Source organism: Neolamprologus multifasciatus, chromosome 20, assembly GCF_963576455.1.
Source record: "Neolamprologus multifasciatus chromosome 20, fNeoMul1.2, whole genome shotgun sequence".
NCBI classification, from domain to species: domain Eukaryota; kingdom Metazoa; phylum Chordata; class Actinopteri; order Cichliformes; family Cichlidae; genus Neolamprologus; species Neolamprologus multifasciatus.
The window spans coordinates 25,827,591-25,951,394 of record NC_140458.1 but is presented as its reverse complement, the minus strand read 5'-3'; the positions used below and the strand labels follow the sequence as shown (position 1 = coordinate 25,951,394).

General features: G+C 41.2%; 4 protein-coding genes across 6 annotated transcripts in view; 3 read left to right on the top strand and 1 right to left on the bottom strand.

Moving 5' to 3' along the window:
- Positions 1-22,382: 22,382 nt before the first annotated feature.
- Positions 22,383-45,317, top strand: epha2b (eph receptor A2 b). Of its 2 annotated transcripts, none has more exons than XM_085145325.1 (17): positions 22,383-22,616; positions 23,280-23,359; positions 24,829-25,477; positions 35,903-36,058; positions 36,422-36,766; positions 36,952-37,079; positions 37,357-37,528; positions 37,605-37,701; positions 38,423-38,478; positions 38,597-38,722; positions 39,451-39,636; positions 39,753-39,814; positions 39,979-40,188; positions 40,297-40,446; positions 40,580-40,773; positions 41,669-41,824; positions 43,194-45,317. In XM_085145325.1, the coding sequence occupies exons 1-17, from the start codon at positions 22,451-22,453 to the stop codon at positions 43,300-43,302; spliced, it is 3,042 nt and encodes a 1,013-aa protein (XP_085001451.1). In that variant the 5' UTR covers positions 22,383-22,450; the 3' UTR covers positions 43,303-45,317. The 2 variants fall into 2 exon arrangements, with proteins under 2 accessions (XP_085001451.1, XP_085001450.1); XM_085145324.1 differs by having other exon boundaries at positions 39,451-39,648.
- Positions 45,318-59,489: 14,172 nt separating this feature from the next.
- fam131c (family with sequence similarity 131 member C) lies at positions 59,490-76,310 on the top strand. Of its 2 annotated transcripts, none has more exons than XM_085146382.1 (6): positions 59,490-59,630; positions 61,120-61,178; positions 62,813-62,897; positions 70,067-70,312; positions 70,595-70,684; positions 74,735-76,310. In XM_085146382.1, the coding sequence occupies exons 1-6, from the start codon at positions 59,600-59,602 to the stop codon at positions 75,004-75,006; spliced, it is 783 nt and encodes a 260-aa protein (XP_085002508.1). In that variant the 5' UTR covers positions 59,490-59,599; the 3' UTR covers positions 75,007-76,310. The 2 variants fall into 2 exon arrangements, with proteins under 2 accessions (XP_085002508.1, XP_085002507.1); XM_085146381.1 differs by having other exon boundaries at positions 74,732-76,310.
- Positions 76,311-76,885: 575 nt separating this feature from the next.
- Positions 76,886-98,909, bottom strand: clcnk (chloride voltage-gated channel K). The gene is given in 20 exon segments (XM_085146380.1): positions 76,886-77,000; positions 77,239-77,325; positions 78,866-78,946; positions 79,553-79,623; positions 80,002-80,132; positions 84,223-84,439; positions 84,727-84,837; positions 84,988-85,057; positions 85,526-85,678; positions 87,430-87,514; positions 87,729-87,830; positions 88,128-88,212; positions 90,193-90,318; positions 90,845-90,920; positions 93,753-93,830; positions 93,952-94,091; positions 95,634-95,762; positions 95,848-95,979; positions 98,245-98,355; positions 98,358-98,909. Coding segments are annotated over 20 exon segments (2,049 nt in total). The 5' UTR covers positions 98,383-98,909; the 3' UTR covers positions 76,886-76,961.
- Positions 98,910-121,632: 22,723 nt separating this feature from the next.
- The window catches only part of hspb7 (heat shock protein family B (small) member 7), a 3,442-nt gene continuing 1,270 nt past the window's right edge, over positions 121,633-123,804 (top strand). The window contains exon 1 of the mRNA XM_085145702.1: positions 121,633-122,008. Within this exon, the coding sequence (XP_085001828.1) occupies positions 121,843-122,008 (166 nt within the window). The 5' untranslated portion in view covers positions 121,633-121,842. The remainder of the gene's footprint in view (positions 122,009-123,804) is intronic.

Below are 123,804 nucleotides of genomic sequence, written 5' to 3'. Positions count from 1 at the left end.
TGTATTTCTACATACTTGGCAGATTTTTAGTTATTTTTTTCATCAAAAAAATAATGTTAACAATAATAACCAATGAAAGTTTTTTAAAAAGCAGCCCTGTGATGGGTCAGGAATCAGTCCAAGGTGTACCCCTTACCTTTTGCCCTATAACAGCTGGAAAAGGCTTCAGCCTTCCCCAGAGCTTGAACTGGTGAGCAGTTATCCTTTTTCTTATTTCCTGACACATACATAGACTATGTTGTGATAATGCTGGATGCTCACATTAAATCAGCAGTTAAACAGCTCTGTGTTATGCCCCTCTGCAGTCCCTATTCTCCTGTCAGTGGCAGTACAAGAGCCTTAGGGTTGCCTTAGCCTGCTGACAGTCTAGACCTGTTGCGGAGTGGATAAAGGCACTCCTGTCGTCAGCTTGGTGCTTCTCACCAGATCTCATCATGTCAGATCTACAGAGTCCGGTGTCATTATTCAGGTCACGATGAGCCAGGTAATAACAGAGGTTACACAGGGATTACTTGTGAGCCAGCAGGTAATCCCTGTGTAACCTCTGTTGCCTCAGAGTGTTCTAAATGTCCCATACAGAAAACAATACTGAAACAGCCACTCACACAAAGTGAACATGACTGATTTCCCTGTTAGGCTGATAAGGTACAGTAATACAGGTGTTTGTTTATTATCCATGCATGGAAAAAAAAATATCAAGGGGAATATGCGAGATATAAACGCTGACTGGAGCCTGAGTGTAAATGCTTTAATCCAAGCAATATATTATACGCTGTAAAAAACAAACGAACTGGAATGTGTTAGATAAGATATTATTTTAGTGTTTTAGTGAACCTATCAAAGCATTAAAGACAGGAAGAACAAGAGCCAAAGGTCATGTAGATAAATACACAAAGGCTCTATTAACTACATTAAAGTTTACAAGTTAGCTTTTTATATTTCCATTAGGTTCCATTAGGGATTTCCATTAGATTATGCATTCTTAAACACTCCTTGGTGCACTTTTTTATAAAGTCAATTTATCTTTCTGACCTGTAAATATGACCAGTTTTCAGAGAGTGAGTGTGACACATGGCCGATTTATAATAACTGTCCATGTGTAGGAATGTTTCTCCAGACTGAAGAGGAGAGGTCGGTGCCAGACAGGCACATATATTGTGATCTCCCCGCTTTACAATGCACAAGAGTCAGAAATGGATTAAGTGACTTACAGGGTCACAGTACACATTAGGTGTGGACAGGCTGCAGTGGAGTTATAAAGGCCTCACCCTGGTGACTCAATCCTCATAAACGCAGCACCTTCCCCTGACATTGTGGCTCGGTGGCCTACTTGCAGTTCAATGTCTGTATCAGATGTGATGCACACATTTTCATATTATGCTTCTCACTTTGAATGCCTGCTGATGTAATGAAAAGTATGCAATGCTGATAAACACATAACATTGATATGAAAATCAGAGTTCCAAGTGTTCATGTCTTTTACATTTCAAGCATTCAAATGATATATTTGGCACCTGAACTGAAATGCGGTCTTTGTCTTGATGGTCTGGAAATAATTCAGATTTCTGTAACGCTTTTTATACGACTCGACAAATGTTTTATTACTAGCGTTACTAATCTGTAAGAGTGAAAACATGGTTACTAGTACATTATCAGTCTAGGAATTTATTCTGTGAACTTCCAGAAAGTCACGCTGTGGAGTTCTTTAAAGGGTTGCGTGATGAGAATTGAAAGAATATTCAGGAGAGTGCGTCATTCATGGGACAAATCAGCTCAACAGTAAAAACAAAGTGCTTATCTTATATCTTGTTTAAAAATAAGTCATACTAGAGGAGGCAACGCTCTACATCATGCTGAGTGAAAGAACTCAAATGTTCACACTCTGTTTCTGATATCAGAGTTTTATCATGCAAGCACGTGTTTCCCGTTTTATTTTTAAAGTACTTAGTTTTCGTGAAATTCCACTTCCTGGTCTCGTCTCCAGCTTTGCTGCCCATTCTCCCTCCTCCTGCCAGCCCTGTGCCTCCTCCTGCCCCTGGCGTCTGCCACTGTCAGCCCCGTGCACTCCTCAGTTCTATTCGGGCCTTTGCCATGTTGTCTTTGGCTTCCTTGTGTGTTCAAAGCTTTCTTGTGCGGGGGAATAAAAACCTTAAATTCTGAAGAATCATTATATATCCAGTATCTGCATATAAATACTTTTGAGAAACATTGCAACATGTTTCAATGGTACTTCAAAACTAACCAGTGCTAGGATTCCAAAGGTTCTGCAAAACTTACTGCGTTTACAGTACTTTTAGTTTTCTGAAGGTTCCTAGATGTTGGTGCAAGAAACTAAAAAGGCTGGTCCCATAAAAGTCCCTGTGACATCATTAATGGTTCTCTAAATGTGGTAAAAACATACTGTAGAGACTAATGTAGTGTAGAGGGAACATCCTGTACTGATGGCCACCAAAGTCGTAAAAGTCCTCTGAATGTCCACCAAATAACGACCTACCACTACCTGGATGCATGAGAACCTACACAGACACATCTGAAATATCACCAACATTCAGCAGCCACTTTGTTAGGTACACATGTTTAACTGACAACGCAGTTACTTGGCAACAACTCAATGAAGTTTAAACCGAGCATCAGAATGACAAAGAAAGGTGATTAAAGTGACTTTGAATGTGGCATGGTTGTTGGGTTCTGAGTATTTCAGAAACTGCTCAACTTCTTGGCTCTTTGTGCACAATTATATCTACAGTTTACAGAGAATCGTCAAAGAAAGAGAAAATATCGTGTTGGTTCTCTGGGTAAAAACTTCCTCGTTGATGCCGGAGATCAAAGGTGAATTCTCTTCTGCTTATTCTTATTGAGGTCATGGGGGGGTGGAGCATATCCCAGCTACAGTAGGGGGAGAGATGGGGTCTGATGCAGGGCTAACACAAAGACACAGATGACCATTCGCACTCACATTCACACCTATAGGCACATTTAGAATCACCAAACAAGCACGGGGAGAACATGCGAACTCTACACAGAAAGGACCTGGCCAGATGGTGGCTTTGCTTGCAGCCTTGCTGTGAGGCAACAGTGCTAACCACCATGCCACTGTGCTGCCCTTTAGCATTCAGTTTTATTTACATAGCACCAGTTCACAGCAACAGTCATCTAAATGTACTTTATATTGTAAGGTAGAGACCCTACAGTCTTACAAAGAAACCCTAACTATCAGTCATACCTATGAGAAAGCTGATAGGAAGGCCACTTTAACTCAAATAATCACTCGTTATAACCAAAGTATACAGGAAAATGGTTGAAACCTTGAAGCATATGGGCTACAGCAGCAGAAAAATACACCACCCTGTCAGCTAAAAACAGAAACTGAGGTCACAGTTTACACAGGAACTCACCAAAATTACGCAATAAAAGATCAGAAAAACTTTGCCTGGTCTGATGAGTCTTAGTTTCTCTGCTGTGACATCTTCTGATGGCTGCTTCCAGCAGGATAACACGCCACGTAACAAAACCCAAATCATCTTGAACAAGACCGTGATGTCACTGCCAACAGATCTCAATCCGACCTGGTACTAACAAGGTGAATCTAATAAAGTTGGTACTGAGGGTAGATCTCATTAAACACTGACAGTGCTGCACACATGACCAGGTTATGAAACAATCGCCTATGAGTCAGCCAAATGAGTGTCTTCAAAACTATCGGGAGCTCTTTAACCAAAAGCCAAGTGACATTAAAAATGTTAAAAAGTAACATTGTTACTGCCAGAAGGGCTGCTGGCAAACTAAAGAGTTTAAAAAGAAAAGTTGGACTTTCATCCAAATGCACCAGTGTGTTCATATGCTTCACCAGTAAATTTCAAAATAAAGCAAACACTACACATGTAGCGTAAGCATAAAACATGTCAAATCACTACGAGTTACCACTGCATCAGAATTAGCAGGCAGTAAATATAGTACTATGGTCCATATAGTTACAGTGTGTGTGTGTTGTTTCAGTCCTTCTCCAAAGCGGTAGAGTCTGAGTCGTGATCTGGCCCCAGGGAGATGTGAAGCTGATTTGTGGTTGTTTCACTTTTCAGGGAAAATAAAAGACGGGCTTGTGTGTTGCTGTCTTTTTTTCCAGCCTCATCTATTCTGAACTTAACCACTCTCCGCCTCCAGAACCCAGTCTGTCAGCCACTGTGATTAAGTGTGAGAGACTCGAGATTATGCCTCAGGCATTCGAGTGGCAAAAGTGGATGCAGGTCACATGAGGCGAGCGTATAGTTTGTATACTGTGTATGCAGGTCTGACTCACTCTCAAATACAGTCGGTTTCCAGGGAGGGACAACAATAAGCTTTTATGCCATCCTGGATGTGCTGATTGTTTGCCTGCTTAACGTTGAGCACACTCTCAGTGAAAATGACAAGGTTTAGAATTTTTTTTAAGACTGGAAAATACAAAAGTATAATTAAGGAAGAGATAAAGCACAAAGGAAGCCATTTAACTGTCAGGATTCCTCAGCAGCTTTTCCCCCCCTCACTCTCTCGCTCCCATTGTGTGTCTGTGTGTTTGTTGGTGAGCTAATTGTTGCTGCATAACTGGCTTGTGAATCTCCGCTGCTAAGCATCCAGGGTACTAACAAGTTATAAGCTGTTTATAGGAATATTACTGCCGCCCTCAAACCTCAGCCATGTTATGATTTATAGAAAGCTGCGGTCTCACCAGAGATTTAGGCAATTACCAAAGTCTAGTTTCATACAGATTTATGTCTTGGAGAAAGTCTCTGGAGCCTTTTAAGTTGTATAAACTGGAACGCTGCGACTCTGATAATAATACTTAGAAGGAGCAGGAGAAAGTAAGTCAGTTTCTCATTTGTTCGGCGAGCCTCTTCCAATTTCACCCAAAACTTTTCAAGCAAAGAACGACCCTTTCATGGCTCGAAGTGAAAAACAGTGCTACCTAAACTCTGAGACGTTTAAGGGTGCTACTAATTATCTCCAGACGATGTATTCATAACATCCTTGATGAGCATACTCCCCAATGTCCTATTAAAGGGCAAAACATATGGCATATACTCATTGACGAGTGCCACTGTTCTGCTTGTTCTTATCAAGTCGCTCTACATGTTCAGGATTCGTCCTTGGATGCAGTTATTTTGTATCATAGTCAACAAGATGCCTCTCTTTCTATTTCCTTAAAGGGACGCTGAAAAACTAGTTCATGCATTTATTACTTCCAGGCTGGACTACTGCAATTCATTATTATCAGGATGTCCAAAAAACTCACTGAAAAGCCTTCAGTTAATCCAAAATGCTGCAGCAAGAGTACTGACAGGGACTAGAAAGAGAGAGCATATTTCTCCTGTTTTGGCTTCCCTTCATTGGCTTCCTGTTAAATCCAGAATTGAATTCAAAATCCTGCTCCTCACATACAAGGTCTTAAATAATCAGGCCCCATCTTATCTTAATGACCTTGTAGTACCATATTACCCTATTAGAGCACTTCGCTCCCACTCTGCAGGCCTACTTGTTGTTCCTAGAGTATTTAAAAGTAGAATGGGAGGGAGAGCCTTCAGTTTTCAGGCCCCTCTTCTGTGGAACCAGCTTCCAGTTTGGATTCGGGAGACAGACACTATCTCTACTTTTAAGATTAGGCTTAAAACTTTCCTTTTTGCTAAAGCATATAGTTAGGGCTGGACCAGGTGACCCTGAATCCTCCCTTAGTTATGCTGCAATAGATGTAGGCTGCCGGGGGATTCCCATGATGCATTGAGTTTTTCCTTTCCAGTCACCTTTCTCACTCACTATGTGCTAATAGACCTCTCTGTATTGAATCATATCTGTTATTAATCTCTGTCTCTCTTCCACAGCATGTCTTTTATCCTGTCTTCCTTCTCTCACCCCAACCGGTCGCAGCAGATGGCTGCCCCTCCCTGAGCCTGGTTCTGCCGGAGGTTTCTTCCTGTTAAAAGGGAGTTTTTCCTTCCCACTGTCGCCAAAGTGCTTGCTCATAGGGGGTCATATGATTGTTGGGCTTTTCTCTGTATCTATGAAGCGCCTTGAGGCGACATTTGTTGTGATTTAGCGCTATATAAATAAAATTGAATTGAATTGAATTGAATTGAATTCTTCTATTACCTGCTTCTTTAAGGATCATCTACCTGCATCTGACCCTATCCCCAGAATCCTCCTCTGTTGCACCAGCCCTCTGCTTGTCCTCCTTCACTACATCCATGAATCCTCTCTGTGGTCTTCCTTCTTTTCCTCCTGCCTGGCAGCTACATCTTCAACATGCATGGTCCAATATATTTGCACTATGCCTCTCAATATAATCACTAATCAGTCTAATGCACTCATTTCTAATCCTGTCACTCCTGGTCACTCCCTTTGAACATCCTAGCATCGTCAGCTCTGCGACCTCTACGTCATGCCTTTTTATTAGTGCCACTGTCTAGAGGTGGGCGGATCGATAGCATCAATACAAACTCTGGCATTGGTATCGGATCAGTGACTGGATCAATACTTTGTTTCTATCATTCAGATCAGTATGTATCCCACATACATACTAGGGGTGGGGGAAAAAATAGATACTGTGTAGTATCGTGATATTTTGTTTGCTAATAATGTATCGATACAGGGACAGCAGAAATCGATATTTTGTTACAAAAAAGGTTTTTGTGCTCTGACTTCAGAGCATGTTGATCCTTTTTCTGAGCAAGAATCCTGACATTCCTTCACTGTCCAAATGTGACAGTTTACTTATTTTAATTCAAGACATGTTTTATTTTAATTAAGTTTAAAACTTTTTTATTTAATGTAAAATTATATTTTGTTTTAATTTACTTTCAAATTCTTCAGTTGCTGAAGGGGCTGCATAGTTTTCACAAATTGCATAGTTCAGAATAGCTATAATTGTACCAGATGGTTGCATTCAGTTAAGTTGGACTAGACTGTAATACAAACCGTTCAGTTTGTCAACAATAAAACTGACTGAAATGAGAGAAAGACTGAGTGTGATATTAGATAAAAATGAATATTGATAAAGTTTACCTTTATGTACAGAATCTGAATATCGCAAAATATTTTAAAAAAAATTGCAATAATATCGTATTGTGCGTTAAGTATTGTGATAATATCGTATTGTGGGATGTATGGTGATTCCCACCTCTAATACATACCTCAAACATGCACAGTAAAAAATGTTTGAGCCTTTTCACGTCTATTTTATTTACACCTTATAGTACTTAAAAAACAGAAGTTGCCCCTCAGTGCTTTAGAGACAGCCACACTTAGATTCCAGATTTCCACAAAACCCAGTTTCAAAATACACAAAAAGCTGAGAAGCGTGTTTTGTCATGTTAACTAATTATTGTGGAAAATAAAAAGTGATTCATTGGTCATTAAAACGTGTTCAGAATTTGCAAATTGAATGTGATTCATCTCATAAGTCATGCACACTCCTGTCTTCTGCAAAAACTACCTTAATGAGTTAAAAATATTGGCATTGGTATCGGCAATTCAGGCGCTGTATTTACTGGGTATTGGGTCGATACCAAAATTTGCATTATGACACAGCACCACCACTGCCTCCAAACCCCACATCATCATCATCATCATCGGCGGGTTTCACTGCTGTTATAAACCTTCCAAGTTGGTAGTGAGACCTGCCACAGCCTATGGGGGACAAGAGGCCAGTGTACTCCGACTGCCGATCCCAAGCCTGAAAGAGATGGGGGAGGGTTGCCTTTGGCATAAAGTCTTTGCCAAATTAAATATGTGAATCATCAAGAGTGGCATTTTCTTCAAGACAGATCATGTAAGAACGTTTTTCACATAAAGCTCGACTTAAATAGCCTCAATAATTGCTTGACTCAACTGCGACTTGGTTGTTAGGTGTTCGTGGTTACTTCTTATTTAAGCTGCAGGCAATTTGTACAACACAAAGGAGTTTCAAAGAAAATTCTCAGAATACGAGCGGTTGGATTATCCCGCTTATCCCAACACGTTTTAAAAAAAACATTATCTGTTATTCTTCAATTATTTGATCATCGTGGAAGTCTTACCTTAAATCCCAAAGAACTGATTAGCAAATGCTAAAGTCATATGTTTTGTACCACAGTGCAACTCACACATTTCCAGCTGATTAAGTGAATGAATGTGAACTAATTAATTATGATGTTTTAACCAACAAGCACTATTTTCTACTCCAAACTTGCTGAACAACCAAAGACTAAGGCTGATGTGCACAATGGAAGCACAGTGGTAGTTGAAGTTACTTATTCCACATAAAAGATCATATTATTAAACCAAAAATAAAGTTCAGTTATGTAATTTTTTAAAATGATTTTCAGCATTTGGGAGTCAATGTCAGGTATATCGCAAAACTTTAGTAGATAAAATCGCAACTATCTGCATGGCTGTGCACCTTAGAGGTATTTATGAAACATAACTCAACATCTCGCTATTAAATCAATAGCTTATTATTAAATACGCTCAAAAGAAAACTGGTTACTCAGAGTGAGCAGGTTATGCGGGTAATCGGAAATTGTCTCAGTTACGGATGAACTTGCTTTGAGACGGGTGAGAAAATAGTTTGTAGGACTGAGAAAATCTTCCCAGGAACATGTTTGGGCTGGTAATACAAAAGACAAAACTATGCAGCTCAAAAATGCAGCCATTACAAAGCTTATTTTCTCTTTTATTCCCCGTCTCACGCCCACACTATCTATGTGGCCTCCTCGGCCTCACAGGTGCACGGAAAGATTTGCTGTGGTATTTGGTGTTTGTTGAAAGAGATCAACAAGCAAGGACAAGCTCTCTGCGAAGCAGTCCTGACAGCCCGACATCATTCCACGAACAGCTGTCACGCTCGTTGTCTCCAGCACCACCTTCACCCTATTCGGCCAGCGCCAACGGCACCCCATCAGCGCTGATGCACACTCGCTGTCAAATATGGCAAAGAAGTAAAAAGGCACAGATTGCACCTGCATGTGTACAAGCACACACTGTGCATTCCCACACTTGAATCTGTAGATGTGACAGCTGCAGGGAGGGCTGTCCAAACACAGCCACTTCTGACAGCACTTCAAGTGAAAGTGAGCATGTGGAGGTTTGTAGTAATTTGCCATCTGGAGGGTCACTTTTGGCGTCTTTAAGGTGGCAAAAGGTTAAAAGACTGGAAGTTTCAGTCATCTGCGACGAAGGTAACAGTCGGCTAAGAGACGCGCGCTCCTCTCTATACAAGAAAGCAAAGTGATACCATCTCCAGTGATTTGGCATTTTTGATCTGCCCACACACATACATGCCCCGCCTTGCATTATTATGTCATTGCAGCCCACCTCCTTCTGTAATTCCTATTGGCACACCTGGGTGTGGCAGCTTATGAGGATTCATGTTTGGGTACTTTCGAAAATTACTTCCAGACATTTTGTCCCGGCACTGTTAGGTTTCGTAAGACTTTCATCTCCGAAATGGAAATTAAACAAAATCACTAATGTTAAGTATTTACCTCGGGAATTTGCAAAGTGGAAAATTAAAGAGTAGAAAGAAAGACCTTTTCATTTAAACCGAAGATACTGTTACAGCCGCTATCGTGATTACTGTTGCTGCAGCGATTAACTCCACAAGTGCTGGAGTGGCAGCGAAACACACACGTGAAAGCTGATCATGGAGTTTAATGTCAAGATGGAAGAAGAAGAAATGTGAGTGTTAAGGGTTTAAAACCAGGAACACTGCTTGGTGTGTACTGTGGGCCTATAAGGTTCCATAATTTATCAAAAATAAGTCTGTAATGATCTGTCAATGCAAGGAAATTTGGTTGGGCGACGACTTAACTGAAAGGTTAGTTAACTACGTTTGTTAATATGTAATTTGCACTGTCTGACAGTTTGCTCACATAACTTCACACAGAGCTGACAGTCAGTGATTTACACTGCTGCCAGGACACTGACAGCCTTTCACACATACAAATGCATGTACAAACGGGTTCATAAAGAAATTCTTCTAAATCAAATAATGACTCATCCTTTAAATGCAGCTGATGTAGCCTCCTCCTCTGTCAAAAGGGAATTACTTCCGCCAAGGTGGTTGTGTTTGCACGCATGTGTGTCATTCTGTCTTTAAACATGATAGCTCAAAAAGTTTTGAATGAATTGTGATAAAACTTTGTAGAGGTGTAGAGTGGGCTCATTTTAACAATCTAGCTCACAGGTGTTGAACTCCATGCCTCGAGGGTCAGTGTCCTGCAGGTTTTAGATGTGTCCTTGATCCAACACAGCTGATTCATATGGCTAAATTACCTCCTCAGCATGTCTTGAAGTTCTCCAGAGGCCTGGTAATAAACTAATCATGTGATTCAGGTGTGTTGATCCAGGGTGATATCTAAAACCTGCAGGACCCCGGCCCTCGAGGCCTGGAGTTCGACACCCCTGACTAGCTTAATTGGTTGAAAATTGACCAAAAGTCTCACAACTTAGAAACTATGATTCTTACAAGTGTGGTTTATAGAGTCAACATAAAGAAAGTAACGTATAAAGATTTCAAAAGGCTCATATGTGACCTCTGACCTCTCCTTTAAGGTCAGTCTGAAGGTCAAAGTGATAATAATGCTACATAGAGCTGTTTAAACTACCATTATTTGTATTGACAACATAAAGGCATGTAGGGGAATGATATAAATATAATGGGATTTTATCCTGACTTTGTTACATAGATATTTGATATCAAATACAAACATTATAGTAACAGGTTATAATCATTTAAGTATGAATACATGTACAGTGTTTCTGAAGAAGTATAATCTTTGGGCGATCGTGCCTCAAGAGTTGGGAGTTCGCCTTGTAATCGGAAGGTTGCCAGTTCGAGCCCCGGCTTGGACAGTGTCGGTCGTTGTGTCCTTGGGAAAGACACTTCACCCGTTGCCAACTGATGGTGGTCAGAGGGCCCGGTGGCGCCAGTGTTCGGCAGCCTCCCCTCTGTCAGTGCGCCCCAGGGTGGCTGTGGCTACAATGTAGCTTGCCTGTGTGTGAATGGGTGGATGACTGGATGTGTAAAGCGCTTTGGGGTCCTTAGGGACTAGTAAAGCGCTATACAAATACAGGCCTTTTACCATTTGAATACAAATTAAATGCAATCTAATTATTGTGGAAGTTTTGATAAAATATAATACATTGGATATTTTAAAAAGGAACACCTTAAGTAAATGTGTACATACTGGTATCAGATGCTAAGCTTTTGTAGAAGCATTATGAACAATTAAGAGGCGCAAGTCATGTTTTAGCTAACCGTACTTTTTCTTTATTTTTTATTTTTTCTAATTTTACAACAGAATAATTTGCTGAGGTTCTCTTGTTTCATGTCCAATTTCAGGACAAGTGTGCCAAACTCCTGTTTCATTGCTGTGTTTTGAGAATGTCTTAAACCTCCCAAGTACACGTCCAGTCTGTGCTTCATATTCTGGGTATGAGGAAGCTCACACCCAGCTGTCCCAACACTTTCACTGCCATAACAGCCCTTTATTACTTGGAGTCAGAGTTAGACATGCCTGACGTGCCTACCTCAGCAAACCAAAAACCACATGGGGAGGTGGGATCCAACCGCAAGGACAGGTGCTACTGAGGTGACATCACTGCCAATTGTGGGTCCTGCTGAAAAAGCTCTCACACATCCAGGACCAAGAAGTGATGACGGATACTAATGTGAAATAATAGAGCTACAATAATCTAGCATGGCCAACATAAGGTCCTAGCAATGCTGTAGTCATTTGTTTTTAGAGATCAGATTTAATGTTTTCAGCAGCAGTGGAGATAAACAGAGATTTATGAGTAAGGCTGGCTCATTGGATCAGAAAAAAAGAGAAGAAGACGTCAACCGAAACCTTCTTTGGTTTTATCTCCGAAATTATTCATGACTGCCGAGCTGTACAAATAATCAAGCCTGAGACTTATACCTAGAATTAAAGTTTTTGTGGGTAGATTTCACAAGTTGATGTTTTATGAGTTCGGCACAAGTAATTTCCATGTTGTGTGAACATAAATAAATTATTTGATATGTCAGAATCTTGGCAGAATTAAGAGTCCTCTGTTTGCTTTGAAAGTAAATTGTGAAGCTTGGGCATGTGACCAACTGAGATCAACAGTGAAGCATGAAAGTAGCGTTCTGTGCGGTTGTCAATCACCTGTTGCTAATTGCTACTGGCATGGCGAGTGGTGGGAGGAAGGGAACGGAAACTGCAAAACTGTTTATCTTAGTGTTGATCTTTAAACTTACCTACCACAGCTCCGACATCTGGGGCACCTTTTTAGGCAAGTTTATGCTTAACAGGACTGAGTGAGCAATTTTAGTTTGACATACATCCAACTGAGAGTGCTCGCGCATAAACTGTTAACATAACTGGGTTTGCTGGGCTTTTAGTGTCTGTAACTGTTTGACTGGCAGAGTCTCTGTTGTACTATGCTGCTGTGCTGAATAAGGAGTCAAGACAAAAGAAAAAGCTTTCAGAGAACCAGTCGAATCACCGGCTAATTCCTGGGTGAAAGAATGAGATTATGTTACAAATTAGTCTCCTTCATAGCGGTGGCATGCACCGACATATCACTGTAGCTCAAACTACTCAGAAATATATAATCAAATAAAATAATCATACATAAAACAGGGGCTGCGAGAGAGTTTGGGGAATGGCTGTAGCAATGTATTTCACATAGGGGATGTTGTGAAGATAGCAATATGAGATGAGTTGCACTGTTTGTTCATGTTTCCTAATATGAGGACTACACAAACACTTATCAAGTGGCTCTGCGCTGGCTCTTAAGAAAACCACATTCACAAAATATCTTTAAGATCAGAACATATTCACAAGCAAAGCAAAGGCTTTACGTCATCAACTAAAAACACTAGCACATGTGTCTGTTAGTGTTTTTTTATTGCTCTGTGTGATGGCAGAGCATTAAAAAACTTTTTTTCAGTGCTGAAAAAAAACTATGTTTGTTATTTTCAGGATTTACTCTGAGATGTTTCATTAATAAAAGTTGCTAGTTTAAAACACATTAGCCTTTTGCTGCCTTATCAGCAAAGAAATGGTAACATACTCAGGCCATCATTATTATTAGTCTAATGTATGAACAACTTATTGATTTGCCATGTTTGGCCATTTTCAAGGATTCGTAAAAATAAAAAAAATCCGTTCAGATTTACGTTGCCATTTTTATTCAAATTTTCATGTTGCTCACCTGTTTGCAACTTTGTGACCCCTCTTTAGAAATGGACACTTCAGTTAGCTAAGATCTACTACAGCCACTATTAAAATCAATTTCAGTCATAACAAGAAACCTTTGCATGACTGTATTTTTTCTCCCATTCGTATGGTGGCCCTGAGAGATCAAATGCACTGCAACTCAAAAGCACACAAAACACAACAGAAGTTGGAAAAAACACCACAAAAGTTCACAAGAAATTAAAATAAATGAAAATTCTCAAAAACACAATGGCAGAGACAATAAAGTAAGCTAACAGTAAACGGCTAACAGCAAACATGTATCTGCACCATTACATGAAGCTAACAGACTTTACCTTACATCCTTTCCTTCCCTGCAACACCAACGAATCCTCTGTTTCTCTTAAGTGTGTTTCAGTGCAAATCCTTTGCATGCTTTTGTTTCTGACACTTCTGTCACATTATCATCTCCCCAAAAACACTTCTGTTGTGTTTTATGAGATTTTTTTTAATAGCTCCATAATGTTTTCTGTGCTTTTGCAGCATTTTTCTATTTGCTGATGTTTTCTTAAGTTGCTGTGCATTTGACCTCTGAGAGCCACCATACATTTGCACCCATTTGGCCTTTTATTTCGACCAATGGTAAAGGGTACATGATCCGGACCAAACATGCATGGATAAACACATTTCCACACACTTCCAATCACTTCCTGCCTCTTTCCATTCCATCTGATATCACTTATACCTACTTACCCAGTAGATTCATCTGGAACCAGATCAACAGATGCATTTCAATGGAGGCTCTCAGCAGCCCAGAGGCCTCTTGTCAGGGCCCACGGGACATCCCTCCTTCCCTGACCCTCCAGGAATCCCCCTCAACTATTCTAAGCACTGTCTCCTTTTGCTCTTTCCTCTGCGCCTCCTTAAACGTCCACAAAGGCCTTCAGGTTAGCAGTCACTCGATATGGCAGCAGAAGAGGAAGGAGGCGCCTGAAGGAGCAGGTCATTCTACTTGGGTGAGCAAATGGGAACATCTGCCACTTCATTTTGGTCCGTGTCTCTAATAAAAAAACACAGGAGGCGTCGTCTGAGAAAATGAGCACGTTCCAGCTCAGGGCATCGGAATGCTGAGTTAATGTTGTGATAAGGAGTTCAATGAATTATATGGTATAACTATTCTGCCGTTCCACCCGCAGGCTAGGCCAGTATTTTCCAAGGACAGTTAGCTGGAGTGGGTAGAACGGGAGGGAGAGGAAGTTGGTCAGGATAGCTGTTTGAATGATTCATGACTTGATTCACAGGTTAGGTAAGCTGCTAAACCAGGGAGATGATGCTGTAAATTAAATACGTTTTGAATTTGAATGAAAAGGACATGGAAAAGTTTTATGTAAATAATGCTCTAATAAAGTCTTTAGTTAATGCTTAATCTGACAAATTCCTTCAAAGATAATGACTAACAGAAACATTTGTATTTAATACATTAGAATTTCAGTGTGAACAAAAACCACTTCCAGACTTTAATGAGCTTTTGTAAGGCCTGGGTTCTCTTTACTTAAAGTTACTTGAAGGAAGATTTGGTAAAATCGTTGAATAATTGTGATTTTGTTATCATGTCGGTTTATTTTCTCACACGTTAGAGTTCAAGTTTTACATTTAAACTCAGGTACTGTGGTCAAGAAAAACATTTAATAAATACATGGATCAACTTCAGTCATAAATCACATTTAAAAATCCCACTGTGGACAAAAACTGTAGGGGACGTTGTTGGAGATGGAGTATATTTTGTCTTGGGATACAAGAATTTCAAGTCTTTCAAGTCATAAAAGCCTGCTGCAATTGCATATTTTGTCATTTCCCTTGGATGACTCAGTGGTCTGATGCTGGGTTCATGCCATGTATTTGGAGAACTTTGTGGTTTGATTCCATGTTGGCTTGGGAACATTCCTGCATTATTTCAAGACGGATACCCCGGTTCCTGGCCGTGTATCACACCATATAAAGATAAATTACGCTCAAATAATTGTGTTTCACATTTGAGGTATAGTCATCTAAAAAAAAAAAAATAAAGTTTTTACACGGCTCTATGAAGTCTGTTAAAAACTAAGTATGTCCTTGGTGCTTTCACAGGAATTTAGAGCACCAGGTGTTGCTAATCAAATGCACTCGACTAACTGACTATAGAAGAGTGTGACCACCTCTAAAAAAGCAGAGAATTCAGGTGTGTGTTTACACAATGCAACAATCTTCACAGGAGTGGACGTCCCAACAAATTCACCCCTAGGTCAGACTCAACGCTCAGAGAAACTGCAAAAAAATAAAAATAAAAATAAAAATAAAAAATCCAAAATATTTAAGATCATCACAGTGGGAAAAAAACGACTGAAAAAGCATGGCTTTGTGTGGAAGGGCAGCATAGTTTCCAAACATGCATCCTTTGAAAGAACTTTTTCCTTTGGACAGACAAGTAGAGATATTTGGTTATAACGCACAGCGACTTGTTTGACAAAGAAACTCTAACACCCTGTATCAACTTTCAGGCACGGTGGTGGAGGAGTAATGATTTAGATGTTGTTTGGACACCTTGCAGGCATTTAATCAACCATGAACTCCCGAGGCCTGACCAACAACTAAAGCTTGTACCAAACTGGGTCATGCAACAGGACAACTATCAAAGCATAGGAACAAATCCACAACCGAATGAATGAAAAAAAAAAACTTTTACAAATCAAGGAGTTACAGTGACCCAGTCAAAATGCAGGTTTAAACACAACCAAAAGGTGTGTCCAAAAGCTATCAAATCATCCAGTATACTTGGTTTTTTTAGAGGACTGTAGATGCCAGCCTAGATGTAAGCCAGCTATAAAACTGTGCTGCTCCTTTAATATCAGAGTTGACATCAATGCAGTGACTTTGCAGCTATTTTTGTACCGAACTTCATTTTTTGCAAAGCAAGCAATTAGAGTCTTGTCATTGTGGTCTCTATGATGTGAATTCAGTACAAGAGGAAGATGCTACTGGATGCACTGTGGCACTGTAATAATGTGTGTGTGTGTGTGTGTGTGTGTGTGTGTGTTTGTGTGTGTGTGTGTGTGTGTGTGTGTGTGTGTGTGTGTGTGTGTGTGTGTGTGTGTGTGTGTGTGTTTAAAATTAACCCAAACTAAAGAGCAGTATCAGGATGCCTGGCTTTGACTTCTTTATTTTGAAGTAATCTCTTGTAAGTTCCTCCACCTTTAAGAAACTCCGCAGAGGGCCCCTTTAATCGGCAACATTCAATCTGAGTAGTTTTAGCGCATGACTAGCAAACATACACAAACCCAAAAAAGAAAACAAAATGGGAAAAGTAGACGATAAAAGCAATCACAGACTAAACTCTGAAAGAACCGGAGATTAATCTGAGCATCAGCTGTCCCTGAACGTTTCCCCGCAGCAGTGGCCTCTTTAGCTGTTTGAAATACAAATGACCGCAGTGAAACCAGCCACACATGGGTGGTTTACATTACACATCAACACATATCGGTCACACATGCCCCCGGGCCTCCCAGCTTCTCACCTCAATACACGCATCAAGTGGACATTACCACCAACATTTACCCATTACTGCATACTCACATTTGTATATGTAATATATACAGCTCTTACAGATGTCTGCCTTGTATGTTGATGTGTAAAAATCCAGCTGCCATGTGTTTGGCATTTACAGTGACTGATGACAGCTATTAGTGCTGAGTGCTTTCAGGCTGTTGCGCATTGTTTGGGGTTGTATAGCTAAAAATTCGTAGTGATCCGTGTCTTTCCTTAACATGGGGCGATTGTGGCTCACGAGTTGGGAGTTCGCCTTGTAATCGGAAGGTTGCTGGTTCGAGCCCCGGCTTGGACAGTGTTGGTCGTTGTGTCCTTGGGCAAGACACTTCACCCGTTGCCTACTGGTGGTGGTCAGAGGGCCCGGTGGCGCCAGTGTTTGGCAGCCTCGCCTCTGTCAGTGCGCCCCAGGGTGGCTGTGGCTACAATGTAGCTTGCCACCTGGGTGGATGACTAGATATGTAAAGTGCTTTGGGGTCCTTAGGGACTAGTAAAAGCGCTATATAAATACAGGCCATTTACCATAACATCCAAACTATCCACGCAAAGCCCAAGTACAAACGGCTTGACATTTCTTCTTTGCTCATTTTTTCTCTGTCTCTACGACCCTGGTGCTGTTAAAAATGAGTTTTTCTTTCCCACTGTCGCCAAGTGCTTGCTCATAACGAGTCGTCTAATAGTTGGGGTTTACTGTGTTATTGTACGCTCTTTGCCTTACACAATAAAGCACCTTGAGGTGATTCGGTTCCATTTGATGCTTTATAAATACAATTGAATTAAATCGAAAGTAGCCATAAATGTGACAAGTTACATGGAACTATTTCTCAAGCCAGCTCCTGAATATAGAGAAAACTATAGGGATCAGGTGCTGAGGCTGAGGTGTGTGGGGGAGGGCACTATTTGGAGGAGATGGAAGTTCTGGGCTGTGCAGCTTATAAGACAAACAGACGAGCCAATGTCCTGTTTTCACATATGCTGGCCTGAGCCACACTTGTTTCCCTGTATGTGTGTATGTGGAAACAATGCCCCTGCTGTTTGCCCCCCACCGCCTCTGTCACTGCTGCTGTAGTTGCTCTACACCTGTGCTTGGCAGAGCTCCCAGCATTTCCACCCCCTCCAGGAACAGACGTTACCTCAATCTAATCTACCCGCCACCCCCGCCTCCACAGACCTCAACCGCACACCCCAAATCCACTTTAGTTCTCAGTTTACACCCTGCACTAACTTTAAGCGCTGCAGTACAAAGAACAATACATATTCAAGAGCTGCACCATGGTCAGATAGTGCACATGTGGCCCCTTTTTGGATGTCTTATCATTTCAAGATGGAAAAGAGGACAAAATCAAAGGTGTCTTTTAGCTACTTGCATCCCATCATGAGCCTCAAACCATAACCTCCCCCGTGCTCGCAGCTTGACGATGAGGCGTGAGTAAGGGGTGCGTGAAGGCAGCTGTGGAGGAGAGCAGGCGGGCAAGTGGCACGTTTTTTAGGGGGTTCATAAGCTCACGAGAGCCATGATGTTCTTGTGGTTTTAGAGTGGGGGAGCTTTGTGAAACCGGAATCCCCTGAAGGCATAAAGAGGAGGGTGAGGGGAGGGTGACTGGGACACAGCCTTGACCAGCCGAAGCCCACCTCTTTTCCCGCAGTGTCAGCGTCACAGGTGTGTGGACAACAATGCATGTGTGTGTTTGTAGGAGGCCCATGTCTAATCAATGACACACTGTATTGTAATCGTCTATTGTGGGGACACAACTGGTGCGCAAATGTAAACACAATTAGGAATAAACTCTTGGGAATCAGGTACAGCCCTCTGGCTGGACCGGGATATGCAAGATGGAGTGGGAAGCAAGATGTAAAGCGCGGCAGCGATTTATCGTTTCTATAGCCGGTTCTCAACATTTTGTCATAGAAACAGTGCGCAACAAACAATGAAAGCAGGTCAGATAAAGCTCAACAGTGAATTCCACTCTGCAGCAGTTGCTAGGTAAAGGACTTTTCCTAATTCCCCATATTCATACTGGACTCCCTCACTCCCACTCCCACATACCCTCCTGAGACTGAAAACAAAGATTAAACCTTTTTTTTTCCTTCATAACTTGACCACTGTCTATCTCCAGGGTTGGCAGGGTGCTGCATTTTTGGGATATTTCCCATAAATTATGATGGGTATCAGTAGGCCAGCTGTACTTTTGAATTCTGGTATTCTGAGTTGCTATTATGCTGATATGAATACATCTCTCTCCGCCTGTCACAATGATTCTGCTGCTGTATGTGGCAATGCACAGAACAAAGGTCGCCAAGTAAAGCGGCTCCCACTCCTCCTTGCGCCCATTCAGTGTGGCAAATAATTCTAAATCAATATTTCCATGCAAATGGTGCCATGCAGGTTGCTTGATAGCCAGGTAGGTAAAACTATAACCAACCCTATGATGCCTTCAAGTGGATCCGGTAAAATGAGCTTCTTTTCCATTAAAACTGGATGGCTGATGGTTCATAATTTACTACAAGGCAAACAGAGCATGAAGAATTCTTTGGTCTACAAATGAGGAGATTTAAAGTTTAAAGTGTTTTGTGTGTGTTTTGTGTGTGTGTGTGTGTGTGTGTGTGTGTGTGTGTGTGTGTGTGTGTGTGTGTGTGTGTGTGTGTGTGTGTGTGTGTGTGTGTGTTTTTAACAGAGCAAAAAGGTTTCAACACAGCATTTCTAAACACTACCTAAAGAATTGTTGATGCTCACAAAGCAGGAGATGAATATACAAAGTAGCCAAAGCTTTCCAGAGTGTCAAGAACTGGAGAACAAAGTATCATTTAGAAATGTAAAGAGAGCCACACAGCAAAGAACAAGCCTGGCTGAGGTAGGAAGGGAAACATTTTCAAAGACTCTGGAAAGAAAACTAGTGAGATGTTTCTCAAGACCAGCAACTAAAGAACAGCTGCAGAGACAAGAGTGAATGACTTTGCCAAGTCAGGCAAAGTAATACTTTCAAAGAAGATGATCACTAGAACCCTGCACAGGAATGGACTTTGAGGTTGTAGACCAAGAAGAACTGAAGTATGACTGAAGTATGCTGAGGTCTATTAGGATTATGTATACTGGAAGTGCCTCGTTTGTTAAGATGAGATGAAACTAGAGCTCTTGGGTCACAGAGATGCTGTTCATGCTTGGAGAAAGAAGGAAGTGAAACACCGTGGCGGGAGTATTATGTTGTGGGGACGCATCAGTGCATCTGGTACTGGGAATCTTGGTCATGACTGGTAAGGACTGGTCAGGAATCTTGGTGAAGACTCATTGAGATTTTGAATTTAAAAGAAAACCTCCAGCAGGCAGCAACAATCCTGGGTCTGGGTCATCACTTTGTTTTCACTCACAAAACATCAGTGTTGGGTAAGTTACTTTAAATTAGTAACTTAGTTACATTACTAGTTACTTCTATCAAAAGTAACTCAGTTACTTCAAGTTACTCGTTACTTTCAGAGTAACTAGTTACTAGGGAAAGTAACTTTGGTTTTACTCAGAATTCTCTTGTTAATGTGTTGCTTCCGTAACTGGATACCCAGCAAGATTGCCAGTCTTCTAGCTTGCTTACTTGCCACAAGTGCACTGTGCCACCTACCAATAGAAAGGAAAAAATAATGTGCACATTTCCACGAGAGAAATCCCACGCCTGATTCTATCCTAGCCTGCTTTATACATCCAACACAAAAACTGCAGTCATGGTGTTTTCGATTGTACTCAGAACTCGGAAATTCTGCCTTCTGAATATGAAGATGTAGGCAACACCAGACTGCAGATGAGCTGCATACAGGGCTGGACTTTGACAAAAAAAATCGTCCCGGGCATTTTGGCTAGAGACCGGCCCACCATTATAGGAAAAATCATAAAGCCTTTGAATGAAAATAAACACTGTTGTGACAGTGATGTACACTGTTCTGATGGTATATATGTATCAATCTATCAATCGTTTGTTGTAAGACTCAGATAATTTTTTTTTTTAAAGTGAGACATTTTAAATGAGAATAAGAAAAGTATTTCCTTGTGCCCCCCTTTCCCTTTTAATGCCCTACATGGAACCCTGGCAACACTTTGCTAGACCCGCCCCTGCACAGTTACCAGCTGTCATCTCCTGGTTTCATCTTCATGTTTCCCTCTCACCACATATTCAAAGCGATATCATGACCAGCAGGTTTACAGCTGTGGCTCCAGCAAACATCAGCTGATACTTAATTAATATTAAATAAATTCTAACAACAGCTGATCAAGCTTAAAAGTGCTGCTGTTGTTTACCGTGACATCCGCTGGTTTCCTCTTTCTGGCGCAAAGTGGGCGATAAATAAACAAGAGAGAAAAGCCGATCAGCTGATCATTGATCAGTTTCATGATTGAAGTAGAAACAGGAGAGGGAGGGTGAGAGGATGAGAGAAGAAGAGGCAGCTGTGCAGCGTAAACACAGAATAACTCCAACTTTGTGTCTCTTTCATTGTAGCTGAAGTCCGGGACAAATTGTGTTCCTTTTCAGCTCACCCACCCAGCTGTATAGAAACTCCGTCATGCTAGCTAGCAGGCAGTACGAAAAAGTCAGCATAACGAAAATAAACTCCACCTAAACTTGGTTCATATCTGACCCAGATGGACTGCAGGTTATAACTTCTTACCTGAAGTTCAGTTCACCTGACACTCTCGGACCAGCGGCCGCTTCGGGTCTCTCCTCTTGCCTCCCTTTTCCTTCATCCACCTGCTGGCTTCCACCACTTGCTAATGTTATTGAATCTGTGGAAGCTCCGCGATAGCCACCACACGAAGTAACGAATAACGAGCCTATCTAAATCCCAGTAACGAGTAACGCGTTCCTGGTTTTGGCATAATAACTAGTTACCGTGCGCGTTACCACAATAATAACGTAGTTACTGTAACGCGTTACTTAATAACGCGTTAGTCCCAACACTGCAAAACATACATCGCTCCTTGTGAAAAACTACCTCCAGAAGACCAAAGTAAACGTTGCTGACTGGCCTGCACAAAGCCCTGACTCGAATCCCTTTGAAAATCTGTGAGATGAACTGAAGATCAAGATCCGTGCCTGAAGACCGTCAAATCTGGAGAAGCTTGAGAGATTCGTCAAAGAACAAGGAGCTGGAATTGCTCAGCAGACATGTGTTTTTAAAAAAGCTGACTATTAGCATCTATTTTGACCCTGGTAGGATTGGGGAGTTTTGTGATTTATTTTTGTGTGTGTGCAAAGTAAAATAATGTAACTTTCAATAATGCAAACTTGGATGCTCTGTTTGTTTGTTTTTAACAGCATTAGGAAATATTAAAAAAAATATTACTAATGTAATTTTCATTGGAGGGTAATAGTTCTGTCGTCTAACCCTCTTCTCTCCCAGAGGCTAACAGTGCTTTGCCCTTTTAGTGCAATTTGAGGTTGATTGCACACAGAAATATTTCAGGTTTTCTCTGGAAACTTGCACCAGGCTGTACTAACTATGATAAGCTCTTTGAGATGTTCGTGATGGTTCGTTTGTAATTGTGAAATGTCCAACAGTCCCTAAGTGCCTCACCACCCCACTGCCTTTCACTCCCACCTCTGGAAACGCTAAACACACCATGCACACACACTCGCTCACACAAACACACACACATTCCAGCGGGCGGAGTCCGTGACGTGTCGTGCTGTTTGTGAATGAGCTGCAGCGAGCTGTGCTCACCTCTCAGAGTCCCAGCCAAGCCCAGCAGCGGAGAGAGGAAGGAAAAGTTTTTCCAAATGGATTTCTTGGGTGGAATCAAACGTTATTTGTTTTCATACGTACTTCTCAATGGCATATTTATTACAATACAAACTAAAGAAGGTGAGTGACTTTTTTTTTTTTTTTTTTTTTAAAGCAAATCATTTAAAAACCTGGTTGCATTAAATCTTTCTGTGAGATTTAGCTTAAGGGTGCCATGCGTGCCATGCGGGACACCAACTTGAAAGTTGTTTTTTTAACAACCAGGAAATATTCTTCATGCTTTATGACAGTCCTGCACTGCTCTGTCTCTTTCTTTATTTCAATGTTTTATTTGGATAAAAAAAAGAACTTCCCGGAGTTTGGTTTGATTATTAACCATCAGCAATGCTGAGACTTCGTGTGCGCTTCAGTAAACCACGTCGCAACAGCAGGTGAAATCTGCCACAATTTGAGTGATCGCGCTGTGATGTTTTTTCCTCCCACTCCTTCTCTATATTAAAAGAAGAATAATAGATTTCAACACGCTGACTCGAGTATATCAAAGTTTGCTGGCATGTGGCAAATGAAACGTCTAATACTCATGCAGCAAGCTGCCGCTCTTATTTAACTAAAATCTGATCGCTTCTTTAGTCTAAGAGCAAAACTCCAACTTATTCATGGCTTCTTATTTACAGATATCTCTTCTGAAGAATCAAAAGTCAAATATTTTTACTTATTTCAAACCAAACAAAATGTTTTCTGGATAAATATTGTGAAATTGAAATTGTTCTCGTGTCTCCACAGAAGTGCTTTTGGACATGAGGGCGTCAGGAGATGAACTGGGCTGGCTGACTTGGCCCTTAGATCAGGGAGAGAAGACCGGGGTGAGTAAAGCTCTGCTTCTGGTTTCTCCTCCAGCTCCCACGTTTCCTGTTGGAATTTGCCTTAAGGACAAATCAGCACTGAGAAAATGCACGGAAAGGCTCCAGCTGAATGTAGACCCTCCACTTTGATGATATTTGACTATTTGACTCCTGTGGTTAGATGTGGAGCGGCTGCTGTGTGTGTATGTTTAGTTTTTTTTTTTGTTTGTTTGTTTGTTTGTTTTTTTTAATGAAAATCAGTTAACCTTATATGCCTTAGAGTAGCAGGATCCTATCAGGAACTGCATCCAAGCATGTCTGGACTATACCAAAAGCTTAGGCAGACAGAATAGCTGCTAGCGCTCAACTGGGAATACTTGTGGCTTCTTGTGGTTTGAAGGCTTCAGCTCCAGAATTGTATGTCAGAGAGCAATTAACTTTTAAAGTTTGCAGCATGTGGTGCCTCTCTATTTTTTTTATTTTTTTTTTTTTGGGAGAGGATGGGTTTAGGATGGAGGGGGAAACGTAAACGTCTACATTTAGTGCAGTGCCCGGCACATTATTACACCAGTGTACTAGAAACATATAATGGCTTCCGATTGGGCTGCAGTTTCACAGTAATTGACCAGTCAGGCTCATGCAAATTCACAGCAAATGGCTTCATTTTATGTACTGATGAGTCAAAGGCATGTGCAAGCGTGTTCGTGATGGCTCACCCAAATTTCTTGAAGAGAGAAAAAAAAATAAAAGAAATAAAACCTTTACATAAGTTTCACTTTTTCATTAATCAGCCTCAGGTGTTTTAAGGGCCCCTCGTAAAAATTGTGAAAAATGTTCACCAGCTGTTTTATAGATGTGTGGGTTCTGCTGCTGCACATTTAGTTTATATGCACAGCCACACAATCGGCCAGCTAAGCACTTTTTTTTTTTTTTAAATTTAATTAATAGGACAGGGGCTACATGCAGAGACTAAACCACAGCCTCTGTCTCCGTGGGGCCAGTTGTTTCTCAGGAGCCAAGGTTTTGTTAAAACTCGCTGTCACTTTTTTTTTCACCAGAAATATTTGTGGCACCATTTAATATGCAAGCAGCAAAGCTATTTGGGGAACAGGCCGAGAATTGGAAATAATTTGGTATCTTTGCAATGTCAGAAATGCTCATGCTCATCAGCCCCTGAGGTTTGCTGTATTGTTATGCTGCTCGTAAAGTGCACTTTTCCATGTCCCAGAAATGTGTTATTGCTGTGAAGCTGTAAAAATATTCACAGGGAGTAATTAGCAATTTGTGGAGCATGGCTTCCCTGACACACACTCATACCGTTCATACAGTAGTACAATAGCTGAACCCTTATGAGGAGTGCGATGGAGCCTTTTTCCTTTGCTGTCCTGGTAGTTTTGGTTTGCACATGCTTATGGGCTGCCCAGGGCTCAGTGTTTGTACCTCTTAACCTTTTTCACTTGTGTGTGTGTGTGTGTGCTCTTATTCTTTAGTGGGAGGTTGTCCAGAGGACTCTAAATGGCTCTCAGTTCTACACGTACTCCATCTGCAACGTGGAGGAGCGTGAGCAGGACAACTGGCTGCGCACCACCTTCATCCAGCGGCATCCATTGGCCTCGCGGGTTTTTGTGGAACTTAAGTTTATCGTACGCGACTGCAACTCTTTCGACGGAGCCTCGTTAATATGCAAGGAAACCTTCAACCTCTATACGTCCGAATCGGATGCAGATGTGGGCACCACCTTCCGCAAGAGCCAGTTTAAGAAGGTGGCCACCATAGCTCCGGATGAGATCACCGGCAAAAATGAAATGCACATCAACACAGAGACACGAGTGGTGGACGGGCTGTCTCGAAAAGGTTTCTACTTGGCCTTTCAAGACATCGGAGCCTGCATCGCTCTTCTCTCCGTCAGGGTCTTCTACAAAACCTGCCCGGGCACCGTACAGAATCTCGCCACGTTCCCCGAGACGGTGGCCGGAGGTGAGAACCAGCCACTTACAAAAGTGAGCGGGGTATGCGTGGATAACGCAGCCAGTGAGGAGTCACCTCGCATCTACTGCACCGAGGAAGGGAAGTGGGCGGTGCAGGTCGGACAGTGCCAGTGCAAACCGGGCTACGAAGAGGTCAAAGACGCATGTCAAGGTGAGCACATGCGATTGAGTCTCTGGAATTCTCAAAGTCTTTCTGTCTACAGGCGCTTCGTCTGGGTGTAAACCAGGATTCGCTTCCCAGGAGAGTGTGCTTTCTAAAGCACCCATCCAGCATTAGTCACTATTTACCTTTATTTTAATTGCCACGGGGTGTAAAACAGGCCTGGATGGCAGAGTGTGGATCTTCATGATGATTGTAATTCAGTGGAATTCTGCCTTTGGCTAACATGGTTCTTTTTTGCAATGGAAGGAATGTTGAGGCCTACTTGTACATGCCCTGGCATTATCCCTGACCTTGAACTGATACCTGTAAAATTAGAAAAAGTGTTTTTGGGTTTCACTATGACTAATGTGCAGTTCTGAGAAAAGAGTCATGTGAAGCACTTTAAAGCCTTTGTAATATGGAGGCTTAAGTTGGGAGAAGAGGTTTCGAGTCAGGTTGTACTTGACTTATTCATTTTTCATCGCTGGTGAATCTCATTTGGTAACAAAAAATATTGAAAACGTATCTTTTAAATAAAGAAACCTTTTGGTTGGAGACACACTCAGCTTTCAAATCACATATTTTAAAGTCTTGCTCAAGCACATGGCCTTTCATGGCTCAGGGCTTACAGTATGTTGCATCAGGTTGATTTCCTGCCACCTCATTATCACCTGTTCTCGTTATCTTTTGAGTGTGATATGTCGTCCAGTGATACATCTGTCCCTTTGCCTTTGTAGTTGTGGTGCAGTTGAGCCTAAAGTCCTGCAAAAGAAGGGTTTTATTATTGCGGTGAGGGCTGTCAGAGTGACTGAAAGTGATCAAAGAAGCCGGGAGGCTACTGTACTGTGATGGATTAGCATCTTTAAAGATGGTTTGGGGAGGGGGGGAAGTGGGAGGCGGCAGGAGGAAGCTTTTTGAGCCTCACTCACTTTGTTCATATCAAGCGTCACAGAGTGCTGAAGCCCTCCTCTTATGTGTGAATGGGCAAGTTGGCTGCATGTCCCCCTGTCTGCATCCATGTCTTGATCCTCCTCCCTCTGTTGTCACAGATTTACTGAGCTTCCACTGTGGGGTGTGTGTGTCTGACTTTAGCAGTGTATTTGAACATATTGCACAGCCCGGCATGCAAGGACCTGTTCAGATCCGTTTCCATGACTGAACACCTGAAGACTCAGGAGCCTCATTCTCTGCTGCTCGTGACACTTGGTCGTACCCACCCACATACCTGACCTGAATCACTCGTATACGGGTATGAATACCTCTAATCGTCATCTGAAAGACATTTGGGGGCAGCGGTTGTAAATCCACCTGTGGCTCTGTAACAGATCTACTTTCCCATTTAGTTTCCCCACCAGTGGTAGCGCTGTTTTAAAAGCGATTACGTTTTCTGTCAGTAGATCATTTCTAGCTGCAGGAAAGTGGCAGGTAAGATGATTAGGGAGGAGAAGCAGGAAGGAATGAGCGAGAGAGAGGGGGTCATGCAAAAACGAGAAGCTGTGTTTAGAGGAGGGGGCGTGATTTTTTTTTTTTAAATGGAGAGAGGAGAGGAATGTAAAGGTAGGAGAACAATGAAGTGCTGTGTTTCCCACCGCATGGCCGGTGGAGCACACCTCCACCTCCTCTCCCTCGTGGTTGATACATTCCTGATCGGTTTGCTGAGGAGGAGCCTTCCAGCATTACTCCAGACCTGTGGAATTCCCAGGAGGGGGAAGAGCAGCTCCGGGTCGAGCCCTCACATAAAGATGACTAAACAAAGAACCCCCCCCCCCCAAGGGGGAAAAAACTACCAGGATGAAGTTAAATGAGAGGCCTAAGATGCATGAGGGCAGTTGCAGATGAAGGTGGAAATGAATCACAGAGCTGCAGTGTGGGCCAAGATGAATGGTTCAGAGAGCTTAAAGTGGAATATCCTACCGACGCACAGTTAATCATTCTCCCCGCTTCTTTCCTGTGTGGTGCGCTGTTACGGGAGAAACCACAAAACTTCAATTGTGGCGCTTTTTCGTACTTGGGTTGAAAGTTTCCATGTTCGGCAATGTGTTCACTCACTTTTATGACTCCTCGCTCCTCCCGTGGGACCTGTTAAAGTAGAAACCTGTGACTTCATCTGGTTTTTGTCTCCCGTCTCTTCATCACAGCTCCTCACTGTGGTACTTTTTTGGCTTGGAGATCACTCTCTGTCAAACTGTACCACAGGGATCTTTTCCCCCCTTTTCTTTTCTCTCCCTCCCCCCCCTTTTTTAAACCTCTGATGTTTTTTGTTGTTATTTTTTCTGTCTTCTTTCTATATTTTTTTTCTTTTTTCTATTTGGTGTGTGGCGCTGTTCTCTTGGTGGCTGTCGATGCTCAGAACCGAGCAAACAGACCCTGAAGATAAAACGCATCGCTTCCTGCACTGCACTGAGTGTTTAGAGCAGTTATTGTAAACGTTTTTATGAACTGGTTGTAAATCATATGAGTCAGCAAGGCTGACAAGATGGGTTTTTTTTAGGGGGGGGGGGGGGGGGGTTGGTTTTTAAAATTGGGACACTTTTAGATACTTTACAAGTGTAGATTTTGTAAAAAAAAAAAAAATCTCTTTTTACATTTTTTTTTTTAATTAAGCTTTTTATTTAATGCTTAAAAATGTTCAAAAAATTGTATTTAAAAACCCCCACTTAATCTAAACTGTAAATAGAGCACTGAGGAAGCTTTCTTTGATTGTTTCCCATCACCATCTGCTATGGATCAGGATGCTGTGGATATAAACTTTGCTTTTTTTTTATTCTGTGGGGGGAAAAAAATCACAACCTTCTTTCAATTACCTGGTCAGTCTTTTAAACCTCAACACTTTCCCCTTGTGACTCACTGTTGACACTGACACAGTTTTCCTCTGCAGCTGATCACGCCCTTCCTTACCCACAGTCCTCCCTGGCACAATGCAACGGCATACCCGTTGCACCTCCTCAAAGGATCACAGCTGGTCCTCTGGTGTTTGTGTCTAAGTGCCCTGGTCCACACCTCATCGGTCGCTCTAAAGCCTCAACAAATAAGGCCTAATCCCATATTATGGTTTACAGAAGACGCTATAGAAAAAGAAAAAGACACGCAGTGTGGAATATTTGGACTGCTGAGGGCACTTTCGGTGGAACAACTGTTCCCCCGAGTTCCAGTAAAGTTCCGACTCCTCTCTCCAAAAAGGTTCCAGTAAACCATTTTCGCCCCCCCCCCACCTCTTGCTCTCTGAGTCCGTGTTTCCGAGCTCGTCCTCAGCTGATGTAACAAACAGTTGGTGACTGTTGTAATTGTGACTGCATGCTGTGGTGAGTGATTTGTATGGGTAGTAATTGACTTGGGTGTGTTTAGTCTTTTTAAGCAGAGTAACTACTGGTTCTGCTTGCTTTTTTGCCTTTGTGCAATCTCTCTTTTTACCGTCCTCTGCCCCCTCTCTCCCAACATCCTCCCTGTCCCTGAAGAGTCTTTCTGTTTTAGCCTCAATTTTCCGCCCTCTCATCTCGTATTCATTTAATAGTTTCTCATCTCAGCGGATTATTTGCATCGTCATTTTATCGCAATTTACTCCCGAAACGCACACTGTTGCAGAAGCTGCCCCAAGTACAATAAACTTACAGACAAACAAAAAGTCTTTCCTCCACGTCTTGTGTTCATGTCTCCTGTGAAATCACTGAGTGGCTGTTATTACTCGCCGGGGTTCAGGTCATGAATATGACACCAATGGAGTTTAAACATCCCGTTTCACACGGCTATGATGGGACTATTTAGACTGTGTACAATTCTCATCTCAGCCCTTGATAAATACATTTCTCCGCAAGTGGCTCGTAAAGATAAATAGAAGCTAAATTAGAACAATTCTGCCAATGGGAGAGTTTTTAGTGGACGGGGAGAGGAAAAAACAACTGGCTTCATGTAATGGTTAAGACATAAACATTTGATGGAAGTAAAATATTTAAAAACAAAATACTTGATCTGGTATTTGCAATCTAAAATGTCAGAGATAGACACTTCAGTAGATGTAAATCTTTTAATCTGGTTGCGCTGAGAGCCAGCTGGTTCCTCATGGTGACTGCAGACTTATTAAAACAAAGGTGTTGTGCAATTTCACTCAAACTGATGGTGACTGTGCAAAGACGTGAACACGGCACCACTCCTCAAGATGACAGGGATTTCATTTAGCTGGCTTAAAGTGGATTTTACACAATGGAATCATCTCACTCCTGCAGGATAATCCCCACACTGAAATTTTCTGCTCTACCAAACTCTTTTAACCTTTGATCCCTGTGGCTGATTTCCAAAATAGGGGAAAAAAAGGGGGGGAAATTGCTTAAGTCACAAACTCGTTGGACAATGCTGTTCATTTAGATGCACAGTCTAGATATAACCTTGGCTATAAACCCACTGTGATTACACTGATTTACTTTGGATTTCTCAGATCTTACGCCAAGCTAACATCTGCCTAGCGGGCTGAACTTGAGTGAGCTGGTTAGGTAATGGGGGTGGGGGTGGACTTTCAAGTGGTGTCATGCACAGTCTTGTTGGGCCACGCTTGTAGCGAGCAGAACACTGGCAGTTAATTCAAACAAGATGACAGAAAATGTAGCACAAGTTTTTAATGTGGACTGCAGCTAATCATGCTACTGTGGTTTAAAAAGTGTGACTGGTGTTGCGGTCGAGCCGTGGTGCACTTCATGATTTTATTTTAAAAAATATGTATATATTTTTAAAAAAAAATTGAGGTGAATACCTAACCCTACAGTGGCCCTGAGAGGTCAAACCAAGTGCAACTCAAGAAAACACCAGCAAATAGAAAAACACAATGGAAGTTAAATAAAACTCAACAGTGTGTTTGCGGAGACATTAACGTGACAGAACAGTTGCGTCTAACCTTGTGAGGGCGAAAAAGTTGCAGGTAATGCATGTTTTAATTCATATAATACCGTAGATGCATGTTTGCTATTAGCCATTTCCTGTTAGCTTACTTCCACAGCTGTTCCATCACATTATTTTCTCCCCCTAAAATTTGGGAGTTTTTCTGCACAGCCTTTTTTCTATTTCCGTTGAGTTTTATTCAACTTCCGTTGTATTTTGTGTACTTTTTGCAGCTTTTTTCTCTTTGTTGGTCTTTTCCTAATTTGCAGTGTGTTTGAACCCCCAAGGCCAGCATACAGTACTAACCACTTAAAACACTTGCTGAAAATTCAGTGAGTTCTAATGATTTTAATTGTAGGCAGACCTCCTGCCTCCGAAACATTTAGATGTGCAATGTATCAATATGGCAGCCACATTAAGGTTTAGCTAAGCGAAAAATGCAATTGTAGTCACTTGAGCTGCAGAATTAAAGACCAAAGTCTCACACATCGCCCAAGTTAAATTAAGGAGTTAGTAGGCAGTGGAGCAAACAACTGTGAGGCACATGAGAGGGAAGCCCACTTTTTGAAACCTACAAAATGTATAGCTTTGCATCTACAGTGTAATTAGCACAAGTGGTTTCCATGTGTATTTTATTATTTATCATTAAATAATTATATGAACATTGAGGCACTGAGAACAATGCTAGTTTTTGGATGTTCAGCAATCCTCATGTCATGGAAAACCAAAACAATGAGTGAAAAACGGGGGGAAAGGTTCTTTAGAACTAACGGGAAGTGTTTATTTTTCGTGTTCGTCATGACAAACAAGTGTTTTTGATATACACGTAGTGCTGTGAATGTATTTTTAAAAAATTGATTAGTGCAGCTTTAATTGGAGTCCTCAACATTCTGACCAACACAACCAGTTTGTTTTTGCAGTCGCCTTATTTAGTTTCCAAATGTCCATTGGCCCAAACAACTGACCCTTAGCAATTTTTAGCTTTTTAGTGTGTGTGTTGGTTGTGGTGGGGAAGTTGGGACATATTTCCTCTTGGTGACATTCCTGAGCCTGCAGGCTGTGTGTGTGTGTAGGAGCCGATGTGAAGCGCATTGTATTGTACTGCTGGTGTGTGAGGTCAGCACTTTCCTTCCCCCATGTCAGTCAGTCACCCCCACCTCCCCCAAGCACAACACATCATCCACCCGCCCTTCACTGCTAACAGGACGAGCCCACAGCGGAAACCGGAGGTCACCTAATCCCTTGGTGACTCCCAACCCGTTGGCTCAGGGCTTTCCATTGTCGGTCGATGCCGAGCGGCCTTGCTCAGCCGCTTTCCATTTCGTTGTCCTCCCTGATAACCTTTATTGTTTATTGGTGCATTTCGGTCTCATTTTGGCCACTTCCCCTAGCCAGGAAGCAGACAGTGATCAGCATCCAGCGTGTTACCTGTTGGCTTGTTGTGGTGTAGTAAAACGGGTGTCGCGTTTGCCACCTGGTCGTCTGGCTCTACCAAGCAGCTTTGCGGAAAACCACTTGAAGCTGTCCGTGTTGGCTCACCTCAACCAGTACTGGTTTCTTCGATGCATCTGCAAAACCTTAGAAACGCTGAGCACATTTCGTGTCTGCTTGACTCGACCTTTCTCTCCCAGTTTTCCTCCTCCTGTCAGTGAATCTGGGTGGACAAAGGGAGTGAGAGGCGAAAGCAGATCGGGGAATTTATTGTGTTTGTTAGCAACCCCAGATGAAAGCCTGAGAGCAATTGTAAAACAGATGTAATGCCCTTACAGCTGCTCCATTGGTCAGCTAATCCCTTTGACTAATGCTTCTCTACCCACCCCCCCATCCCCAACATGCACACATGCACACTCTGCTCTCAGCCCTTACACCTTTACTGCCTTCTGCTGCTCTCCCCTCCTTTACCTCCGTGACCCCCACACCCCAGCTCATATTACCAGTTCACCTCCTCCAACACAGACCCCCATTGTTCCACTACCTCCGAGTACCCCAAAATGCTAATGGCGTGTTGTCACCCTACATACAAACAAAATGACATGACATATTGCAATTACAGGTTTGTCCCAAGGTGGAGAAAAACAGGGGGATGGGGAGTGTAATAAGAAGACAAGGGTACACGCAAATGCCTTCAGTTATACTCGGGGAGCCGTTCTGATTAAGATCTAGACATTGCATTTATTTCTTGGTTGGTATTATTTTTGCAAGATGTTTTTTCTTTTCTGTTCACTGGCTGTAGTTCCGAATTTATCCTTTCTCTCTCCCTCCTCCTCCTCCTCACTGCGAGCATGTGTTTGTTTTACTTGGCCACTGACTCCCTGTAAGCCATGCACAGTTTAACTCACAATTGCCCTGAGGCAGACATGACCTTACTGCCTTTAAAAAGCCCTGCACTGGCTTCAATTGTTGGGGGACCAGGGGGGTTTCCCCTTACCATGTGCTGCCCGAGTCCTGAGGGCCGATTCCTGTTGTTGAGCCACCATGTTACCCATTCATCCATCTTTCCGACCGTGCATTCATCATTTCGGCGTCTCCATCCATCTTAACTTCAGCTGACAAGCCTTATGGGGTGGCCATCGGAGGCTCCCACTCCAGAGCCACTCAGGCTCCCAGCAATGTAGCGGGCCCCTGCACTCACTCTCAATAAACAAACACAGAGCCACTCGAGGCACACGGGGCCTCTCAAATGACAAACAGTTCCTTTCTTTGTAGCTACAGGGAGGGGAAAAAATGGCCAGTCTAACTTTGTGAAATGCTTCAACTCTGAAGAAGTTGGCTGAGAGACATTTGTATACACGATCATTCATCTAAGGAGGCCCTCCCCTCTCTTTGTGGGTTTAGTGCCTCTGTTCGTGTTGGGTCAACACATTCTGGCTTCCTTTTGGGTTATTATTCTGTCTCAGGTCTCTGGTAGCCACAGCGGCGGTTCTTCTCCTGGTCACGCTCCCCTTATGCTTCCATGCTTTGATTGGCTGCTTTAGGAAGGAAGTCTGCGTCAGTCTCACACTTCCTGTTTCCTGTTGTGTCCAGCAACAATCCAAAGCCCCTCTCTCCACCTTCTCCGTGGAACAAGGAAGTTGTCTTTCACCGGTCTTTTCTCCTTTGTCGAGGAATTTTCTCATCAAATACCTCAGCAGAGAATCATCTACTTTCATTTACCGTCACAGTGACTCAAATGTTCATGATACACAAACTCCTTGACCTTTTTTTGTTACAGCGGAGACCTGGGCTGAAAATGAATCTGCTCTCAAGGCGCTCTGGTACAGGCCTCCTGTTGGGTGGTGTGCGCTGGAATGCATCTTGATTATAGAGGGGACTCGCAGAGTAAGGCCATCATCTCCGCAGGCCTGACCACGATGCATTGCAGCCGGCACTGTAGCGCCAAAAAGAGGCTAGTCCTCCTCTTTTCAGTTGCCATGTGGCATTCCGGCTATTCCCATCTGCAGCGCTTGGTTGTTTGTATGTTTTGTTTTTCTTTTTTTTTCCCTCTTTCAGCACTTGAATGGCATGGCATTCTCTTTGCCTGTTGGTCAGCGGTGAATAGCAATGTTAATGGGTTAGCTGGGAGGCTTTTTAGAGGCGACCGGGAGGAGAGAAAGGAGAGGAGGAAGGAATTTGGGGATTACGAGGAGGAGAGGTAGGGGTATGAATCGGGGTTTGAGGCAGCAGCTGTTCCCCCTTCTCAATGAGCGAGTTCACCCTGCCCCGTCTCCTTTCTTTCTCCCCTCTTTTCTTCAGTCCTCAGCAGGATACAGTATTTCTTCTGTCCCCTTCACACCACCTCTCTCCTGCCTCTCCTGTCCTCTTGCCTCGTCTGTGTTAATGAGTAGCAGTAGCTATTGGTGAAACAGCTGGCTGAGACAGAAACAAGGCGCTGTCTTGAGGGAGGATTGAGTAACGCGTAAGCCTGTTGGCCAAACTTTTAAAAAAACAAAACAAATACCTCAAGCTGAGCGTCTTTTTCTGTCTTATAATCCTTATATAACACACACACCCGTTCACAGCAGCGCAGCTCCCAACCCGCAAAGATTGAGGGAAAAAAAATAAGCGAAGCTGGAGTGAAATGTACGGTTTATTGAGGAAATCCCCTTGATATATCTTAAACAGAGCCACAGCCACGTGCTGTCTGTCTTCTTTTTGTGTGTGGGCACTTGTAGGTTTCAGATAAACTTTGACTCATTTCAACCTCAGTGAAATAATTCTGCGTGAATCTGATTTTATCGTCATCCTCGGCTCTCCTTTATAAGTCGCCCCTGTTGGAACACGTACATTTTGCCTTTGATTTGAATGTTTTGTTGCTTTTCCTCTGTCAGTGGCGTTAACCACAGTCTTTGAATATCATGAAGGGTTCTTACATTGTCTGATCTCTTTATTTCTAGCACTTCTTTTGAATTTTTTTTTATCACTTGAACCTTTACAAGTGAGAAAATGTAAAGGTCTGTCATTAGCTATTTACTCCAGGAATACAACTTGGAACAAAGGCAGAGATGTCTTTTTTTGTGTTTGTGTATGTATATATTATGTATATGTGTGTGTAGTTGAACTGACTTAGCAGAGGGATGTGAACAGGTGACAGGCAGTGGACATAATCCCTGTTCTGATGTCAGATTGTCCCATGTGTCCAAGGCTGTGCTTTGCATACATGTATGTGTATTTTGTGCATGTGTTCGGTGCACACATGAACGCGTGTGTGGATGAATGTGCAACGGCGCGAGGACACGAGCGGCAGCAGGCGTTGGAATGCTCTCGCGGAGTTAATGGGGAGCCATCTCGTTTTCACTCCCCTTTACGGCACGCTCTCTCTGAGATTTCACACCACATTAAGTTCGTATTTCACCGCGGCTACGCACAGCTGGACCCCTACCTGCGTCTCTTTATTCAGAGTTGGACGTGTGAAATCGGGTGTCATCTTATCTGAGCGATACAGTTTCAAAGATCTGCATGTGGTTCTGTAAAAGGAAAAAAAATAGAGATGATGGATTGTCAGGCGCACGCGGATGCAGTTTTGGGCTGATTCTTGGTGTTTTTAATGAAAGCTGTTGCTTCCATTCCTCTCTCCCGCTGCAGCACTGAAAACCTAAGTATCGTCAAATGTGGCATAACTGGTTGTGCTTTGAGAAACAGTGAGAAGCCAGCAGTGGAGTGAGGGAGGAGGCGTTAGTGGTTGAAGAAGTAAAGGGCAGGAGTGCAGGCTGGGTTGGGCTCATCTGAGTATTTTAATAAGTAGAGCCAGCACCATGCAAACTCTTGCACATGTTTTCCCTACAAAATATCTTTCACTTGGAGGTGGCTGAAGCTCAGGAGGTAGAACAGGTCATCTGCTAATTGGAAGGTTGGATCAATCCCTGTCTGCAACCAGCAAATTACTGAGCCCTGTATAAATGTGACTTTTCGTCTTGACATGTCAACTTAGCCTGATTGTGTTGCACATGAGGTCAAAAGTTCACAGCATTGCTGGTCTATTGACGGGTGTAGAAAGATCTGGAGAAACTAGCTTTGCATTGTCATTTGGGATGCTGCCTGAAGTCATTTGTTGTTCTGCTGCTTATGCAAATGTCGTCTTTGTCTCTACAGAATGTCGGCCTGGCTCTTTCAAAGCGGAGGCATCGAGTGACGCGTGCGAGCCATGTCCTGCCAACACCGATACGCTGGAACATGGTGCTGTGCTTTGTCCCTGCAAGGATGGCTTCTTCCGGGCCCCAACCGACCCCTCTACTGGACCCTGCTCAGGTGAGACCCGTAGAAGAAGAAAAAAGAAACATTTGAAATGAGGATGTGTTTGCTACTCGGCCAGTGCAACCAGTGCCATTTCCACACGTGACCTTTCCAGTGTGTAATGAAAACAGACATTTTAAAAGTGACTGTGAATCCTTCAGGATGTGCAGGGGTGTGTTTATGGTTTTGAACTGGCAGCATGACTTTCAGCCGACACCGGACATGTTTAAAAGTTATTTTTATCAAACTTCTTTTCTAAAAAAAAAAAAAAAGTATATTTCCAGTCATAGCTGAAAAAAAAATTCCACATCTGGCATCGTGTGCTTCTCCTCTTTGTTGCTCTTAATGCTGCATGCATTTCAAACCTGTGCTCACCAGGCCCCCCCTCTGCACCACGAGATCTTTCGGCTGTCCGTCAGCCCTCCGTGGGAAGACTCATCCTCTCCTGGACCCCCCCTGAAGACACCGGAGGTCGTAATGACATCACCTACAGCGTGGAATGCCAGCGCTGCGATGGGGTTGTGTGTCAGCCCTGTGGGGAGAGAGTTCGCTATGAGCCGGGGAGCACGAAGCTGACTGAGGCCAGGGTGTCAGTGAGCGAGCTGGAAGCTCACCTCAACTACACCTTCATCGTGCAGGCGCACAGCGGCGTGTCACAGTGGGCTAGTGGGGCGCAGCGGCCAGCATCCAGGAGCAATGTCACTATATTTCTGCACTACACAGGTGAGCGCAGCTGATATGAAGCATCAGTGTGGGGCTATCTGTGAGGTAGCGACAGCTCCACAGGTTGAAAGATGACCTGTCGGATTTTATCTCTAAAGTCTAACTATTATTTTATCTATTGTTTCCTATATCCTCTCAGCTTTTCACATAAAAAAAACCCCTAATATTCTCTACCCTCTCCTTAGACCCCCCCCAAATTACCTCAATGCGACTGGTGGGACAGACCTCCACCAGCCTGGCTCTTTCCTGGGATGTATCCCCTCGACCACGTGCCCAGCTTCACATCCGGTATAAACTAACTTACCACAAGAAGGTGAGCATCTTTTGTTTTTCTCACCAGGAATGCCCTGAAATCAAACTTTGCCTTATGTATCATTTTTGTGTCAGTGTATGTGTGTTTCGCATGTTGTTGAAATAACAGATCCACTGGATCTATTTTGAGTATTCATAATTATCATCACGATTTCAAAATCAGATATCACCATTTTGGCCATAACCTTAAGCCACTGATTTAAATGCTATAAATGGCTGCAGGATCACGTCTTCTGCAGTAACACTGCTTAGATCACATTTCTTCCTCTGCCTCCCAGGATGATAACCTTGATAAGACTACCTACACCGTGCTCACGCTCGACAAGAACTCTGCGCAAATCAAAGATCTGGCCCCGGGCACGTCCTACCTGTTCATTGTGCAGGCCCTCGGCAGCGATGACAACTCCGAAGGCTCCAGAAAGGAGGAGCATTTCGAGACCTTGACTGAAGGTACGGAGCAGAATCCCTCTACAAGTTTCACCAGTTTCATGCAGATGTGTGCGTCTAACCTCGTTTCCTCTTCCAGGAAGCCCGTCTCAGAACTACACAGTCTTATTAGTGGCGGCAGTTGGGGTGGCGACGATGCTGATTGTAGTGTTCGTGTTCCTTTTCTTCCACAGACGGTCAGTAAACGTCCCGCTCTGCTTCCCTTCCCTCCACTTTCTGTCTGCTAATCGGTCAGAATAAGTCCTCCTCCACCAGCTTCCTCCCTCATTCTTCTGCTTTTCCTTTTTGAGGGGCCTCCAAATGGCCCCCGCATTCATCTCTCCTCACCTCTCACTTTTTCTCTTCCTTTAGCCAGCTTTCTCTTTCTATTTATCTGGATTTGTGTCCCAGCATTCACTGGCGAGGAATTTGCGTTGAATGTGCCTTGTCATTCCTCAATGGTGATATTCTAGTGAGTGTTGGGTGGGTAGTGGGGGGGCCCTTGAAAGGAAATTTGCCCAGAGTGGTACATTGTTGGTGATAAGAGGGGCTTGGTTCTTTCTGCACCAGGCCACAGGTACTTTGTCAAAGGTGACCTGGGTCTCTGCTGTAGCAGATTGTACTGTAGCCCGCCTGTCTACTTCCCTCCCTCCCCGCCTGCTCGTCTGTCTTTCAGTCTTTAAATCAGCTTTGCAAACACAGCCTATCGACAGTCGCTATCAAAGGGCCACTTCTTTCTGAATGGATGCAGCAGTGTTGGTATCCTTCTGAAAACCTTAGAGCAAAAGAAAAATTGCTACAAAGGTTTCCATGTGCTCTTGATGTTAAAGGAGGAAAATAATAAAGAGATAAAGTAGGGCATTAATTTGCAGATGGATTTTATTTATTTATTTATTCCTTTTTTTGTTTTGTTTTTAGAAAAAGGAACTCTCACACCAGGCAAGGACCAGAGGACACGTACTTCTCCACCCCAGGTAAAAAAAAAAAAAAAATTCTCCCACCTTTCTGTCTCATTTCAATGAATTGACTTGATTTATTTGTCGACCTACAATAACAGTGTTTGTTGTTGTTGTCGCTTCCTTTGGTTGACAGAACAATTGAAGCCTCTGAAGACCTACGTGGATCCACACACATACGAGGACCCCAACGTGGCCGTCCTCAAGTTTGCCACCGAAATCCACCCCAGCCACATAACCAAACAGAAAGTCATCGGAGCTGGTGAGTGACATCCCTGCTGAGACGGTCTGTTGTGGGTCTTAGCTCTGAGACGTTGAAAGATTTTTCCAATCCCCCAAATTCGCTGTTTACATTGTGCATTTTCCACAGCTTAGCAGGGTGACTGACGGTGGTTACTTCCGTGAGATTAACATCCGTCAACAAGTTGAGACATTTTATCGTATGGCAACTTCTTGGCTGTGGCACCTTCTTTGTCGTGGCTCAAATTGACACTTACACAAAAAAGAAACTGTTGCAAGAACGGTGTTTTGGAATGATATCAGAGCACCTTCCTGAGCGCTGTCTGCTTTTTTTTTTTTTTTCCCATTTTCTGCCCCACATGATGATATGTTTACTCAACTGCGACCACCTTTTACCCTGTAAGCAAACGGCCTTTTCCAACACCCGCTTCCCATGACCACGTGCCCCCCACCCGTTCTCCTCTCGTGACAGCTGATTCCCATGCCCACCCCCCACCACCACCCTGAACTACAGGCTAATAAAACAACAACAGAGAATCAGGCTCTGAGAACACACCTCTATGAGAGAGCCCCGGGCAAAACAGCCGCACAGACTTCCTTATTTTCAATCTGTAGCACAGCCAAACCCCTGTGGGTAAAATCTTGAGATGTATCAGATGCATATTCCAATATTGGGCATCTAGTTTTCAACTCAAGTGTCTGAGTGATGGTGTTTTTTTTTTTTTGTTTGTTTGTTTTTTTTTGTTGCAGGGGAGTTTGGCGAGGTGTACCGCGGTATTCTGAAAGCGCCGGGGAGGAAAGAGGTGGCAGTGGCTATCAAGACACTGAAGCCTGGCTACACCGAGAAACAGAGGCAGGACTTTCTGAGCGAGGCCTCCATCATGGGCCAGTTCTCCCACCAGAACATCATTCGCCTAGAGGGAGTGGTTACCAAATGTAAGGGTTTCTGTGAGTTTGACCGCTTCTTTTCTAAGCTTCTTTTATATGTTTCAGTTGTTTTGGTGCAATGGAAAGATGTGTAATTTATTATTCTTGGTGGCTTCTTTGTGCAGTTAAACACGCCATGATTGTAACTGAATACATGGAGAATGGAGCTCTGGATAGGTACCTCAGGGTAAGTCCACAACATACAGTTTTTACTAATGCAACTATCTCTGTGATGTATAGCCACAAAGAAGCTGTTAAAAACACAAGAACGAGCTCTGAAGTTCAGAGTTTGATCCTTTTTCTGTTTTGTTTTTTAAGTTATTATAATAACTGTTTTGTTTCTTACACCAGGACCATGATGGTGAGATTTCTTCCTTCCAGCTGGTGGGCATGCTGCGTGGCATCGCTGCAGGCATGAAGTACCTCTCTGACATGAGCTACGTCCACCGAGACCTGGCTGCCCGCAACATCCTCGTCAACAACAACATGGAGTGCAAAGTGTCTGACTTCGGCCTGTCCCGGGTGCTGGAGGACGATCCTGAGGGCACGTACACCACAAGCGTGAGTAGATGTGGGCCTTCCTGAGAGCTTTTCTCCAGCCAGAATCATCTTACCACGTTTTAAAGATCTGTTTCTTACCGTTTTTTAACATTTTTTTTTCTCGCATAGGGAGGTAAAATTCCGATTCGCTGGACAGCTCCTGAGGCAATAGCATACAGGAAGTTCACCTCGGCTAGTGACGTGTGGAGTTTTGGCATAGTCATGTGGGAAGTTATGGCTTTTGGAGAAAGACCTTACTGGGACATGAGCAACCACGAGGTATGTGCCAGACAAGCAAACTTCATAGAATTAAAAAAAAAAAAAAAAAAAGACCACAAAGTTTGAAGAACCCTGTCATTTTAAAGAGAAAAAACAAACAAAAAAAAGGGCTGACGAGATCAACTGTTTCCAGGTGATGAAGGCCATCAATGAAGCTTTCAGGCTCCCAGCACCTATGGACTGTCCCTCAGCCGTTTACCAGTTGATGCTGCAGTGCTGGCTCCAGGATCGCGCCAAGAGGCCGCGTTTCGGAGACATAGTGAGCCTGCTGGACAAGCTGCTGCGCAGCCCAGAGTCCCTGAAGACCATTGCAGACTTTGACCCACGGTAAGATTTATTTAAACACTAGGCAGAGGGCTTATAGTGCATATTTTTCTAGCGCTGACTCTACAGTGGCTGCCACTATCAGCAACCAGTTCTTGGAAAGAGCCCTTTAACCAAAACATTTGGCAATACAATAATAATATAAATTATTTTTTTCCCCCTCCTTCTGTCTCATTTATGTAAACGTCCTTTGAGCTCTTTCAGCTTCCCTTCTGCTAGATGTTAAGACGGAGCCATGCGATGTGCATTGAAGACTATGCACATCATTATTAACAAGTCTGTCAGGGAAATGACTCAGTTTATTTAATAAATCAAAGCTTTTTTTTTTTTTTTAAACAGTTTGACTGACGTCTGACTGGACTTTTGTCACAGGCGTTTTAAAACGTGACTAATCTGACTCGACGCTCAGCTCAGAGTTGGCCGTCTGACTTCAGACTCAACCTTTCCTGGCTTCAAAAGAGAGCTTTAGGCAGCAGCTCAACCATTAAGTTTAATTTTACAAAATTGCAGGATGTTTAGGGTCAACTGGGGCAGTGGCAGTGTTTAAGATGTTATACTTAAAAACATCAGGACACACTGACACCTTTGCTGTTGGGCTAATGGAAGAATTATGCGTGCACTCCTTTTAAAGGAAGACTAAAGTTTTTTTTTGTTGTTTTCCGTTCTTTTGTTTTTGATGTTTTTTGTGTGTGAGAATACATACTTTCACCTTTGTGAAAAAGCATTAGAGCCAGAAACGGTGAGAAAGGACAAAGGATGCCACGCTATCTTTCGCCCCAACTCCTCCGACTGGTTTTTATCACTGGTTTCCTGCACAGTAATTGCAGTTCTGTCATCAGCCTTTGTTGTGGGGAAAGCCTGCTGATTATTATCATTTGGATCCATTTTACTTTACCAGCGTATCCATCCGCTTGCCAAGCACCAGCGGCTCAGATGGCTCTCCCTTCAGGTCGGTGTCTGAATGGCTGGAGTCCATCAAGATGAGCCAGTACAGCGAGAACTTCACCTGCGCCGGGATTGTCGCCATGGAACAAGTCCTGCAGATGAAAACTGAGTAAGTGTGACATGATATTAAAGTAGCAGTTATCTTATTTGCTCACGGGTTTTAAGATTGTAGATCCAAAAATTGCACACTTGTTTTTCCTCCCAGCCCCTGACGGACTTCTCTCGGGCAGTTCATGTATCTGTTTTCCCAAAGATGTTAAGTTTTAACAGCCAGCAAAATAGTTTGCACTCAATATAATCGCCAGCCTCGGTTACAACTTAAGAAATGTTTGAGATGGAAAATTTAATCGAGGGAAGGAGAAGAAGTGGGGCTCATTTGTGGTCGGCTGATGGTGGTGGCTTGTGGTTACTGCAGTTCTTATTTTTCTTGCCCTCCTCCATCCTTTCTCTTTCCCCTCCCTGCACCCAATCACACCCGCTGCCCTGGACGGCACTTTTACTCGAGCCCCTAACAAACCGCCAGTTTTGCCCGTTTAGATCGGAGGCCTTTTGTGGCTTCTTCAACATTAAAGTAGGGGAAAGAGGGGGGGGAGGAGGGAATAGGCTGTAGAGGAGCAGCAACTAGAGGAGATTACTGAATTGAAATGGATGGATGTGATTTCTGGAGAGATTGAAGAGGTGCGCTCAGAAAGTACTCCCTGAACTCATCACAAGATGGTCGAGGCAATTAGATCTTCCCTGACTCCCCCGGTTACAAAAGGGGTAATTTAATGAGATGAACTCAACGTTTCGGGAAGAAAGGCTTAGTGAAGCATATAGTATAAGGTTGCTTTAGGTCTATAACGAGGGCCAGAGCATTTTCTAACCACATGACCAACCAAAAATAAACCCCTCCACACCCCATTCTGCCACAACGTATATATGTAGGTCTTGATCTTGGGAAGATGGGCAGACTGTGAAGCAGAGACAAACCCTTTTGAAGTATTTGTCATACAGTATGGTGTGATTTCATGGCCCCATGTTTCCATCTCGGGGCATCTGGTAGCACTCTTGGAAAACCAGCAGTTATTTACAACGCGCCCTCTGCTTGCCAGACAACTGATTCATCGTCAGCAGGGAGAATCCTTGTTAAGTAATTAAGGCTGTAATTAAGGCTTTGACTTTAGGCTGCTGCATTGCAGGGCTTTTGCAGGTTCGCGTCGTGCGCTCGTCGAGCCCCCTGTGATGTCCTTTTTTAATTTTTCTTATGAAAGATCAATCAAAGCCTTGGCAGACTGCACACTTGGAAAGCATCCCATGTAGGCATGAATCGGTTCAGCTCCGGGCTGGCATTTCATCACGTCGAATGAGTCAGTGATTACTTCAAGGCTCGAGAGGCAGGAAGGATGTGCGTGAAAAGTGTTGGAATGTGGCCAGACTGTAAATCCATGTGGCGCTTCTCTTATATATCCTCCTTGGTGTGTGTGTCTCCTTTGCAGGGATATTAAGAACATCGGAGTGAGGCTGCCTGGACATTTGAAAAGAATTGCCTACAGCATCTTGGGTTTAAAGGACCAGACCAGCACACTGAGCGTGTTTGCAGTGTGATCTTTATAATGAAGGGAATTCAAATCAGGCACTGCAGCCGGCAGCCCTTTGAACTCTAAACGGAGCTGGAGCACTACTGCGGGGATGGCTTGGGATCATCAGAATCAAGAGGACTGTGCCATCCTTTCAGGCTGACTGAATAAGACAAGCTTACTGTACATTTTTTCTGATTTCTTCTTATCTACAGGGAATGGAGCAAATACACACCGACAAATATATCAAGTAGACTGTGTATATTTGAATATCTATTTTTTCACTATCCATAATTTCTGTACAGATGCAATTTTATCTTTATTTTCTCTATCTTTTTTTTTCCATTTACGGTTCATAAAACAGTCTACTCCTTGGAATGCTTTACACAAATCGTACCCTGAGCTTGTTGTATCCAGTACCAAACAAACAAGCGAAGGCACAGTTAAGGTGTGATCAGCCTTTTTGTTGTGACTGTGGTCGGCAGTGATGTCACAAAATCTTCCTTTAATTGGCACCTTGCTCCATTTCCTGTTAGGCTGGCCGGTGAGGACGGAGCGCCGCAGTGGCTGAAATGAGCTTGAGCTGGCCCAGAGTTAAAGAGATGGTGTTGCCTGGGTGCGTAAACACAGATGGACCTTGTGTTTTTACTGGCCGCCTCCTGGCTGTGTGCAGAAATTAAGCTATAATCTTATAAGTGATGTTTATATGAGAAAAAAAAGAGAGGACATGTGAGGTACTCTATGTGTACAGAATCCCCCCCCCCCCTCTCTTAGTTTATAGGAACGAAAACCTACAATGTAGCACTTGGATCGAAGAATCAGGAATTGCAATAAAAAGTTTCCACTCAAAAGTTTCCATTGGAATGCAGCGCGTTTGTTTGTAGTGTGCCGGCAAACGAAGAGGGGGAAAAGAAAAAAAAACATACCCTGGGAAAAAAAAAATGGGGAGGATTAAATAATGAGTGGTTGTGGTTGAGACAATTTCACACTAAATAATAGTTTGGTTTGCAATTTCAATGTCTCCTTTAGTTTTGTAAAAGCTTTACAGACATTCGTTCATATTCTTGTTGGTTTGGGTAACACGTCGACTGGATGAAGCTCTATGAATAGACAGTTGCTTGATTTCCGACATTTAAAGACTTTTTTGTTAAAGTGCCTCTTTCTAGGAGTTTAGCGAGAGTTTGCTTCCGTCTATATAAAAGAAGCGGCTCTATAATGTAGTAAGTAGTGGATAGTGGACAGTGTGCCCCAGTGCTTTAATTGATGACTGCAATGCGTTGTGTTACTGATGTACACCTTCCTTTACTTGAATTTTTAATGTATTTTCAAAGTGTATCTCTGATTCTGTTGTAGCAGTTAGACACCCATCTTTGGAAAAGGGATTTTTTTTTATTACTGTGTTTTATTGATTGCAGTTACATTTTGTATAGTTTTCATGATTTCGCTATTTACCAACTACCAAACGGATTATTTTTCTAAGTTCATCACTTTCCAAAGCAGCATCTCCTACTTTTTTTTTGCTTTCCTCCTTCATCAAAGAGCAATTTCCTCCCTTTGTGCCTGTTGTTTTATACTGTATTTAATAGTGTATTTATTTTGAACTTGTATTTATTTATCCTGATAAACATTGAGCTGGGTTTATAATTGGAGCTTGCTCTCTTATTGTCAGTAATTAAAAAAAAAAAAAAAAAAAAAAAAAAAAGGAGAAAAAAAAAAGTTGTAATGTCCCTTTTTTCATTCCTGGTTTCTTTTTACTGCCTTTGTTGCATTTGCGGAGCAATAAAGTCTTGAGTTTGGCAAAGCCTGTTGCATGATGGACATTAAAACAAGCAGAAGAATGTGTCTTTTAAAAGACGCCATAATGTTTTTACACCCACCTGGGTATGCTGATGCTATTAGCTGTTTTTAATTCTAGAGTTGGAAACTGTAATAAAAATCAGAGTGCTCGACGAACTCTGTGGAAACGGATTACAAGGCTGCTCCTGAAAATGTTTTACAGCAGTTATATGATCTAATCAACATTAAAAAAAATCTCACATTTAACTCTGATTCCTGCATTTATTAAAAACTTATATGAGTGTAACGTGGCATTTAATTACTTCTTGGGAAATGATCTGATGTGTAGTGCTGTGAAATTTTACAGTAATGTGAAAGGAAAGTTTTCACTGGACTCTATGCAGTGCTGTGAAGAACTAAGAACACCCTTACTGCTTCCATAGGAATTATGAGGGTAGGTAAAAGCCAGGTGCAACAAGTTGATGAGCTGATCATCAGCGAACACAGCATGGAGGAGTCGTGATCTCGGCTTGTTTTGAAGCCACAGGACATGACCAACTCTCAGTCATTGAGTCAACCATGAATTCCGCTGTGTACCAAAGTATTCTAGAGTCTGATGTGAGGCCATCTGTGATGGCTAAAGCTTGGATTGAACTGGGTCAGGACGACAATCAGAACAGACTGACAGGAAAAAAACAAAAGTCCAGGTTTTGCAATTGTATAAAGTGCTGCAGTGGGAAAGGAGGTTATGAGAGCTGTGCTTAGAGAAATGCCCACAAAGAGGCTAAAGTCGTATGTAAAATGATCACATCAAGATATCGCTGCTCAGTGTGGTTCTACAAGCTACTGAATCCTGGTGTGTGTATATGAGAACAAGAAAGGCAAATCTTACATCCTTATAGTATAGTCATGCATAAAAACCAGTTTTAACACCACAGAAAATCTATCAATCATTTTTTAAGCATGAGATACGAGACAAAAGTGCAGAATTTCCCTTTGTTAGTTGTAGTGGAAGGTCGTTTCAGTTGATTACACGTTGGCCTTTTCCCATAATGTGGTCATTAAATTATCATTTTTACATCACTACACTGAACTCGGTGACTGATAAAGGGGGAAAAAAACAAGACGTTCCAAGTTTAGCAAAACTAATCTTAAAAAAAGAACAAAAAACCCCTAAAAACACCTGTTGAAAGGTCAGATTGTAGTTTCCACATTCTTGCAAATTCATGTGATGACAGATTACTATCATCTTCCAAATAAACTGATTCAGACAATCTGATTTAGCGGCTGGCAGGTTTGCAATGTCTGTGTCTGTCCGACTCCTCCTGGTTCTTGTCCCGTCCCGACAGCGTAACAAAGACTGTCGGGCTGGCGAAAAACAGGCTTAAAACAAAATGTGCTTACCAGAGAAGCTGAAAGGCTGACTATTAAGAGTGTCTTGTAATACAACAGAACACAGAAACGGCACCTACCTGTCACTGAAAGCAGCCACGCTTTTAATTGTCTTAATTTTAAGCCTTAATACAATATAAATGGGGGAGTTTTAAGAAGATTAACCCATGACAAAGGACATTTGCTGTTCTTTTGTTTTTATCTAACCAGCCTGTAAACTGGTAAATTGGCCTTAAGTGTCCAGTTTAGGAGCTGCAGTTCGGCATTGTTTTCATTTTTCAATGCACCACAGGTTGCTGCTTGGTTCTTCCACACCTTTGATACTGCCTCTCTTGCTCTAGTGTCTGCACCATTATCTAAACTAACCAAAAAACGATGCAAAAAAAAAAAGTCCCAGCGTGATTTCTAATACTGTAATTTTCACCTCTGCCCTGAAAATAAGAACGCAATAACCACAGATCAGCTATTTCTAATGCTGTGGGACAGGATTTTATAAAATAAAGTCATGTATGTTAACATCGGAGCTTTTCTTTTAGTCATCAGAATGAATAAGGCATTTCTTCCAGCAGGAATGTGGGTTTGCATAAATGTAACTGATCAGCGCAGTGCACTGAGCCAGGTTCAGTTTTTTTTCTTTTGGTGGACCGTTCATGTAAACGATAGGGTTATAATTTCTCCTTTTTTCTTTTTCCTTATTTATTTTTTACACCGTCTCGGGCCTCAGAGTCTGCTGTGTGTCAGTCCACATTTGAACCGTGAATGACGACCAGCCCAGCAAACTTATAAATAAAATCACTGGATCACTGAAAAAGACATCAAGGCCGTTTTATATTTGGAGCTCCCCTCTATGTGACCTTCATGGGAAATAGAAATATTGGTGTTGAAACAGGAGAATGTTGTATCAGTTTCTTTTACATTCACACACCTGCTGAGGACAGAAATTACCAATAAAATGTAACCGTGCACAAGCCCAAGAATCCAACAAGTCTAGACGTGCCCCATACTTCTCACTTCACCTTGACTGATCCACTGCACCTTATCTGACTCACTCTAACCTTGCGGTCCACATTTTGAAAATTTATCAGCTTTGATTTACTGATGTAAAGAGGAGGGGAAGGGGGGGGGGACGTAAATGCACTCTTCAGATAAGAGCCACACACTACAAGGAGGAATGTCAATATTTAGATATTGAATTAATCTGCAGGCCAGTGAAGTAGCAAGAAAAAGACCCTACAGGGCCGGAGCATGGGAACTTGGATCTGCCGCTAAGTCCCTCACGAGTCTTTGTCCTTGACTTCCAGCTGGCTGCGTGTTCTTGCCTCTGTTAAACCAATAGGACGCCTAGAAATAGTCTTGGCTTTATGTGGCGACTGTAAACTGAGAAAGTATTCCACTATTTTCCATCCATGCCTTTAGTGTTTCACAGCGTGGTGGATTTTTTTCCCCCTCTCTCTCTCTCTGTCTCTTTCCCTTCCAGCCGCTATGGAAAAAGAAGAGCAGAGCCACACAGTTTAACTGCTGATTGTACTGTTTGGATTTATGCAAATCCACGTCTGAGTGCGTCCAAGTTGAGTTCGGTTTACGTCCCTGTCGTCGGCTGTAATGCGATTATCCTCGCTCGCCGAGGGTTGAATGTGTGGAAGTTTGCGTCTTGTCATTAGGACTGTAAATGACAGGGATGCATGGAGAGACAGACAAAGAGCAGGAGGTGGGACGGAGAGGCCTGGTGGTGAGAGTGGGGGTGGAAAGGGTTAGCTGCAGAGCCATACCAGAGCTTTACTGCAGGCCACAATAGCATGTGTGGTGATTATGTTGAAGGCTTGGCGTCCAGGGCCCGAGCCTCCCCCTGAGGACTGTTGTGCGTGGGGGCCGTGGCTTTCGCTTTCTGAGTTTTTCCCTCCTTCTTGTGGCTTGTTAGATGTCTTTGTTCTCGGGGCGAAGGTCAATTTAAAAAGAAATAAAAAGAAATAAGGAAGGCGGAAAACATTACCCAGGCACTTTTTCATGTATGACCTCTTCCTATACCGCCGCCCTTCCTTTACTTTTTGTTGTTGTTGTTTGTTTGTGTTGTTTTTCTGGCAACTCTCAGTGTCACGCGTGGATCTGAAAACCGGCAACGCTCAGGAATTTACATCCCTGCTAATTTTAGCATCGGGTTCCTGACCAGAAAACACATGCTCCAATTTCTGTCTATATTGGTCTTCCTGCGTCTTTCCGCTGCTGTTCCTCTCAGCAGCACTCCAGGCTTTTGCAGATTATTCTGCTAAGCTAACTCTCCTCCGAGCCCCTCAATTTTCCCATTTTCACCGCATTCTCAACTAGAACATCTTACATGTCCTGATCCAACATTGCTCTTTGAACACTGCCAAAGCTCCTCTCCAGGTTTAATCCATGTGAAAACAAACTAAGCTGCTGGAATTAAACGATTTAATGAACTTGTTTAATAGGATAGTAGCTGAGGAGCAAATAATTATCACCGGCATCGAGCGTTTCCCAAACCGCGCTGCTGGCATCTGTTTGATGTTAGCGCAGGCGACATGAGGGGGCGAGTGGAGAACAGTAACACATGCTGCTGCCGCTGGCCGCGTCTTTCCACAGGCTCCTTGTATATTTTGAAACGGCGACCCTAAAGTCACTGCACATTTGCGATAATCACTGTGCTGATGTCATTCACTTAGAGTGAGCGTACACACACACACACACACACAAAGAAGGGCCATGAACACATTAGTGCTTTGCAATACTGCAAATTTGTAAATGCAGAGCTAATATTGGCGACACCGATACTTTCAGCCTATGAAGAGAGCTTACCAGAGGAGAGCAGTGTGTTATGACTTATGACAGAAATCATCATCAGTTTGCAATCTTGGCACACATTTTAATGACCATTAAATCTATAAACTAAATCATAAAATCTAAATGTTTTACTTTCCATAGTTAGTTAGTACAACAAAACTCACTTTTCAGCTTTTTTATATATTCCCTAAAGCACTTTGGGTCAACTTCTGCTGAAGGCTATAGTTAAAATGAAACGTGTTCATAGTGCATGTTAGATATATATTTTTTCACTTCAAAAAATAAGAAAAACTTATTAAACACAATTCAGTTCGCCATATACTGAACTTAGAGGATATGATCAAAGTATCGATCCTACCGAACAAGTATCGATCTGATACCAATACCAACGCTGGTATCAATACTCTCTTAAAGAGAGCTCTTTGGCCCACCTCTGGTACACATCATGATGCTGCTTTTCTGGCTGCTGCAGTATACAAGAAGGTTTTGTAATTAACACAGTAAATAAAACCAAAAGCTAGATAGTAAATAAGGCGACAATGTCCCATTAATAAAGAAAAAAAACTTTCTTTGTATAGGTGCAGACATAGTTTCAAACTTTAAGATGAGCTTTTGTCACTGTCTAACTACACATGTGACAGATTTAAACATGTGCTTCCATTCAAAACAGATGTCAACTGTGAGAATGGATTAAGGCAGTCCAGTTTATGGTTAAAGGCTCTCGGCGTGCATTAAAGGAGAAAAGTCATTTTTGATTTGACTGAATCACTGCACAGTACAATGCCAGCAAAATCAATAGAGACCAAATACGTGCAGTCGTGCGCGTGGAATATATTGTCTTATGGCTGAGTCTAATTTTTACTTACAAGGTAATACATTTTACAAAAATATGTCTGAAATGTGATCTACAGGATCCTGAATGGTTCTTTTCATAGACTAGATTAGAGTTTACGCTTCGCTGGTAGTGTTTTATGATTCTGGAGCCAGAAAAATCCAGATTTGATTAAAGAGAAGTAAACATGGGCAGACCAGTCGAATGGGTTGAGTGGCGACCGCTCTGATAGGCTGAGACACCTGTCGCGTAAGGAGACATGCGCCTAAAACAGCCAAGTGAACTGCCGGCCAAGTATGTTGACACAAGGAATTTGACTCGGGCGGTCCGTGGTTCTTAGCATACACAGAGCTAAAAACAAATACGGGAAGGTCCAAATACAGCCAGACACAGATAATGGGATGCAGCATAAACATGTAGCCATTACGTACAAGAATTTAGGTATGAAAATAATATTAAACAGCTGGAAACAAACACTCCATTTCTACAGGTCACATACTTGCTGTGTGCTATAAACAGTGGTCAGCTGTGCTATACTAATGAAGAGTACATAAGTTCCTTAATGGAACAATAATTCCCAAGATCAGCCCCAGACATCAACAGTGAATCTATCTAAATATTCTCACAGTCGACTAATTGTTAGCTGAGCGTTCCCTCATTATTCTAACATGGGAAGATTTACTGCTTTTTCATAACATATAAACTAAAACAAGACTTTTTTTTAACGGCTGAACAAATGTGCAAGTAGGGGAGACCGGGGATAGTTGTAACATTTTTGACATTTCTGTCTGTAAAATGGAGCTCTTTTAAGGTAGTGGATTCAAAATGTAATGCAAAGTATTTACATGTCTCGGCTATTAAATAGTGCAGCTATTTTCTCTGCAGCACAATTACCCATTGCATGGTATGGTCTCAAACACAAAGAGTGAAATGTTACAATTAACCCCATAGTCTGGGTTAGTTGTAACATATCCTGGGGTGAAATGTAACACAATGAAATAAGGGTACTGACAAAACATTAACATGTAATCTTTGTTTATTCAACACATGAATGCACTTAGAGCCATTTATGTAACTATGTGTGTGTGACAGAATGCAGAAATCTAGCTTTTGAACATATGCCAACCCCCCCAAAAAGACAAATTATGGAATTTTCTGCAACTGAATATTTCATTAATTTTGGTTGGTCTTCCTTGAGTTTGGCCTCATTGGCTCAGTGGGCATTATAACCTACAACTCTTGCACCAATTTTGAACATAACAATGAAGCTGAAAAAATGTAGTTGTTCACCAGCATCGCAATTCCATTACTTTTTATCATGGCTTACCTTGGTGTGGTTTGCAAAGTGCTTCAGAAAGATGAGGAAATCTGTTTCTTGCACCCATCCTGATTTATTTCCACTACCAATACTTCCTACTGGTCCATCTCTGACACAGTGGTCTGCATAATGTATGTGTGGGAACACAAACAGTGGAGGAATTGTGTTGCCAATAGCATTAACGCATATACAAAAGCGACCAGTGAATCTCTCTCTGCTCATGTCGCTGCCCCAACTTGTTTAATATAAGTTACAGTAATAGTGTGGTAAGTTGTAACATCTGCATTATTGTTACAACTAACCCAGACTGTTGATGTTACAACTGACCCAGACTCATATAGCCATGAATTAGCTAACATTACAGCCAACGGCTAAAACATTAGCACTAAAGACCTACACAGAATACTGTATATCCCCATAGACATACAAATAACATAATTTAAGTTTGATGAGTTTAACTGCAAAGCAGATAATTCTATTAGAAATTGAAATAAAGTAGAAAAACTTACTTTTTTGGATACAAATTACTTTTTTTCGTGTTAAATTGTCTGTGTTTGACAAAATGTGCTGATTTTTCACATGTGATAGCAGTTCTGAATTGGGCATGTATAGGATGAGTCACATCATTTGAAACTTAGCCCTGATTGGAGAAATTGGAAGTGTTACAACTGACCCACGTTACAACTATCCCCGGTCTTCCCTACTTTTGACGGGAATCTTTTTTTTTTTAGTTTAACTCAATATAATTTTATTTACATAGCATCAAATCACAACAACAGCTGCCCCAAGGCACTTTATAAAACCCCAACAATCAGACGACCCCCTGTGAGCAAGCACTTGGCGATGGTCGGAGGGAAAAATTCCCCTTTAACAGGAAGATATCTCCAGCAGAATCAGGCTCGGGGAGGGCCTGATTATTCGAGACCTTATGTGTGAGGAGAAGGATTTTAAATTGAATTCTGAATTTAACAGAAAGCCAGTGAAGAGAAGCCAGGATGCTCTCTCTTTGTAGTCTCTCACTGCAGCGTTTTGGATCAACTGAAAGCTTTTCGGGGAGTTTTTGGAACAACCTGATTATAATTTTGAAGATATTGCACAAATATTTCACATCAAACTGTTTATTGATTAACTGAAAAATATCACAACCCCCCTCATGCCTTCTGACCTTTTAGTTTCTTCACTTTCTGTCTCTTGTCTTTCTCTTGCTCTGCGTACCTTTGGTTGTCTGGACTTCTGGCGGCGTGACTATACTCACCAGTACCTGCCAGGTCCTTTACCGGCACACATGGCTGGCATCAACTAATTACCAGCCTGCTGTATATCAAAACTGGCTCTTCCACCCACACGATGTCACATTATCTGCTGTAGTGTAGTGGAACTCATTTCCTCCCAGGCTCCTCTCTTTGGGTTTTAAGTTTCTTTTGATATTCACTTCTTGTGTGTCTGCTCACTGTCCCGCACCTACACAACTTCAGCTACAGGCCTCTTCCAGCACCTCAGGAAATCCACCTGCATCCTCTATGTCATAATGAAGCTTTTTAAATCTACCTCTAGGCGTTGCATCCACCATTAGAGTCAGTCAGTTCCTGTTTTAACCATTAGAGAAAATAGGTCCTTTTCAGTTTTATCATGTGTTGCTATTTGTAACTCCAGAAATGTGCATTTACTCAGTCCGTCTCCCCAGTTATAGTAAACAAGAGAAATGTTGTATACCAATTCTTTTAACTCGCTTATGAGGAAAATCTCTTAAAGAGAGCACCTACAGGGCATTAGCGGTACTGCAACCTAACTCTTTTTTTAATATAAGTGGTTGTTCATATACAGATGTTTTCCAACACATCATTAAGGTTAACTTTTACCTTTTAACTGTATGGGTGGCATATGTTTTATATGTCCATATGTGTCTCAGATTACATCTCATTAAGATTTTTTAACTTAGTAGAAGATTTCAACCAATAAAGTCCCACAGAGAAAAGGAAAAAAGCTCAAAGTGCTGTGTCATTGTTCTGTTTCTCTTAACCAGCAGGACGTGTCTCCCTCTGCAGCTTTACGGCTCTTTTCTTCTGCACAGCTATTCTTTGTCTCGGTGCCCCCCTCTCTTAATTTCCGCCTGTCTGCATATGTTTTGGAGGCCATTAATCGTCCCCGGCACAACATGCACCCCAGCAGATAATTACAGTCATTAAACCAATTAGGGAGCACATGGAGGGGAAGGTTTAGTCAGCCCTGAGGCCTCCCACTCCTGTTCTTCTCTAACAGGACAGCCGAGGTGGTCCGCTGAAAGTCTGGCAAAGCCTTAAATAAAGAAGGGGGTGAACTACTTCATCCCAGCTCTGGATTAATGAAATTTCCTGTTGGTGTAGCCTTGAGAGACCTCGCTAACTTCGCTGCAGGCCAAGTAACCAGAGCCATTAGCCAGCAAAAGCCGTCTGAATTTTCCCATCTTTTTTGGAGGGCGTAGCAGCCGTTTAGGTCGGTGTCATCAAAATACGTTTTCACGGAGCCAAGAGGGCTATTTTGGTGATTCTGTGGCAAAACACAAAAAGAGATCAGAAGTGGCAGGAAAGGGAGGGAAGAGTGGTCAATCTGCAGACAGTGGTTTTCAGTATGCTCAGTCTATCATGTGATTGTAGAGCTAATATTATGGTTTCAATGCCCTGCACAGTGGGAGTTCTGGCAGAACAAGGCCGTAACACACAATAAATTAAACTGGGATTTCTTAGTTATTCATACGATGGGAGTGAGACTTTTAGTTACTGGCTACATGTGCAGGCAAGCCACAGAAAGTCCCTCACGCTCGCTTTAAGTCACCATGTTGGATGACAGATTGTCCTCCCTTGTATAAGAGAGGTATTTCCCAGCATTCATGTTATGCTTGGCACATGTTTTTTTTTTTCCAACCTCTGAGAAGAAAAGAAAAGAAAAGAAAAAGAAAAAAAACTGGGAGCGCTTTAAGTTTTGTCTGTCCTTATGAATGACATAGAAAAGTAAAAGGCAGATCTTGTAATGAATCCAAAATAAGCAAAGAAAAAAAAAATCCTGCAGGTTAAAAATATGAACATGACCAGCACATAAGGCTGGGCTAAGCTATACTGATGGTGTGAACTTTATTTGCAGGCCTGAAAAATGGAACTTAAAGAAAGAGAGACGCTACCGGCTCAGTTGTAGAGACAAGCAGTTATTATCTGTGCAGAAAGCATGGGGAAAGTAGCTACCTTGACATTTTCCACTATTAGAAAAATACACTTCTAAATTTCAAGAAGAGGGTAATTTGTCCAGCCATGCATTGTCTTAACCACTTGACCAATTCAGGGTTGAGGAGGGGGCTTGCTGTTATAGGACAAGAGGTAAGATACACTCTGAGTAGTTTAGCAGTCTATTGAGGTTTTATAGATACTTTTCCACCATTTTCCACCAATCCTGGTAACAATGTAGGATCAAGTGAATAAGGCTCAGGTCACGCAAGCCTAGACCTGGTCCACAACCATCTGGCAAACATGACAAACATGAAAAACTGGCAACTGTGGCAATCTGCCAGGCTTTTGGCACATCATCTTCTTTGTTACCAGTGAGATCTGGAAACTTTTAGGAATCACTGCCAATCACTTGAGTAATACATATGTTTCCCTAGCAACCAGTGTAGCACATCCAATATGGAGAACTCGGGAGCAACATGGCACAATGTAACATGAGATGCCTCATAAAAAAAAGAATGTGTCTTAAATAAGTGCAACAGTGTGAAAAGGCTAACTAGCTATTACCCAAGTCCAGTCTTAGACTCTGCATTTTAAAGCTTCACTGTTCGTGTTTTGAAGTCAAATGCTACATTACTTGAACGAAAGTGTAGAGGGCTTACTTCTCAGCTAATACTAGCTAGCTTGGTTAGCAAGCTGCATCCATAGATCATATTGGTGCAATGCTAAATAGCTTGGTACCAGACTAACAAAGCAATAGAATTTCACTCAACAAAACTGAAGCCAAAGTTCTTGGATGGTCTGTGTCACACAGCAAGCCAAAATCTTAGTCAAGTAATACACAGTGAAAAAGATCCAGTTGTATTACTCAAAGTAATGGAGGTGAGGGCTGTCATGCTCCAGAGTTGGTGTGAGGACAGACGAGAAGAAGAGGATATAAAGAACAAAGGATGCCTAATATATAGAGCAACCAGGCAGGAGGAGATGAGAAAGATCACAGAGAAGATTCATGTTTATAGTGAAGTAAGATATTGGTTTGACAGACGAGAAGATGCTGCGGATAGGGTGAGATGGAGACAGATGAGCTGCTGTGGTCACACCTCAAGGGAGCAGTAAAAGAAGAAGTGTTGAGTTGTATGTGTTGTGAAGACAGTGTATAATCGACTAAGACTGAATGAAACCATTTGCTCTCTGTCCTGTCAGGTTATGGTCTGCAGGTCTCATGATCCTTGATATTCAAATTTTTGACGTGTGAGCTTATCCTATATTAAATGACATGATTTATGTTTTTAAAAAACTTTTTTTTAGATACCAGACTGAATTTTAACATCATAATTTGCACAAAGTAAGACATAACTATAATAATAATAATGGGTATATTTTGCTTTAAGCTAACATTAACTTGAGTACAGGTTTTCATCTTTCACTTGCATGTTTCTCCATTTTATTTATGTTTATTGTGTTCGCCAAAGAAGTCTTTGTCAAAGATCGTCAGGCCTGATGTTATTGTTGGCTGCACATTTAAACCTCATTGAGGTCAAATGTTTGATTCTCGTTCTTCTTGAAATGCTGAATTTTCTCTGGGCTCCCACTGACTCTCACTGAAGGACTGCTGTAACATTCAAAAGTGGATCTAAAAAACAGAAAAAGCATGGCGGGTGGACAGCTCGACTTTTTTTTAAAGGATTAAAAAGTAATCGTCCAAGAAAGGCTTTTTAATTCATTCCCTTTTTTAATCCTTGGAAATTCCCACATTGACACAGACTGCAGCAAACAGGTTGAATTTCCCCAGAAGCCGAATGACTACTTGCTTTGCAGTTAGAGAATCAAAGTAATCACACTTGTATTCAATCAAAACTTGGCTGCATGAAGTAAAAAAACAACTTTCATGTTGAGTACACTGTGCATCATCCGAATCATCCAGTACTGAAAGGCATCCAACTTTCTCTCTGCCCCGAGGGATGACAGAAATGACTGTTGCTGAATGATTGTGGCTTCCCACTGAGGAGAATCGCATACGCATATGTGGATGTTAGACATTCCTCCTTCTCTTTCTGCTCTCTCCTCGACTACTAAGCAAAAACCCACATTCCCCTCAAAGCCTACTCGAGATTGGCTTCGTTTGATGGACAGAGATTCAGTCACACCAAAGGATCATAAAAAGGCCGGTTTTATTGGCGCTGTCTAACAACTGCACACGGTGACAAAAAAGGGTTTGCACAGCAGCCGGCACCGAGACGTGTTGAGGTGTGGTAAAGAGCTGATGTGAATATGTCACAGCAAAGGAATTGACTTTTCTTCAACATGCAAGGTGAGAAGTGGGATCTGACCCTTGGGGTTTTAGTGAACACTTCCACCTGCTGGTCTGAATTATTCATGAAACACTTCCCTAAGCTCTTCCTGTCTAATATCCAAGCTCCGGCTGCTTTAACCACGCACCTTGTTTGGTTTAACAATACATTTACAAGCAACTGAAACACAAATGTCATGAAAGGCTGTAACACAACCTTCCAAGTTTCTCATGCACTTTTGCCTTTTTGCCACAAGGTGTCAGGCTGCTCCTAACCTTGACCCCATTCCTTTCACCAAGCGTTTCATGATGGGATGGAAGGACATGGGGGAGTCTGGGACTACAACAGAGATTATTAAGAATGTTCCAGACCAGGTTCAGAATTATTTAAAGTATAATAAGATTCCTTGAGCTTCTCAAAGGGTTTCTGGAGGGATTTCAGAGCCCCCAAAGTGTATTAAAAGGGTCAGTGAACATATTACAGCCCTCCTTGAGACTGGTCCTGTGGCCCTGAAAGAGGTTTGAGGGGCTCTGGAAAGGTTCCTGCGGCTGGAATATGCTAAATTTGAAGTAGTGAGTTCTTCATTTTCATCTTAAGGTTTCTTTTAGGGGAGCTGAATGGATCAGTGAGGAGTCTCTTTTTCTTGAAGGTGTGTGGTTTCTTCACTATGTTTAAGGAGGAATTTTCTTCACTGTGTTCACTGATTGTTAGCAGAAGGTCTCAGAGGTCCTTAGATTTTTGGAGGAACATCTGGATTTCTAGAACATTTCTAGATGAGATGTTAGGGTTCATTAAGTTCTCCTGAAGCACAATTTTCTGGAAAAACGTCAGTGAAGGTCAACAGTTTTTATCGGGGTTTCATTTAATTAAAGCAACTCATTGATTATATTATCCTGTAAAGCTACTCATCAGCTCATACTTATCCAGCTCTGTGTCAAATTAGCCAGAAAGAACTTCTCTTTTCCAAACATCGAGTTTCACCCCATCTTCTTTCTGTGCGATTTCAAGGCTCACTTATATTTGCAGTTAGTTATTTATTGTATGGTCGAGAGGTAGGGTCTCTGGGAATGTATATGAAGGAATACCCTGTGGAGTTTCGGCTTAGTGGAAATGATCTGCCCTTGGAGAAAATACAAAGAGCACTGTTTCTTTTAAAGGGAACGTAAACGCAGCACGATTTGCTTGAATGTTTGAGGTCAGCGTCTGCTGTTTCTCTAACTTTATCAGCGCAGCCCTCCCATGTTCATCAGATAATGTTTCTTTGCATCCTTTCTCCGTCCAATTACAGCAAAACGCTTCAAAAGTACGGAGCAACGTGGTTGCCACGGCAACAGGATTTTCCCCACGTTGCCGCGGGTGATGTCAGCAAAGCCCCGGTTACTACTGTGCCAGCAGGCACCGGGCTCTGAGACCAACTTGCGAAACACACAGAGACAAGAAGAGTCGAGAAAGAAAGAAAAAAAACGTTTCAGGTGAAATGAGCCACTGTGTTTAAATGCTGTGTTTAAACAAGGGCAAGAAAATCTGAACATTCAGCGCAGGCTGGCAAGTTCAGAGAGAAGATCGTCTTAAAGGCATCTCAATAACCACAAAATGCTTTTAAATGAAGAGTTGGCTTCGATATCATCCATAAAAGTTTCATATCCCCGGAGAAATTAATCAGGTGAGACAGAATTTGCAAAGAAAAACAGCAAATTATATATATAGATATATAATTTATGTGCAGTGTGCGCTGTTGGTCTGCTGTCCTTCTGTGAACTGATGCGCTTTCCCCCTCGTCCCTCGTATAAGGTCCAACTATTTCTTTGTCGTCTGTCGGGGTTCTCTCCTCTGAACTTGTGTGAGTGCTTCTGATGTGTGTTGGGTGTCTTCTTGTTTTTGTGTTGCTTTGTTTGTTTTTCTTCAGTCGTTTTCCTTCTTTTCGTTTTTAAGACCACCCTGTACGTGTTTTCCTCCCCGTTTTGCATTCGGAAAAGTTGGACTGGTTGTTTCTTTAGTGCTATTACGTCTTAAATACGATGTCATATGCACATAATGAAATAAGAGATTGTCTGCCCTTTGTGGTCAAAAGATAGAAATGGAAATGATTGCGTAAAAATGAGTGAGATCCACCAGAATCTGCACACATTTTGCACTTTCTGCATGAAACATAGTTTAAGTCGTGAATCAAATTCCTATCTATCTATCTATCTATCTATCTATCTATCTATCTATCTATCTATCTATCTATCTATCTATCTAATATTATTTGTCCCACAACATACTTGCATACCTCCATCAATAAGCCCTCTTGTCACAGTGTGAAGTCAAATATATACAGTAGCATGAAGAGTGGGAGGAGAATAGAAGAAAGAGTGGGGAGGGGATTCAAATCGTCACCAAATAGACATTCATGCTTTCTCCCCCTTTTTCTCTCTCTCTGTCTCTTTTTCTTTGTGTCCCCCCTCCCCACACTTTGTGTCTATTGCTCTCTCTCTCTCTCTCACCTCCCCTCTCCTGTATGGAGCAGTGCCTCAGCCTACAGCTCATCAGGCATTCGTTCTTACTTACCCCCCAACGCACACACACACCACCACCACAGTTTCTCACTTCCCTCTGCTCCTCTGCTTACTGATACTTCTGCTTTCACTGCTGCCTTCCTCGCTCCCTTCCCTCCTCTCTGTAGCTCGCTCCTCATCCTCAATCCACCATGGTGAACAGATAACCGCCCCTGCCGTCCCGAGACCATGGGTGCCTGCCTCTGCAAAGGTCACAAAGGTCAGTGCCCTACTCCACCTGCTTGCTCTTCCTCATCTGTGTGTATGTCTGAGGGTTTAATCAGCCTTGAAGATAATGTGACAGCATTCACAGGCTGTTTCAGAAAGTTGCATTATGCCTTTCAGGAATAACTATGCACGTGAGGACGTGGAAAATCATGGAAAATGTTTGATTTTTGATTTTGGCAGATATTCCTGAAGTTCTAACAGCAGAAAGACCACCTGAATCACATTTTGAGGCATGTTTACAATGCACTCCATCATGCGAATCCAGAAACTTATTTTAAGCTGATGTCTTATCTATTGTCGAGCGAATCTGTTGAGGCTGCTTTAGAATAAAGACTCTGGGAGAAGAGGCTGATGACGAGGCTTGTGTGGATCAGTGAAGGACAATTGTAGCTGTAGGATGTCAGAGCTTCGTCAGAAGCCGATTCCAACTTGTCGTGACTTGAAGATGTGACTTGGGTTGCAATTTCTTTTTTCTCCTACTGTGTTTGCTCACTGTCTCTGCTTCTGGGGAAATAAGTTAGTGTTCCAGCACTGCCTAGATGAAATAACAATACCTCAGCTGAACGCAGGGCCTCTTCCAGGGAGAACATAGGTAGTAATTTATGTTGTCAAAACAAAAGGTTCACTAGCATCGAAGACAGATGTGAGGTGTCTGTGATACCTCAGAACAGCAGTCTACTTAATATTTTCCCAGTACATGACAAAATATTAACATCATACTGCAGACTTATATATTATTTTCAGCTGGAGCACGGAGTGCTGTTTGAAAATATTTTGCGAGACAAAGGTGAGAGAGTGAGCAGCGCTTTCAAGCTGGGAGGAAAGAGAGAAGGCAGCTGTGAGGATCCAGACAAACAGATAAGAGAGCAGCGGAGGTGTGTGTTGTGTGTACGTGCACAGGTGTGTGTGTATGGGAGTGAATCAGTGTGGGATTTAACCCCACAAGGACAGTGTATTGGATCAGGAATCGCAATGGGGTTTCTTGACCTGCTGATAGGATCTGATGAGGCCAGAGAGCAGATACAGCCCTGTGCGCCAGTGTGTGTGTGCATGTGTAAAAGTGTGCTGGCAAGTAAATGGAAGGGCATCACTAGTCACCTTTTGCTGTAGCGTTTCCATAGCAATACCCAATTGTATTGAAGGCACCTCCCGTGGGAAAACCCCTAATGTGTGAGCGTGTGTGTGCATCTGACATTTCTAATAATGTTAATTCGCCATCGCACGGGCCTGCACTTCATTTCCTCCTGTCATTCATATGAACCTCATCACCATCAATTAGAAAGCAAACAGTGTGAGCTGGGGCCGAGCTAAATATGCAGAGAGGCTTTGGTTAAATGACTCTAACAGGATTCAGCCATCTCCATCTCATCATTTATATATGAGGCTCACTTGACCCCTGGAAGCACATCGACACACACAAAGGAAGCCTAGACACGTACGCTCCAAGTGTAACACGAGGGTTTGTCTGTCACTCCCTACAGAGATCAGCATTCCTGTATCAACACTGCACCCCGAAGAGGGTCAGTCATCCCCTGCCAAGGTAAGTGGAAGCCCCCCCCCCCACCATCAACTTGTCAATACGCCCTTTTAGATTTTTAATGGTAGCTTTAATGGCTGTCATTACTAGCTAAAATCTTTTTAAAACCAACAACACAGATCATAGTTTAGCTAATTATCTCCCAATGATATCATCATTAGCTGGACCAGCTCAATTTATGATGACATCTAATATGCTGGCAGCTCATTCTATAACCGTAACACAAATGTTACAACATTTACAAATTCTCAATTATTATAAAACATTTTTGTCCTGCTGTCTCTCCATTTTTGTAACCTTTTAACATTTTTATGTATGTTTTAAGGAATAAGCTTCACGTTAGCGATGTCACAATTAGCATTTTGTAAAAAATGTATAAAACAACACATGTATTAAAACCTTCAAGTGAAATTGAGGTTAAAGGAATCTATATTAACTTTTTAATTACTGTTATGGAAATCTGAAATAAATCGATTTACAAGCAAACATGTTGGTTTTGTGAGGTTTTGATTTGCCTCTACAAAGGGAACAACAGTGACGTATTTTTCAAAAACATTCTGAAAGTTCTCACCACGAGTTACAGCTCATACACTGAAACACTGCAACTACAGTAACTTACCCTAAACCTTTATTTCACCTGTTAAAAGTGTTGTTGAAAGCCTACCCAGTCAAACTGGTCAAATATTCAGTCACGGTGAATTCCTCGATTTCTAATTTCTTCTACAATGGTAAAACAAAAATGCGTGCTGCTCCAGGCAGGTTATTTTCTGAGGATAAATGACTGCTATTGTCTATCAAGGTGAAAACTGGGGACCCTGATTTGAAGAGACGACGATTTCACTTGCTTTTGTAAAGCAAAAGAACATCTACATTTGGATGTAATGGGGAAAAAAAGATCAAACCTCCAGCAGTAACATTAAGCTATCAACTCGCGTAGATTGTACAAAACTGAAATTGAACACATTCCAAAAACATGCAGTCTGTCTGTACCAAAGGGAAAAAAATCATATTGTAGAAAACTGAAATATTTTTCGAATTCTGACAAACGATAAGAAATCGCCATTCTGTGATGCACAAAATGTGAATGTCATTTATTGTTATACATGAAAAACTGTAATATCTGTACAAGTGGATTTGAACTGGTTTCCAGCAGTCTGGAGTGGAACCTTTATCTGTGCTCTAATGTGAACAGTTTACACCGTCAGCTTACTCTCAGTTCAAAAATACTAAAACCGAGAGAACACTGTTTGAAAAGTACCTCTCAAGTCTGTATTGATTGCAGCTTCTTGGGTGTAAACAGCAGACACGCTTATAATACCTTTTGTTTGCAACTTATTCAGGCTGAGTGTGATTACTGAGGGACTTATGGATGTTATTGTCATTATCACCATTTTGCCAGGAAGAAAAAAGTGGGAATAGTGTGGGTTGAGGCTCAACGTGACTGGATGCGGTTGCTAGAAGAGGGTGTATGCAAATGTTCTGTTGCATGCATATGTTTGCATCTACTGTTTTTTTGCAGTTCCCTGCCCCTGAATTAGGTCAGATGTCATAAATGCATTGATGGCAACCTAAAAGGAAGCTCAGTCCTGAGAAGTAATGAATATAAATCCCTTTTTTTATGCTATTATACTGTGCAGGATGACCAAAATCCCTCCAATGGCAGCGTATCAGACAAAACCAGTCGCTATGACATTGCAGAGCTGGCCACATCCTCTTTACTGGGTGAGACACACACACACACACGCACGTGTTTAGTTTATGCTGTGTTTAATTCCTGCGTGCTTCATCATGAGTCACTGTGCTGGTAACTACGGGAGATTATAATGTCATTTCCGCCTTTCCTTACTCCCTCACACACAGTAATGCCAAGCAGCACACATATTTCCTTCATCCATGTGTATTTTTTCCTTCTCCACCTTTAACTCTGGCTTCCTGCTCCTCGTCTTCTTCCTCCTTTCCCCATCCTGTGTCTGTCTGCCTCATCTCAACTGCTTCCCCCGCTCAGTGGGGGGTTCATTATCTCGGTTAATGTGTTATGCCTTGCTGAACTTTTCCGAGTGAACGCTTCTTTATTACAGTGACAGAATAATTACGGAGGCCATGAAAACCTCATGAATGCAATAGACAAATACAGACATTCAGGAAGACGGCTGAGATGCTGGCACCTGCTTTGAGAGGCTCCGTGAGGCTCCGTGATATGATATAAAAAAAAAAGAATCAAAAGGCTTTTTAACATTTACTCAATCTTAATTAGTCTTCAGTCATCACTTAAATTGGCACTGTAAGTTCTGTGGACGTGGAGCTGACATCCTAACTGCTTAAATGAGATCACACTGTGCTAACGCAAATATTATTGTACCACTGTAATTGCATTTTGAATAATATTGAGCAGCCGTTGCTGCTTTTATTCTCCTTGTATGATGCTGTTTGATGAATGCGTCAGGCAGACGTGATTGTATTAAGAGCCAAAGGTGCTAAAGCGCTGTTAGCGACTCTGGGAAGCTAAAGTCTTCATCAGATTGCAAAGCTGCAATAATATTGGACTGAAAAAGAAATGACAGTTTTGTTATTCTTAGAAACCCTGTGTTACTAAACATGCAGTGTTTTTCTACATGTATGTTTACGCTGGTCTTTAAAATAAAATAGGCTTCGCACTATCAGAGTATGAAGGTGCTCAGTGAATTCAATGTCATTTGAAAGGTAGTCATAATCATAACTAAACTTCAGTTTATATAATGCTGCAGATTCTTTCATTGTGGTATACAGCAGTTCTGCAGGCTATAACAGTAAATGCTGTTGCCACCTCCTAGCAGAAGCTCTTGCTTGACTGCTGTGGCTGGGTAAAGTCAGTTGTAAACACCAATCTGCTTGTCCTGTCATTACTTTAGATTTAATTAAAACCATAAAACTAGAAGCATATTCTTGCTAGCTTTGTGCAGTCACAGTTCATTAATGATACTGTAAAGGCCCGATCTCCTTTATCTGGACGTCTGTACAGCTAAAAGGATCTGCTCAGCAGATCTAGTGGGAGTGTGCAAAGTTAAAATAAAAAAGATCAGACAAGTAAGGAGGAACAATCCATGCAATGACTTAAAATCAGCGGGAAAAATGGGACCGATAAAAGGAAATCAATATGGTTGATCTGTTAAGACCCAAACATTTTAGCCCAGCTGCAGACTGAGCAACAACTCACTGACAGGTGAATAAAGACTGTTACAACAGTCAAGTCACGAAATGAAGGCATGAATAGCCTTTTTCAAAGTCTGTTGAGCAGAGAAATAGCCTCACCTTGTAAGTACCCAAAAGCTAAAAGAGCCTAGCTTTAACAACAGTATTTATCTGTTTATCAAAAGGAAAAGAGCTGCCGCCGGTCATTCTCAGGTTCTTCACAGAGGTTTTGTTTGTTTGTTTTTTAAATAGATTTTTAAAGGTCTGAGTCCACTGGGTGTCAGGTGCTCCAAAAAAACCCCCCACTTCTGTTCATTTAAAATAAGAAAATTTAATGCAATTCATTTTGACACAGACCAGACAGTCCAGTAGGGCCTTCAGAAGAGCCACGGTTTTGCATTTTAAGCAGATAATTCTGTGAATTATCTGCATAACAGTAAAATTAAATATCATGTTTGGTTTTTTTTGTAGATTAAACTCAAGCAGAGCATATACAACGAAAACAGAAAGTGGACCAAAAATGGATCCCTGAGGGACCCCACCTTAAAAGTGAAGCTGGTGTGGATGGTGCGTCCCCCACCCTAACTAGAACAATTCTGTCAGCTGAATAAGATTTTTAATAATTACAGAGCAATACCTTTATTTCTGACAGTGCTCAAACTGAGCAGTTAGAATATTATGCATATTGTAGATAAGGGTACTAATCTCTAAAAGGTCATTTAAATTTTTAAAAAATGCACAGACTAAAATACTTCTGTAACTCAGCTTCAATCTAAAAGGAAGCTTTTAGCTTTTCGGTGTGAAACTGATAACAGCTTTCTCCAGCACTTTAGTCAAAGTGAACTCATTAAATCACATCTCTAAAGAAGCAGCCCATTAACAGACCTTTTAGTCTTTCTGTGTGCAATTTGAAGAACATACAAAAATTTTGAACATGCCATTTCTTTTAAATAAATATTAAATTTAGTAATGGCTGCTTCTGCTTACAGCTATGAAAACAAGGCAAACTGCTCTGAAGGCTATTTTAGACCAGATCAGTGCAAGTGAAAATAAATGGGACAAATTTGCATGTCGTCAAGCCCACTCTTCTAAATGAGGAAAAGTAAACAAAGAGCACATTTGCCTACAGTTATAGATCAAAATTAATGCCCTAGGTTTTCTTGAGTTCAGTTAACAAGTTTAACAAATTAAAAAATTATGAAGACTCCAGTTTAAGTTCAGTTAATGCAGATTTTTAACACAGCACTTCAACTTCGTGTTTTAAAATCTCTATTACAGTGGCTACATAAAATGTAATTGTTCATCTTGAAGCGAGCTGGATGTTCCCGGCAGTTTATTTAATACAAAGTTACAGCTTAATATATAGAATTGATGGTGGCTTTGAGGAACATTCAGGAGCTTCCCTAAATATTGCACTTAATTTGCGGCCCACCCTGGCAAGACTGTGCTATATTGGTAATAATGTAGTAAGGCTGCAGAAAAGGTCATGCTAACCCATGAACAGTGCATAGAGACATGAGACAACATAGAGACAGGCAACAGGTCACACTCTTACATGAAATAAAACTGGAAGTTCTGTTGTTGGTGTGCCACCCCAATATTTTTAGTGGCCCCCATATGGCCATGGTATGAAAAAAGTCTGGAGGCGCCCCTGCTTGTCACGATAGATAAGTGTGAACATGGACGTCTGTCCATTCACAGTGGCCAAATTTACATCACTTAGACCTACACACACTCTGCCACAGGGAGTGTAGCTCCTACAAAATATGTGTAAGTAAGACTATAAACATGGTAAATACACAGAGCACCCCTTTGCCTGTATTTAGAGCCTTACAGAGCTGTTAGCAGGTTAATTTAATGGTAACAATGAATACTTAAATACCCCCCAACAATGCAAAACCCACACTACAGCTCCAGATTTTAAAACCACAGTTTATTCATCTGTCTGTGTTTGCTCATAAACAAAGCACACCAGGAAGTCGTGCTCCACACAACGCAGTATATGTTTTTGGTTTTTATTTGATAAAATCACTTACTCCAGACTTATTGGTTGTTTAAGTAGTACCACTATCTTGATTGCAATAAATGAGACATTGAATCATTTATTACAGTCCCCAAGGAATTTCAGATTATTATTGATATGCTTGTTGCCTCTGACATGCTGAACATGGCTAAATGTTTCATTTATCATCTCATTTCCTGTCTTATTTTAGCGGTGACTCATTTTTAACAGCAAAGTGACTCTTACATATTTTCTGTCAGTTTCATTTTTATGACTGCTTGCTTTGTTTCCACAATCACCTCTACTGAAGCTGCCCATGTTGTGCAATAATATATGTGTTTAAGGCCAATTTATAGAGTTTAAAAAAAAAACTCAAGCAAAAAACCATTGGTTGAAAATGTTGGTTTGCATGAACCATTCAATATTTTAAAAGGAATGCCAGCTCTACACCAATTTAAAGCTTGTGTATGTGTGTATCAAACGACTTTGAATGTGGGATCAAAAACAGAGCAAAAAGCATAGTTAGCAAACGGATTTGAGCAGCCATTCGGCTACAGTAAATGATAAAGGGGGGACATTAGTGGAGAAAATAGCTGACGACAAGCAAACCAGTCATGGAAATGTCTGAAAGCAGACTCTTAAAAGCTATGTGGTTTTTTTAAATCATAAAAGCATCCCCATCCCATCCTTTGTTAGGTAGGTACTTTCAGCTGCCCCCTTATTTCCCATGAGGTCACCACAGCAGATGGATTGGTATATTTGATTTGACACATATTACACCCAGATGCCCTTCCTCACACAACCCTGCCATTTATCCAGACTTGGAATTTAGGACACTAGGAACACATTAACTTGTAACCCCCTAAGGGTCGGCATGCGAGTTCTCAAACAAGGGATGTTTTGCATATTAGACCTATGTGTTAACTACTGCAACATGGAGCCACTGGACCGTAGCCTTTAGTTCGTGTACCACAGACCTCTTAACAAGCTCAATCCGGGTTCTTTTTGATTTTGAAATAGCTCACACAGTCACTATTCAACCCAGTAATGGCATACTTCCTCTGAAGTTGTGAAGATAAATCTAATACATCAAATGTGTCTCTAAGGGTCTCCTTTGAACTCTTGTTTGATTGATCTGATTGGCTGATCTTACGTAGAAGCAACCAAGCAAATGTAAAACTTGACATGCTAATCCTCTCTATCATGTGCTTAGCTATCAAACTGTTTCAACTACCCAGGTCATATATCAGCTTGTTTGTTTGTTTCATTTACTATGAGCTTCTCCTTTTGTTCCCTTCTTTCTACAGCAGTTCATCTCATCCTATCCCTAGGATCCACCTCTCTCACATTAATATCCTCCTTCTCTACATCCATGAATCTTCTCTGTGGTATTCCTCTTTTCCTCCTGTCTGGAAGCTCCATATCCAATATCCTCTGTCCAGCATATCCACCATCCATCCTCTGTACCTCTGAGCCTGCTAGCCCTTCACCTCAGCTACGTTTTTGGTCTCTACCAGGTCTTGAGGGAAATGTTTTTCTCTTTAATTGCCGACTGCCTAGCTAAAGGCTAATCACCATTTAACCAAGCACCTGCATGCCCTCCTTCAGTACATCAGTACATCCACGAATGGTCTCTGTCTGCATTTAAAAACTATAAATCAACTGATTCTGTTCTTATATATCCCAGTTCACTCTGTTAGCATAAATGTCAATCATACAGTATAACCTTATTGTTCTTACAGCTTTACAGAATGGCATAAAATAATGAGAAAAAAACATTTCCTGTTTAAAGAAATATATATGAATTTTTTGTGTCTGCTGTTATTGTCAGGATCCATACGGCTCCAGTAATCTTAACAGGCAAGCTGGGTATGGGGTGAGATGCTTAACTAAAGGCAAAGAAGGACAATATCACTGTCTTTTGTGCTCCACTCACAACTGCTTAATAGGCTCATTGCTTTCAACGCCCAGCAATAATTGAGGCTGACTCAGACAAGCATATGTTTCAGAAGTTTTCAAAAAGACTTCTGTGATAAGGGGAATTATCTGAAACAACAAAAGCGAGGATGACAAAAATAACATCTTGAAAAAGCCCTTTCAGTTAACTGTGCAAACTCATGAAAATGTTTTACTTCTCTTCACACACAGACGATGCAAATGTGACATTTTGTAGGTTTTTTTGTCTTTTTTTTCCAGAAACATAATAACAGGCCTCTATAGAGGCATGCAGCAGCAGCAGCACAGTCAGTAGCTCCAAACAGCACACTGTGCATCAGCCTCCCATGGACCTGGCGGTCCCTTAAACACTGTTTCTTGTCTGCACTGTACCTACAGATTAACAGCGAAAATCATGCCTGGCTTACTTCTGCCCACTGCGTTCCGGGAACAAATAGGCTGAGCTATGTCAGCCTATAAAGATTTAGTCCGTTTCATAACGCAGTGTTGACAGTTAGTGCAACATACCCCGTTTGGAAAACAGATGGGATTTTATTGCTGTGTGCACATAACATAAATAGATGCAAATATAGCTTTTCTCACATCAACAGTCAGCCAGAAAAGAGCCGCAAAAGAGAGTCGTCACTGTGTGAACGCAGCATGAGACGGAAGTGGGTGTCACAGTGTACAACAAAACGCTGAGAAGTAGGTGTTGAGCTCAGAAGGGAAAGAAGAAAAGGTGATACCAATGGGTTTTTTTCTCAGCTTGAACCCAGGTGTCCAGCACATTTGGATCCCTTATCTTATTTACACCATTTCTCAATCCTCAAAGTCGCCTTTTGATTTCTAATCCTTGGTTTTCCTCTAAGCTTCTGTAGTCTTAACATTTTATTTCTGCTTTTTCCATAAATTCGTCTCTTTTTTTGACCTTTACCTTTTCAACCTTTCCTTTGTTTGTCCTTTGTCAATTTGACTTTAACTCGTCCTTTCCGAAGACCTTTCAACTTTTGTCTTCTTTGATTAAATTAAACGATGGATCCTTTGAGGTTTTGCCCGGTGATTCCGCAGGTTATGAATAACACATTAGCGTAGAGATACGGGAACACAGAGACTTGATATTGCTTGACAAGACTCCATTTAGGGCAATATTCAAAGACCAGAGGGAAATGCACCTGATTTGTGGGATCCTTCTGGTTAAGCTAACAATTATGATGTCTATCACAACTACAAAGGAGTCCAAACAGACTGAAATGATCTAATAAAATGATAAATGTCACACAGTTTTTGTTTCAATGGTTTTCTAGCTAAGTGAGACTCATACGATATTGTTAAAGTGCTGAGAGTTATAAACAAGAACTGCCTGAGGCGTGCAATGCTCTCATTTCTGCTCTGTCCAGTTTCTTTTCAGTGGCTCGCTACATAAGAAGGCAGCAGTAGAAGTTCTTCTTTTTGTGGTTCATGTTATGCAAATCAAGAATAAATGCTCACCCTCAAGCCTGAATTATGCAAAGCTGTAGAATTTCATGTCAAACAACAACCATCTCATTATAGTTCACCTTTCTCTTGCCCTCTATTAGATTTCACATGCCCCGTTTCTTGCTGTTTTCATCTCTTTCCTACTCTACATCATTTTCATGGAGCTGTTTCATCTTTACATTGCCTTCCCCTCAATTACTTTCTCTTATTCCTTCGTTACCACACTTACTGCATGCTCCATCTTTTCAACCCGGACAACCAAAATCTAATCTTGAGCTTCATCCCTTCTTGTCCTCCTTCCATTATTTAGGTCTGGTGGCCACAATAAAGGAGCACATCACCAAGCCGACGGCAATGGCCCAGGGGCGAGTTGCGCACCTGATTGAGTGGAAGGGTTGGGGTGGATGCGGTGAAGCCAGGGGAGGCGGAGGTGGATGGAGCGGGGCCTGGGGTAGAGGAGGCGGCGCCTGGGGGGGCATGGAGGCCGAGCTGCAGGAAGACGAACAGCTTTATTCCCAAATGACGGACGAGTTCAAAGAAGCTCGCTTCGCTGCAGGTGAGGCACACAGAGGAGTTTCATAGGAGGAAAAACAAGATGTTTTCTGTGGAGATGAAGCGATGCTGTGATCCTCCCCAACATTGTTTTTGTGTGATTGGTTTGTGCCGAGGGAGCATCTACAAAAATCAATAACCTTTAGACTCAAACCTCGTGCACTTATTGAATTTCCCTTTTTTCTTTTTTTCTTTTTTGTCTTGTGGTGTACGCTTTGAGAAAAACAACTGATCGACTTCTGAGAAGCGCAGCACGAAATGTGTTTGTTTGGCTTGTGTCTCGCAGGTGTTGCGGAGCAGTTTGCCCTGGCTGAGGCAGCCATGAATGTGTGGTCCATGAGCGACAACACAGAGCAGCCGTCCACCAGCTTACAAGGTCGGTGCCTCCTTTATTGGCGTTTCATTTTCGTTTTTCATCCTGCGATTGTGGCCGATCCATTGTGTCTGAATACAAATGAACCAAATGCATTCATTTCTTTTATAACGGTCTCCATCTGGGTTTGATTAAGTATTATCCCAAAGTCATAATTTTACCTTCAAGTCATTGCTTTAATGTTGACAATGGATTTTATTTGCAGACAGACATAAAAGATAAAAGAATGAATTTGTCTTTCACAACATACCTGATTTATAGCTGCATAGTGATGTAAGCTGCTCTGTTGTCTTCTTTATTTTGTTGCTGCTGCTTTGGCATGGAGATTAATCTGTCCTCTATTAAATAAGAGCCATGGAAGAATCCAACTGACTGACAGTTACTTTACTTGACATCAAACGTCATCAGTGTGTCAGGATTTATTTTGTCTTGTAGTGGTGGATATCTCAGAGGAATTGTTTATGCCGTGTGCACCTATTGCTTGAAGGTGAGTGGTGCTAAAACTTTACAGACATAAACAGCAGAAAAATTCTGTAACCCCAAGAATGAACTACTACCTCAGATATGATGGTGTGTACATCTAAAATCTTAAACTACCAATGGTGAAGACTTTTCATCTTCAAAGCACACTGAAATTATGATTCCTAATATGTTCCTAGATACATATATTTAGTACTTTGATATATGTTTGTCTGTAATATGTAATTCTGGGCTTGTTACACTTTCCAGTCGTTGTAAAATCAAAGTACATCCTCTTTCAAATATAAGGTTTTGTGTATGGACATCATCGACATCATCTGGTACTTGCAGGTTTTAAAATTGCATAAAAAAACATGGCAACATTGCTTAAGTTTGCTATGCCTTAAGCCAGTGGTTCCCAAACTGTTTTTGCTAGGCCCCGTTTGTTTTACAAGAAAAATGTTCGCGCCACCCCACCCGCACGCACAAACACATCCTCCAACCACACACACCCATATTTTGCTACACCTACACGGGTATTTTTGAATACGCAGCTGTTTCTGTGCGTGTGGGCCTTTCGTCCACACGTAAACTGCGTTTCGAATCACCGAAAACAGAGATTTTTTTAAAGCTCCTTTTTTGTGTTTACGTGTGGACGAGGAATATAGAGTTTGTCACGCAACGTCAAAGGTATGTGCCTTTTTTCATGCCACGCTGTGCGCCACGTTATTGTTTACATGAGATGAATTGCAGAATGGCAGATAGAGACAAAATACTGTTAATGTTAATCTGACTATCTTCAGGTTTTACACGCTTACATATACACACGCGGTTACTGTCCCTCCATTTACAAAGGAAGAGGCGTCACGATGTGATTATTTTACGTGTAGTTGTTTTTTTCCTGTGTAATACTATTCAACATTGCTATCAATGCATTTTTCAAAAAATGCCTCTCTGTGCAAAATGGGTTTAAAAACATAAACAACTGTGGGATACTGTTTGTCCGTGATTTAGACAGGGGGAACAAATTGTGGCAGGATCAGCCTGATATTATTTGTATCCCACTGTAACTTTACTGTATAAAGAGCTAACATCTCCAAAATGTCAGGAGTAGTTAGTCATTACAACAAGTGTTTGTGAACTAAAAATCACGAATGTGGGATACTGTTTGTCCGTGATTTGAACAGCCCAGCGCTGCTCCCGACGAAGGGAAAAGCAATTCTGCAGGGGAGACCTACCCTGGCACTTGTGCAGGTGAAGCCAAAGGGGAGATATACTTCACCATATTTTCTAGTCTTTGGCTTAGAATGAAGTTGGTTTGGAAACATATTCAGCTATGCTTCATCTTCTGCTTTGCGTTTGTGTGGGCGCCCCGTGCTAGCAAGCACCAAGCGTTTTGTGTTTTTTTCCCCTTTTCATACCGCGCCACCCCTGCAATGGCTCTGTGCCCCCTCTAGGGGGCAGGCCCCACACTTTGGGAAACTCTGCCTTCTGCAATGGTGTTTGGCTAAAACGTGCAGCACCACAACACCAAAAAGAGCATATCAGCACAGCACGGTGATGGAGGGGTGATGATTTGAGCTTGTTTTGCAGCACCTGGGCACCTTAGAGTCGTTGCACCATGAAAAAATCTCCACACCAAAGTTGGTGTGGTGGGATCATAAGAAAGCTGTGTGTGGACACATGTCAACAAGTGTCAGTGAACTAAAGCAACACTGTAAGGAAAAGTGGGCCACAGTTCCTCCACTGAGAGGCTGATAGTCAGCTAGAAAACTGTTACTTAAACTCACGACAGCTGAAGCTTCTGGAGCTATTGAGTCATGGGATGAACTCAGGTTGTCACACACTACTCCTGAATTTTGGCTTGGTATTTGTTGAATAAGATACGGTGTAATATCTCACGTGTTGTTGTTCAGCCGAGGTTGTATTTATCTAGTTTGGATTATTTTTTGTGATGTTCTTACACATAAAACCTTAGAACAAAAGGAGGACGTGCTTTCTGTTTAGCATGACTCTTTGTCTTTTTTCTGTTAGCTGTTTTGTAAGGAAATTTAAAAAAAACTTACTGCCTAAAATTCCAACTTAAAGGAAACTTCACCAACTGAAACATCTTCTAATTGTCACAGTATGGAGTCATGCTTTGTTTCAGTTAGTTTCTGATTACATTTTGGTGATTTCTAGGTCTTAGGTTTCAAAGATTCAAGATTCAAAGTTTTTATTGTCATGTGTACAGATTTATTAAGATAAATAAGGTAAAAAAAATAGCGAAAGATAAATAAGTACAAAATAAGTAAATGAAGACAAGTGAGGTATGGAGTTGTTAATGTAATAAGGATGTACAAAGGAGCTTAATGTGAACGATGAACTTAGTGTGCAAATTGTTCTGATGTGCAAATTACGGTTGAGGTAGTTTAGCTGTTCAGGAGTCTGATAGCAGTGGGGAAGAAGGAGTTGTTGAGTCGAGATGTTCTGGATTTCACACTTCTAAACCTTCGTCCTGAGGGCAGAAGTGCGAACAGTCCATGTTGAGGGGTGTGTGGGGTCTCTAAGGATGGAGGCAGCTCTCCTCTGGACTCTGTGATGGTAGATGCTCTGCAGAGAGGGCAGCGGGGTCCTGGTGATCTTCTCCGCAGTTCTTGGCCGACATCTCAAATTTCCTCAGCCTTTCCTTAGGTTTGTGCCCGTGCCTCTCACGTTTAGAGTGTAATGATTCAGTGTAGGTTTGGTTCTGTCTTCATGTTCATTCATCTGTTTCCCGGTCACATCTTTTGCTCCCTCTCTTCCTTATGTTCTGTCAATCCGCGTCTCAGTGTGAGTCTCTGGTTTCCTGTTTTATGGTGATAGTTCTGTGTGAGTGTATTTTGTTTTGCTTCCTCCCTGACTCGTCATGTCTGATTAGCTTCAGCTGTGTCTTCATTCTGTTGTGTATTCCCTGGTTACCCTCTGTGTATATAGTGTGTGTCTTCTGCTTTGTTCCCCATCAGTTTGTCTGTTATCTCCCCGTGTTCCATGTTCCTCGTGTCTCAGGTATTCATGTGTTCCTGGTGTTCCTGGTTTTTGTGTATTTGGTTTTCCCACTTTAGGTTTTTGTGATTAGTTTCTCATTCATCTGGTTTTTCATGTTTGGTTCCTGTTCTGTTTTTCCGCTTCAACAAAAGTTACGTCTTTTGTTATAAAAAAGTTCAATTTCCACATTTCAGTCATCTGCATTTGGGTCCACTACTTTTCACTCCACACGGTGACACTAATAAACACCTACTGTTTAGGTAACCAGATCATTTACCCTTAATCCAGGCATTCATATCAAAAATATCTACTCGCACGCACGTCTTCACATAGTTATATATATTTTTAGAAGGAAATAGGTCACAGTGTTGTGTTATCCAAGGCAACAGTCGAGTGCTGTGCAGCAGGTGGTTTAGAAAAATTTTTAAAAAAAATTTCATTTGATTTGAGCCTCGTGTATGTAAAGACCTTCTTAAAAAATCACAGCAACCTGTGATGACTCACTTGTTTGTGAAATCCAGATACTTTTTTTTCCTTTTGTTTTTACAAAGCTACCATCTGACTGATACTGATACCCCTCCACAGCAGCACAGAGCCACTACCTGTCTCAGTTCCTGCTTGATGGTGGAAGCGTTGGCGTCCCTCAGCATCTGTACAGCATTCACACCCAGGCATATGGTAACAACACTGCAGTCAACCTGGTCCCCCCTCCACCACCACCAATCAGCTCCGCTTCCCTGATGTCCAACGCCCAGGACAGAGATCATCATATTCAGGACAGAAGCACTGTGATTGCAGAAGCCGCTGTCCGACACGTAGACAGCAGCTCCTTATCTGAGGACGATGTTTTTTACAACTAGGCTGTAAAAAAAAGAAGTCTTGGTGGCAATCTCTAAAATGACCCTCGGTGTAAGGAGTCTCAACCACCAGCAACGAGCGAGAGGAGAAGTAAAGGCAGACATTTAAGAGGCGACTCTGTAAATTGCTTTTCTGAAAAGGTTCAGAAGACTCCAGATAGTATTTTCCTGAGAGCTGAGGCATATAGTTTTGTGAATGTACATAGTTCAACTGTCACATTAAAAAAAAACATTTTTTATTCCATGTACATGAAGTAGTTATATAGAGCTGAACAGTCAAATGAAATATGCTGTAAATACCTTGTTATAAAGTATGTTTTAATATATGTGATGAACAAGGCTGTCTTGTTTGTGTCGCGGTCTCTTTTCTTCTAACAGGTGAACTGAAGGAAAAGGTTTCGCTTATAAATTAAGGATTTTTCGTGTGAATAGAGAGGTGACGTAAGCACACATCCAATTATCCGAGTTTCAGCCATGATTAGCCATAATTCACACTTTCCTGTCTGCGAGCTGAGAGCAGATGCAGGGAGCGGTGAGAGACGAGGAGAGCGTAGAAAAAACCGAGTGAGAAGAACACAGAATATACTGTGCAGCCGGTGTGTGTTTGAGAGGGAGAGAAGGGAGAGGAGAAAGGTGGTGTTGCTGTTTCCTGTCATGGTGTTCTTTTAGCACAAGCTTACACAAAGTGAAGCTTTGACGCGCGGCGTGCTGTGGCTATTCTGTTGCCTCAGTGGCTGTGCACGGCTAGTGTGATCGCATCCATCAACAAAGTCTTTAAGGAGTTTATTTATTACTGCAGTGCAGCAGCATCTAAAGTTAAATGTGACGCAGCTGAATGAAAGCTGAATGAAAGGTCAGAAGTGTATGTTAGCAAGAGAAAAGTAAACAGAGGCTGTTTTTCAAAAGATGGCTTCGGTCTAACAGTAGGAGAAGGATAAAAAAAAATAAGTCAGAGATGGCAGCGTCCTGCAAAAGAAGAAGAGCGACTCTTCTGGGAGCTTATGTTTGACCACCAAACGTCTGCGACTGTGGCTGCGTTCGTTCACCGCAATCAGATTACCCATGTGCTAACTTGAAATGATTGGACAGCAAAATTGTTGGCTTGGGTTGATGATTTGGAATTGAATGCATGAGCAACTGAAAGGCTTCCAAGGGGGTTTTGGAAGTGGAGCCACTCAGACTCAGATCACAACAGAATTTAATGCACCAGTGGCCTGCAATTACCACTTGCGGCCACAGAGGCTCCTGAAAGCCAAAAAGTAATTTATTGCTTCAAAGAATTTCTTAAAGGATGACTCCAGTTTATTCATGTTTGCCGCTGGAGCTTGTTATTTTCTGCCCTTGTTCTCAACAATTACTTACATAGTTATTACACTGTCAGCATAACTGAAGAATGCCAGTGTCTTTTCCTTGTGGTAACTCTAGGAAGGATGTCCAAGTCACAAACTGTTACATTCAACACATAGCAGCTATAATTTTAAATTTAAAAAAAAACAAAAAAAAAAACATGGCTGCCCCTGGGTTATTATTTAAGATGCATGGTCACATAACTTTCAGTTGCGCCCCACAGGACCTAATATATACTGAACAGAGACTGACTGTTATTACTTGTATACATTTTAAAACTGTTTTTCTTCTTATTAGCACTGGTTAATCTTCTTTGTGCTTACAATTTTACTGTGAGACAAAGTGCAAAACAGTAAATGAGACTGTGTGCTATCTGCTTAATGGACGAGATCCTTCTAATTACAAAAATAAAAATGAAAGATAATAGGCTCTGATAAGTGTTTTTCACAAGAGTTTGCAGGTGATAACAGTATAGTTTGGTGTACAAATATTGTTAGAGCAATTACATCATTATTAAACACGTTGAGCTAATCAGGCAGAGACGGATACATGTTTATTTAAAATACATTTTGATAGGATGTGCTGTCGTGATGATGTCGCTGTGATGTCGCTCAGATTTCTTTGGCCAAGTCCTCTAAGATCCTCTTCATCTGGAGGAGAAAAGGGAGAAGGAGGAAGAGATGGAGGTAAGGAACAAATGAGACTGCTTTGAATCCATAAGTAGCTATTTTCTCCCAGCGCCCTGCATAATTTTAACAAATCCATACAAGGACGTGGTCTCGTTTGCACAAAGTAAAGCTCATTTGAGGAACATGGGAATGTGACAAAAACGTGCATGTTGAAGGTAACATCTGTGCATGGGTGAAAGTACACAAAAACACTCCCTACCTCTGGCCACGTGATAAGCCCGACCAGCTTTCCTTCGTCTGCAACAAACAAGGTTTGGGATTCGAGTAAACTCAGTATGCTGTGGGCCTGAGAACACGCAGAGGAAAAAAGGGTTAATGAAAGCAATTTCTCAGATGAGATCATAAATATTCATCTGACGTCCTGGAAACTGCATGGTTTTTGTTGTTGTCGCTGTTTTGTTTCTTTCCCGCTGTTTTGTCAGACACGTTGCAAAGAAGACTTTTTTTTTAATTATATGCCCTGTAGATCAGACTGTCTTTATCTTCACATATTTAAGTAACTGAGTGTTTAGAGTGTTTTTCAGCCATCTGTTGAATCTAATTTTAATTTGCTCTCATTTGGCCTCATTTTTTGTCTCTTCCAACTTACAAGAGAAATATCCTGCTCTTTATGTGGCAGGGTAATGTAATCCAACAGTATCTGTCCACTATCATTTGTTAAGCAGTGTAGTGGAGGTTATTATTTCTGAGAACAGCTACCTGCTTATTTATAATAAAAAAAAAAAAGTCTAGCAAGTCCTCCAAAATAATTGCATATTGTTGATCAGAAACACAGGGATTTGGGTTCGCTGTGTGCAATTCAAAAATCTACTTCACTCTAATTGGCTACAAAGCTTTCTGTTTGAGTGTGCAGCGAGAGAGGGAGAGAGAGAGAGCACCAGTTAACAGGGCTTCTAACTGTTGGCACTTGGTTGCTGGTTGTTTGATTGGTTGGTATGCTGTGGGTATAAAAATATTTTGCAGGAAAAAAGATGGTGACAGCAACAAGGAGCAGGCAACGCCAGAAGGTGGAGGAACTGTAGTCTCCTGTTGCTTTAGCAGCTGATGAGTCAGTGAAGCACACGTGCCACAGCCTCTGCTACAACTTAAGGTTTTGTGAGGAAGGGAAGAGGATGCTTTTGCAACCCAGCAAGATAAACCCTATGTTCCGTTCACCTGCCAGAGACAAACCTCACAAAAGAGATTCATGATCTCATGAGTTTTGCTCCGTGCTTGAATAAAAGTGTTGTGCATTAAAAAAAGGTTTGTTGTATTTATATTTGTGATCTAATCATCAAAAAAGTGAGATTTTCTGGCATTCTGACTGCATTCTTTTTATGAGAACAGCAGCAGAGAGAACAGGTGGAGAGAGATGAAGAGTGTGGCAGATGGTTGAGGCACTCTAAGAGTTAGTGGAGAGGATCAGATAGACACGGATAAAGAGTTAACACAGTTCAGTTTATCCATTCAGAAAATTTGCTCATTACTTAAGAGAAGCAGGAGATGTGAGACCAGGTAGGTCCATTTTCAGAGACAGACTGCATCAGTGTTTTACTCATATCTAAATATTTAAAAACTAAGCTAGCTCCAGTTGCTTTTATTTTCAATTTCAGTCTGTGCATAAATGGAATAAAACAGTGAATGAAACAGCTCATTAGTTATTAGCTGTTTCCGACTAATTATGCTATGCTCTGCTAACTGCCTCCCGGTTTGTGCTTTGGAAAGTGTGCATCATCCTCCAGTTCTCAGAAAGTGATAAACAGGATTTCATGCAATTGTTGGGCCAACTGTTGCTTTAAATCAGTGACTGGTAACGCTGCCAGTTCCATTTAACAAAGGGCACCTACCTCATGAACAGTGTTGTGAGGTGATATCACGATGGAGGTTTGGTAAATGCAGCATCCTTCATCCAGATGTTTCTCCGGACTCTGCACACACACACGGTTTTCTATTGCTCATAAACATGAATCAGTAATTTGGAGTAAAATGCAACTGAAATATACAAAATCAAATGTTTATTTATTCAAATTATAATTGGTTAAGGAAAATATTCATGGTATAAACTCAAGTAAATCAAGTAAATGCCTTGATTGGTTTTATGTTGTACTTGCATAACAACACTAGAAACTAGAAAATTTAAATGTAATTTTGTAAGTACAATACAGTCAACATTTTGGGCAGACATTGTTTTGGAGTTTCACAGCTAAGCATGACCTGGAATTAATACCAGTAGGTTCCATTTTCTTGAAAAACTGATTTCCTACTTTTAACAGTTTATTGTAATCCTTCAAAAAAAAAAAGAAGTATTTTTCTGTGAATGGAAAATCCTTTAAAGTGGATGCAAGTTGTCATGAAATGAGCTCTTCCATCAGCTCGCAGTCCTGCCAGCACATCCTACTTCAATCATCTTTTTTTTCAGCTGTTTCACATTCAGTCAATGTCAAATGGATTGCACGGACACGCTCTGCTTTTTAAATGGCTGCTTTTAAAAAAAAAACCTCAGTGAACTCTCTGTATCCATTCAGCCTTTTCACCTCAGTCTTCCAGCGACGCAGGAACGTCAGCAGCTCTGATCGCAGGACAAACCCCAGCAAAATCTGCGACTCTTCAACAGAACAGAAGAGAGAAAATCAATTTTCTTTGCCACAGTCGGTGCTGCAGTTTAAAGTGCGCGCAGCTCTCTAGTGGCTTTGAGTCATCTGTTCCAAACACAAAAATTCATCCGTGCAATTGCTGTCGAAAGGCTCAGCTGCCCAATTGACTATTTTCTCATAATTGTCACCTTCTCGGGGAAGCACTTTTATGAAGCTGAACTGCAATTGTTCATCATTTTATTTTACTTTCAGTTGATCTTTGTGATGTCATACCTGTGCGTGCGCTTTAGACCAGCATGTATGTAAAATTTAAAAGCAATAAAATGAAGAAGAGATAATATAGGCAGACTATTGGAGTGAATTATGATCAAATACATTTGTCCGCTCACCGTAGGAGTCTACCACAGGGATTTGCATTTCAGTGCTGGTTCTGACAGCTTGCTCAGCCTCCACTGGCCCAGCTGCTTTCTGAAGCAGCACCGATTTCACCGCAACCTGTCCGACTGGTGTGGATGGAAGCCTGCAAGAGAGATGAATCGTGTCACACCTGGAGGAAAAGCAGCAGTGCTTAAATTAAATGATCAGTTCTGAAATTACATAATAGCGGCTGCCTAATGATAAACAGGAATGCATAAAGGAGAACTGCAATGCTCTGCTTTTACTGATGCTTTTGGATCACTTCCACCCCTCATACTCAGGATGCATGTTGTATAAGAGCTGGTTGGAAGTCAGACAGTACAGCTGCTGCTGTCAGGGCAGTGATGTAGAAGACCTTTTGTTATTCCAACAACACTTCATCTGGCAGACATAGGCTGATCCATGCGTTGTCTGAACTTACCAAAGTGGTGTCATGATATCTGTTAGTCCTGTGTGATACCGTCGATTTCGGTATCGATCTGATACCAAATAAATACAGGGTCAGTATTGCTGTTACTGAATAATTAGTTAACACGACAAAATACACTTTTCAGCCTTTATTTATTTTGAAACTGGGTTTCTGGCACTTTGTGTCAACTTCTGCTGTTTAAACCTGCTATAGGTTATAAATAAAATATATCTGAAAGTGTGACAGCATTAAGCATGAGAAAGCATTAAGGGCTGAAATCCTGTGTGGGTGGCAAACAGATGATGATCCAAGTATAGACACATAAATCTCTGTTAAAACTGAGTTCATTTGGATTTTCATTCTAATTACAGTTCAAAGCAGATATATGATTACTTACATTCATAGCCTCTGTGCCCAGTTTCCAGATATTGTCAGTGTGGGTTTTCATGATGAGTTTCTGTTGTGTTTTTTGTGGCTGACTTGGTTAAAAGATTAAATTCATTGTTGTGAGTGTTTTTATTCTGATGGTCGCCTGTGCTCCTGGGAATCGGAATGTAGGGGAGACAGGTTTGTTGATTGTTGATTGGTGAAAACGTCTTGATGCATTCTCAATCATCCAGGAAAGTAAATCTCCAAAAGTCGATTCTGTTCATCTGGACGTAGCGTTTTGTGGGAGAAACGTTTCGTCACTCATCCAAGTGACTTCTTCAGTCTCAGCTGACTCCAGGTTTCCCCAATCTTATAAACATCCAGAACACCCTGGATTTTGTTGAGTGGGTGAGAGATGTCATTATTGAGGCAGATGAAACCATGGTCTCGTACGACGTTACATCTCTCTTCACTTGCATCCCAGTCATGGAAGCGTTGGAGGTAGTCCGTAAGAAATTACAGGATGACCCCAACCTCAGCAACAGGACCACTCTCAGCATCGACCAAGTGTGTTTGCTTTTGGAACTGTGTCTTCATTCCACCTACTTCACATACAAGGGTCAGTTCTACAGGCAGAAACATGGGTGTGCCGTGGGCTCCCCAGTTTTACCCATCGTGGCCAATTTGTACATGGAAGAAGTGGAAAAGAGGGCTTTGCTATCCTACCCTGGAACACCACCAAGCCATTGGTTCAGATATGTGGTTGACACCTGGGTGAAAATCAAATCTTAGGACGTACCACAATTCACGGATCACATTAACTCGGTGGACCGACACATCAAATTCACCAGGGAGGATATGAAAAGTGGCAGGTTAGCCCTCTTAGACTGCGAGATTTCCATCAGTAATGGGGGACATCTAAGCTGACGTGTACCGTAAACCTGCACATACGGAATCAGTATTTAAGGTTTGACTCTCATCATCCACTGGAGCACAAACTGGGTGCCACCAGGATGCTACAACACAGAGCGAACACCATCCCCACTGACACAGCGGCCAAGGAGACAGAAGAACAGCACATCAAGAAGGAGGATTGCCAGGATTTATACATCGGGGAAACCAAACAACCTCTGGTGAAGCGGATGGCACAACACAGAAGAGCTACCACGTCAGGCCAGGACTCTGCAGTCTATTTACACCTACAGGTCAGTGGACACTCTTTCAATGATGAGGATGTACACATCGTGGACAGGGAGGAACGCTGGTTTGAGCGCGGAGTCAAGGAGGCCATTTACATGAAAAGGGAAAGACCATCTCTGAATCGAGGAGGGGGCCTAAGGGTACATCTTTCGCCATCTTACAATGCTGTGATTGCAGCCATTCCCCAACTCTCTGTGAATGGTACTCATGGCCATTGATCAGTGGTCTTTGATCAGTGGGTGTTGATCAATGGTCATGAGAATTTGCATAATTAAGATTAAGGAACTGACCTCCCAGCCCATTGTTCCTTCAGTGGGCTGGTTTCAGTCATTATGCAAATTTACTGTTTATAAGATTTGGGGAAACCTGATGACCTCACTTGGATGAGTGACGAAACGTTTCTCCCACAAAACGCTACGTCCAGATGAACAGAATCAACTTTTGGAGATTTTGATTGGTTAGACAGAGCGGTGATTCATTGGGGCAAAGGAGTAGCAGGAGAGTGGGTTTCTGTAGTGATCTGGCATTCTTTCAACAATGGAAGTAGAGTGCGTGTGAATATATGCATATGCGTGTTTGTATACTGCTGTGAAAAATTAAAGGAACTCTTTCAAAACACATCAAAAAGTCGTGCTGGATGCACTGATATGGACTGGATAATGTGCTTGGAATGAAAGTAAGGAAATTAAAATACAACCTACTGGGGACTGAATTAAAAGACATACCTAAAATCAAAGTGCAAAAATGTTGCAGCAGGCTGGCCCATTTTGCACAAACTTCATTGCAGAAACTAAAAATGGGACTCAGTAGTTTATATGACCCCCACATGCTTGTATGCAAGCCCGACAATGTTGGCGTGTGCTCCTAATAAGACAATGTCTGGTGTCCTGGGGGATCTTCTCCCAGATCTGGTGCAGTCCGGATTGCCTGTACTGTAGAGGTTTGAGCATCCCTCCATGAACATGATTCCCCAGACGATCACTGATTTACCACCAATCCGGTCATGCCGAATGAGGTTAATGGCAGCATAATTTTCTCCACGGCTTCTCCAGATCCTTTCACGTGTGCTCAGGGTGAACCTGCTGTGATCTGTGAAAAGCACAGGATGCCAGTGGTGGACCTGCCAATTCTGGTATTCTATGGCAGTGATCATCCTGTTCTGTCAAAGGAGCAGACATCAGTCCTGCTAATGGTTTAAGGACCTTCTACGGTCCTGTCAGCTCTCCTAGAGTAACTGCCTGTCTCCTGGAACTCAATAACACCAAAGCAGCTAAAACTGATGAACAACCTGACCCGATCAATATCCCAGACGTTCAACTAACTTGATGCTGTACTCTGATTAAAAAGTCTTCCCAGAATTTTTTAAGCAGTTTATATACAGCCATACATAAAAGTGTTAGTTGTATGTTTATTTACACTTTGGTTGGCTTCCTTATAGTTTTATAGTTTCAGTCATGGACTGAAGTTTTGTTGAAACTTTTGATACTCGGCATAACTTCCGAGTCTGAGGATCCAAACATCAACTGATGAAATATTTCACTGTGAAACACTGTTTGAAAAACAAGCTTTGAACAGCAATGAGAAAACCTAAACTTAACTAAAACAAACTTTATATTTTATTAATATAAACTTTGTATTCAGCTTTTTTCACATTTTCACACATTTCCCCATTTCTGGCTAGAATTCAGTAAAAGTGTATGTCTGTGAAGGTTCTCAGTCATCCAGGTCATCGTAGTCATAGGAGCTTGCAAAGAAAAGCGTCTGGACTTCTTTAAGTTACTTGAAGACGTTTCACCTCTCATCTGAGAAGCTTCTTCAGTTCTAAGGTCAAATGGTGGAGAGTCCCAGGAGAGTCCCAGTCCCAGATGGCTCAGGCGATTAGAGGATCATCAGGGGGTCCTTTTGTCCCTCTGTGGAGGGACACTCCCACTAGGTTTATATCTGGGACTCTCCACCATTTGACCTTAGAACTGAAGAAGCTTCTCGGATGAGAGGTGAAACGTCTTCAAGTAACTTAAAGAAGTCCAGACGCTTTTCTTTGCAAGCTCCTTTGACCAGTAATAGTGTACATTTCCATGCCTTATACATTAATATGACTTTCTTACTAATATAATGTTATTACACACACTGCTCAGCTAGATGCAAAAAACCCACAATCAGCACCAAAGTCAGAGGTTTACTACAGATTGTCAGACGGCCTTTTGTGTTTACTTACTGAGGACTTGCCTTCTTCAGAGAGGGAAGGTGTGGGAGCCTCTTGCTGATGGACAAGGCATCATAGAAAGATGGGCGTTGGCCAGAGCGTGACAGGGCATTGGCCAGCAGAGTCGCCAGGAGGATGGGTACAGCATGAGTGAACTGACCAGTCAACTCTATAGCCACAAGAACTGGGGACAAAGTGTGTGTGACAGCGCCAGAGAAGGCCGCTGCACCTAAAGCAGACAAACCATATGATGCACTTTGAATTGTTAATTTGTTAAATTTAATGCCACATTTCAGCAAATTTACTTAAAAACTTGAAAAGTTGAAAAGCATGATGATGATAGAAATTAACTTATTAGCTAAAACTGGATTCAAATTGTAGCTCTAGGAAAATGTTAAGCAAAATTTGAAGTAAACTGATTAATGCAGGCAAAATTGTCCCTTTCAGACATTCAGGCAAAAGTCAATGCGAGTGTAAAATATTAGCACCAAACTACTGCTGGTCAGGTTTTTCTACCAGCAAGTGCGTAGCCTCCTGGGTTTACAGAAGCCCACTGCTGGCCTGGAGTCACTCCAGTGGAAGACAAATAAGCGGCTCCTTCCCCAATCAAACGGCCAATAGCTGCCCCTGGAAAATAGAAACCAAAACGACCAATAGGAAAGGGTTTCTTACTTAGTAGCTTTTGCCATGTTAGGAAAAAGACAGCTTTCACTCCTGCAGATGGGGGATGCAGTGAGACAGACTTGTTATATCGAAATTTAAAGTTGAAACACTCACCATAGATGAACACTGGCATGAAGTATCCAGCTGGCAGAGGCAGGGTGCAGGCGAGGACCAACATCCACATCTCAGACACAACAGACAAAGACACAGAGTATCCAGAGGAGTCACATTGGTTCATGCTAAAGTGACTATCAGAAACTGTTCTCAGTGCAGAAATTTTCTTTTAAACTCATTTTCTTTTTTGTGCGTTTCCAAGGTGTTCTGTCTGCTTCAAACACAAATGAGAAGAAGAGATGTGTGGACACATAATGGGACTGATTAAAACCAGTAACTGGGCTATTACTTTAATAGCTGTTAAAGTTCAAAATCCCATTCTTTCCACCCGCAGTGTTGCTATTAAGCATCACAAGACATTTCATCCTCAAAGGTTAAACAGCCTTTAGTTTGCCTATTCTATTGTGAAAATGTCAATTACTGTATTCCAATTATGGGTCACTGTGACCCAGCAGAGAGGAACAAGAGGAGTCGCAGCCTTCTTAGGATTCCTAGACAGATAAAAAGATGATTTCATTGACCTTTGCATTGGCTGTACCTTCATGAGCAGAAAGAAAACCAAAGAGAAGTAGACAGAAGTCCCTGATGAGCTCCACTCCAACAAAGGCTGCAGCTGCTCGGAGGTGTTGTGGGATTGTGAGGTCCACTGCCTGCTATCCAGGAAAGAAGTGAGGAGCTCCTTCATGGTGTACTGATTAAAAGATTAGTGATATTAGTATTACTACCTCACACGTGCCATTATGAAACAAAAAACAAAGACTGATGCTAACATTGGTCCTCATTTACAAAGAGTGCGTTTGCACTGGAGCTGGGCGGATTGATCCAGATATCAACAGTAACGCCGGTGTTGGTATCGGATTGATACTTTGTTTCTATCCTTTAAGTTCAACATGTAGGAATTGTGTTAAATTATTTTTTAAGAAATAAAAAATATAACTCAATCAGGCATTATGAAAAGTATCTGAACTTTTTCGTGTTGACTGTCACGTCGATTTTACTTATAAACTATAGCACATTTAAACAGCAAAAGCTGACCCAAAGCACTTTATAAAAAGGCACATTTGCATTCCAGGTCTTAAAAACCCCAGTTTCAAAATACACGAAAAGCTGAAGTATGAGTTTTGTTGTCTTCTCTAATTACAGCCACAGATTTAGTGGCTGTTAAAATCAGAAAATGCAAATTCACGATGATTCATCTCATAACTCATTACACGCTGCTTTTCCCTACATAAGCTGCCATTAAGTTAAAAGTATCGATATCAGTGTTCATATCGGGAATTCTGGCCCTGTATTTGGTATTGGATGGATACCAAAATTTGCACACAAATCTGCATGTGTACCAATATTTTTTAACATTAATTTTTTTACCTTTATTAGATAGCACAGTGAAGAGCAGGCAGCGAAGGTGGCAGAGAGTGGGGAAAAACAAAGGGCCTCATGTTCGAGCTGAACCAGGGCTGCTGCCTAAACTGGTAGTTTTTCATGGAATAATTAAGCAATGGCTCATCAATGTTTTCTGAATTTGTTTGTACCCTATAATTTTTTTTAGAACTGCTTCAGATGCATACAAACAAATGATGAAGGCCTTCTTATAAAATTTATTTTAAATCTATTTGTTAATTTATAAATTTATTTTTTACTCGATTGGAAACACTTTGGAAAGATTTTCCTGCATTTTCCTGTTGGGCACTTCACGTGGAGGTAAACATGTTTCCTGTTGCAGAGACATGGATGAGCTGTAGCTGATGGTATGCAGATTGCACAAACCTGTTGGTTTAGACTGATTCAAAACAGGCCAGTGTCCACGTGCACATGACCATCACTTTCAGATGCAATACCTCTGCTAAGAGCATTTCTATGCTGATATTGATGATGATGTGATGGTGATATTCAACAACGGCATCGATTAGCGTCTTTGCTAGCTTAATGGGATTTTTATGATTTGAAAAAAAAAAAAACAGCAATCAGAGTCAATCAGAACTTTTTAAATGGAATTAGGAAACAAGAAAAGTTTCTTCTTTATGTTAGAACTGGGAAATTATTCAAGAAGCTTTGTGCCAAAAATCTCAGTTATGAGTTACTGAGATAGAATTAGATATTGTGAGCTGACACCCTGACAGAAATAAAAGTGAAATAAGCCTCTGTGGTGAGTGTAATAATGTCTAAGGAAGAGCAAAGTAATGACAAACACAAACAAAGTGTTTGAGCTTGTAATGGAGTTAAACAATCTGATCAGGCTCAGATCAAATGTTGGAGTGAGCGGTGAAATTGTTGCAGACTATAATTGTGGATTAATAGTTACAATTTATAGGAGGATGAGAGCAAGGCAGCATACACAGGAGTGACTCAGAATAAAGTGCATTATAATGAAGGAACATTCAGACGAAAGCAACAGCGTGACTCACTGCAGTGTTTATGTCTTCAAATGCTGCTGATGCCCACCTTAGAAGCCATGTAATGACCAGCAAAATGGGGAAACGTCAGTGATGCCAGGAAGAAGACAACCATGCCTGAGTACAGAGCCTTCCTGCAAAATACAGCCATTTGGTTCATTCCATTAGCTTTTAAAATTGTCTGTCCGACTTCTAAATAACTTGAAAATTTTTCCTATCTACTCTAGTCCATGTTTTCAGTGGTTTAAAGTGTGTTACTTGACAAATATTTGCTTCTATCTGGAAAAAAGGCAAATAAGTTGTCAACCAGATTTTAAAGCACAATTCCAGGTTGCAAAGAGCTCTCACTCTGTCGTCAGCATCTTGGCGAAAACTGGGTTTGTTTTAGTGAAACGCAGGATCCACCTGTGGCAGAAGAGGTAGCAGCAGCTCACAGCCCCACACAGCAGCCTGTTTTCAGACAGTGACACAAACCACAGTGAGAGATGAGAGGTTAATTTTAATCCAGGCAGCAACAGACTATCGGAAGTCATTAGACTTGGAGAAGTCATGGGAAGGAGAAGGAGGAGGAGGAAATGGTTGAGATGAGACTAAAAAAATTGGAATGCTAATTGGTACAGCAGGAAAAACAGCTGGTTTTCATTGTGACTGATATGAATACGAATGCCAGAAGTCAGGGATTATCTGTCAGACAGAGAATAAAAGAGGACCTGTTTGATTATGCAGATACTGTCAAAATAAACCTACCCCAGGAAAGCAAACAGCAGAATTTCCAGCGGGTAGAAAGGTAAAGCATCGGGGAAATTAGTTCTGAACAAGGCCTGGAGAGTCTCTGTGGACATAAAACAAATTGCATCACTTCAATCTCCCCCACAGCCTTTCAGGAGTTAATAATCCCTCACATTACTGAACTCAAAATGTATTGGATTTTACAGTCTGCCAGCTTAAATGCTTCCACTAACTTTGCCAAAGTTGATGTTTGACATGGCGAGTTATTATATAGCTGTCAACATTACTGACAACAGAAAGAAATAAAATCAGAATTTAAAAAAAGAAAATATTTCATTTAATTAAGGATTTACTTCAACATGAGACATCTTCATGATAAATACCATTAGAGAGATGGAGAGTCTGTTTATGTCAGACAGTCTGGCACATGGGTTTCTGAGAGATCCATGTCGTCAACATGATCAACAGGCCTCTGAAAAAGCTGCAGTGACATACATCTTCTGCCCACTGGTGGATTATTGGTGCACTGCAGGCAGTAAAGGAGCTGCTGTCATGTAGACAAAGCAACAGGCCACACAGTCTCTTCTTTGAATTCAGGTGTTTTCAGTCCATTTACCACAGGCTCGGAAAAATCAAGCACCTATCCACGCAGTCTGCTTTTACAAACACTGGTAAGAGAACAGGTCGTTCTGCAGAGCTCACTGAATTCCAATGCTCCTCTTAAGTGGATGCTGGATGCTTAAGTGGAAGTGAATGCTGATCAATGTAAAAGGAAAACGTGCTTAAAAAGCAGAAAGTAAAGCTAGACAATGCAAATAACCAGGAGCCACTACGAATGATTTTACAGAAAACTCTGGGAGTGGATAGACTTTGTGGTCGACCTGGCAAAGGTCAAGGGGTGACTGAGACAATAACTATAAAAGGACATGAACCTAGAGGGAAACGGGTGGGAAAAGCAGTGGGGACAAATCAGGGATGACAAGGGAAGTAGAACCTTTAGCAAGGCACAGGGGACAAACATCTATCAAAATAAAACAGGAAGTGGCAAGACGAGCAACACCAAACACAGCGATTGAGACGGGCAGGATGAACTGAAACAATAACTTAAATATAAACAAAACCAGGAAAACCGAGGGAAAACATAAAGCAACTGTAAACGGTAAGTATTAAAATAACCAAAACTAAGAGGTCCTTAACTTAGAAAAATTGGGACAGCAACCCAGGACCATGACATGATCAGCTGTCAATGGTACTATTGCACAGTGGAAACCAGCGTCACACAGTGTAAAAAAAAGTCTCCAACGCTCTGCTGACTCAGTAACAGCAGACTTCCAGATCTTCTCTGACATTAACATCAGCATAAAAACTGTGCAGTTGGAGCTTCATGTCCTGTGTTTCTACAGCTGAGCGCTCATGTAGGTGTAGCGTGTAGGTGGCCCAGTATAATCTAGGACATTTATGTTTAAAATGTCATTATTTTCCTACGCAGTTGTTGGTGTTAAGTGGTCCAGCTTTTAAAAAGGAAATAGCACAGTGTCCTTGTAAGTCTGACTTCAGTAAAATCTCAGCTCTTCAGTCATTATCATCTTATTATCTTGGACTTGTTGCTGTGAGGAGCTGTTACTGTGGCCTGATTATTGAGCTGTTAGCTGCTGGAAAGCAAGTTTATTACCCTAACCCTTTCCTGCAGGAATTTGGTGTTTGGATCCAGTTTGAATCAACATGCTGTCTGGTGGAAGGCTGTGGATAATTAATAGATTTGGACCCTCTGCACCACCTACTCGACGTACTGCTGATCATTTTTCTCTGACATCTGTTTCAGTTCCACTGCCCCAAGCACTGATACAGAAAAACAAGGCGTGCATTCATATTAAGCTTCTCATTTTAGAATATTTAGATTTTGATTGAGTGAACCGTGTTCTTCTTTCTTCTTTTGGCCACTGCAACACAATAATTTTCCATATTTGGGGGGAATTTCTTCTTCTTCTAGGCTTTATTTGGCTCTTTTTTTTCTGTGACTCTAAAGTAAACCCTCTACTTGTAGACTATTAAAGGAGCAAGTGGTGTTTAGTGCATCCATCACCTCCATCTCCACCCCACACTGCTAAAAGTCGGAAGGTCAACGCCCCACAGGCTGCTGAGAAGAAGCATGGGCAGTAATGCCTCAGGGCGAAGTGAGAGCTCATCACCTCCACAGAGAACAACACACCTGCAGGGGAAGAGGAGCAAAGACACAAAGGAATAAGAGGAAGGTGCGGATGACATTTTGCATGGGACGGCAGTAGCCCTTTCTACTGTAAACAGTACAATCTTTGGAAGGCTGTAATAAATAGTGTTGTCTGCATCTGTGCCAACAGAAATAGGGGTATATTTCAGGTGTTAATAGACCCCCTGCTGTTTTATGTAAATTGTGACATTTTGAGCTTATCCTTCAAGCACAAACCTTTGGCAAAGAACCTCCAGCAAGGATGCAAAAGAGAAATGCAAGTAAGAAGATCAAAATATTAGGCGGAGAGGTGATCAAAGGAGGAAGAGGTGAGGGAGGAACATATACAAACACGATGGGGGACCAAAAAGGGCTGAGGGAGGATAAAGAACAGCAACTTTGTGACGCTTGCAAAAGGGAAATCAAAGGCAGAAAAGAGCATTACCTGAGTAACTGTGCGAAAAACAGATTTGCTGTGAGCAGATACATAAAAAGTTATTGATTGTAAAGCTCAACCTGGCTTTCTCACCGCCAATGGGAGCTCCGAAGCAGCTGGCTACCCCGACCCCGGCAGATACAACCAACATTTGTCCAGCTGCTTTTTCCTACAAGAAACACATGCTGTAGTGTGTGTGCTGTCTCTTTTTTCAGACCTTTATGCTTTAAAGAACATAGCAGGATTTCATTTATTGTTTTCCAGAGAAGCATTTCACACCCCGTCTGAGCCCATCTGAGGTCCCTTGCTATGATTCAAATAACATGGCCTCCAAACAGTGGAAGAATCAAATGCAAAGCTCTTAACATTTAGATATCACTCAGGCCTTAACAAGCATGTAGAGCCTATGTTCTCTTATTGTGTTTCCTGTAAAGATTACTGTCTTTACTGGAATTATTTCAGTCCTTAGATGTGATTCATTTTTTCTGATGTGTCAAAAGCTGCAGTTCTTCAAACGGCCACTCGTGGCTGGCTCCAAAAATGAGTCGTCCTCCATAGACCATCATGTTAAAACGCCCAAATTTAAAGTATAAACCAAAAATGTTTGCAACCTGAAACAAGAAGCAATTTTAGTTTTTATCGCTAATTTTCTCATTTAGGACAACTGCATGAGGGTTGGAGTTTGCATTATTTGCTTATGGCAGCTTTGGCTGAGAGGTGGAAGATGACACTGGCCACTTACAGCTAGAGCATTCTGGAAAGGCTTCACCTGAGCACTGATCTGGACTTCTTAAAAACATTTGCGTCCTTTTGAGCATTTTTAATGGAATTATCTGACAAATAATGGGCTGCTGTGCGATTAATATTTCTAGACTGTCCAGGAAGACTGTAGACAAGTTCTAGTATTTTATTTATGCATCACTTACTTTTATTTCACTTAGCACTTATTTCAGCACTTTCATTATCAGGTATCTGTTACAGCAGTTAGGCTTTGATCTTAACCCAAGGATTAAATGTGTTGCAATGAGGTAATAATAATAATAATAATAATAATGGATTGGATTTATATAGCGCTTTTCAAGGCACCCAAAGCGCTTTACAATGCCACTATTCATTCACTCTCGCATTCACACACTGGTGGAGGCAAGCTATGGTTGTAGCCACAGCTGCCCTGGGGCAGACTGACAGAAGCAAGGCTGCCATATCGCGCCATCGGCCCCTCTGGCCAATGGCGCGATATGGCTCTGTAAGCAGACAGAGATGAAGATAGATTGGCAAATAGATTCTGAGTCAGAATTATTTGTCCAAACAGATTAGGGGTCCTATTTACAGCAAAATGATGACATCCAGTGTTCACACTAGGGCTGCCACAAATGATTATTTTGATAGTCGTCTAGTCAACATTATTTTTGCAATTAGTCAACTAATCAGATCATGCATCCACTGGACGTAAAACTACAGCTTATTGCACCAGCATGCATCTGCTCTTATATAACTATCATTAGCTTACAGCTTTAAGTGTTTAAGGTATGTGCTAATTAAAAATAAAGACAAGATGATAGTTTATTAAATTTTAATGAAATTTGCAGATTGTTTCGGTGAAGTTTAATAAACTCCTTGCTATCTAAAATATAACGGGACACCGGAGTATATTCTCGAGCATCTCACACTTCTGATAATCATTTGTCTACTTGACGTTTATTCAGCTGTGTAAAAACTATAACTTTGATCTCAGCCAAACCGAACAAATAAAATACTAAAAAAAAGCCAAACAATAACATTTTTAAGTTATCTAAGTGACTTATATATGTTTAACCTGAGTAGCGAAAGACCATGGTGGGTTTGAAAACGATTTGCCAGGAGTCCGGTGTTCTCACGGGCTCTAGTGAGCCTTGCCCCCAGGCTAGCTATCGAGCTAGTGGGTAACAGACGTCTCCGAAAACGTCGGAGCGCTTTTGAAAATATGTGGTGTTTTGATAAACTGAGCAGATATCTGAGGTTTACACAGCTACATTCTCGCCTGAAAGTATGTTAAACGTTTATTTTGTGACCCAGAAAGAATAATAAGAGTAATATTAAAACTAACTAGCTGCCGCCATTGTTGGAAACTGAGCTGGGCTGCGCTATGAATTCTGGGACAGAGCTACTTCTTCTTCTTCGGGGTTTAACGGCAGCTGGCATCCTTGTACATGCAGTGCTGCCATCTTCTGTTTCAGTCCGTTATTACACTCTTAAATCCTACTACTTATTCCTGCGTCTTTTGTGATCTTACAAAGCTTCAAATGACGCATCGACTATTAAATCAGTCGTCGATGATTTTGATAGTCGACGTAATCGTGACTAGTCGACTAATCGTGGTAGCCCTAGTTCACACTCCTTTAGTTTTTTACTAACTTCTAAATCTCTGTCATTTTAGCCACTAAATGGATTTATATAGCACCTTTCCACTCATGCTGAGCACTCAACTTTCTGTCTCACTCAACTATGTCATTCACCCGATCAAACATTTATTTAGGCCTAAGCACACGTACTGCTTTGGTATGGAACGCCAGGACTGCCATAATGAATTATTATGAATGAATGAATGAATTATTGCCACATTTAATTAATTATTTAATGGTGTATTTAATTAATTCATTATGGCAGTCCTGGCGTTCCATAGTATGGAGACAAGTTAAAGTTGTGTATTTTGTGCAAAGACACTTGGATTGGTGAACTGGAGGGGTCAGGGATTAAACCAATGACCTTGTGATTGGTAGATTACCTACTCTAACACCTGAGCTTCAGCTGTGCCACTAAATCATCTCTGGCTTTGTTTGCCTGGTGTTTGGTACTTGATGTGCAATATAAGGGGTTTATCAAAGCTTTTTTCTTTTTTTTTTAACTGAAAGGTTTCTGGGCTTAAATATCAAAAAAGTTGAATTAAAATTTGCTTTATTTCTAACATACACAGACTGTTTTAATGTACAGCATCCTTTTTAGTTACTTCTCTGTGCTTTACCTTCTTATCACGTTGTATGAGAGTGCAGAGATTGCTCAGGTAACCTCCCACCATGGTGGAAAGATGCACAAATGGACCCTGATGTTTCGAGGTAAATATACAGAACCGTCACAACAAATCAGAAAACACACCATTAGCAAAATGATTACATTACTGCTGCGTATTCTGAGTAACAAAAAGACATGCTGAGTCATCTTACCACTTTGCCCAGGAAAACAGTGCTGCCAGCTGCCAGTGTACAGATAAGGCCCAAGAACTTGGAAAACAAATTAGTGAGAGACAAATAATGCGGCATTTCAAATCCCGCCAACATGGTTCTCACCTCTGGTATCCCTGAGCCTGAGAAGATAAACAATTGGGATTACAAGATTGTTTTGACTGAGTTTGAGGTACAAAAGCAATCACAAAGGGAAAAAAGACTATTATAGGTGAATACGCAAGAATGATTTTTGAATAATTAAATAGAGGAGAACGGCAAGGCAAGGATTTCTTTGGGACTTAAAAAGACAATCAACACAAAACAGGCAAGCTGAAGATGAACTGTGTTTCAGTATTTGATTGTAAAGGCTATATCTGCACAGAGGGATTTTGGTTGCATAAATCAAACCAATTTCTCCTTTTTTATAGTTCAGCTGAGATGTCTCCTTGTTTGCTTTGTTTGCAAGTAAGAGACCAGAGGGGCCAGTGGGCTACAGTACAGAGCTGCACTGCGAACGGTGGACAGATAGAACACATAGTCCCTTAGATATGCTTTATCCTACATTCTTCATACTTCATATAAGATTTCTGAGACTGCTAATATAATAGTTGACTTCTTCATATCTCATTTGACTATTTTTCAATACCATTTATTTTAGATAGACAGAAAGACATTTCCAAGAGAAAAAGTGGGTGATGAAAAATGAATGTTCACATTCATTTGTGCTCATTTATCTTTTTTCTAAGACTATAATGAAGATAAAAAGGTTTAATGTCCTTTCATGTTACAGTGGGGCCGCACAAAATCATCTTGGATAATTAGCCTTTATAATATTATGCCATGTTGTAGCCAAACACTACATAACTTCCACGGTGATGATCACTTGTAAGTGAATAAATGGCAAAAGCTTGCTACTGCAATACTCATTAGCTCACACACATCCACATTTGGTAGAGACTCAGTGTTTGCTTAGCTGTCACATCTAAAAAAAACTGGTGCTTTAATGCATGGGCTCACAATTTTTCCAAGTCTGTCTTACAACAATAATCAGGTTTGCATGTAAATATATGGAGAGTTTTTCGTGCTGTAGTAGTTCCTGTTGTTCACAATAATAATCACTTTCTATTGATTTTTAACCATGTAACAAGTGTTTGAGACCTCTATATCATTAGTGTTGTTGTTTTGTATGTTTATGTTAAAGTTGAATTAAAAGTATAAATAAATAGTATAAATAATATAAATACACTCGAGTCTGAATCTAGAGACATTATGAGGCGCTGATGATATGAGTTGTAAAGAAAAATCAAGTCTTTTTAGTTATAAACATCATCTTTGGACACAAATAGTTTTGCTTTTTTCTTTCAGTTTTGACATGGACACCTTTGTTTTAGGTAAGCTTGTTGATTAAAAATGTTCTCACGGAACTAAATTGCATACTGAAGAACGTTTCAAGGAAGGGGTGTTTTCTGCTAGAGCTTTGTTTGTAGTGTGTGGTCACTATCCCCCAAGCCACAATCTAACCAAGATAGATTTGAGACCTAAAATAAAAACTAATTCTCTCTTTCTTCACCTGTGGACTTGGATGGTTGCAATGCCATGCTCTCAGAATACAGAGAAAAGCAGCACAGCCTGTGAAAAAAACACCTGAACTAATCATGTTTCCTGCTTGTTGCTCAACAGACCTGTGGAGAAAGGACAGATGTTGTGGGAGAATGATGATGCAATGGCACAAATGCATGCTGGGTAAAGAGTCCAGCACAGAAACTGCAGCAAAACATTTCCTTCCAGCATCGTATAAAGCCACTGGTGAGCTGCAAGAGACACGAGAGAGAAGCACTGATTATTTGTGTGCTTTGCTTACTTAGCTTGTGTGTGTGTGTGTGTGTGTGTATCCACCTCGCAGCAGCTTCGCTACACTGAGGTCCATGAGGAAACTGAGGATGGCAGTCAAAATACCCAGAGCAGCGTAGCCATACCATTCAATCCCACACACTGTTCCCAGACAACACCTCAGCTTCAACAGCAGCTCTAAGGAAACAAAAAGGTTTAGCATGTCAGAGCAACAGCGTTGTGCTGAGATGTTACAGAGGTGGTAAAGTTAAAAGGTAAAGTTCACAATTACTTGGAAAGCTGTGGAGCATTAAAGTTTTTTACATTTTTCATCAGATTGGATTCAGTTCAGTTTCGATTCAGCAGTTTCCAGAGTAGGTTTGAATCTTTTAGGTTAGTTTGCATTGTTTGATTCCAGCCTTCTAGTTGTTGCCTTTGTATTAGATTGTGCAAAACAATCTGAAAATACAAACACTTGGCTCACAGTCGTATGAGCATCCCAACGTATTGAACATAAAATGATCATATTAAAAATAGGCCGAAACTAAGGATATTTTTTTAATAATAATAATAATAATAATACATTTTATTTGAGGGCGCCTTTCAGAAACCCAAGGTCACCTTACAAAAAACACAATTAATAAAAGGAACAGTAGTCATAAAATACATAAAATAAGTTAAAATTACAAAACAGAGCGTGACAACAGATAAAATCAGCATTAAAGTGAATAAGCCGAGCGAGCAGAGCGACTGAAAGCTCTGTCCCCCATAGTAATAAAGTGTGAGGACGGAACAGTAAAATGAATAGCAGATGATGATCTGAGAAGGTGGGAAACAGTGGTGATATGGAGCAGGTCAAACAAATATGAAGGAGCAGATTTATGGATACACTTGTATGTAAGAAGTAAGATTTTAAAATTTATCCTGGCTTCTATGGGCAACCAGTGATTGTTTTCTTCATCTTGTTTTGTTCTACTTTTGTTTGTCCACTTGGAGTTAACCTCTTAAATGGTAAATGGCCTGTATTTGTATAGCGCTTTAAGCCCCAACGACCCCTGATGCGGCAGCAAAAGGCAGGAGATCAGGTAGGCTTGGGGCTTAAGAGGTTAATAATAATAATAAAGTATACTTTATTGATCCCCGTGGGGAAATTCCTCTCTGCATTTAACCCATTCCCTCAGTGCTGTATCCTGGGTAATCAGTTGTTTTGGGTCTCACAACATCACAGACCCTCGCTCAGGCGAGCCAGCCGGGGGTGATCAGGCCCCGACTTGCATACCAGTAGCTACCAACGGATCAGCCCTCTTAATCCACAGCCACCTTGTGGCTTTCTCTGCTGCTTCTCTCACAGCCTGGATGACATTCTTTTTGGCTGCCCCACCCACACCCAGCCAGCCGAGGACATTGCAGTGATCATCCTGCAAAGCCCCTGGATCGCAGGAACGCCGACGATACCGACCATCGCCCGGGCCTTCGGGCAGCTGCTGACGTGTTCTAGGGTGCCTCTTCCAGAGCACAGGGGACAGACAGATTTCCCCCACACTTGTGTATTCAACTATGGAGCTGTGCACAATCCTTATTTTTTAGATTTGTGCAAGGCTTGAGTCAGATGACTTAACTTGAAACAACAGCTACAGAATCGTATAAGCTAATATTGAAGTAAGCACCCATCAGAACAAACACTATGTTCAAACATGCTGTACTTAAGTAGAACTACAGACACTAGTGCTAAAAACACTCCAGAAAAAGCTGAAGTACTGATTCAACCTCTTTACTCAATTAAAAGTGAAAAAGTACAGGATCTGAAATGTACTCAAAAGTATAAAGTAGCTCTTTGGAGGAAGTTTCTACCACATATATCCGTGTAAAGGTAACAGGAATATTTTTAGCACTAGTATTTGTACTTCTACTGCAGTAAAGAATACTTTTACTTACTTCAGTATTAGCACGACTGGTTCTGTAGTTGTTGTTTCAAGTTAAGTGACCTGACCCAAGCCTTGCATGAATCTAAAAAACAAGGATTGTGTGCAGCTCTGTGGTTGGATACACAAGTAACAATGAAATCAAATGACAGTTTAGTATAAGTGAAATAACAGAAGTATAAAAATATAATATGAAAGTTAAATCACCAGATGTATAGTATGAAATATAACAGCAACCGATTATACTTAGGTATGAGAACTGAATATTAATGAGATATCAAATCAGTAATTAGGTTTCAGTGTTGCACCCTGTCCTTAGAGCAGAAAATACATATTTAAAAGATGTGATAATATCTTATCAATAAACTCTGTTACTGAGTTCAAGATTCTAATCAATGTATGACTTTTCAGATTGAGGTCAAACCAAACTGGAGTTCCAGCATAAAACTACATACTTGATTAAGATTGCACACGGCTGCTCTCAGATAGATTGATTGCATCAGTATTGATCAGATTATAACGATTTTCCAACCACTCTGACCTTTGACAACAGCACGGTGCCGTCTGCATGGTTTCCATGGATCCGAAATGAGCGGGCTCTTATTGTTGGATGTGTCCGATTGATTTTCTTGCTCCCAATTGTTGTTCTCGCCATCTGCTTTACTCCTTCGAGGCTCATCCGGGCTCTTCATTTTGTCTTGAAGTGTTTGCATTGCAGTGTGACTAATGCAATTACAAATAATCTGCTTGAATGAAGATAAAATACTTACATGTAAGACAAGCAGACTTACCTTCAAGCCCCAATTGAAGTAGTATGATGTGTTACAGACAAACGTCTGTGTGTAGTACATACAAACTGGTAGCTGGTTGTCAACTGACCTCTGTTAATGTGTTATCATTAAGGTGATGGGGTAGTCACGGCTGAAAGGGTAGCTAATATTAACTCTTTGGGGGAACATGGGTATGTGCCCTTCATTTGTCTGGATGTGCATGATATTCAGCTTTTAGGTAAAACAAAATATACTTAAAATACATGTTCCACTGTGTAATTTATGAATTATCTGATAACTTTAGCTATTAGAATCTGATAAATTTAACTGGTTAAACTAAAAATTGCGATTTGTTATATATATTAGATATTCAGTGTCTATTTTCCAAGGTCATAGAGGACTTAAAATTGTAAAATGAATGATTTTCTTTTTTTTCCTTTTTCAAATAACTTAATGGTCCGACTTTTAAGAACAAAAACAGAATATTATATTATATTATATTATATTATATTATATTATATTATATTATATTATATTATATTATATGGAAATGCATTCATTTAAATATAAACTTGAAGGTAGGTCAGTTGAAAATCAGTTTTAATCTGAGCTTTTGTTACTGCAATAGCTTTACAACTGCAAGAATTGCAATAAAAAAAAAAACATGACCTTGCTTAGAAGAGTGATTATCTTTAAAGATAATCACTCTTCTAAGCAAGGTCATGGTTTTTTTTTGTTTGTTTTTTTTTATTGCCCTGAGAACCAGAAAAAAAACGTTTTGCACGAAACTGTCATTGTGAATTCTCTTAATGTCCCAAACTTTGCAGGAAATGCAGGTTTAGCTTCAACAGGTTGCTGAAGGTCAAGGTAATCATTGTTCAGTCCTGGAATACACATACACATGTGTGCGCCCCCCCCCCCCTCCCCCCACACTTTAAATCAGCCCTAAGTTAATCGCTATCAGTTATACATCCAATTTATCCTTTCATCTGTTTTGTTTTAAAAAACTGAAGTAAAGTATGCATTCTCTCTCTCTTTCACACACACACACACACAATTACTCAGTATGAAACTTGTTTCCATGGAAACAGCACACTGAGGTTCCTAGAGAACCAGACCGAGAGACTACGCTACTTTACTCTTGTGAACAATGACTGCTGCCGACTTGAGAAGTTTTCCTCACTGTCAAATAAGTGAATAAACCAATCAATTTATTCCTTACAGTTTCTGAATCCTGAAGCTGAAAATGAATGCACTTGCAAATATAGATAAAGCTTTATTTGAGAGTAAAGTCACAAATTAAATGACCTCAGTTTATTTTCTTTGTGAGGCTGAGGAGAGCTGCTTCTCTGTGATAAACTGAGGTTGAAAATGTTTTACTTACAGCAATCTCGACAAATGACTTCTGCCTACATAGCTATGTTTTCATGGAAATACAATAGGTTAATGAATGAAAACATGTAATGACCTTCAAGCACAGCCGCAGTCTGTTACAGTGGGATCTGTCTGCAACATTAACAACCAGCAGCTGAAACCAGCAAAATCATACGTGTTCTGTGTGTGTGTGTGTGTCGCAGGTGACATGGTGTCACTAGTTAGTGAGAATGTCATGCTTGATCATTGTGTTTTGTCTATCCACACTCACTCTGACCCACAGTGGCGGTCCTAGCCTGTTTGGCGCCCTGGGCGAACACTACCTCTGGCGCCCCACCCACCCACCCACACACACACACACACACACACACACACACACACACACACACACACACACACAAAACATATTAAGGATTGTACATTAACATAAAACTGTTGTACACATACACACACATATGAAGAGAGAGAAAGTATGCATATGCAAACGGCTACCAAACAGCCATCATAATTACAATGAGAACAGGACAAATCAACAATTGACAATGACTAATTAATATTAAAATCTGTAACATAATGTATTGTTTGGAGTTTAGTCTGTTACTGTTGCTATTTTTACCATTTCTTCTTGGAGCAACTGTAACCCACATAATTTCCTTAGGGATTAATAAAGTATTCTGATTCTGATTGTTTCAGGAAGACCTGCCATTATCCAATGACACATCTGCTTACCTGTATCTTTTACTCGTTTCTCCTCCACTTTTTTTCTATTTTTTCTAAACTGAAGACATGATGGCTTTGAACTTTTCTTGTCCATCTTCCATTGGTTTTAATTTTGCACTCCAGTATGAACACCCATCTCAACCCAAGGATTACCACAACATGATCTAACACACCTACACTTTAGTTCACAGATTTACTTTGCCTAAGGTGTATTTCCGGGATTTCACACAACCCAGGATTCAAATCATGAATACATAATGGGCTTGGATTTACAACATTATGAATGAAATGTGCTCTATTTGGAAGTAGCAGCCCCCCCCCCCCCCCCCCCCCCCTCGACGGGTTGTGTGTGAGACTTTAAATCATCAAACTGTAAATTTAAAATTATTATTGATCCCTTTACCCCTAGTCCTAAAGTGTATATTTATTTTCTTACTCTTCTTATATTTATTGTTTGTTTACTTGCACTGCTGTAACTGGAGCCTCGTCGTCTCTCTATATACTGGACTGTATGTAGCGGAGATGACTAGTGATGGAATTTCCGGCTCTTTTTAGAGATCCGTCTCTTTCGGCTTGGCTCACTAAAAAGAGCCGGCTCTTTCGGCTCCGAACCGGCTCTTCAGGTTGTTTTGTTGCTTTAATTAATTTATCTTTAACAATAATATAAAATTATGCAGAAAAGGAATTACTAATGTAAAAAAAGTGGTTTTATTTATATATGTTTATATATGGCCCCTAGAGACAAAGCACGTACAAACTCTAAAGCATATACAAACTCCAAAAAGCATGTACAAACTCCAAAACACATTTCTAGTGTTAACTGAACTTCCAAAACAGACCTACCCAGATCACTTAAATTACACAATTGAAAGCATGTGTGTATTGTTTGTGTATTTATAGACAAGCACTCATATTTATTCAAATAATTTTTAAAAAAAAGTTCATTTACCTGTTACTACCACACACCAAATCCGGTTGTTGATACTTCCTGGCTTGTGTAGCCACTAGGTAACAAAAGCTCAACACTGTGCCTAGCATTCTGGAACACTTCTGTTGTCTTTTGTACGTGATTCTGAGTTTGCATGTGCTTCTGAGTTTTTACGTGTTTTGGAGTTTGTACATGCTTCGGGGTTTGTAAGTGCGTCTGAGTTTTTACGTGTTTTGGAGTTTTTACGTGCTTTGGAGTTTTTACGTGTTTTGGAGTTTGTACGTGCTTTGTCTCTAAGGGCCACCATAAATATACTTTATTTATTCACTCCACATAAAATGTAATAATTAAATCATATAATACAAAAACCAACTAGTCACAGTTCAACTTTTAACTATTTAAATTTTCAGCTTTTTCCTTTTAAACAAATTTAAAATGAAACAACACAAAACACTGCAAACCACAACACAATTAAATATAAATTAAAATATGAAAACAAAAAGAAGATGCACATTCTCTGTCATATGGGTCTGCATGAATAAACTTTCTGACTCCTTTATCATCTGCAACTGAAAATAGTTGTGGATGATTACTATGCCTTTCTAATGTGACGTTGTTGTCCTTGGCTCTCTTTCTCCCCCTCTCTCTGTCCGGTTGTTAAGTGATGACGTGACGAATCCTACTTCCGGGCCTAAAGTAGTCTGCGTTTAATATGGCTTTTGTGTTGTTAACATGTTTAATGTTATGTATTTTCTTCTATTTAATCTCAAAAAGCTCCTAAAACAGTCAGTGATCACTGTTGACCTCCCTCGGCTTTTATTACCGCTAATCATTTATTTAAGCTCAGTTTTTAAACCTTAGGATGTAACTACAGCCCAGCCCATGCAGCAGTATATGAATGACTAACCTCGTATTGTGGATGGATTATCTCAGTTGTTCTCCTGGCTGAAGTTTGGTCCTTTTACAGCATTCTGCCATGCGATTACATTTGTTCCTGACCACCGAGAACACTCACGTTAACTTTTATCGAGTGGAAAAAAGTTAGCTTGTTTATATTATGCTAACATACGATAATTTTTAATCCTACAGCTGTTTATAACTTGCATAGTTCACATTTCTGTATAACTGTATATCTCAGATTTCTGTATAGTTTTTTTTATTTCATATTTATATCCTGTTCATAGCCTGTACATAGCTTGTACTCACTACAGCCTGTACATACTTATAGTTATAGAATATTCATAACATACTTCATACCGTGTACATTATAACATACCATAATAGACCCATTTCTGTAATATACTTACATATCTATATTATTGCTAATATATATTGTAATATATCTATATCACGGCTAAAGCACTTCTGGATGGATGCAAACTGCATTTTGTTGCCCTGTACCTGTGCATGTGCAATGACAATAAAGTTGAATTCTATTCTATTCTATTCTAACATAGCTGTGTCGCTAGCGGTCACGTAGCACATCATTATATACCAGCTAGCCAAACTTCAGTAACCCTACAAACGTCACTGCTGTTTAGTTTTCTGTCTTCATTTATGTTGGAAGTGATAACAGAGCGGTACGTTTTAATTTGTTTCCAAAACCCCGCAGTCAGAACATGCTATATTGTATTTAGATAGAAGCTAGCGAGCTAACTTCCTGCTAACTTCTAACTCCGTTAAATGTCATAAATTCCGTTTTCATGGATGCCTGGATGTTAAACTCAATTGTTACACCTGGTAGAGCAGAACGCTGATCATTTTATTAAAGATGAAAGACTTTAGACAGTTTTTTAATTCTCAGTAATGCCATAGTGATCGTTTGATATATGGACCTGCAGCGGAGTTTAGGTCCTAGTGATGTCAGACTTAACAACCGGGTTCCTGTGCTACTGCCAGTGTAACTACAGCCCCTCACCCCTCTTCCCCACGCAAAGCACAAGGCTTGCATGCGTAGTGAAGCGGGAAAAAAGTGCAAGAGAGAGGGTGAGAGAAGGAAAAAAAAAACTCACGGCTCGTGATAATGAGCCGGCTCGCGTGGTTCACGCCAAAGACCCGGCTCTAAGAGCCATTTCGTTTGCGACCGACACATCACTACCATCTTCACAGTCTTCTTGATGTTCCTCACCAGGAGTCACAGGTTGCTCTGACTTTGCAGGATCCGCAGCATCTTGCAGGATCAGATCTGGCAAAACAAATTAACAACAGCAAAAGAGCCTTTATTACAATTTTAGACAAAAAAAAAAATACAGAAAAAATATACACTATATTCAGTCTTTACTTTTAACTTTTAGTGTCACTTCTGTCTTTATGTCACAACTTCCCAACACATGGTGTTCCACCCACAACAGAGAAAATGCTGGATCCAAAGCAGCTGCTTTAAGGTACACTGGATGTGAAAAGGGAGCAGTGATCCCATCTTCTGCTCTAGCCATTTGCACACTGATAAAAATTCCAAGAAAGATGCTTGGAGACTCCCGACCAGACCATTCTCTGTTTTTGATATAATTGTTCTGCGACATACTACCCGACTCTGTATTTTCTGTCAACTACTGGCTAAAAGTGTCGAAAATTCTTGTTTTCCACAATAGACAGGGGCAGTTTGCAACCAATATTCAAGTCACTTAATCATGCATTTGTGATAGCTTTCTGCTGTGGATGAGTCATGCTGTGCTGTCCAGCACAATTGTCCATAAACTGTGATATGGAAGGCTGTTCATTTGTGATCCTCTTTTTCATCTGGTATTCTTCAAATATGCTTTCAAAGGTACATCCATTCATGAATTGCATTTGACTTTAAGTTGTTCCTACTAATCAGTAATAAATATTAACACTTAAACCCTCGTAGTTTTCAGACAATAAAAAAATATAAAAACTATTTATTAAAACACTTTCTAAAAACTCGGCATAAAATAAGCAGTGTTGGGTAAGTTACTTTAAATTAGTAACTTAGTTACATTACTAGTTACTTCTATCAAAAGTAACTCAGTTACTTCAAGTTACTCGTTACTTTCAGAGTAACTAGTTACTAGGGAAAGTAACTTTGGTTTTACTCAGAATTCTCTTGTTAATGTGTTGCTTCCGTAACTGGATACCCAGCAAGATTGCCAGTCTTCTAGCTTGCTTACTTGCCACAAGTGCACTGTGCCACCTACCAATAGAAAGGAAAAAATAATGTGCACATTTCCACGAGAGAAATCCCACGCCTGATTCTATCCTAGCCTGCTTTTTACATCCAACACAAAAACTGCAGTCATGGTGTTTTCGATTGTACTCAGAACTCGGAAATTCTGCCTTCTGAATATGAAGATGTAGGCAACACCAGACTGCAGATGAGCTGCATACAGGGCTGGACTGGGACAAAAAAAATCGTCCCGGGCAGTTTGGCTAGAGACCGGCCCACCATTATAGGAAAAATCCTAAAGCCTTTGAATGAAAATAAACACTGTTGTGACAGTGATGTACACTGTTCTAATGGTATATATGTATCAATCTATCAATCGTTTGTTGTAAGACTCAGATAATCATTTTTTTAAAAGTGAGACATTTTAAATGAGAATAAGAAAAGTATTTCCTTGTGCCCCCCTTTCCCTTTTAATGCCCTACATGGAACCCTGGCAACACTTTGCTAGACCCGCCCCTGCACAGTTACCAGCTGTCATCTCCTGGTTTCATCTTCATGTTTCCCTCTCACCACATATTCAAACCGATATCATGACTAGCAGGTTTACAGCTGTGGCTCCAGCAAACATCAGCTGATACTTAATTAATATTAAATAAATTCTAACAACAGCTGATCAAGCTTAAAAGTGCTGCTGTTGTTTACCGTGACATCCGCTGGTTTCCTCTTTCTGGCGCAAAGTGGGCGATAAATAAACAAGAGAGAAAAGCCGATCAGCTGATCATTGATCAGTTTCATGATTGAAGTAGAAACAGGAGAGGGAGGGTGAGAGGATGAGAGAAGAAGAGGCAGCTGTGCAGCGTAAACACAGAATAACTCCAACTTTGTGTCTCTTTCATTGTAGCTGAAGTCCGGGACAAACTGTGTTCCTTTTCAGCTCACCCACCCAGCTGTATAGAAACTCCGTCATGCTAGCTAGCAGGCAGTACGAAAAAGTCAGCATAACGAAAATAAACTCCACCTAAACTTGGTTCATATCTGACCCAGATGGACTGCAGGTTATAACTTCTTACCTGAAGTTCAGTTCACCTGACACTCTCGGACCAGCGGCCGCTTCGGGTCTCTCCTCTTGCCTCCCTTTTCCTTCATCCACCTGCTGGCTTCCACCACTTGCTAATGTTATTGAATCTGTGGAAGCTCCGCGATAGCCACCACACGAAGTAACGAATAACGAGCGTATCTAAATCCCAGTAACGAGTAACGCGTTCCTGGTTTTGGCATAATAACTAGTTACCGTGCGCGTTACCACAATAATAACGTAGTTACTGTAACGCGTTACTTAATAACGCGTGAGTCCCAACACTGAAAATAAGATAACCTTTATTAGTCCCGCGCGTGGTAAATTTGTTTTGTTCTAATAAGTTCTAATAAGCAAATGTTTAGCTAAGAATAACTGACATTTTCAAATAAACAACAGCTAATAATATAAGATCAAAGTACTTTATGTGATGTACTGACATAAATGACAGGAGAAAAATGACAACTACTCAATCACATACGAAGGTTGGCCAGATTTTCTAACCAAAAAAAAAAATTCCCTGGGCCAGACATGCAAAAGTTACACACGGCCATGCATTAATTGCAAATTAAACACACTGGCTTTGAATTTTGCTGTGATGGTAAAATAAATATTTGTCAGTCTAAACCCCGTTAAATCTACGGGGTTAATGATGGGGAGGAGACGGAGACCAATTTCCTCGAGTTCAGGTACAGAACCCACTTTCCGAAACGGACCCTGCTCACCATTTACCGACAATTCTGTATGGGGCGCCGTTTGTAAAGTGAAACATGCTGAAATTAACAGCAACATTTTTCCACATTTAGCTCAAAACCTTACCTTACCTAAAACATGTTTTTTCGAGTAATTTTTTACAACATTTAGTAAAATATTTGTAACTTTTCATCAAATATTAAATATTAAATCTAAATGTTAAATATTAAATCTAAATGTTAAATGTTAAATCTAAATGTTAAAAGTTAAATCTAAATGTTAAATCTAAATGTTAAATGTTAAATCTAAATGTTAAATCTAAATGTTACAGAAAACTAAATATTTAGGCTAACATGCAAATTTATTGTACGCATCAACGGAAATACCAAAATAAAAGCTTCCCGAAAACCTCCGGTGCAAAATTGTGTCTGCTCTCCCCCTCACTTCTTCCCGCCATGTGCTGCTTCACTTCTTGCCTACGAGCATGTCCAGCGATTTTGCTGGACATGTGCTGCAGCGATTGTGGAGACTGCAGCTGCTAAGAGTGCACTACTGCTGAACCTTTGGATAGCCGACAAAACGGATCTTCCGATGTTTTCAGCTAAATCGCCGGAGGTGCTTTCTCATGGTCGGCTCCGGTTATGGCTGAATTCCAGTGGAATGACGGTCCCGCCATAATAGACGTTCCAGCCCTAAACCTAACCTTATCCCTAAATTTTACTAGCAGTTAAATGAGTAAAATAGTGTTTTCCAAAGCGATATTTAGAAAATGAACGAACATGTGTAGATTGAGTCCAAACGGTTCTCATGTGCTCTCCTTTTTCCGATGCCGTCATTTAGGAACGTGTTGGGTACCCGAAAGCATAAAATGTTGACAATTATTAAATTAAAATTAAAATTATTACGCTTAGGGAGTGAGAACATGTCTGACCACTGTCTTGTTTCGTTATGTTGTTGTGGGTTCTTAAGAATGACACCATTACTTGAAGAGAAGGTATTTTATCGAACTGTGATTCACATGTAAACAAAGCTTCGCCATCACAGTCTACTCCGAGGTAACTTCCTCTGGCTCTCTAGCTCCCCCTACAGTCTAGGAGTATTAACAACATAAAACATGATACTAGGCAAATAAGGATTTGCTGTTATCATTACATCTTCCTTTTTTTTTTTAACAATAAAATAACATACCTACTTTCACAAACATAAACAGTCTCTATTTGTTTTGTACTTGTTAAACCAGGCTTTGTCAAAGTAACGTTAACAAGACAACTAGTTTTCAACAATTATGGTCCATTCAACAATAGTAAACAAACATACTGAAACTTGCATATATACTATGACATCATCTTCCAAACAACATGTCAACACATTACATCTGTTCAATCAGTCTCATAGGTGGCTTTACTTGTCTTACAGATCTTCTCAGTGTTTGTTCTTGTGTATGTGTAGGTGTTTCAGGTGATAGTGTCTCATGCGTGTGTTGGGGTTGTTCAGCAGCCTCCAACCTCTGCTCCACTACTACTGGTCCCTTAAGAAGAACTCGGCGATTTCTTCTCAGCATAGCTCCATCTTCTGTCTGAATGATGTATGATCGTGGTTGATGTAAGAGCCAAAGTCAATGTTTATGTTTTGCCTTTTTTATGGTGGCACAGGTGTATAGCCTTACCTGTGTTTCCGGTGATGGCATGTGGGTGTGGTCACAGTCTATTTACCTGATCTCGGTGTTCGCAGCAGGTGTTGTTGGGTGAGTGGTTTGTGGGCAAACTTCTGTTGACCGTCATTTTTTGGCACATCAGTTAATCCATGCGCTATTTGTTAATTGATTGAAAGCGCAAACATTTGTTTTTGTTTCGTTCTTAAAATAAATGCGCAAAGTACAAGTACGACTCATTATGGATTATTGGAGGCGCGTCACAGGGACACAACCAACTCAGCCGGCCGCGGCTTTATTTACGGATGAAAGTTGCAACATTTAGTCAACAGAAAATTGTCTTTTATCGCACGCATCAGAACGATGAAGAGGATTTTTGGATATACGTTCTGGAGTCACGGAGCTTTCAGATGAGTAGACGCAGTTCTCAAAGGAGTAATTGGAAACGGCACCTTCACACTGGCATGGTGGAACGCAGCACAAAAGACACTTCAGAAGCGGTAGGACACGCGGATTCACTCTGTGTATTATTGGATGTTTTGAACACAGTTTGTAAGTGTCACCGCTTGTCCATTGGGGACATTGGTTTGATCTGCGTTGTGTGCGTGCGTGTGCTTGATTTGGCAAGCTGGAGGATGCTGCTTTGGTTTTGACAGCCTGTGACGCTGCTGCGCAATGATTTACAAAGACGAAAAGTATTGGCTGTGATCTATCTTTGAAGCTGTGGAATATAATGTTGTTTTGATGCATGTGATTAAGTGACGATGAGTGAAATAAAAGAAGCCGAACATGAACTGGAAGAAAAAAGATCTGCAAAACTGACGGCTAAAGCACTTGCTTTTAAAATGGAAACTTTGCAGAAAGAGCGAAAAGCTCATGTCAACAAGATTAAAGGGTTAACTCGTGATATTAAAGAATTGATGAAACATGATGACAATGCAAATGCTGTGCAGCTTAACTTGGAAAAACTGAATGATTTGTATAAAAATGCCAAAGTAGTTCATGATGCATTCATTTTATTGATTCCTAAAGATGAACAAGACGCTCATATTGACTGGTTTGGACGCATAACAAAATGTAATGATGATTTTGTTGAAGATGTGAAACGATGGCTTCTTGAAGCTGGAAGACCTTTTATGGAAAAAGACAATGAAGCTGAGAAAGTGCCTACTGCTGTTACTTTGGATGTGCCCGTTTCTGCTGAGACACTTTTATCAAAGGAGACGGTTTCTTCCACAAATGATAAACATAACATCTTAACATCTCCAAAGCAGGTTAAAACAAATTCTGACATACAAGATGAAATACAGCCAGGTGACAGTGTTTCAAACGTAGGAAGCAAAAAGAGTAAAATCAGTTCTTCAAGCTCAAACTCCAGAGCCTCAAGTACAACATCAGCACGAATAATGGCTGAAGCTGAAGCAGCTGCGCTGATGGTAAGGCAAAAACTGCTTAAGGATAAACACGCCTTGGAGGAACATGAAGCACAGTTAAAGAGACAGCGCGAGCAACTGGAGCTGGAAACAAATATAGCTGCCACGGTTGCAAAAATGAAAGTACTGGGAGAATCAAAAGGTTCCAGTATTAAAAGTAAACTATCAAAAATATCAGATGGTATGGAGTCATATTTTGAAAAGGGACAAAAGGTAACTCAAGTGTTGAATACTCGTCCTGATAATCCTGTACATGAAAGGCAACATGTGCATATCTTTAGGGAGCATAATGTTGCAGACTCACAATCTCTCTCAACCACGGGCAGAGTTCCAATACAACCTCAGACTCTTTCTGAAGATTCCCTGACATATCAGTCAAACATTAGAAATTCACGTGAAAATAAACATGTACCTTCTCAAATCTCTAGTCATGAAGAAGACTGTAACATCTTATCTGTCATGAGTAAGCAAAACGAACTCACTGCTTTATTAATCCAACAACATAGTCTTTCTTCATTACCTAAAAAGGAGATCCCAGTTTTTGATGGAGATCCACTTCAGTACCAGACTTTTGTTAAATCGTTTGAACACAACATTGAAAGCAGAAATAAAAACCCTGGAGATTGTCTTTATTATTTGGAACAACACACAAAGGGTCAACCAAGAGAACTTGTAAGGAGTTGTCTACACATGACTTCAGAAGCAGGATTCAGAAAGGCAAAGTCTTTATTACGGCAGCATTTTGGTAATGAACATAAACTTGCCACGGCTTACATGAGCAAAGCACTTGCTTGGTCTTCAATAAAAGCAGAGGACACGAAAGCTCTTCAAACTTACACAATATTCCTAAGAGGCTGTTGCAATGCTATGGAAGATCTCAGTTATATGCAGGAGCTTGACATGCCTGCCAACATGTTAGCTATAACAAAGAAACTTCCCTACAGGCAGAGAGATAAGTGGAGAACTGCAGTCTGTGATTTCCATGAGAAGTGTAATCGACAAGCTACATTTAAGGATCTTGTGGATTTTTTAGAGAAACAAGTGAAGATTGCATCTGACCCAGTGTTTGGGGACATCAAGGATATCTGCATGACAAACAGAGACACAAGAAAACTTAAGTCTCAAACTCACACAAGATTCAAAGAAAGTTCTTTTGCTACCTCTGTGATGGCATCTGATAAAGAAAATGACAAAGTTAAGGAAAAAAGAGCCACACAAATGAGGAGTTGCTTGTTTTGCAAAGGTGAACATACCTTAGAAAATTGTCAAGAGCTGGAAAGAAAAACGCAAAAAGACAAAATCACTTTTCTAAAAGAGAATGGAGTCTGTTTCGGATGTCTTTGTAAAGGACACATTAGTAGAGACTGCAAAAAGCACCTCAGGTGCAAGACGTGTGGTTTAAAGCATCCTCAAATGTTACACATCTATCAAAAGACAATGAGTAAAGAACAAGAATCAAAGGAACAAACTCAGGATCATGCCATAGTCTCTATTCAGACCAGTGCTCTTACTGGGGCCGGTAAAGATGAATTCAAACTTTCAATCGTGCCTGTGAAAGTTAAGGCCAAGAAAGGAAATGTAACATTGTACACCTATGCATTTCTTGACCCAGGCAGCACTGCATCATTTTGTACAGTAAAGCTAATGAATAAGCTGAAAATTCATGGAAGAAGATCCAACATTCTGCTGAGAACTATGGGACAAAATAAAGTTGTTGAAACGGATATTGTTGCAGATTTAGAAGTCGCTGGACTAGACGGAAATGAGTTTTGTGATCTTCCCATTCTTTATACTCAGTTCACTATGCCTGCCCATAAAGGAAACATTCCTCATCAGAACGATATAATCCGGTGGCCATATTTGAAACCTGTACATCTGCCAGAAATTGACTCTGAAATTGATTTGCTAATTGGCTCGAATGTGCCAAAGGCTCTGGAACCACTGGACGTCATTAGAAGTGTTGGAGATGGACCGTATGCTGTTAAAACTGTCCTTGGCTGGATAGTAAACGGTCCTTTGGGTGAGACTCAAACTGAAGCTCACAATCAGCCACAGATAAGTGTCAATAGAGTTTCAGAGGTGAAACTTGATGAGCTGTGGAATCAGCAGTTTAAAACTGATTTTCCAGAGTGTGCCAGAGATGAGAAAGAACCTTCTAAGGAAGACCAACAGTTTTTGGATAAAGTTTCCAATACTGCTAACCTACATAATGGTCATTATTATATTGGACTCCCATTGAAAGACTTAAAGGTCTGCATGCCAGATAATAAAAGTGTTGCTGAACAACGCCTTCAGAATCTGAAGAAAAGACTTATGAAGAACTCTTCTTTTCTGCAGGACTATAACAGTTTTATTTCAGATATGATCTCTGAAGGTTATGCAGAAAAGGTACCAGAAGACAACTTAGAACGGACGGATGGCAGGAAATGGTATTTGCCGCACCATGGTGTTCTGCATCCGCAAAAGAAAACCCTTAGAGTGGTGTTTGACTGTGGAGCCAAGTATCATGGAGTGTCGCTAAATAGCAAGCTCTTACAAGGTCCAGACTTGACCAGCACATTACTTGGAGTTCTGACAAGATTTCGTAAAGAACCTGTTGTCATTGCAGCAGACATTAAAGCCATGTTTCATCAGGTTAAAATACCAGAGGAGGATCGAGATATGTTGAGATTCCTTTGGTGGCCCAACGGAGATTACACTCAAGCCATGGTTGAATACAGGATGACAGTACATGTGTTTGGAGCAACATCATCTCCCAGTTGTGCAAATTTTGCACTAAGGAAATGTGCTGAAGATCATAAACAACAGTTTAGCCTTCAAGCCGTGGATACAATGTTGAACAACTTTTACGTCGACGACTGTCTCGTCTCAGCAGCCACAGAAGAGGATGCGATAGATCTCTATCATGAACTCTGTGCCATATGCTTGAAAGGAGGCTTTCCACTGAACAAATGGATAAGTAACAGTCGTAATGTGTTGGCTATAATACCTGAAAGTAACAGAGCAAACAAAATAAAGGATCTAGACTTGATCAGTGATGAGCTTCCAGTGGAAAGAGTTTTGGGCGTTCAATGGTGTGTTGAATCTGACGTTTTCAAGTTCAGAATCACTCTAAGAGATTGACCTTTGACAAAACGTGGCATCCTTTCTGTAGTCAGCTCTGTTTATGACCCCTTAGGAATGTTGGCACCAGTAATCTTAACTGCTAAAAAGATTCTGCAAAATCTGTGTCGAAAAAAGATTGGATGGGATGATGCATTACCTGATGCAGTTATACAGGAATGGACTATTTGGATGCAAGAGCTCTACAAGCTGGAGGAGTTCAAGGCTGATCGTTGTTTTAAAACCAACAGTTTTGGAACTGTAAAAACTGCTCAGTTACATCATTTCGCAGATGCATCTGAGGACAGCTATGGAACAGTGACTTATTTGTTACTAAAGAACGAACGAGACCAGGCACACTGTGCATTCATTATGGGAAAGGCACGTGTTGCTCCTTTAAAACCAGTTACCATCCCTCGAATGGAGTTAACTGCTGCCACCTTAGCAAGCAGAATGGATGTAATGTGGAAGAAAGAGCTGCAGATGGAACTGAAGGACTCAGTATTTTGGACTGATAGCACCTCTGTACTAAAATATATCAACAATAAAACAACAAGGTTCCGCACTTTCGTCGCCAACAGAGTTTCTGAGATTGTCAAAGTTTCAAATGCTCAACAATGGAGATATGTGGACACGGATAACAATCCAGCAGATTTGGCTTCTCGAGGTTTAACGGTACAATCCTTTTTGAAAAATAAACAAACTTGGCTTTCTGGACCTCCATTTCTTCTACTACCACAAGAGGAGTGGCCTCAGAATCCTGATGAAGTGAAACAAATCTCATCAAACGATGCAGAAATTAAAACAACAGTGAATGCTGTTCAGACATCACAAGAAATGGATCCGGTTTCTCACTTCATTCAGTATTTTTCATCCTGGACTCGGCTAAAGCGTGCAGTAGCATGGATTCTGAGAGTTAAAAAACTGCTTCTGCATTACAGTAGAAGAAAACTACAGATTAAACATGATCCTGGACAAAACCTTGAACTTCAAATGAAGAAACACTGTCTGGACACCAGCAGTCTCAAAGTTGAGGAGCTGATTAGCGCTGAAATGGCTTTAATCTCCTTTTGTCAAAGGAAGCGGTTTGCTGATGAAATCTCCTGTTTAACAAAAGGATCAAATGTTAAGAGAACCAGTCACATTTATAAGCTTACTCCCATCCTGGAAGAAGGTGTGTTGAGAGTTGGTGGACGACTCAGTAGAACTGCAATGCCAGAAGAGAGAAAACATCCTGTTATTCTGGCCAAAGACTTCCACATTTCTAACCTAATCCTTCAACATGTCCATGAAGCGGTGGGTCATGGAGGCCGTAACCACATGTTATCCAAACTGCGTCAAAAATACTGGATTTCAGGTGTCACGGTACCTATAAGAAAAATTGTGGCTAAATGCGTTGTGTGTCGGCGCGTAAATGCCCCACCAGGACAACAGCAAATGGCAGACCTGCCCCTGCACAGAGTAACTCCTGATGAACCACCATTCACGTACGTTGGAGTGGACTATTTCGGACCATTTCTAGTGAAACGTTTAAGGACTACTGTAAAATGCTATGGTGTAATATTCACATGTTTAGCGTCAAGAGCTATTCATATTGAAATGGCATCATCACTGGACACAGACTCTTTTATCAATGCCCTTCGTCGCTTTATTGCCAGACGTGGTCAAGTAAAAGAACTGCGATCTGACAACGGCACCAACTTTGTGGGAGCCCATCGTGAGCTGAAGGAAATGATAGCAGATTGTAATCAACATCGTCTACACAATACCCTTCTTCAAAATGGTATTAAATGGACTTTCCATCCCCCAGCTGGCTCACATCATGGAGATGTATGGGAAAGACTTATAAGATCTGTGAGAAAAATTCTTAATTCCACCTTAAATGTACAAAGTCTTGACGAAGAGAGCCTCAGGACTGTTTTATGTGAAGCTGAAGCTATTTTGAATGGTCGACCTATTACAAAGGCTTCTACAGATCCAAACGACCTTGAAGCACTTACTCCAAACCACCTGCTGCTTCTTAAGACTGCACCATCATTACCACCAGGATGTTTTCAAAAAGATGACATATATGCTCGTCACAGATGGAAACAAGTCCAATATATGTCAGATTTATTCTGGAAAAGGTGGATTAAAGAATATCTTCCACAACTGCAACAAAGACAGAAATGGTGCAACCCAAAACGAAACTTCATGCCAGGGGACATTGTGATCATTGTTGATGATTCCGCACCACGGAATTCCTGGATAACTGGAAAAATAGAAGAGACAATCCAGGACAAAAGGGGATTTGTTCGTCATCTTCGGATCAAGACAAAGACTGGATTCCTAAACAGACCTATAAATAAAGTCTGTCTTTTGCAGGAAACGGAGAATATTTAACATATTGGACTGACTGGATAATCTTTAAGTGACCTACTCCTTTTATTTATGGGTTATTAACTTCACAAATGGTGAACCACAAGTAGTAGTACTGATGCATGTTGCACTAAAGGGCGATTGAAATGTTTTATGAACAAGCAAATGATGTAAGACTTGATTGTTATGTAATTATTATTTAAAAGATAATAATTAGGGGCCGGTATTGTAAGAGCCAAAGTCAATGTTTATGTTTTGCCTTTTTTATGGTGGCACAGGTGTATAGCCTTACCTGTGTTTCCGGTGATGGCATGTGGGTGTGGTCACAGTCTATTTACCTGATCTCGGTGTTCGCAGCAGGTGTTGTTGGGTGAGTGGTTTGTGGGCAAACTTTTCTGTTGACCGTCATTTTTTGGCACATCAGTTAATCCATGCGCTATTTGTTAATTGATTGAAAGCGCAAACATTTGTTTTTGTTTCGTTCTTAAAATAAATGCGCAAAGTACAAGTACGACTCATTATGGATTATTGGAGGCGCGTCACAGGGACACAACCAACTCAGCCGGCCGCGGCTTTATTTACGGATGAAAGTCGCAACAGTTGATCTTTCTTTAAAACAGTCGCTTTCTGTGCCCATGTGTTGGTTTTGTCTTTGAATCTCACTTGATCCCCAGCATGCAGTTCAGGTAAGTTTTTTGTTCCTCTGTCATAATAAAACTTCTGCTTTGCTTTTTGTTGCTCCTTAAACTTCTTCACGCTGTTTCCTTCTTTTGTTTTAAGCAGATTATCCTGAATGGGCAAGTTTGATCTCAGGCGTCGTCCCATAAGAAGCTGTGCTGGTGACATACCACACTCAAGTGGCGTTGTGCGGTATACTAGCAGGCTTTGGTAGAAGTCAGCACCACTGTCTCTCGCCTTACTCATCAGCCTCTTCACTGTTTGGACGGACTTTTCCACTAGTCCATTAGATTCTGGGTAGTGCGGGCTTGATGTTGTGTGAACAAAGTCCCATTCTTTGGCAAACTGTCCAAACCTAATATTGGAGAATTGTGGTCCATTGTCTGTGAACACTTCACTTGGCACACCGTGTCGTGCAAATACAGCTTTCATAGAGGTGATTACAGCCTCTGCTGTTGTTGTTTGCAGTCTACATACTTCCAGATACAAAGAGTAGTAGTCTGTGACCACAATATAGTCTTTTCCTCCAGACACAAAGAGGTCAGCCCCCACTTTCTGATATGGTCGGTCTGGCACTGGGTGCGGCTTTAGTGGCTCGGCAGGATTGCTTGCTTGATATGTCAGACATGTTGAACAGTTCGACACTTCATTTGTCACATCCTGATTAATCCGTGGCCAGTACATCACCTCACGTGCTCTCCTTTTACATTTTTCCATGCCTAGATGCCCTGCGTGTATCTTTTTGAGCATCTCTCCTCGCAGGCTCTTTGGGATGACAATTTTACTTCCCTTGAACACCACATCATCCACTACAGACAGTTCTGCTCTGCAGTTCCAATATTCTTGAATAACAGGTGAGCAGTTTTGCTTACAGCTGGGCCATCCATCTATGATGGTTTTGCGCAGTGCTTTTAACGTTCCATCATTGCTTGTCTCCGTTCTTATGAGCTCCATCTTCCCTTCTGCAACAGGAAGTGCACTTGTGACCATGCTCACATATGCTCTTACATCTTCATCCATCTTGGTGTTTGCTGGCTCATTCGGATCAACAGCTCTGGATAATGTGTCAGCTGTGTACATCAGCTTGCCAGGTGTGTACATCACGTTAAGCGTGTAATGTTGCAGCCGGATCATCATTTTTTGGATTCTCAGTGGACAGTCATTTAGTGGTTTTTGGAACAATGCTATCAGTGGCTTGTGGTCAGTTTCAACACTGATGGCCTGCTCGGACACAAACTGGTGAAATCTCTCACAGGCGTATGTTATGCTGAGCAGTTCTTTTTCAATCTGTGCATATCTTGTCTCTGCGTCTGTCATGGATCGCGATGCATATGCAACAGGCTGCCACTCATCATACTTCTGCAGAAGAACAGCTCCAAGTCCACTCTGTGATGCATCTGATGAGATCTTAATAGGTCTCATTGGATCATAAAACTTCAGAACTGGTTCCTTTGTAAGCAGATCTTTCAAGTCACGCCATGCTTTCTCATGTTCATGATTCCACTCCCATTCAATTCTCTTTTCAGTTAGCTGTCTCAGTGGCACCATTTTTTCAGAGAGATTGGGTATGAATTTTCCCATGTAGTTTATCATGCCATTAAATCTCTGCACATCTTTCTTGCATTGCGGCCTCGGCATGTTTTCAATTGCAGACACCTTTTGAGGATCTGGTCTGATGCCTTCACTGCTCAGGATATCTCCAACGAATGTCAGTTCCTGCGCCCCAAGCTGACATTTCTCTTTGTTCAGCTTCAGATTGGCTTTTCTGGTTGCTTCAAGAACATTTCTCAGTCTCATGTCATGTTCAGCTTTTGTGCTACCCCACACAATGTCATCCATTGACGTGTCGACTCCTTCCAGGTGTTCATAGATCATGTGTATGGTCTTGTGATACACCTCAGGTGCTGAAGCAATGCCAAACGGCAGTCGCCGGAATCTGTACCTGCCAAATGGGCTGTTGAACGTGCACAGTTTTGAACTTGCTTCGTCCAGCTTCAGTTGCCAAAATCCTGATGAAGCGTCTAGCTTGCTAAAGTACTTCGCTTTTGCAAACTGTGACATTATCTCTTCTCTTGTAGGTAGTTTAAAATGTTCTCTCTTTATTGCTCTATTCAGATCTCTAGGATCCATGTAAACTCTGAGCTTTCCAGTCTTTTTCTCCACAATAACAAGAGAACTCACCCACTCCGTTGGTTCATCTATCTTTTCAATCACTTCCAGGTTTTCCATCCTGTCCAACTCGGCTTTCAGTGGCTTTTGTAGAGCAAATGGTACTTTGCGACATGAATGAATGACTGGTGTTGTCTGGAATGCCACACACAAGTCTGTCTTTTATCAAGGAGTCTGTCAGTCCTCCAAATTCACATGTTTTACTCCTGTTCTGCAGCTCTGTGACATACTGATCTATTGTCTCCCCTGTCTTCTGTACACATGTCAAGAATCTGTGCCTCTCAAATGTCACATTTCTCTTAGGTATGCAGTAAGCCTCAAACTTCTCCATTATTTTATTCAGCTTCATTCCGTCACCATCAGTAAACGTGAAGTTATTATAGACTTCCAGTGCCTCATCACCCACTATATGCAAAAACACTGACGCTTGCTTTTTATCACTTGCCTCGTCAAGTCCAATTGCTGATAGGTACAACGTGAAACGTTGCTTAAATCTTCTCCAATTTTCAGCCACATTTCCAGTCAACTGAAGAATCGGTGGTGGGTGTAAGCCGTCCATGCTTACGTCGCTAGGTCTCTTTTCTCTCCCTCGGCGAGTTAGCTACACTACGTTCACTGCTAAGCTGATCCGTAGGTACTGCTATATTTTAGTCCGTTACCTTTCTTCAAGTCCATTTTCTGACACCATGTCTTGTTTCTTTATGTTGTTGTGGGTTCTTAAGAATGACACCATTACTTGAAGAGAAGGTATTTTATCGAACTGTTGTTCACATGTAAACAAAGCTTCGCCATCGCAGTCTACTCCGAGGTAACTTCCTCTGGCTCTCTAGCTCCCCCTACAGTCTAGGAGTATTAACAACATAAAATTTAAATATAATATATAGATTTAACATTTAATATTTAGATTTAACATTTAGATTTAGATTTAAATATAATATTTAGATTTAACATTTATCATTTAGATTTAACATTTAGATTTAGATTTAAATATAATATATAGATTTAACATTTAGATTTAACATTTAGATTTAGATTTAAATATAATATTTAGATTTAGATTTAAATATAATATTTAGATTTAACATTTAGATTTAAATATAATATTTAGATTTAACATTTAACATTTAGATTTAAATATAATATTTAGATTTAACATTTAACATTTAGATTGAATATTTAACATTTAGATTTAACATTTAAAATTCTGTTTTAAATATAAAAAGTTACAAATATTTTACTAAATGTTGTAAAAAAGGACTTGTTTTGAGCTAAATGTGGAAAAATGTTGCCGTTAATTTCAGCATGTTTCACTTTACAAACGGCGCCCCATAATTCTGAGCTACCAACTTGCATGTTATCCTTGGATGCGCTTGTAAGACCGGGTGTAAAATAGCATGACAAAAATATCGTACATGTTGAAGCCAAATAGTATCATCAGCATAGCCCAGAGAACAGTTGCTAATAAGATGAAGTTAGCTAAGTCAGCTATCGCATCGTAGCAAAAGAAAAGCACCATGGTACCGTTCTTTATGCAACTTCAAATGTTGGACAAAGTTGGAAGTTGTTCCATCTCCGTCAGTGATTCTCTTCTCGCAGGTTTTTCATATTACATTTTGTTTTTTGTTGACTACTTCGTAGTTAATGTACTTGGGAGCATTTTTGGATTGAGTGTTTTTGTTTTGTTTTTTGTTTTTTTATCTGGTTAATTTGATTGGCTGTGTTATAGCTCACGCTCACATACGTACGGAGTGTGGTAAGAGTGAATGAACAAAATGAGTTAATGGTCCACACTTTTTAAATAATATGTATGTTGAATTTTAGTCCCAAGTCATTTGTGTAAAGTCCCAGTCAAGTCACAAGTCTTATAACATTTTTTTCAAGTCAAGTCTAGTCATACAATTAATGACTCGAGTCCAAGTCATGTGACTAGAGTCCTTGCCTCTGCAACCACCTGATTTCAGTTTGCGTGTCAGAGGAGGAAAATAGCGCTGCAGTCTAGAGCCTGGACAGTTATTTTTATTGCACAACAGGAAAAGATAAATGGCAAAGTGAAAGACTGCATCGAGGACAGGAAAAATTGCATCATGCTGCTAACACAACTTCGGTTTCAAGCATCTGCCCAGACAGCATGCTAACGCCAAGCTAGCTAAGAACCCACTGTGGTCACATTTGTATTCCACTAAGAGACTGATGTCTTCTCATTAGGGATTTGTCTTGGTGTGTGGGATGTTGCCTGGGGTTGATAGTGTTAAATAGTGATTATGTGTGTTTCAGCTATTTTACAGAGTAACATGAATTTAATGTAATGTTACTCTCTGGAGTAAATAAGTCACATACTGCATTACGGGGTAATATGTGAAATAAGGACTTTTTTGAGTAAAGACTCTGATCACAACAAAGAGGGAAAATACCACAACAAACATGCGCAAACATTTGACCAACAGCATTAATGTAATTTCTGCATTGCTGCTTAAAGATAGTGGTGACTCTGAAAACATACCCAATGAGAACTTAATCTATAAGTGATATTGCTAATGGAATAGGAATCGCTAAATTCTTATCAATTCCCATCCCTACAACCAGCAGCTTTAATCTCCATTAGAAGTTTGAAACAATGATTCATATCTGATTCTGAAATAAAGTAACAATATTACTGCTGTTACTAGGTAGGGAGGAGGCTCTGTTAGGGAGGTGCTGAGTTGCTGGGCTGGATTTAGACCTTCAGCAGGGGTCTGTACTGATAAGACTGGAAGCAAATAACACAGTGTGGCGTCATTCTCAATACTGGGTAACGTTTCAAAAAAAAAAAAAGATCACCTTGCATGGTGGATTGCCTGGGAATTTACTGTAAAGATTGACTGTGATGGTCGTTATTAGATGTTAAGGACTGAGGTTGTGATCTCTGATTTGCCTATAATGTGTCTTACATACAAACCCCTGCGAATCACAGGCAACCTCCTTTTGACCGTAATAATGAATCACAAGTCAACAAGTCAACCTCAGAGAGCACATAAATGGATTTTAATGGATTAGCTGTCAGCAGCACTAACTAGAAAAAAGGAGCAGAGAGTGTTTACTAATCATGATGGGCTGTGCTCTCCGTGCAGATATTAATAGCCACAAAGCAATGTCACTACCGAGGCCCCTGCCCCCATCCGTGGCTTTGTTTTCAGGCACATTCTTTCCATCTTTGCTTTTCTCCTAACCTACGCTCTGAAAATAGAGGTGAGGTGCTTTTTTCACTTTTAGATTGACTTTGCTCGCTTCTCTCAGCACAACACAAGACAGCAGCTGCGTTTTCTGGCACATGATTAGGAGACTGAATTAAATAAACTCATGACACCGTGAAGGATTTCAGTCGAAAACGGGCCCTTGTGAGAGCACAAACATCTCTATAATGAGATGAAACCGTGCCGCGCTACTCCATATGCTGGCATTAAACGGCAGAAACGCGTGTGGATCTAATTTCAGGTCAAAAGACGTGGCCCTGAATATTATGAAAGCAGAAGAAATAGACAGATGGGAGTGATGGAGAGCAGGGGGAATTAAAGCGAGGGTCGGAAAGCTATTTCAGGGATGACGTGTGATGGAGTGACAACTGTTGCCCCCCTCCCCTTTATCCCCTGTCAGCTCCTGCTCTTTTTCTGCCTCTCTCTATCAAATCCCACTATGCCTCCCTCTCTTAACCTTAGGCCCTTCAGTGCCCAGAACTTTTCCAACCACAGACCCATCTCTCCATCAGCTCTCTGAGTCTCATGATAAATTTAGAACAATGTTCCCAATGAGCTATGGCCTGTGTGACACGTGCCACCTCCCAACCACTGCATGGGGCCGTATAGTATATAAGGGCCGTGGGTAAAGGGCTGCAAGAGATTGGGGGAAAAGGTTGATACTGCCTTACACAAACCAGGAAAAAAGAATAAATAGACAGAAAAAGAAAGACAATAAAGGTAGATAGAAGAGCTGTGTGTGCAACTATAGCCACAAGAAGAATCAACTCTCTCCGCCTCCCTCTTCTCTCCTTTTCACTCCTCCTCTGCCTTACCCAGCACTTACAGCCATCCATGAGTGTAACCAACTCCTCTGCCTATCGATCGGAGCGTAGTTTCCACCAGACTTCATCCTCAACTACGTCCTCTGGTAACCCATACATGGAGAAGAGCCGGGGACTATTTGCTGAGGACTTTGGCTCGTTCATGAGGCCTGGGAGCGACTCCTTGGGTTTTTCCAGTAAGTTGGAAGCAAATTTAAGGTCTCTGGCATTCGTTTTGTAAACAAAAGGGGTAAAAAAAATTAATAGTAAAAGAGAGCGGAAGGAACAGCTTTGACGGCAAAGAAGATTTATGCCCGCTTGAAGGCGATTTGTGTACAGTGGTGTGTTTTTGTTTGAGGAGTGATAACATATCTTCAGAGGAAGACTATGGTGTGGCTGATCTGTGTGTGGACAGATGTTTCTTTATGGGAAACTGTAGCCAAGGTGCTGAAAGAATAAACAGAACAGACTCCATTTTTGGACGTGTATTTACTCTTTTTTTAAAAGATTTATTAGGAATTTACATATGTGTGTAAAACGGAGGGTTGAGGAGATTTTTTTCTTCGCACAGCCTGGTTCATCTACGGACTCAGTATGTCAGTGTCCACTTGGTGTGAAGTGCTCCGTATCACTTTGCTGCTGGTCCACGCAGACGCGTGAATGTGTGAAATCTGATCTTTAAATGGTCCATGTGCTCCTATGTGTCAGGGGCAGAGCAGCATTGTTTTGGAGCCATGGTTGGTGCTGTAATAGGTGCAGCAGATAAGATGTGAGGTGGGCGCTGCTGAGAAGAAAGCAAAGCAATCACACACACACATGCAAGCACACACGGAGTACGTGCAAACCTGGGAATGCTGGACTAACTGCCAACAGTGTGACATCACACACTGAGTATCTGGGATGACGCCTGCATGAGAAATGACCAGATGGTTGCCCAGTGACCAGTGCACACACACACACACACACACACACACACACCACAGTGAGGTGAGGTCACATAATTAAGCTAACCTACACGTGAAGTCAGAGCTAATATCACTCACACACATTCGTTTCCAGTCTGCTGCCGTGTGTGTGAGGTCATGCACCACGCAGGCTTTCAGTGAGCTCAGACTCCACAGGGACAGAGAATAAATCACACTTTTTTCCTGGACCGACTCACCTATCAGTCCTAGGATATTTAACCGGGACTACAGCTGTGCCTCTTGACAGTTCTTAAAGTCACACCGGGCACGGATTGAATGATTATGTCATGTGGAAGATTCACAGGAGTGACAAAGCCACAAACCATATGTCGGCTGTCGGTTTTCTTGCCTCCAAACTGCTCTCAGAAAACTTTAATCAGCTGGAAACAAAAAAACAAAAATCAACTTCTGGTTAACTCATCACGCTGCTTATTGAACATCCGAGGAGAGAAAGTCATTAACTCAGCAGCTTAAAAGTCAGATATGTTCTTCAAAGGGGTGGTGCAGACCCAAACAGGGCAAAAATGGAAGTGAATATAGAATATGGATGAATGTGGACAGATTAATGATCTGTTTCTTGATGTCTGCTGACTGCCCATAATGTGAGCCAAATTTCAAAACACAGTTAATTTTACCCCAATTTTTACACCTCGTCAACTAATCACCATTATTACTCATCATATTTTTGAGCTTGTATATGAATATGAACAACAAGAGCTTAAAAAAAGGTTTTGGAATTACAAAAGAAACCTACAACAAGGGAGTGTAACTGATTTCTATTCGACTCCTCAAAGCACTTCACACAACACCCGTCATTCACAAAAGCACTTTTGTCTAAGTGCTTTCTATCTAACAGACAACTTGAGGTTATAGTATGTTGCCCAAGGGTTGGACCACAAACCTACAGCCAACCCAAGCTTATAACACTTGGTATTCCAGTCTCCCATCCAAGTACTAACCAGGTCCAACCCTGCTTAGCTTTCAAGATCAGAAAAGGGCATGCTCAGTTTGGTAAGCATGCAGCACAG

Bases quoted from the DNA above. Each gene is read 5' to 3' on its own strand.
- epha2b (XM_085145324.1), top strand. From the start codon at position 22,451: ATGAGCTGCAGCGAGCTGTGCTCACCTCTCAGAGTCCCAGCCAAGCCC. The intron at 22,617-23,279 runs GTGAGTGACTTT...GTGTCTCCACAG, and splicing joins TACAATACAAACTAAAGAAG to AAGTGCTTTTGGACATGAGG. The intron at 25,478-35,902 runs GTGAGCACATGC...TTGTCTCTACAG, and splicing joins GGTCAAAGACGCATGTCAAG to AATGTCGGCCTGGCTCTTTC.
- fam131c (XM_085146381.1), top strand. From the start codon at position 59,600: ATGGGTGCCTGCCTCTGCAAAGGTCACAAAG. The intron at 59,631-61,119 runs GTCAGTGCCCTA...CACTCCCTACAG, and splicing joins CCTCTGCAAAGGTCACAAAG to AGATCAGCATTCCTGTATCA. The intron at 70,313-70,594 runs GTGAGGCACACA...TGTGTCTCGCAG, and splicing joins AGAAGCTCGCTTCGCTGCAG to GTGTTGCGGAGCAGTTTGCC.